The sequence below is a fragment of the Scomber japonicus genome, chromosome 11, assembly GCF_027409825.1.
Source record: "Scomber japonicus isolate fScoJap1 chromosome 11, fScoJap1.pri, whole genome shotgun sequence".
In the NCBI taxonomy this organism is placed as follows: domain Eukaryota; kingdom Metazoa; phylum Chordata; class Actinopteri; order Scombriformes; family Scombridae; genus Scomber; species Scomber japonicus.
The window spans coordinates 27,524,281-27,625,335 of NC_070588.1; the positions used below are offsets into that span (position 1 = coordinate 27,524,281).

The window sequence follows — 101,055 nt, forward strand, 5'->3', positions numbered from 1 at the left end:
TGTATTATTAATATTATAATTGTCATTTCCATTACAGTGAATAGTGTTCAACGTGTAAAGCTCCGCATATTTATGATACAGAAATATATAAATAAATATATAAATATATGATCTTGTTACTTCGGTATGTCATGTCGTGTGAGAAAATCAAAAGTGTATTTTTGTACATGCCAATTCTGCTGCTGCTGTCTCTATAGAAAGTATATTTGCTACGAAACGCACCATTTGTATATGATGTACATCTGATGTCCAATGCTCACGAGAACAAACTTTCATTGATTTTAATAAATGTTGCTCTTGTGAAACTACTCTGCAGATCAAATGTGATTTTTTTATTTTTTTTATTTTTTATTAAGCGGAACAACTCGGAGCTTGAGAGGTTTGACAGGTTTATCGACTGGGCTGGATGTAAGAAGATATAAACGTAGACATTTTATAGTTATGTTCAATATTTCACGGAGGGCCTGGCATGAAGCAGACTTCATAAAAGATGTAGACACATAAAAGACTGAACGTTTAAGTAACGATCAAATACATCAACGTTTTACTCACGTTTCTGGACAGCCACTTGGGTTTCGCTTCATGCTGCACTTTCATATTTTTTGTAGAAGCAGGGTTTGGAGGTTTCTGGCACAACTTCACCAGTTTCCAATGTGCACAGAGAAGGGGAAAAAAGCCTAAAAGCTCCAGTAACACTTGTAGTATACAAAACAGCTTTATAGCTAGACCAACGCGTTTCATCAGGGGTCATCATAAAATACATTACAAACCACATTTAAATAGAGTAGTTAAAAAGACAATAAAAAATGTGAAAAGGTTGGAAATATACAAAAAATAACCAATTACATGTATCAGCCAATGGGATCTCTTAGGTTGGGTATATGGTCATGTGACTTCAGGCCATTCCAAGACAGGATGACAAGTTTAAGATGAAATGTTATTAATCTCACATAAAATATTGCTACAGTAATAATAAAATGGGTCATGGAAGGTCTTTCTTACTTCCTGGTAAACCTGAGGAACTGGATCACATTTATAATACACATAATAAACATGTTCTTCTGCTTGTTCCAATGTTTTGTAGAAGTAGAGTAGAGGTTTCTGGCACAACGTCACCTACTTTCAAGGTGCACAGAGAAGGAAAAAAAGTAGTTTAAAGTAGAAAAAATAAAAAATATACAAAAAATAACCAATTATGTCCATCCAGACATGAATCCAATGAGGTATCTACCAAGATAGGTTGTGGATAGGGTCATGTGACCTCAGGCCAATCATTATCCCAGGTAGAAGATGAAATGTTACTAATCTCAACATGAAAATACTAAAACAATATTGCTACGATAATAATAAAATGGGCCATGGTAGGTGCTGGATACTTCCTGGTGACCCTGAGGAACATGTTCCTCTGCTTGTTCTAATGTTTTGCTCTTACAGTGAGTGATCTGTAATCTTTGCAAGCTTTGGGACTCAAATAAGATTCTTAATTTGAACATGTGTATGTGAGGCTAAAGAAATTATAGCATTGCAGTCATTATCAAGGTTCTTGAAGTTATATATAGAGACATCCTTGAAAGAATCCTGTGTGGTTCTCCTCTGACTGCGCCCCACAAAGATTTGTTTAAGCCGTTTGACTTATGATCGTAAACCTGATACGGATATTTACTTCAAGGAAACCGAGAGCAAAATTTTGCTCACACAAGAATCAACTGTGGCTTTGCAAATGTTTCTCTAAAACCTTAATTTATAATGTTATCTTAAAGCCATTAACACACAGCTCAACATGAAACAGAACAGCAGCGGTCTGGAGCTTGACTCAGATATTTACAGAACGCATTCTGAGTCATCAAAACCAGCAGAAATATTGACGGAATCATCCAAAGCCTTCAGATTTGAACACTGGTTTTTCTCATATTTTCCACCACTACGTCACATTAGAATTTATGAACTGTGTACTGATGTAGCTCCACAGGCCTGATGTTCCCCAGAGAGGCAGGTTGCACAGGAGATTAGATGGTGTAATCCAAACACGACTGTTGCATCCCAAATCTCAAAGTTTTTTCTTCTTTTTTTGTGTTTAGGAGTGGTTTTTATATTTCTTGGAGAGCGGCAGGAGTTTGTATGTTGGAGCAGCTGCAGGTAGGAGTTTATAAAGAGCTGTTTAAAAGCTTCACACCTCGTGTTCTCTTGACTTACACAGATTTGTGACTGATGCAATCAATATTACACCACAGAAAGGAATGAAGGAGTAAATGAAAGCAGAAAAATAGCAATGATGTAATGCATCACCTTCCTGCTTACATAAAATAATTAAACCGCTGTGCCATTTCCTGTTTTTCACTTGAGAACGAGCTACTTCAGCTGCTGAAATGTTAAGAGATGTCAGATTCTTTCTCTTTCCCACCCACCTCTATCACAGAAAGTGGAAATGAACAACAAAAGAAGGAGGTCAAATCTCAGACTCTTGAAATACCAGTAGCTGCTCAATAAATCAGTGGTACCATTATGTACTGTATGTTGGTCACTTTGTGGCACTAAATCAGTGGCGTAAATATCAACAGTACAACCGGTGCAGCTGCACCGGGGCCCAGACGCCGTCAGGGACCCATGAAGGAAGAAAGAAAAGCAGCTGTCCAGCAGCTGTATTGTTTTTGTGAATGAAATAGCTCGGGGCGGGTCAGTAAGGTAGGCTAGCTGAGTGGCTGGTATGGGAGGAGGAAATGATCATTTGTCCAATCACCTTGATAGCTGTCAGTCATGATGAGTCGTGATGACGTCACGTAGTTGTTTCTCCTTTCAGTAGGAAAAAAAGCAAGGGATGAAAGTTGACTAGAAAATGTAATATCATGTTTAGCTAGCCCAAACAAAAAAGCAATGTGCAAATGAGGAAGGAAAGAAAGAAGCAGGATGAACCCAGGCAACCCAGGAAAAAGCTAGTGTCCCGCTGGAAGCTAGCGGTAGGTTGCCAGCGGCATGAAGCGGCATTGACCGCTGCGTACCGCTTCTCCGGACTCAGTGGACTGGCTATACTCTCTATTGAGAACAGCAGAGGATCAGGATGTGGTAGTTTGAGCCCAGGTCAGGGCAGGCTGTTAGATAAGTGTTGATATGGAGCTTCGGCTGCTGTCCAGGATGAGTGTGTGGCCAGTCACCTGTAATGTTAGCCTACATGGTGACAATAGCAGTTCTCTTGAGTTCCCTCGTGTGTGTGTGCGCTTGTGTTTAGGGCGAGGGTGGGGGCACAAAAAAACATTTTGCACCGGGGCGTACCACCATGATGTTACGCTGCTGAACTAAATGTTACAGTTTGCACAGCTCAGTGTCCTCATACACACATTAATACACCGTTATATAAGTGGCTTAAAAGTACATTTACATGCTGCTTTGTCTCTGCTTTTCTCCATGTATTTTACCATGTATCATGTACAGATGTTGAGGCCAATGCCCCCCCCCCCTCACAAACACATGCACATATACACACAGCCACAGACAACAAGTGACACACCACATTACACCCTATGGATTTGTAGTCTTATTTTAGTTAAAAGTATTAAATATTTTTGAATCGCCTCTAATTTGACAAAATAAATCTCCATTGATAAGTGGATGAGAGGATTTAAAGATCCTGAATGCAGCTCAGCACACAGCAGTTGTGCTTTTTTGGTTTTAGCCCTGTAAAGCCTGAACCATGAAATAATTGCCAGAAGATTCTAATTCTTTGAAACTGGAGTGTTTATTGCAAAAAAGAAATGAATTAAATAAAACTTTGCATATGAATAACAACATATTAAATACAACATTTCTGAGCTCTTAAAGGTCCTGCGTAAAGCTCATATCAGCCACAACGTCAAAGATAAATGAGCTTCTATACCTGCTGTATCTAATCTGATACACACATTTTCAACAGGAATTTACCATCAAATAAACTACAAAATATTTAGTCATTCAAGATTGGATCAATCCACTAACTATTCCTATTGAAGTATCACTAACTATTTGAATGTGTTTCTTACCTTCACCTTAAAAATATCCAGGCCTCAAAATTGTGACTCACTGATTGACAACGTCCATCTTGGATGCTTCAAATAAAAGGTCCCCTGGTGGTTTATTTGTGCATTACATGTCTCTGATCGTATACACATTAGGTTTTTACACTGATGATGTAGAGCTCTCTAATACTCATGTATCAAATATGTTTCACTTGGTGTTACAGGGTCAAAAAGAGGGCTTCAGTGGAATTACCATACAAACCTAACAAGAACATAAACCTTCCACGTTAGCCTCATTAACCCATGTCAGCTGAGGTCTACTATTTGCTTTTAGAATGCTTGGATCTCGTTTCATGCTCTACCTGCCTCAGGTGTACCTTTTTACGACCTGCGTGTGGCTGGAGTCAAAGCATGGCCAGCAGCAGAGATGTTAGAAATACTGACATGTAACAACCGGCTGTAAAACACACTTGATATACAGCCGCCATCATATAACAGGAATCCTCTAAAAGGAACAAACTGTGCTGCTGTCAAGATGTCTCTTACTAGTATGTTAAAGTTGAATCTTTCTGTACTCTACGACCTGGGAGGGGATGTAAGGAAGGAGAGGAACAACCTTTATTTTTTGTTCATTCATAGTAGTCAACATACCAGGTTGGAGTTGAACTTGCTTTACATACAGCTACATGACTCAGTGTTTAAAAGGTAAAAGTTCAAAAACATTGTTCTGAGTGTCTGGTGTTGATTTGCTCTCTTGATTACATATTCACTGCGGATGAGATCATGATGTGATGAGTAAAAAAAGGAACATCTTTTTATCATTAGAACATAACAGACATGCCTGAAGTAAGAACCTCGATGGTTTCAATCAGCTGAGCTATGAAAAGTTATAAATGATGGGAAACATTTTCAGTCTTTAAAATGTCAATATCCTTCCAAATGTAAATGGTATATTTCAGGTAATATGCAGAAAATGTTAGGTTTAAATGTTTTATACCTCAGCCACCCTCAGTCAGAAGTGTTTAGTGTTATAGGTGTAAGAAACAGTGAAGATTATTGCACTATGACGCTATAAAATGTGAGTTCTCATTCATTAACTTCATTTACAGAGCCCAAAATGATCAAACTCAAATAAAGCTTCAAGATACAAAAGAAAAATATGTACTAAAATTCTTTCATAAGTGATGACGTTTAGAGTATATCTACCAAATGGCACACTCAGCTGATCAACTTCTTAATGTTTCCCATCCACAGAGAAAGTTCACATCTGCAGCAGCTGTGGGATCGCAAACACCTGCTTCAGCCTGTTCCTGCTCCAGTTCCCATAGTGTGCCGGTCCAGCTTAAAGCAGAACAAAACAAACCATATTGAGGGCTTTAGTTTCCAATGAGGCCACTCGAACCAAAGATAACTGGGCTGCACACGTGTCTCACTATATATCATGTTCCTTTCTACTTGTGCACCAAAATGTTAGAACTCTGAGTATCACATGCTGCTTCTAATGCTGATTCTGAGAAATGTGCAGTTTGTTCCTTTGCAGAGTCACAAACTGACCCAAAAGTCCAAACCACCTCATACAGTACAGTCTACTCAGTTCTGCAGCTGTCTGTTTCCAGCATGGTTATCTAATGTAAAAGCTAAAGCGGTGTATTAATCCATATTTAGGCAAAAATACGAGCGTTCAGAACATACTGTGCATATGGACAGAGTGCAGAAAAGCAGATTATGCTAAATGAGCGCTTTGAGAATTTTTTGTTCTCACTGTTAAACTGGATCACTGTCAGATTTCATTGTAATCACTGTTACCTCATAGCAAGGAGGTCATCAGTTCGGCTGTTTGGAGCGTGCCCTCTACATGTTTGCGTGTTTTTATCTCCAGGTGTGCAGTCCAAAGGCATGCAGGTTAGGTTATTGGAGTTATTTATTGTTATGAATTGTAATTTTGTGTCTGCGTGGTTGATTATAGTTGTCTATCTGTATCCCTTCTCTCTCTTTCTTGCACAGGAGAAGTTGGTGTAGATTCTGGATGAATGAGTACAGTAGCTAAAAATAGCTACCGTCCTCTATAATGAAGCAAGACTCACTTTTCAAGCCTACAAAAAGGGAGTGATACCAAGGTAGAAGTTTGTGTTCTTGTTAGTTCCTCATACTATGTTGCTCACGATACAGGTGCAGTTTTCAGACCCTCAGCTGCCCCTCTGGCAAATGCAATAGAAAACATTGCTTTTGTTTTCATAAAGAGGATAGGGGAATTTTAGGGGCAGCTTGGCTCCTCAGTGAGAATCCTTAGCCAGCTTGTAGCTCTGTACTGTATAAAGAGGTCACACCTGATACAATCTACCCCACTCGTCAATTTCAGTCAAAACAGCACTTAGGTGTGTTTTCCTCCTCTGCGCTTTACTGTTGACCCACACTCTAAAAAGCATGTTAAACTCCCTGAACAGGAACCCCTGCTGATATTCCCACATATTGTTTTTCTGACACACATTGTGTAGCTTTTTTTTCTTTTCTTCTTCTGTTATTTTTGCAGTGAAAAGCAAAAGCAGGCACGAGTAAACCCAAACCCCCACCCCCTTCTGAGCCTTGTGGGACCCTTGCATCTGATGTTGATTAAGTTTCCTACGTGCAAAATAGCGCAAAAATAATGGCATCTCGGTGTCGACTTGCCGCCCCCCGACGTTACAGTCCGCTCTGGTCCCATGTGATGGAAGTAGCTGCTGTAACACAACCAAGTGTGTATTGTAGTATTGTTTCTTCCAAGTTGAAAGCCACAAATTATGATTGTGGTGGTTTATGGGACTGTGCAGAGGTACAGAGCCATCTGAGGAAAAACATGTCAGTTTTTTGTTTGACTTTTGCTACATCTAAATACAGCTAATTGCAGACGCAGCTCAGAAGAATTTCGGACCTCCAACAATGTTCACTTACATAACGAGAGAGAAGATTTATGTGTGTGGAGACAGAGGGGCAGAAAGAAAGTTGAAGCAGAGAGACGTACACATCTGAACATCTGCGTGTCTGTGACTCATCTGTGTGAGCATACCAGTGTGTATGCATATTAGTGTGCATGCGTAGAAACATAGGCATGCATTATATACTCGGTGTATTGTTAATTCACTGTTCTTGTACTTAAAAATGTATTCCTGTGCATGCATGTCCATGTATGTGCATTTCTGAGTGTATGGAGATACACAGCATACATAATGTGTGACCTTAATAGTGCGTTCACATGACAAAAAAATAATGAAGGCTTGTCTAAGATGTCTAAAATAAGAAAGATGATGGAGTCACATTTTGTTTTGCTCTCTCTCTCTCATTCTCTCTCTCTCTTTCTCTCTCTCACGATGTGGGCGGCAGCATCATGTGGAAAAAGTGACGCCAATGCGCAACCGCCATTGCTAACTTGTTATGAAGGTGATGGTGATTATCAAAGTCAACTTCCAAATAGTTGATAGTTTGCACAATTTCATTGAGCTGCCAGGACTAATGAAGCTTCATTAAGTGTGGCTGAGGTAAAGTAGAGTCAAAAGGTAAGGCACATTCAAATAAAGGCCCTGATTTAAACTCAAATTAAAAACCCTCTTCCTGCCCTCTTTATTCACTGAAATGAGTTAAAGTGAGTTACATCAGATTCAACTTGGAAAACTGTGATTGAGGCATATCCTAAATGCAAGGTTATTTCCCCTCATAGGCTTTCTGTGCTCAAACTGCACGTACCCATGAGGCATCTTGGACAACCCCGTTCCAACATTAGATGGATTGTGAGGCTAAAAAAGGCCCTGAAGGCTTTTCCTCTCATCTACAAAGACTAGATTCTCTGTTGGATTCCTGCCTGTGGCTCTCTTTGGAGCAGCTACTCCCCTTCCTCTTTGTATTGGTTAAACTCAAAAACACAAAGCATACACATTAAGTGGGTCACTTCTTCAAATAACTTATCAAATCATTATATAAGCTGTCAAATATTTAGGTATGAATGCACAGGGAGACACCCACATTGCCACTTAGTCTCTGGGGAAACCTCAGGTTGGTTTCCCACATGCTGCTGTGTGCACTTTTATATTTGGAGCCCTTTCATGTGTAAACCAGTGAAGGTGCGAGGCAGGGCACATGAGCCTGACCTTCACTGGCATCAGAAGTGAAGGATTAGGCCAAACTTTGATCTACCTGTGTCATCACCACCAACGCCCTCACCTGTGTTACCCATGGAAAAAACTCCTTTAAAGACCGTGCAAAGTGAATTCAGACATTTTCTTCTAAACACATTAAATAGGTCATAAATGTATTTTTAAAAAAGGTGGAAAAGGCTAGGCTTCACAAACTGTGTTTCAAGATTTCTGTGTTGAGGATTTAGTGGGCAGGTCTGAAAATCACCACCACGTGGCATAAACCCGCCCCTGCTGCTGTAGAGGTATAAATACATTCAGCGCACACTACTACTGTACTATTATAGTCTACCGCCAGTTAGCCGAGTTAGCCGCTGAGTTAGCCGCCGGGCTAGCAGCCGAGTTAGCAGCAGAAAGCTCTCAGAAGTAGCATCCATGTTTCTAGTAGAGGTGGTGACTTTGATTGACAGGTGACACTTGGTAGGGGGCGGGGTTTCAGCGGGCACACCCACAGTGTTTGGGAGCAGAGAAAAAGGCTGATTTTTACACAACTTTGAAGCCTAATTTCATATATTTGGCGATTTTTTTAATCATTCAAATTTGGCAGGGTGGTTAACAACACACTTTTCTGTGGTATGTCAAACTCAGAACACATATTTATTCTTACTTTACATGGACTTTGAAGACCCTTTATTTTTACACTGTTACAAGGGAAGATTTTTAGGGGATCTTAACAATACACATGACTATTATTAAAGCCATCTCTTACAGATCAAGATGTGGAGTACAATGCACATCTTCTTTGTGTTTTTTATGGCTGGAAAGTGGATGAAGTCAGTGAAGTCAGGGACTTTTTATCCAGGAAAATAATAAAAAATGAGAGAATCATCACCTTATTGTGGTGGAGGGGTGTGGTGAAGAAGGAATTGAGCTTTACCAGACAGTCTATGTTACAACCCTACTTATGGTCATGAGCTTTTGGTAGTAGAGTAAGAATGAGATTGTGGATATAAGCGCCCAAAAGTTTCCTACATAGGGTGGATGTCTTCTCTGGCATGGGAATGACTCAGGATCATCCAGGAGGAGCTGTAGGATGGGGGAGAAGGATGTCTGGGACCAAAAACAGCCCTGAGGAGGGGGCTGCACTGTTGGGAGCATGTTTTTCCATGTGCTGATTAGATGATGAAATACAATCCAGGAAGTCTAAATTGAGCAATAGATTGATCAAAACATTACACATTGTTCATAATACCATGAACCAGGATTACACAACTGATAATTATTTGTATCTTACATCACAAAGATTGTGCGGTAATAACAAAGCATGTGTTCGTAGCACATATTTTAATGGCCAGTGACATCGCATTACATTGCTGCCCCTCAAAAATTAAGCCAGGTTAAACTTTTTCCTTGGACATCCCTGGATTGTTTTGCTTTGGGAAGCCATCTGTGTTCATACCCTCAAATACAAGACTAATATCAATTTATAAGTGTCATTACTGGTGTGAGCATACTAACATTTGAAGGCAATTCCCCTCTCTCTTTCTCCCTGTTTCCTGTCAGTCTCTATACCATCTACTGTCAAATAAAGGCACCCCCCCCCCAAAAAAACAAAAAAGAGAAGATTTTACTGTAACTTTGATTTTGAAATGTTAAGAAGATCCCATCCTCCGTCCCCAATGGGAAATTGCACCTTTGACCCGGTTGTGTTCGGCACAGCAGCAGTGCACCTGGAGAGAGTTTGGGATTAGGAGGGACTACTCTATAATCAATGACTTACAGTGATATGTGAGAGCCTAACATCAACCGTGGCCAATTGTATCAGCTCCTCTTATTCATTCTAAAGCTGTACTCTATCCACCATAATGGACTCACTGAGACAGTTTGGGGTTATGGATATGAGTGTCTTTACCAAAGAGTAAACAAATATTCTTTTCCAGCAGATCTTGAGACACAACGTGTAAATAAGCAGCAGCCCAAATATTTCACCACAAATATGCTGTAAAGGGCAGACGATGTCTCTTTTTATAAAGTCACTCTTTTTTTAAAATTCACTCTTGACACAGAAAGCCTTGTTTTCAGTGCGGTTTTATTCTGAATGCCCCAAATTGGCCTGAAGTGTCTTTTAACAAGATATCAGATCTCTATCAGCTTCTGGGGTGCTGACCTCTCGCTGACTTTGTTAGGAGAGAAGGTGACAGATATTTAGGGTGCAGTTCACGAAAGATGGGTGAAATGTGGAAGGAAGCATGAGAGTGGGAGGAAATGGCAGGCGAGGTGGGGGGGGGGCTGCCATGACCTATGAGTAAAACTGAAGACATCAAGAACCACTGATACCCCCTCCCCCTCCTCGCCCAACATCAAGGCTTCAAAAGCTCATAGTACCCCTCCTCTAAACACCTACACCCCATGTCCCTCTCTGATGACTGACACGTATGTGAGTCGTGTTGGTGGCAGGTTATTCATGTTGGAGGAATGAAATAATCTCCTTTGTTCTTATTTATAGATCATTGCATGGGCTGGCCACTTTAGCTTTTTCATCTTGTGGCCAGTTTGGTCATTACGTAACACACTGCAACCCTTTTTTTTCTTTTAAAAGGTGCCAGATGGCATTTTACCCTCCATAGATCCCGCTGTTAACAAACCATCTATACATTGCATTTTACAGTGTAAACCTCGGGGGCGGTTTTAGAGGGAAATTTCCTGTTTATATACACGTCGGGTTTGACTGTTTGTGTGTGTGAATATTTCAAGTGTCTGCATGCATGTTAACTGCTGGTGTATGTTTGCCTGTCAGCAACATATTCTGAGATTACATAGGACAAAACAAAGTTTACAACAGTGCCCCAGGTACATTTGTAATGGCTGACGTAAAGACAGATTAGAGACATATGATACACAAAGAGAAACATTTGGTTAGTGCCCCGTTCAGTCAGTGTGTAATTTACTCACTTACTACCAGCTAAGCTATGTGACACTGACATATGTCTGCACAAGCACCCCCGCCCCACACACACACACACACACATTCAGCGTTACATAATGCAGCACCATAACCCCAACAACCCAAAGCCACCTCTATTACAGTGAACACACAATTCCAACACTTGAAAGTGAGAAAGAGTGTGTATTCCAGGGTTTTTTTAATGATGGAGCACCCACATGGTTCAATACTGAGTGTGCATCTTCAAAACTCTTCACACAGTCAACACAACAGCAACAATATGGACTAAACTGGGATGAGTTTAGCATTGTTTTCACACAAAAAGCGTTCAATGATTACAGCCTTCAAATTTTCTTTTATAACTCAAACACAACCAACAAAACTCTTTGGATCTGTGGCTCAGCTTGAAACTTCTTACATACTCACTTCAAAACTCTAAACATGTATTCTTTTGGGCAGCAATTTGCCAAATCATAACCACATTACAATACATCTATATTCAACCAAAAACAAGAGCATTTGTCAAAAAATAAAGCCCACTGAACCCTTTGTTGCTGCATTCCTATGACTGAGTCCTGTAGAATATACTGTAGTATGATCTATAGAGAGGTCCATCCATCCCAACCATCTATCCATTTATGTTCTGCTGCTTATCCAGGACCGGGTCGGAGTGGTAAACCCAGACATCCTTCTGCCCGACTTCCAGATGCCCTCCATTTCCTCCTGGGGGATCTAAAAGTATTCCCAAGCCAGGAAAAATATGTAATCCCTCCATCATGCTCTAAGTCTCTTACCAGTTGGATGTGCCCCAAACACCTCCATAACCTGTGTCCAGGAGGCATCCTAACTAGGTGCCCAAACCAGCTGGCTAGAGAGGCACAAATCATATTATATTTTGCAATGAAGTTTGTTTACACAATATTTTCTTAATATTAAACAGTAAAAAAAGACACATACATAATTAAAAAACAACTATATGTCACAAAGTGAAGCATTATTGCCATAAATACATCATGCTGCCTGATGTTGATCTGATTGACAGGAATTCTTGTCTTTGAAGACCGTCATTAGTTTCAGAAAGGAAAAACAAGGTTATGGTTTTGTGTGTGTATGTGTGTGTGTGTGTGTGTGTGTGTGTGTGTGTGTATGTGTGCGAGTGTGTGTTTTTCTCTGTATTACCTCGTTACAGGTGGCCATTACATTTCTCACCTCTGACTCCCTTACATAAGCTTCCTTGTTTACTACACTCAGACCTTTTCACAGTTTCTCAGTGTGTGTCCTGAATTTCTGATATGGCCAAAATATGAATGTGTTTTGGACTGCTTGCCAAGATGTGACTCAGAGCTGGCTTTTAGGTGATATAACACAAACCCCTAAAGCCAATTTGGATGTCTTCAGCTCTTGTGCAACAGTGGCTGCGTATGGCTAATTGAGCAGTTTGAACTTTTTTTTTCAATGGATCAGGTTAGTCCTCATTGTTCCAGTTGAGGGGCTTTTACAGTACAGTGAGCTGAAATATAGAATTACATTTTATACAATAGTTTCCATCATTGCGGCAGCAGTTTGAGGAAGGTATTTCCTGTTTCAACTGCCTTCACAGAAGAGTGGAAGCAGTTATAACAACAGAGTTTTGTCCATGTCATAGAATAAGATGTTCAACAATCACATATGAGTGTAATGGTTGGGTGTCTATGTGATACTGGCAGTGTAGAGTATCTTTTAATCAATAGGAATGATGGCAAAAATAATTAATTGATTAATTGATTTTTTTAACAGATCACACAAGAATGTCAGTTCCCTGTTTCTGCTTCTAATTTTCTAATAATTGCCGATGATGGAATGTGACCTTTGACCTTCTGTACACAGAGATGGGAAAGATGTGGCTGCTCAAAGGGACAAGGTCACTAAACACATACTTCTTCTAGTTTTTTTTTTTTCTAGTTTAAGACATGTCAATACATTTTGAAAGGGGTAAATGCAGTGTAAAATGAATCACAGTCAACAAAGAGAAAAATGCTGGACTGTATTGATGACAAGTGGCTGAGTTGTGTTTTGGTGTAGTCTGAGATGTAAGTGATGTGTCTGTTCAGACATGGTGGACGACCCTGTTAGACCTATAGTATCCTTCTTTTGATTAGGCGGTGAGCCATTTTGTATCCTCATCCACAGATTTAGAAACCAACCCAATCCCACACCTTCCCTACATATGTTCTCCCATTCTCTAAGCATGCAGAACCCTAACCCTTACCCTAACCCTACTTAATTTAAATGCTGCATTAGATACATTAATTATGATTTCACTTAATACGTTGCATAACTGGGTTGCATTTCTAGTACAGCGTTCCAGGTTTCATTCATATTTGACTAATAGATATTTTAATATTTGCATTAACAAACCAAACATGTCCTCCTCAGCTCCCTTGCTGTGTGGAGTCCCTCAACGGTCTGTCCTTGGACCAGTCCTCTTCGCGTACATGCTTCCTGTGAGTCACCTGTTCAGCCACTTTCAAGACGATTCATATCACCATTATGCCGATGATACACTGTTCTATTTCTCTGTCAAACCCAATAACCTAAATTAAAATGCTTAGGCACTACCAAAGATTGGATGTCCCTTCATTACCTCTGCCTAAATCCTGACAAAACAGAAGCTGTTTTAATCAGTTCTTGATCAGTATCTTGGTCTATTTCACTTAAATATCAATTCTATAGCAAAAACTCTTGACCAGTATATGACTTTCGATGTGTATTGTCTTTCTACAGATCTCAAGCTATTAATTCACACTTTCATTTTCTCCCATCTAGATTGTTGTAATTCCCCCTACACGTGCCCCAGTCAATCTGCTCTAAATCGTTTACAGTTGGCTCAAAATGCAGCTGCCCGGCTATTAACTAGAACTAGCCATCTGTCCCACATTACCCCTGTTCTTGTATCCCCCATTGGCTCAAACTACAAGATCCCGTTGATAACATATAAGGCCTTGCATGACCTTGTCCTCAGTCACATTTGAGATCTCCCCGTTCCTCATTCCACTTCTCGACCCCTTCGATCCTCAAATCTGCTTTTATCCATTAATTTATTGTCCAGGCCTTTTTATCCCCATCCCCCACTCCAACTGCTAAAACAAAAGTTGACTGTCCCTTTGTATATTTAGCCCCAACCCTCTGGAGTCATTCCCCCCAATCTATCAAATTTTCTGAATCTTTGGACTGTTTTAAGCAGCTTCTAAAAAACCCCTCTTTAAGCAAGCCTTTTCATAGCTCTCCATCCCTGTCTTGTGTTTTGGTTCGCTCTAGTTTGGTCTGTTTTTAATTGTGTGTGCTTGTGTTTTATATTGTAATTTATTTTACTTTATTTATTTATTCATTGATGATTTTCATGTGTGTGAAGCACTTTGTAACTGTGTTTTAAAAAGTGTTTTATAGCTTTACTTACTTTCCACCGTTTGTCTTTTCCAACATTTGCACCGCATGTCAGAATATTCTAGCTGAACATACCTCCATGTAGAGAATCACAGTAAATTACTTTCAAATTTCTTGCCTGTTCTTGATTGCCTGAATTTGTCATTCTGATCTCCTGCCAGGACTGTATTAACAATGGGGCTGACCGGGCATGCAGTCATTGCTTAAAGGAGCTTTTGGACCTACTATGACCGCCAAATGCTGTATGTGACATAACGTGTGATGTAACCCGCTGGATGGCTCCAATTCAGTAGAACATTATTTTCACAAATGAAGAGGAAAGCACAGTGCACACCTCTGACCTAAAGGCTCCCCAGCTGGCTATTAGAGTCTACACTGTGGATGATATCATGGTTACATAACATGAATCAGAGTTTGGTGTGATGGTAGCACAGGGGGAAATGATCATTAGACCACCAACATTTCAAGGTTTGTTGCGAGTGTTGATGTGCCCAGTACATTTTGTGTCAAGCAATAATGAAAAAAAGTACAAATGTGATGTTGATCAACCAGTGCAAACACTGAAAATGTTTCTGGACAGAACAACGGCCCCACACACACAAGTGACGCAAAATAATCTTGACAAAACGCTTGGTGGCTAATAAGATGTGTGATGCTCAGGAAAGTTTTGAACAGTTTCGTAAGTAATGGATGCATGTGGGAAAATTCTTTGGAAAAATCTTTGCCTCATGTCATTCACGCATATTAGACCAATGGGTGTTTATTTGCCCCAAACAGCCAAAGTACCAACTGTACGTTAGCTGTAAGCTAGCAACAAACAGACTGACGGTGTCTGTGTGAGCATTTCTGTGTGTTTGTGTTCGTTTCAGCTTGTCAATGAATTAAGAAGTCTCCACAAATTTAACTTTTTTGTGTTATTTCCCTCCAGTTTGACCTTCATTTTATGCTCAAGATGTTCGACATGCGCAGTTGTGTATTGTGTGCCTACTCAAATACACATTGACTTTGTGAGCAATTGTGGTGCATCTAAAAGTCCCTTTGTGCTGACAGAAGATGTAACGCTTTCCCCTTTCACTTTTACCTTCTTTTCTGTCTGTTGGTGCAGTTAGATTTGATACACAATTAATAAAACATATTTGAATGTCTTTCGTATACAGTAAACTGTGTGAGCTCTTAAGAATGACTATACTGAGGAAGGTATGCAACCCTATCAGACTGATACTGACTATTGTACAATGTAATAACTGGCTAAATGTTACTTGTTTTAATGTGTCTCTAAACATAGATGTTAAAAGAAAAGTGTAAAAGAGATATTTTATTTGTTTCGGTTTCACTTTTGACCCATTTATAGACAGACTTTTCAATTTCAGTATTTCAGTAACAGCTACCACAATATTAGATGACATCTATAGCAGATACCACAGCATTATAAACAATTTCCAGTTTTCATCAGCTCAGTAAATCCCTCAGAGGGATTTGATTTACAAATACCCTCAAATCTGATTAATGTAATCATTGTAAGTGGCCTCAAGAGGCTTTGACCTAATTGTTTTTTATCTGACTAGCTGAATAATAATGGAGTGAAAATCAATATGAAGACATGTCTCTATCACTGATGTGAATGAGCTTACCACACTGATCCACTTTCTGCTTTACTATTGGCTCATAGCCTATTCACCAGCTGTCATTCACCAGCTTATTTGCTGGGATGCAATTCAGATTATCTGTATGCTTATCCTTTTGTGTGTATGTGTATGTGTGTGCATTAACGAAAGTAAATGTTTATGTAGATAATATCATCATGATGATTTACCACAGATTTCCACAAAAGTTAAAAGCAACAAATACAACAGGAGCTTGACAGAAATCTAAATGACATATTTTTATCATTTGCATTGTTTACTTACATCATGCATTTTTCTTATTGTCAATAAATTTCATGTGCAGCACTAAACCAGCAATGAATTGATCCTACTTACAAGTATCGTGTGTGTATCCAAAACCTGATATGTTTCTCTGTGCTGCAGACTTCTGTTGTTGTCCAAAATGATTAAAAACATGCCAGTCACATGTTACTTTGCCCTGAACCGTTTTGGGCATGATAGTTTGCTTAGAAACCGCTCCAAAGACTAATATTAACAATCATGCTTTCAGTCTCCAGAGAGTTGGTGCTTTTTCAACCCAACATGAACTGAATAATGATTAATGTCACCTTGATATAATGCAGATACTGTATAAAGATACTGTAATGCAATATAAAAAGACTTATTTATAACCTTTTCTGTCTATTTATAATCAGTCAGTTTGATGAATTGTCCTGTGTCAGCTCATTGAAGAAATTGTAAATCACCAAATATATGTTTTAGATGGCTTAGAACTGTTGTCACTGTTACATAGTTTGTCCACCATAGAGGACACATTTATTTTTCAACTGTGAATTATTCTTTTCACTACAAATATTAACAATATGAGCACAGAACTACTAAAACTGAGGAATGTTTTCAGTTTGTGTCTTTAGGCATGGAGCAGCACAATGTTTTTTTGACCCAGTTAAAGAAGCACCTGATTCCACCCTCCTCCTTCATTATGGCCTCATTGCTACTCATCCTGCTCTGCAGTGCTGATGGGACGGTCATGAGGTGGTGTCAGAGGAGTTGGTTCAGATGAAGCAGATGCTGGGTCTGATTCTTGGTGATGTGATAGCTGCTGTACTGGTTGACCCTGGCTCGGTGATGGCTGTTCATCAGCAGATAACACAGGATGTTGTGGAGGAGAAACCTCAACAGCTGGTTCTCTGTTGGGCTTGACTTACATAATGTCACCCTCCAGGCTAGACTGAGGCTGGAACAACACACAAATCTCTCAGGGCGACGTTGGTGATGTGTTCGGCACATCTGCTGTAAAGCGGGTCAACCTCACCACCAGGACATCTTCAGTGTAACCCTGTCTAACATTTCCCTGCAAGACTGGACCACATTGTCTGTGCAGTGGGAGAAGGTGACCTGATGAAGCATGGTTAACAGGGTGATAGAGCCCCTTCCTCAACAGCCTGTGTGACTCCAGAAGTCATTTTGCAGAGCTGCTGGGACGGCATGTTGAAGCAGGTATTTAGTGGAGGCAACCAGAAGCTCTGCAGGACTTTAGGAAGCACCTCCATCAGGTAGGCCAAGCAGTTTGAAGTACAAGAACAACAACGAGCGTTTACCTGGAATAGTATATCAATGTGGACATGACACCATAGTAGGTCTTACCTTAGACTTACAAGAGCCCCTGTACCAGATGACTTGAGGAGCCTGCTCATATATGGGTGTGTCAAACAACACTTGTGAAGGAAACATCTATTAAATATTTCTCACTAGCTTTGTGTTCAGAGTTTTAAGTACTTCAGTAAAAAAAAACCCAACTCTCACATACCCTGTTGAGCCTGTGGATGACTCCACTTCCCGTATGTCTCAAAACAGAACAAGCTTAACTTCCCAAGCAACAACGAAAGGCTCACAACAATTTCAAGTTCAACAACACAATCAAGAGTACAAAAACACAGTTGACCCACAGACTGAAGAGGGTGAATCTAAAATTCATTTTCCATACAGCCCTACTTGACTGAAGAGGTTTCAGGAAGTGTGGAATGAAACTCTAGAACACAACTAAAAGTCAATTTTTGTCCATTCTTGTTTGCTTTGTCACCGCAATTGAAGGATTGCGAGGATAAGTCAAACAAGTCCAATAATGGACGTAAAACAGCAACACACAGTCATCATGTTGTTCTTTGAATTTGCTGTTGAATTACTGTTTGAGTTGGATGTTAATAATAAAAAAGGAGACATGCAGAGTTGCAAAAAAGGAGACAGAAAACTCCTGTTGCCTCCCTCCAATGCAGACTCAGAATCTGCTGAGTGTTTGATTGTTATTTAGTTCTGCTTAACATCTACATAACTACAATGAAACTACAGAATCAGCAAATAAACTTTTATTTCCTCTCTTTCTCTGCTTTCACTTTACTTGCACGCACTCCGTCTTCGTATCTTGCTTTTCACATACAAAGACCCACTTAGAAATGAGTTTAAAGATTCATTGCAACAATAGTAGAAGGGATGAGGGGATGGAGGGATGAGGGTTGAGAGTCGAAGGGTTGGGGATGAAGGGATGAAGGAATGAGGTCACAATCAGGATGCCAGATGTAGGCATGGAATGCTGTACCGATTTCGTGTTGGGTATAGTGAGAGAACTAGTGTGGAGACAGACTCTGGCTGGAGGAACTGTCTCTTCTTCCTGTTCTGGATGGTTCCAGAAGTCAAACAAAGAGAGAGAATGTTAGAAAGGGTTTGGGAGGGAGGGATGTGAGAACTGAGACACAGGGGAGAGGAGCAGATAAAGTATGACTTTAGTGCTTCTTGTGGAGGTATGAGGCATGGTCTTTGTTCCCCAACTTCGTTATAAACTTCGTTATAAACTTGTTTTTTTTATATAATTGGTAAGGCAATAAGTCTAACTTTTGTTGTTAATGTTTTAATGTAAATGGTAAATGGACTGTACTTATATAGCGCCTTTCTAGTCTGTGCGACCACTCAAAGCGCTTTACATGACATGTCATATTACCCTTTCACACACATTCATACACTGATGGCAGGGGCTACCACGCAGGGTGCCAACCTGCTCATCAGAGGGATCTAACATTCATTCACATTCACACACCATTGGCACAGCAACGGGAGCAATTTGGGGTTAAGTGTCTTGCCCAAGGACACATTGACATGTGGACCGGAGGAGCCGGGAATCGAACCACCAATCTTCCAATTGCAGGACGACCGCTCTACCTCCTGCCCACAGCCGCCCTAAACGTAAATCCCTCAACTTAATAGTAATAGTACTGGAATCACCCAGTCAAAAAGTACTTTATGTTGTAAGTTAAGTGCTATGTAAGCTTGTAGTTGCCACAGTGTCTTGTTCAACCCCAATTTTTTCACACTTCTCAACTATCATACAGGAACTAGATTTAATCCCTGGTTCTACCAGGTGAAACATTAAGTTGCTGAGTTCTTTAAAAAGTTCTTGTTCACCAAAAAAGGTTCCTGTGATGGATATATCTATCACCTTGTTTTTAAGTTTATTTAAGGTGCCTTAATGTAACCAGAGAGATAAATAATGTGAGACATCATCTGAAATGAGCAAAGTGAATGATCTGCAGTATGCTTCCACCCCGATAACAACAATTTTAGGAGTCAAGTGCTGCAAAGCAATAGTATGTGTCACAGTCTTGGGAAACACTTGGTTTCTAGACTTTGCACCACTAGGAAAGCAAGAATCAAGTCGGAGAGATATGCATGTAGAAAGGTCATCCAGAAACCAAGCCACCCACTTCCCTGACCAGATCGCTCCCTGTTTGGTCTGACAAACCCAACATTCCTCCCACAACTTCCTCCAATCTTCTGACAAAGCGAGACAAATCCACTCCGAATGTGGTGACGGTCAAAGCAAAGCATCCGTTTTGGAAGCAGAAAGAGACGGAGTAGGAGTAGCATTCAAATTCCAACAGCTGTTTCTCTCAATTCTACTTCATGTGACCAAATCTGCATTGGTAAAAGTTTTGGTCATTACTGATTTGATTGGACAATATCAAATAATTTCCAATATGCATCATAATATATGTTTAAAACTTGACCATTGTCTGTCAGTGTCAAGTTCATTCAGCCAACCTACAGTACAGAAGTCATTTGATTCAGTGTTAATAAAGATTGTAAATGGTAAGGCTGAAGGTTTTACACTGTCCACTCAGACACCAAACAGCAGCAGGATGAGTCCCTCCAGCAGACAGCCAGGTAAACATTGTAATCAGTAGCCACGAGGAGAGCAGGAATGTAAATGTGTTCACATTTCCAGATCCCGAGGCTTCGGAAAGCTTAGAGAGTCTGTGTAGTGTGACTGATTGCGGATATTTCCTCTGAAAAACCTCAGAGGATAGAGCCAAGAGCACTTACCCGAGAAATCCTCTGCCAGGTTGTGCCTGGACACGCATGCAGCCATTCAGTATCAGAGGTCAGTTGCGAACACAAGTTGATGTTCCAGCAATGCAAATCACCTTGGCTTGTGGTAGGAATCTATCTTTCTCTCCACAGCTTGTATGGTTTTTTTGCCCAGCTCGCGTGCTGCTGAGAGAGGCCAGATGGGGCTCTTCTGATGGCATCGCTCCTTCTTCAACATCTGCCATCTTGGATCTCATACAAACACATGCTATATGTATCACCTGCTACTCTCTTGTGACATTAAATTGGATGCTGCATCATAAAACAGAGAAATGAGATGAGACGGCTGACAGAAAAATGACAAATTCAGAATTCCATGAAATAACGAAATAAGTGGAGGGGATATCAATTTTTCAGAATGAATTGTGGCACCTGTTTTCTTTGGGGTTAAAGCAGAGGGGATAAGGTATGTTTTGGATACAAATTGAGGATAATTTGAAACAAGCAGAAGAAAAAAACACACAAGGGGAAAGAGGAGGGGAGTCCTAAAAGAAAAAGAACGCCATGGAAAACCAGATGGAAATAAAGACATCGAGTGAAGGAGCTGTCAAGTTCGAAAAGGATGCTTGGTTTTGTTAAAAAGCATCAAAGCGTTGGGTTGTAGCAAGGGTTCAGAGAGTTTGAACGCTGAACTCTGATGGATCACTCTCGTTTGAGGTAAAGTCGAAGCAATTCAAGGAAATCAGTGAATTTGGGAGAACAAATGTAGTTCTTGGCTGAAAGAAAGAGTTTCCAAACTTCCTACTTTGATTGTTTTAATTTAATTTTCATTTAAATATGTACAAGCATGCATGAGAGCCAGAGAGCATGGATGCATATATGTGTGTGTGGGTAGACCTGGAGATACACACACACACACACTTGGCAGCAAGCCTTGATTTATAGGTTTGTCTACCTGGACAAAAAAATGCAAACACAGTATAGACCAGTGCAGACCTTTGTGTTTGCAGGGGTCTATACAGTGGGCCAAGTCAAATATAGAGCTGACATTTAAATACCAAACCCTCTTGTCACAAGCCTGAGCTGTGAAGCAATAGTGGGGGTCACCTGGAGAGCAATGAAAGGTCACCGACAGAAAAACTGCGTGAGGTCTGTTTATTTTATACGATTTAGGAAAAGCTCAGATTTGACCTTTTTTTTTTTTTTACCCATTTTTGCCAGAGCAGCCTGAGGACTTAACTCCACCCAGGAAACCAAGACACCAGTGACATTTTTTGGTGGTATTTTATTTTAAATAAATGTAATTTATGGAGAACAAAATAGACAAATCGACACAAGAAAACAGAACAAAATAAAATGCCAGCTCACAGTAAAGATGCTCATGCATGTCAATCTGTGCAATGATTGAAATATCCATAAGTGGATTGAGCGTGAGGAATCGAGTCAGTGTCACTAAGACAGAGAGTTCAAGGAAGGCCAGAAAAGAAAATGAAGCTGGTGGATCAAGGCACACTGTATTGTGCAATACAACACAATGTGATCCAATTAAATTTGGTCCTAGTGAGACATCTCTCCTTACTAATATGATCAATAACTTCTTCATTTTGTTAGTAGAGCCCGACCGATATATCAGTCAGCCGATATTATTGGACGGTATTGACCTATAACAGATATATATGGATATCAGCGTGTACAGTATGTTCTCTGATATGTGCTGATATTATTTTTAAAGTTATATAGGCAGTATTTTATGTATATTTGATACTTTTTCTTAATTCAAGTTTAATATAGATATACATGTCTTTTGTTGTATGTATTTTGTGTTATTTAGTTAGTTATAGTTATTTATAATTATTGAATTCCCAGAGAAGTTTACTGTTTCAGTGCTGATTTCATTTTATCCAACAAAGTTTATCATTGTTAAACTGTAAAACATGATGTCACAAGAGTTTTTAAGGGATTGTTGCAAAAAAAAAAAAAAGTATGTTATTCCTTACATATAAAATGATCGGGTGACATATTGATATCAGATTTATTTATTTTTTGCGACCAATTTTTGTGGAGACTACACCTGCAACACAAGGCAACCAGACAGTACACTTACAACAAGCATAAATCATTTAGTCAATAAAATAAAAATGCTCAGTCATGCCCTGTTTCTTAATGTGTTTTTTTTTTAACAAAATGTATATGTTATCTAGCAGCTGAGGATGTTTGCCCCCCCCCCCCCTCTCTCTCTCTCTCTCTCTCTCTCTCTCTCTCTCTCTCTCTATCTCTCGCTCTCTCTCTCGTGTGTATTTGCTGCAGTGTAATGACTCCTCTTGGACACCACCTGCTCACATGAAATATTTATAATGAGAGGAAATGAACTTCGTGACTTTTTTTACTTTAGACAAAGTGTGCCGCAGCTTCAGCCTTTTTTGAAGTAGAAGTGTCACAACTTTTTCACCCTTGCGTCATGTTGTGTTATTGTGACCCGGACAGATTTATGGCTAAAATCTAACTTTGGAATAAAATCAAATTCTCTTAGGAGGAGTGTTGTAAGTGAAGGAACTGTGAGAAACTGTAAACCGGGCATGATACAAAATGTGACCTAACTTTGTCAATCTCATCTTTCTTTACAAATATTTATAAACATGATACCATTTTTAAACATCTCTAAACAAATTTTTTTTTTGAATGCATGCTGGCACGTTTCCTTGAGAGTTTACTGGCCGTCTGAACTCATGTCCTCAGTATCTTCTATGTTTACTGGGACATGATCATCTAAGCTGTGTACATCCACTCTGTTTACAGCTTCATGCTATGAATGTGAATGTCAACAACAGTTTGAAATGGGATGATATACAACTTCTTACTCACAATTGACATTTAAATGCAGTAAAAAAACACTTTTTGCAGTTTGAGTGTGAGTTTGAGCTAATATTTAGTCATAGATTGCACATTAGGTATGTATGGTGTTCTGTTTCTTTCTCTTTCTGACGTACATGAACACACACACACACACCTACACACACACTCACACACTCACACTCGCAAGGTAAGCAAGTTCAAAGTGCTGACTTTGACTTTGGAAACAAGGTCCTCTCTCTTTCTCTGCCTCTGCTTGAAGATTCCCAGGAAAGTAGATGTTATCACCCTCATACCAAAATAGGTCAGAGCGGCAGGACAGTGAGAGTAGAGTAGAGGGTAAAGACATGACAAGCAGACGACCTTGCTAACATCAACAGCCGACATGGTTTTTGAAGGCCCGCCATGATATTTTAAACCTTAATATTCGTCTTTTAAAACTGACATTTCACGCCTGCAAATTGAAATGTTTGTGAAAGAGCCCTTTGACACTTAAATAATGATAAATTCATACCTACCACAGACTCACTGCTAGAAAAAACACTCCCAGTGAGCAAAAACATAACCAGACAGTTTTCTTTGGAAGAGAAAACAGACTGATAGCTGTTAAATGATGACTAAAACTGTCTCTTATCATCATCCATCACAGTTTACAGACTGACTTTGATCTTTTGACCAGTTGTCTGTGCACAGCTTTACATATTCACAATCTGACTATCTGCATGTGTTTTTTTTGCTCTTTGCTCTTTTAGTCTTCTTTTTAGTGATGTTTCAGCATTCCCAGATCATGTTACCTTTGTTTATCATATCTAATGAAGATGATGTCTAAATCTACAAACATATAGTTTATAATACACTAGAATTATCTTAAGATCATATAGTCTGTAGATAAAGTCTGCTATGTGTCTGTGATACATAAAAATTGTAAAGAGTCTTTTTTTCCCTCACTGACTCTCTCTGACTCTCTCACTCTCCTCCTTGATGTTTTTCTCCTCCTCGCCTGCTTCTCGTCATTTTGAATTTCCATTTCATTCTCATTTCACATCTTCACTCCCTCAGCCCGCCCCCCTCCTCCCTCCTCCTCCCTCCTCCTCCCTCCTCCTTCTTTCACCTCTCTGTTCCAGGCCTCCTAGATGTTGTGATTCCACCATATAAAGCCATGGAAACACTGAGAGGGTCCTTGGGCTGCTGGCGACACGTGCCACGTGTTGCTGTGACTGATTGGGCCGCATGTAAAAGTGAATCCTGAATGAGGAAAAACTGTGATAGTAATCCTACAATACCTAATATGGGAAAACACACAAAACAATCTAAGTTTCTCTGTTTATTTACCTTCATTTTACTATTGCTGAGCATGTAATGTTCATGTGTGTTCTGCCAAATAATTATACTGATATGATGTTTCTAAATCTGAATTATGATGAATAATGATGACAGGAAATTACAGTCAATTCACATAAAGGTAAGCAGATGACATTGCATGAGCTTTTCTCAGGAATAAACCACTCAGTGAATCAATTGAAATGACTCAATCTCACCTCTATTCATATGTAAAGCAAGCCCAAGCAAGTCCATGTATGACATGAATGAAACTAAATAAATGTTAATGGAGGTCATGTGATTTTTATATTGTACATACGTAATGGTAAAGGTTAAAATTTTTTATTTTAAGTAGAAACTTGGGAGACAAAGAATGGTTTTAAATCCAGGACAGTCAAATGCAAATTGATTTCACGGGAACTACTTTCCACCGAGGAAACTCCCTATTAAAACTGTCGACAGTGAGGTCTGTGGATTGTAACAGGGAAATCGTTCCTGGAACCACACACTGCATTTCTGAGTGTTTTAAGCAGAATCAACTGAAATACATTTAGAGCATTGTTTTGAGCTGAGAGCATGTACACTATCTCATCACTTAAACGAAAAACCAAACGTTTGAGGTTTGTAGTATTTTTTAAATTGAATCCACCATCCCACATAATATTATGACCAATAAGCTGCATTTTTTTCCAGTCCACTTCCATTTCTGATCCCGTCTAGACGAATAATAATGAGAATTACAATTACATTATCGTCAGAATTAGAACTATAATTTGATTTATCCAGCACTTTTCCAGCCAGCAGCGCATTATCCCACCTGAATAATATTTTATTTGGCACTCAGACGCACCGCTGGCCTGTTTCCCTGTTTCTTCTTATGCTGCTGAAAACATCACGTCACCTCCAAGGCAAAGCCAAATTCTCTCTTGACTGTCCAAGTGTGTGTTGCCAGATCCAGACACCCAAACAGAGTCCACGTGACTGACGTTTACAAGATGAACGGTGTCCAGGTGATATGTGGAGGAGTATATATCTGATGAGAGATAAACTTGTACCTCAAAAAATATTTAGTTGAAGGATGTTAAGCAGGATTAAAGTTTACAAAAGCCAGCAGCTGAAATATCATAAATGCCAGATTAGAGTTATGAGGTTGTGAGATGACGTGTACAATAACTTTGACGAGTTATAAGCAAAGCAGTTTTGTACTTTCACTTATACAAAATGTATTGCAAGTACATTTCATAAACATTAGGGGATTTTTATGCTGAGGTCTTTGTTTTGGGTTGAATGTTTTACTTAAAGACCGTGTAAAGTGAATTCAGACATTTTCTTCTTAACACATTAAATAGTTCATAAATGTATTTCTAAAAAAGGTGTAAAAAGCATTTCAACCATTTAGATTTGAATTGTGGAGCTAGGCTTCACAAACTGTGTTTCAAGATTTCTGTGTTCAGGATTTAGTGGGCAGGTCTGAAAAATCACCGCTACGTTAGCATAAACCCACCCCTGCTGCTGTAGAGGTATAAATACATACAGCACACACTACTATTACTACAGTCTACAGTTAGCTGAGTTAGCAGCCGAGCTAGCCGACGAGTTAGCCACCGATTTATCCACCGAGCTAGCAGCTGGGTTAGCAGCAGAAAGCTCTCAGATGTAGCATTCATGTTTCTGGTAGAGGTGGTGACTTTGATTGACAGGTGACACTTAGTAGGGGGCGGAGTTTCAGCGAACTCGGCGGGCACTCCCACAGCGTTTGGGAGCAGAGAAAAAGGCAGATTTTTACACAACTTTGAAGTCTAATTTCATATTTTAATCATTCAAATTTGGCAGGGTGGTTAACAACACACTTTTCTGTGGTATGTCAAACTCAGAACACATATTTATTCTTACATTACAGCCTTTGTGTTATTCTATTTATTGTCTTTTGTAGAGAAATCCCATGAAAAAGTCATCCTTAACCCGTCTGTGGCACTCAGCCCAAGGGTCATTGGTTCCTTCTGAGGACTTACTGTTACTCTTTAAAAATGGGTCAAAAATATGTAGTTTCATTTTTATTTGTTTTCTTTAGAAATGACAGTCGTTTCCTTTAAACTGCTGGGAACTGTCATTTTTAGCTACTCAGTCACAAGGAGACCACACATTTACTTATTTATTTTACTATTCTCAATTTTTCCAACATTTTTTGTTTCATCCTGCCACATGTTGACTTGTTCTGCCTTTGCATTTTATTTGGAATAAACAGAAAACATGATCAAGCTAAAGACAAGAATGACACCTACAGGCGCTTAAAGCTAGAAAAACCACAGCAACACAGTGAGAGTATTGTACAGTGCATTGTTTGGCTGCCAGGTGATCTCGGGAATGTTCAACAAAGATGGCGACTATACAAATAAAAGGAAACGTGTTGATCTTGTTGGATTTTGTTAAATAACCACTTCACAATGTGACGTATATGGAATGAAGTAATCCGATTCTGCTGCGACAGAACATCTGTTGAATTCCAAACTATAAGACATGAAAACCATCAAAAAGTCACACTTATTTGGCCTACATTGTGTTATAAGTTGTGTTGTATAGTTGCGGCAAAGCAGCATGAAAACAGCTGATCAATGAATCAAGTTCTTGGTTGACAAAGCAATCAACTGATCAACATGTACATTTGGTAAAATTAAATTGACCAAAGAGAGTGAAATGTACATATCTATATATGTGTGCTGTCAACAAAGGTCAGCATGTACATATACAGATATGTTTAAGCACATAGTGTGACCTCATTCCAAATGATGGTGACAGGAGCTTCTAAAGGTGTTCTGACGTGACAAAAAGTCAATAAAGCTGCTCTATAAATCATTCACAGTATCTTTAACTCCGCTGTAACTACACTTGTATAAATGCCAGAGAGTTCAATCAATATCAGAGAGCATTCAGACTCACTACACCGTCAAACCACCTCCATGTGCAAACACATCATCTATTGTCAGCTGTACTGTACTTTAAGTAACTCATAATGAGGACATAAAGAGGCCTGCATGCTGTGTTGACTCTCCTATCAAACAAGATAAACCTTGGTTTAAAACTCAGAGAGATCAATAGATAAAGAATGCATGCAAACATTAGGATGAAACTATTTAGCACTGTTTGCTTAACGTGGTAGGTGACAAAGGGATCCAGAGTTAAATAACAGTGGGTGGGGTTTTGCTGCCCTCATGTGGCCAGTCAGATTTTTAACCAGCGTTTCCCTCTGAAATGTCTTTTTGAAAAAGCAATGCAATGTGTATTACTTTTGATCCCACAGTAATGTTCATCTTTTCTATTTTGTGCATAAGAACACTGTAAGATCATCAATGACCTACAGGCTTACACAACATCATGATTGAGATACACAATATGATCCACTGCATTTTGCCTGATTGTCTCGGTTCTTGGAAAGAAGACATTCATGAAGACTCGACAAACTGTGTTCAAACAGTGTTCAGTATGTGATTAGTTGGGACAAAAGGGATTAAATGGTCTAAAGTAAAATCTCAATTATGTCCAAAAGTAAAATTCACTTATACGAATAAAAAAAATACAAAACTTGAACTCCAGTACATTATTTATGAAAAACAGCCTTTGTTTAAGCCAAGTGATATCAAAACCAACATGGCAATGTCAGCAGGTTTAATCCCACTGAACAATGAATGAGCAGGTTATAAAGTACACTCATCGATATGTAAAATATGAGGAACTAACCAAGAGTTTGCAGATAGCATGACCTCAGATAAAATAGTTCACATACTGTACACGCATTTTCTGCAAAGTTTGTTTTACAAATGTTTGTTATGTGCATGTGTGTTATCTATTAGAGCTGTGACTTATAACTTTCCTTTTTTTAACAACTAATTGTTGGATATAAAATAGTGAAAATAGCTTGTTTTTATCTGGAGATATTACATTTCATGATGATATAAAACTTAAAATTTGAGAACCATTGACTCAGGAACTCTTGTGTTTTTCCTGAATAAATGACTTGGATAATCAATCGATTAACAAAATGACTGTCAATTAATTTTCTGCCAGTTAACTAATCAATGAACTGACTCAACATTACTACACTATTATCACTACAGTACATTAAATAAGTATAAATTGCAGTTTTGTTCTGAATTACATGAGACCAAATATGTGCTTATCAGTAGAAGGTCAATGAGTGCTGATATGAACAGTTGTACTGTCTTATTGTCATATTGGAGGTGAGGCTACTTTATCATATTCTTAGCCCTACTTCAGCTTTTGTTGGTTGTTAGGGACCTGCATGCTTTTTGTCATGCTACTCTGTTAGTCGGCCACGTGTGCTTTGAAAAATCCTTTTCTGATCTCAGTGGGATTTCAATAAAGGTTGAGCGTAATATGAACAGGCTCTTTTGTAACAATGTTTCTGAACACAGAGATGAGGTCTTGCCCTGATATTTCCTCCACGAAGATAAAAACCTGCAGACTGACAACAGTAATCATCACATGAGACAACTGGCCTGAACCACAGTTTGAAGGTCAGTGTGAATTGTCTCTGTGTGATCTGTGTGTCTCTGTGTGATTACTAATAACACAGGGAAGCTCAAAGATGATTTATGCTCATGCACACACCTGTAATACATTCAGTTTTAAGCATGGAGTTCTGTTTTGGCAACTCCAGATGTGAGGGTCCTCCAGGTTCTTCAAAGGCGAATGTGTCAGATTGTACAACATTGTAAATAACTCAGCTGATTCAAGGCTTTCTCCAAAAAGACCAAAGTTCATTTATAAAACAGTAAAGGAAAGCCCAGTATGTAGGGCAACATACACTTCACCATTTTATCATCTTCACTTCAAAACATCTACAGTAGTCTATGAAATATCCCTTTAAATCACACAAAAGTACACACAAATGAACGATACCTTTGAACCCTGAGCATGAAAAGGGTATAACTTTTCATTTTTACCATAGAATCTACTGACATCCCTGCAAGTATGCAATCCTGTGTAGAAGAAATACAGAATCTAGCTCTGGAAACAAATGTTTATACTTCTTAATAGTCCTAGGCTCAGCTGAGTGTCTTTGTCCTCTTGTACACATACAGTAAATCATGAAAATGCCTTACCATTGTTCCCATTACTGACCCCAACACAACTCACAGAGCAACCTTATTCTGGTTAACACCAAGGCTTTTGCTGCAGTGCATCTGTATCTCATGTTGCCCTGGAGACGAAGAAACTGCGCTCATGTCAGCAACTGGCCACAAGGTGTCAGTGTTGTGCTATAGCTCATTGTTTCTATGCAACGATCAGCATGCATGTACTGTACTTTTCAGATCACTATAACTATTTCTGTAATCCAACTGAAGATACCGCATTACTTCCCCAAACTGCTGACTGAAAACACACTGATGATTCAAAAACGAAAGGACATGACTTCAAAGAGGAACGTGAATAATATGAAGATGTGAAAGGCGCTAAGCTGAAGTTAACCCCAAAGAGAACTCTGTCATTAATGACAAGAATAGATCTTCACTGTTTCCACACATGACTCTCGATGGTATTAACCTCAGCTTTTGTAAGGTTGAACCTGAGATGTCCTCTGCAACCACCAGTCTGCCCTGTTGACTAAGATGGATTTAGAAGGATCTAACCATTACAAAACATGACTCTCTGCTTTACCTTTATCCTTGTCTGTATCCTCCCTGTCAGAACACAATAACTTTCCCATTTTTTAATCAGCTGCATGAAATAGCACCTAATAACAAAGAAGAAAGAAACAGAGAAAGACATTTAATCATGTAGTCCATCTGTCTCACATTTTCACTGTGCAGCATTTACATTTTTTCTCACAATGTGTCACAAGTATGTCAGAGATATTAAAATAGGCCGGGGATGCAAAACTGATGAATCAACCCCCCTGGAGACCTGTCATTAATCTGGCCTCCATTTTCAACGGACTGCCTTCCCTTTCACTTTCTGAAGAAGAGGCTGGTATCCGACGTACTGTATTAGTGCAGTACCACGCAATAGACTGGTATTAACTGCTGAAGGCTATGTTTGGCATTAATGTTCAATAATCTTGTGGACATAGTGAAATGCAGCATAAATACTGGGAGGATAGTGTTGAATGCAGTGTGGGCAAAATGAGAGGTGGATTAATGATGTGTCATCTTCTGGGGCTCCATACTATAAGACTGTATGTTGTGTACTGTAAATGTAACTATAGCTTTTTATACTGTCAAGTAAATATAATCAGCTCTGAGTAAGAAAAATGTTGAATGTACTTTTGTGACACTGATATGAACATGAAAGGAGAGAAAGAAGATCCAGGGATTCTTTTTTAAGTTATTTGTATTTATTAGAGAATCGGTGCTCAGTATTAATGGACAGACAACATATCTGCAGTTGTAAAGTTATTAAAAACCTTCAGATTTTGGATATCTGTGCCAAGAAAGTGGGACATTATTAAAAATGAATTCAAACAAATATTGTGTAATCAGTATGTAACGTGGACAAAAAGACTCCCTGCTGATAGACATTGGGTTCAACTAGTCAGGTTTTAATTAAGTGCTGATTACACATCAATGATTTGCTGGTGTGTTTTTTTCTCATTGGGACTTCAGGTTGGGACACGCAGCATGCCAGTGACTCACAGCTCAAAGATGACACATCTCTCCTCTTCTCAACCACATGGGTTCTGTTTCACAACACAGCTATTTTCATTTCATTTACAGGCACTGATGAAAGGAGAAAAGGGCATGGGAAATGTGGGTGGATATAGTAATAATAATAACAATAATAATAATGTCTTGCTTTTCAGTGAATACAATTATTACGACAGGAAATAAAATCTCATAGGAATCGTGATATCTATGTAACTATGATGCAAATTCTGTGTTTCAAATGCAAATCTCAAAGACAAAACATTCATGGATGTTGTGTCTTTGACTTATCTCATCCATTTTATTTGATAGTTTTCCTCTCAGGGCATGGGAAGGCATCTATTATGAAGAGTTATGTGCTCTGTGCTCCAACAGGAAGCCTCTGACATCAAAGTGTGAAATAAGTTACTTCAAACAAAGAAAATTGGGAACATGAGAGTAATTATCAGGACTGAATCTGTGCAATATTTACATCATCCTCTGAGATCTAAAGGGAGAAAAGTAGCAGACCAGGCTTCCTCAGAAGTTATCACACGTTTTTAGAGATTCATTCAAGTATTATGAGGGTTAGTGTGAACCTTTGATGCAGTCGTTCATGGGTAATATAATGGTTTGCAGAACATCATGGGCTTTACATACTAAAATCACTGTTCCAAAACCATACAAGTAAATGCAAATAAATGAGTCATGGTCATATTTTGATGCTAAACAGCTGCATATCAGCACCTGAAGCTCAACTGTGTGTTTGGTGTCATATAAACATATTTTGGGCTGTCATACAGAAAGTTGGATCTCTTGATGCAGCTCCATGTTTTTCTTTGTGGTTTCAGTTTTTACAGTTTTATTAAATATTCAGTTATTGATATCAGTTTTATTGTTGATTGATCCTGACTCATCAATGAATGAATGTGTAGATTTGCGAGAGGCAGACAGAGACTTTCACTTCTGTGAAAATGAGAGGAAAACTGGCAGGTGGCATATAGGCACAACTCCATGCCTATCATCATTTTCCTGTTTAACTACTCATCAGCAATACCAGGTATGATTTAATGCCAATTTGACATCAGGTTTTACTGTCAAAATAACACTTTATTTGGATAGAGTACTGATAGTAGTTAAAATAATCCATGTTTTGAAAAGTATTGTTTGCTTTGTGTCATTTGCTAAAAACTCATCCAATCAAAATATCAGCCTAACCTGCACTCAAAATATCTATTTCACACTTACTGCACAGTTAAACCTCTATAAACCTTTTTGACACATTAAACTCTCTATGTAGTAATTATAGCATCAGCAGCAGTGATCCATCCAAAATAAAGTGTGATCTAACAGCTTCACCACTATGGCCTGTGAGGTAAACATCTCATTAGGTATGAAAAAAAGTTTGGGGACCCCTGCTTTACACCATGTCACCCTGTCATAACCTCAACCCACCCTATGAATAATGTTCTAGATCCGCCACTGACTCTGCAGGACTCGGCTCACCACGCCTCAGTATGGTAAGTTCGTCAGCCATATTGACTGTCTGTAGTCTACCTCTTCTACGGTTGTGGGAGGCAGACGGAGGAGTCTCCACCTCGGTAGCCTGTATCAGTATACACACTCCCGGTACGCACTGTGTCCGGTAAACAGCGCAGAGGACGGGAAGGTGAAACGCTCTATTTTTACTCTGCTGTGGATATATAAAGCACTGCTGCCAGCTGGACGGGGTTGACAGTTGGAGACATCCTCAGCGCAGTCAGGCGTTAGAGGTGAGTTAGATCGCCTTCATCTCTGCCTGCTTGCCTTTAAGCCGTTCAGATGAGGGGAGATTTATTTTTTTCTTGTCTGGGGCTGGAGTGCGGTAACGGTGTTATTTAACGAGGCGCGGGGCATGTAACTTACTACACGGCGCGGACCTGTTTGACAAGCAGGTTAAAAACGGCGTGGTTCGGTTTAAAATTTGGCTTGACCTCCGTTTTCTAACCGGCTTCTTTTCACGTTTCAGGACGGGAGGACCGGGTGAGTGAACCGGTGTCACCGTGCGCTGAGGTGCTGTGTGTCACTTGAAATGTTATGCAACAAGACAAGGCTTAGACATTAGAAGTCAGTGTAATTAGATGCTCGTCCTTATTTCCAGAATGACCCAAAGGTAGTATATACACACCGATATAATTAACACGGTTTGTAGCCATTTTGGAGCGTGTACCGTTTGACTAATTGATTCACGGCTGTCACCCATAAGAGTCTGAACGTACCGAGCTCTGTTGTTGTAACGCAGTGGGTTTTACTGTCGCCCTGTTGCTGTTTGTCACATCGGGGGGGTCCTGCTCTAGTTTTGCAAAGCTCACAGCGGAAACTATGTTTTTTGCGCCGTTTGCAACTTTTTGCTGCGCGTGCCTCTGACGACGCGCCTCTTTCTGTAATTATGTAGCAAACAGCAGCTGCTAAAACTCAACTACAAGCTTTATTAGGCTACATTGAAGCTGGTTTTATTAAGGGGCTCGCTTCTTCTGGACCGGGGACGCTGAAATAATTAATTGTGGTCGACTCAAATTCCGCTTTTTTCTTTAATGAGCCAAACAACTAATTCGCTCTTTTAAATGAGCCTAAACACATTTGTCCTTCGTCACAATAACAACATATGTTTACACGTGGTTACAGAACATGTATGCTAATTCTCTCCCCCGTGTAAATGAGCCTCCTTGAGCGACTTCATGTTAGTTTACCGTTCGCCCTGGAAACCACGCTGAATGACGCTGGTTAGTTTAGTTATTGTACGTTAACCACTGTCTTGAATACACTCACGTTAGCGCGCCTACACATGATGCTAGCGGTCCATCTGGCACAAACAGATGCTCCACCGGCGTCAGTGAAGTTATGAGTTGCTGATTGGCGTCCTTACAGCGGGGGAAGTGACTTCATTGGCTGTTCTGCTTGTCGCTCAAATCCTCCTGTTGCTCACGGCTACGCCCCCTCCGGGGACCAAATTACAACTCATTTGAGAAAGAGACTCTCCATCATGACATGAGATACCTTTGACGGCTGGTTTTAGATTTCTCTCTCCTGCACTATTTTTTTGTAACCTGTTGAATAATCCCATGGCACAAGAGAAAAGGACAGTGTTGTCTTATTCTGGCCAGACATCCACAGTCATGTCATAGATTGAAAAATAAATGTCTTTTGTTGTTGTTGGGTTGCTATGTGAACTTACTGCAGGTTTAAATTTGATTAGTCACTCCTGTCACCTGCTAGAAAGCCCAGATAGAGACTAGAAACAGCGACATTAAAATGATTCATTTACATTTTGAATGAAAAGATGAAACATGTTTGGTTACCATTTGACAGGCTAAACTTTTAAGTGATGGACCAATTTATACATTTAAACCACACATCATGGTGTTTGATTTCTCAATTGTGGTAATCTATGAAGAGTGTAACTGTGATTGTGAGAGAAACAGGAAGAAACCCACCTTGAGAAGAGGTCATATGCAGCCTGATCATGGATCTTCAATAAAGCGATATACAACCATGTTTACTCTTGTGCCAGAAAAGACTGGGGCATGGTATACTTAATGCAGAAACAAATTTAGATAAGTTTGCATAAACAAATGTTAAATGGAGAAAGCAAATGGTGAGTCTGCTAGTGGAGTTATCTGAATGAGGATGAATTTTTCACACACCAGCTGCCATTGTGAGGCTGTCTGAAACTTGTCTTCTATGTCATGGTGTTGGTTGTGATGCCTAATCAGCTCTTCATGGTGAGATTTGGCTCACTGAGCTTGTTAGAGGAAATGTGTGTCTATTTTTGAGTTTTTACAGTCAGTATTCCTAGTTTCCTTAGTTTTCATTTGCACCCTTTTTAAAAATAATCTTTAGGGAAAACTGGTTCTCACTGTTGAATTTTAATTATAGCAACTACGGTTACATTCCCGTCCATGTGAAACCCAGAACCGAAGGAAGGATGAAACAAAAATGAATGTGCTAGAATATCCGTAATAATCATCCACTGGATTGTCAAAGTGCATGCATGCATAACAAATACAAGTACAGTAGGTCAAAGTTGAGCCAGGACGAAGCTCTGCACTAGAGCTTAATGACATGGCCAAAAATGTTATGTTATCACGATAGGTTTTTTATATTGATCAGTGTTGATAATTGTTGATAATGCTCAATTTACATTTTTAACAGTATTCTCCTTAATACAGAACCCTAAAGAAACCAGAGGGTTAATTATGGTTTATAATATACAATTATCAGTTCATTTGGAAATAGTCAGAATGAATGGGTGACAAGCATTGCTTTATGGTAAACACTGACTAAATACAATTAAATAATAAATATGTAAACAACTGTTGTGATTCCCATCATACCAAATACCTTGTTTCAAACATCTCTAGTAATATATTTAACATTGATTCAAGAAAATAACTTAAATATTGAAGATATTTATGCTTCTGTAAATTCTTTGAATATTTGCACATTCTTGGCAACTTCATTACACATTTCTTGCAAAAAAAACCAACTAATCGGTCAACCACACACACAGGAAGGTTTGTTGAGGTAAATTTTGCATAGGTCAGGACAGAATCGCATGCTTGCCACAGGCTTCCTAGCTCATCCTAACCCATCCTAACCCTGCATCCTCAGCCATGCCTCCAGAAGAGATGATATGTGCCTCCTAAAGAGCAGTCTGACTGGTGCAGACAAGGTTATAAAGGTCCCCCATTACCTCTTCAATACACTTTTTTCATCTTTGAAGACAGTTTCTTCACACTTGCACTCATTTTCTTCTTAGCAGGCTACTTCTCACAGGTGGTCATTCTGAGCTATCTTGAGTGAAAACACATCAACCACATGTGTTAGTTTCTCAGCTGTAAAATTGGCTGTTGGTCTAACCTTTTTGTAGCAAGACGAAACGGACACAAAAATAACTATCGCAAATAAATGTATCATCGTTATCGTGGAGTATTTTATTGTGAAAATTATAACAGTTACACTCAATTTAGTTATCATTTCAAAATCATAAATTCATATATTTTGGGTTAAATAGGCTTCAAACCCCAGTGACTGTAAAGTTTGCAAAGTTTTCTTTGAGAAAAATTTTAGTTTAACTAGAAAGTATCGCAAAACTATGAATAAATGACAGGCTGTAAAAAACAATCCAAGTCAATACACTGACAACACCAAGCCACAGTAAACTAATATGTGACTCTGTTTCACTTTATTCTCTCAGTCAATCTATTATATAAAAGGTAGGGGTTTTATTTGATTAGTATCAGTTGGTGACTGGAAGCAAACTCTTTAGTTTCACAACCTACATCACAGCCAGGTTCACTGACAGATGCTATCAAGTTTCTCTTTCCGTCTCTCACTTTTAGCATCTGACTATCATGTCTTTTCCTGTTTGATTCTTTCACTTTGCTTTCCTGTATCTGCGTCTCTTGCCCTCCTGCACTCTTATTCTGTCACATACAATTTCCTTACGAGTCACTGACCCTTATGTTTACATCCTCTCTGTTCCGCCACATATGCAGATCAGACAGCTGGTTTCAGGTTCAACCCACGCAGAAGGTAAAGTTCAGTTCCCTGTCAGTCCTGTGTCCTGGAGCAAAAACACTGAACATCAACCTACTGTATTAAATCATTGAGAGTCAATCTGGATGAGTGCCAACCCCATGCAGGAGCAGACAGGACCCATGATGCCATTCATCTTAGATTTCCATTCATTTTAACAGCTGTTCAAACCTTTTGTCAACATCTGTTTAGCCCAATGAGTATTTCTGATAGTAAATATTGATCAGATGAATATTAATAATGCCTAAAACACCTTTTGAAAGATCAAACCTGGCAGAAAGCTGCGATGTTCATGGTTTATTGAATTCTAGTCTTGTTTCATCTGTAATGCAGAACCGCTATGATTCATGCCATCCTACATTCAGGCTTTTCTCCCACTAGATTTACATGAATCAACAACCAGCTGGAGAGAATCATTGGTCACAGGTTTGTTCATACCGTAAATCACATATGCTCATATTTACTCTTGACACGACTTAGTCAATTAATGTAGGTGAAATTGGATCCAAGTGTTTGTTACTTTCACCTGAACCAATTGGCTCTCAAGATGTAGACTGATGCTTCATATGTTCCTGCATACTATCTGCACCCACTGTCTGTTTTTCCGTTCTTTTTCCTCTATGACTATTTCAGTCTGCAGATGAACCATTCACTAAATTCTAGTCATTTCAAAGCAGGCGTCAAAGCGGCCAAAGTGACAGCATTATTCTGTCAGTGTGTTAATGTTTGTGGCTTTAAAGGTTACACCCTACACAGGCCATTTGTACTATTTGGCACACTGCCTCCCTCCTTACACTTACTAAGAAGTCAGTTGGCTATACTGTTGTACAACTAAAGCCTCGTTGTCAGTAAAGCAGTTGGTAGAGCGTCCTGCTGTTGTAACAGTTGCTGGAAGGTTGTGTGTGTGTGTGTGTGTGTGTGTGTGTGTGTGTGTTCTGTTTGTGTATCTGGCACGTAAAGTATTTACACTCACACAGCCTCTGCAAACACATGTAAGGACACACATAACACAAAGAGTGAAGTAGTCCTCTTGTGAAGTATTCCGCTTTGACAGTGTAAAGCTTAGGAAAAATGAAGGGGGTTTGTGCTTTTAACATAATCTGGTCAAATCAAATAATGTGCCGTAAATCTCAAGCAGAGCCAGAATTGATGAGAAAAGTCAGAATCAGTCAGATGTGATGTATTGCTATAACCAACCTGACTGTGAATGTTTTTGAAGTGGAGAGGAAGGAGGAGGAGCAGGAATCTGGAAAGCAAGGACGCAGGACTCCCCCATTAAAATAAAAGTGTGTGTGACAGGGAATGCTTTGGCACAGCCTGTAAAATGCAACTGTTGTGTGTGTGTGTGTATATGTGTGTGTGCGTGTGAATGTGTGTGTGGACATTGATTTGAACAAAACGAGAAAAAGATGAAAGAGTGTAATGTGCTCAAAGCAGAGTTACTTTCTGCATGAATGGTGACCTGGAAGTCTTTATCCGCTTGGGAGCGACCCTCTAGTTTCACTGAATGAAGAGACACACTCTCTCTTTCTCTCTCTCTCCCTCTCTCTCACTCTCACATACACACACACACACACACATACACACACTGCAGGCTTATACAAGTAGGTTTACAAGGTAGCGGCTGGGCTGCTGAACAGAGCAGACCTGTGTTCTGTTAGAAAGCTCTGGATGCTTTCAACTGCAGTACATAGGTCACCCTTAGGTGTTTGTGTGTGTGTGCGTGTGTGTCTGTGTGTGTAAGGGGTTGAGCACTTCCGTAAAGCCTGGAGCATTTAAATCTATTAAATTTTGTAGATGGTAATCACTTTCACCTTGCTGAACAGAGAATAAAGCTGATGCTGTCGTTCTGCTGGCTGTTATATCCACAAAACCAACTCAGGAAAAAAAAGCAAAAGCTTAGGTCTGGAAATGATCAAAATTAAAGTATGGATGAATAAATCCACCGCATACTAATCTTTCTACTTTCCTAATAATAACGCAGTGAGACAGTATTGGGTGTCTTCCACCTATCTCCTGGCTGCAGGTATATGGGTCAAGGCAAGCTTTGAATACTTATGTGTCCCTCGCTGCTTCCTGTCCCATCAGCAGCACTATTATACTCGTTACTCTCCCGCTGTGTCTCGGCATCGATGACGTGAAATAGAAAGACTGCAGCACAACAAAAAGGACATAGATAGAGGGAGAAACTGCACAGAGAGCTGATAAATATGATGACACGTTAACTTGTTGGTTTACTGATGTGGTGCAAGGAGAAATTAGGACGTTTGTTTTGTCGCACTGGATCTCCCAGCTAACACAAACACGACAATGGTTGAGGATAGCATAGAGGCCTGAATCAAGATTCTTTCTATGAACCATGCAGTTTTAACTGCTGCCACTGTCTGTAATAGGAAGATTACAAAGTCACACTACAGCTAGTACTGATGAGAGGATCACACTAATATTAGTAGTAGGGCCCAACTGATACTGGATTTTTAGGGCTGATGCGATACCGAAATTAGGGAGTAAATAAATTCTGATATCAATATATCAGCAGATAATCTTATTTAGAGAATATTAGAGAAATTGCACATTTTTTGCAATGAGGTTATCAAACACTTGTGAAAAAGATATAGGGGTAGGATATTTTACAGTTTAACTATAAACCTTATTGTATAAAATGACATCAGATATCACTGGGAATTTAATGAATATAAATTCCTTTTAATAAGTATAAATAACTATTTAAAAAAATACGTCCATATATATTAAGCTTGAATTAAGTCAATTAATTACAGTATTATATAACTAACATTATTACTAATATCGGTGCATATTGGACCATATATATGCTGATAATGATATATCTGTGACAGGTCAATATCAGCTGACTGATATATTGGTCTGGCCCTAATTAGTAGATGTTTTAAATGTGGAAATTGTGTAATGAGCCTGATTTGAGTTCAATATAGAATCGTTTAGATGTTCAGACTGCTGTTTAAACACTGTTAATATAACATAGTGAAGCAGTAGAAACATTCACTTTTTCACTCCTATTAGAATAACTACGAAAATATAATGCTGCTGTCTTTCACCTTGAATTTGAACTCAGTCTAGTATAATTGGTGGTGAACAGTAAATGTTAATATAGAGTTAATGGAGCTGCTTTTGTACCTGGAGAGCGAGGCTGGCCTGACTGCTGGTGCTAGCTGTGAACAAAGACATCTCCTGGGCCTCGTACGTCTTCAGGATTTGGCTCCAAAAAAGGGACCTGATGGGATGATGGCAGCTCTGGCTGAGCTGTGCAGTGATGTGCAGGACAAGCCCGTCAGATATGTGGCACATCAAAGCCAAATTCCCAGGACTGATTTGGAAAGGGAATTAGTGCTGAGTTAGATCCTTTTTGCCCATATTGCGCTCAGATGTGATTATAAAATTTGCGGTTTGCCTCAAGAATATCTAATTCATTTCAAATATGTAAATCCCTTTTCCCAGCTCGGAACGGGAATCAGTTAAAGATAGATTAGGACACTTAAAGAGGCATTAAGAAATCTGTGACCTACATCATTTTTTTGTGATGACGTTTGGACTAATATCTACATATACCTTTGCTCTTCGTCATGTTGACCATTTGCCTGATGAAGACCTGGTGAGGTTGAAACATTACATTGTTCAGTCAGTAATGAAAAGAGCTTGAGAGTTACAAAATAAGAAGCCAAACCCCAACATGGAGATTAAATGTCTGTAGCACTATCCTCCACTCAGTGGTTTTATATTTAAAGTGGACTGACAAAGAAATGTCTGTCTGCTGAGTCTCTTCCGAGGTTTGCTCACTCCCCCCTCCCCCCCCCCCAGCCCCAAGCTGTCAACCTAGTGAAACACTGTATATACTCTATTACAGTTAAGCTGGCTGTAAAGTATAGCAAATCCTGTCTTGCATTAATTATAAACTCCAAGTCATGATTTTTACATTTATTCATTCATATATATTTCTAGAGCTCATTAACCCTTCCAGACTCTTCACAGCATAGAGCACATCATATTCCTTTATCATTCATCTTTGTACCATATTTGAACCACAAATGTATTTTGCATCCATAGATATCTCATAGTCATCAGGAAATGGGTGATTGATCCTTCAATAGTATTTTGGAGAGCAGTGTTTTCATAAGGGTTAACGCTATATGTTTATAAAAAACACAAAAACCCATTCACAGTCACAATATATTTATGATCTCATGCTATCTAAAATGTCATGCTATCTAAAAATGCAACAATACTTGAATGGTAGGTTTCATTATCATCATCACTATGTGCAAAAAAGTATACCAACTGCACACAAATGATTTTGAAATATTAACATTTTTGTTTATTCTGAACCACTTAAAGGAAAGATCAAGCTTGGTGCGCAGGTGGTCCAGTGGTTAGAGGGCATGCCATATACGCAGCTGACCCCAGTTCCAATCCCGATCGGAGGTCCTTTGCTGCATGTCACACCCGTCTTTCTCTCCCATGTTTCCTGTCGGTTTACTGATAAATAAAGACGTCTATGCCAACAAAATCTTAAAAAAAAAAAAAAGAATCATTATGTTTTTGTTACCTTAGAATGAGACCTATATATCTACATAGGGATCGGGTCCTCTTCCATGGAAGCCGCCATGTTTCTACGGTAGCCCAGAACCGACAAACCAAACACTGGCTCTAGAGAGGGCCTGCCACATTTTTCGCAAGTTTCACAGCCATCTTAGATTCTTCTATACACATAGAAGCAGGGGTGGGGAGGGGCGCTGGCTTGCAATCTGCATCGTCACTGTTGGATGCCACTAAGTCCCACACACTGCACCTTTTTAAAGAATTGAATTTAGGGTGTTTTTATTGCTTTCAAATGTCAAAATGGGTAAGATCTCACCCGAACTTGATGTAAGGGTTTAAAATGAATTGGTTTTCTTGTACAAGACAACACTTATTAGAGAGCATGTTAGTCATGCCCATCAAATATAGCGACTATGCAGTGCTGAGACACCACTTGAAAAAATAGTGAAGTGTTTTTAGCTCTTTTCATGACCTCAAACCCGCCACTAACCACACTAAAGATTTTTGCATGTCAGTGTTTAAACAGTCTTTGCCACACCACATAATGATTGCTTGAATATTATGTAAATAAAACTACACTGAAGAGACTTTTCATGCACATGGTGTGGTCATCGGCTGGTTTTCAACAGCCCCTGTATTGTGGTTATGGAGGGCAAACCTTCCTATTAACTGATTTAGTGCGCGAGTTCAAATCTTCCAGTACTTGGCTTGATTCTCTGTGCTGACACTGGAGAAAGGGCTATTTCTGGCCTGTCACATCACAAAGATCTGGCACCTATGGGACACCCACCAACTGCTCTCTCTGTTTTACATTCTAGTCATTCAGCTGACAAGCAGCGTTACTGTGAATCAACCCCCTGTGACAAACCACCGCTGCAGGACAAGGGTCAAATCTTAGAGAGAGATCACATACGTAGACTGTCAAAAAAAACAGGGGAAGAAGAGAGAAGTGGAAGATAATTTTTTCTTACGTTCCTTATCTGTCTCTTTTTCTCTCTCTGTGCAATTGCTGCTTCGCTATTTCTGGACTCTTTTTTTTTTCTCTCAGTGTGACAGCCTGCTCTTCCTCCTCTCTCGTGTTTCCTACCCTCGATCTGTTTCTCATTTGTCTTTACTCGAGCTGCCACTAAGAATATCATCTTTTGTCTTGGTGTAAGTCCACGACTTCCTCCTGTACTGAGGAAGGCTATTTTTTTCCTGCTGTAGCCAAAGCAGTGCATCTCTGTGGCAACTGATACATGAGCTGCTGCTGACTCTTGATAACAGTTTCACTTGTGGGAAGTGAGCGAGTTTCCCCTGGATTCAGCTGAGTTCAACATCAGGCTGACTGAAAGCTGAAGCTGTGTGGAACATACATGTAGCTTGACATGATACTGCTTAAACAGTGACCTTACTCTGCTCTTACAGCACCATAGAATTGATCTGTTATCAACTTGTTATGTCGATTTGAAGAAACATGTCAACTTGGGAGTTTTTGTCATCTTTCACCTGTGTAGTACAATTGCGTTGATCTCATCTACATCTGTCGCCATTTTTCTCTTCACATTTGTTTTTCTGGTTCTGGCACAGGAAGATGACATCTACATTCTTTATCCCGCCTACAAAGGTGTGATTGGCTCAGCTGTCAATAAGCACACCAGATCTATGGCTGAGAAAATAATTTTATATGTCATTAATATATGATCATTTTTGATAAGTCCATATATAGACATGATGATGTTGATAATTACTTTATTGTATGATAAGTTGATAATTATTGTAACAGGCCTAAATGTAAGCCAATACAGTGTTTGCTGTTTGTTAAAGGAGTGGGAAAATTGCCAAGAATTAGCCTCATTCAGGCTGTATCTCCCCTTTTTAATCAATTATACCAATTAAGAGTCTGCTGGGGGATGCTTTTTTGTGTGTTATTTGTTTGCTGACATCTGTTTTGTCATTTGTTTTTTGCCACTTCTGTGTCAGGTGCTGGTGCCCCGGAGAGAGGCACGAAGACGGAGGACGACTTCTTTCTGTTTTCTCAGCAGCAGGGGACGGGCGGAGAGAGGAGAAAGATGCCCAAACCAGTGAGTACCTGGCATATAACAGATTAAAGGTTGATTTATACCACCACCACCCCTGTGTGCCCCTCATGTAAAGATTTGCTGCCTATACTGAAATACTTTAATCCCACAAGGCTTTTCCCTACTTATCTGTTGCATTCCTCAGTATCAGATTGCAGAATTTTAGCACTGTTCCCATAAATGCACAGTTATTGTATGATTCTGAATTTGCAGATCTATTACAGAGTTCATGTTGATGGTGAACTTACTTTTCTCATATCTAGTCTCTGCAGCATCTGTGGGCATTTTAGAGTTGTTTGTTTTGCTTTTGCATTTTGCATGCTATTACATCTTTAAATGAATACATCCCATTTAATGGCATCAACATACTTTTTGGCATATTTATCACAGTTTGCACATCGGCTTCTTCGTATCTTCATTACATATGTGCTTCATTTCATTTCTCTTGAGTAGCAGCTTGCTGACAGTGCCAGTAAAGTCTTTTCAAATTAGAGCTGCAGCACAGGAACTCTTTAGTTTTCTTTTTTCTAATTTCATGGGTAATATTTATCTTCTTCAACCAGTGAATATTTCAGATTTTGCAATGGTTGAATCAAATGAATGGCGTATATCTGCACCAGGTGTGTAAGCAAAGAGGAAGCGAGACTGAATTAGCTCGCAGACATTGTGAATACTAGTAGCCTTTACACAGAGGAAACAAAGGTTAAAACACAATTCAAGAGGTTGCAGCGCTTTTATTGGACATGTCATATTTAGATAAATTACCCCTGAATTTGCTAACCACACACACACACACACACACACAAAAATGTTGCTTGTGAAACTGATCAGGAGCAGCCAAAGTCTAAAAGCTCCATTTATGGATTCATGGAACAACCTAAAACTGCTTCAATCATCACGTTGTTCTCAGGGCTGTTCACACACAACCACCAATTTTGTGTCACACTTCCTTATGCTGGTTCTTGTCGAGCACCATTCAAACAATGCACTCTGTTTTCAATTGTACTCAGGAGGTTAAGGTTTCTGGCTTAGAAGAGAGAGGTGCAGGGTGAGTTTCAGGCACCGATAAGAAATAAGTGAGAAATGTTTAGGAGTGAGTTATTGTGCAGCATGAAAGCATTTGTTCTGATGCTTCACAACATACCTGCTCAGTGAACCCAGAGTCTGTCATCAGGCCCCCTCAGTCAAAAGTAACGTGTCACAGGAGCACACAGAGTTTTTGGGAAAACAGACGGTCACTTTGTGGAAATGTCCTGTCTATTGAAAAGAGCAAATACAAAGAAGGCTTTCTCTGCTCTATTTTTGGACTGAAGGACACTGGGAGCTTTCATGTTGCTCTGACACAAACACATACAGACTGAACAGCATTATAGTCTGATAGTCGTGGAGCATTTTTACCTTTTATTGTATTGTATAGAGCAAGAGAGTTATAAGACTTAGTATGGAACCAGAGGTATTTTTTTCTCTTATTAATCGGCCTATATTGATGTTTTGAAATGTCCAATTCTTCTTTATTATATTTGTACAGAGGCTAACAGCTAAACATGCTCTGAAATATAATATAATAATTAAAAAACACTATTAAACTATAAGACAGTTTGGAGGAGAGCTATTTACAGTCAGAGATGCAGTTATTTTGATTAATATTTGCTTCAGTTGGTAGAAAAAGTCAATAAAAGCAACATACTGTATGTACAGTAGGCAACTCAACTCTGTGAAGCTGTATCAAATTCTCCCATCAACTAAAAAATGGATTGAAAGAGATCAGTAGAAACTACAGAAAAGACAGGAAGCTTGTATTTGCAGGCAGTTTACAGTCCACACAGGCTGGCTGCCAGCACAGGGAATGTACAGCCAGCCAGTGATTGTATCAAGCCCCCTGGTCCATCAATCTCAGTAATTGGGAATTAGGCCAGGCCCAATTCCTGGAAAGAGGCGAGGGACATGTGATGGAAAAAGTAAAGAGTGAATGGAAGGTGAAGTGAAAGCTAGAGGATAATAGAAATGGATAAAGGAGGATGGAACAAGGAAAAGTCTTTACAGGTTGAGTCCAGTTTTGAGCTGAAATGCTGAGCACATATCTAGGTCACAATTCTTTAGTTATTTTCGGGATCCTCATCAAAAATGTTTGTATATGTTATAAATATTGGTAACAGATGGGCTCAACTATAAGGGAGCAATGTACTAAAACAGAAGTGCGAAAATCACCCAAACTGGTGTTGCAGTCTTGTCACCTGATAGCTGTTAATTTTGGCATCTTTTTTTTATTCAGTTTTAGTCTAGTGCATTCAGACAGTGTGAAGCAAATTTTAATAATTACATACAAAGTCAACACAAGGACACAAGTATGCGCAAATTCCCCTGCATTGACGCAAATTGAAAATAATCCAACTTTAAGGAAAATGTATTAGTCAAATTTCAGGTGTTCTCATTTATGGCAAAGTTAGTGGAAAAAGCAGTGTTAAATTGCTCACACACAGTGACACACTGATTCTGATTTTAGTTGTCATTCCCAAACTATCAGACAACTTGGCGACATTTAATTAGCAAACATCTAGAGGAAGATTTAGATGAATGACCGGCTAAATGTAGTCATTAATCCTAGAATTTACTCAATACTTCTGATAGCTAACTGACTGAAAGTAACGTTAGCGTTACATTTGGTCACAGCATTATCTTTTCAGAAATATTGGCGTGCTAGTCTGCATTTTGGTCGTAGTTTGTCCAGACTGTTTTGTTGTCTAACTCACAATTGATATTAGATGAATTTAGTCTATAAATGATATTGTCAGGTAACAGAACGTTACGGAATGCAATTTTTCTTATTAGCAACATTGCTAAGCGAGTGGCTAACACTAATCGTATTCTGAGCAAGAGATATTTTTGGGCAAAGGAGGTACAATTTTACATATCAGGAGTGTATATATATATATATATATATATATATATATATATATAGTGTGTGTGATGTATGCAGGTCGATGAATAAACAGTATTTAATTCTGTCTAGTCTATTGTTATCGTTTTGTTATTGTCATGGTTCTCATTTTCAAAGGCTACTTTCGTTTAGTTTTCAAACTTTTTTTCATCATAGTTTTTGATGGCAAAATTAACATGGCATTACACAAATGCTTGTCTGATTTACTGTAGCTAAAGGAAAATATCACATTTAGCAATTTCCTTTCATAAAGTGATTCAGCTGTATCGATAAAAATCATTTCAAAGAAGTCATTGACCTGAATGACTACAGTAACCATTGGAGTGAACCATGAGGATGGACAGATAGAGGCCAAACCTTTAAGAGCAAAGGAGAAAGTTGTAAAAGAAGGAGAGAGCACAGATTATTGAGACACAATGTAGGAAAGAGAAAAAAAGGCATACAAAGGGATAGGAGAGGATTTGGGAGAGGAATGAGTGACAGGCACTTTGTTCATATCCAGTCCAGAAAAACGACACCAGAGCCGCCCTGGAGGGGAACTCCCACTCCGGTTACATTAAGCTATATACTTTGACCTTAAGCTTAGCGCTTGGACTGTAAACACATCAGCCCTTTCACTGCTTCATCTGTTCATTCTTTGGCTGAAGTTGGCACGAAATACATTTAAATGAAGAACTAAAGCTGAGTGGCTCCGCTTGATAAATATGGAACACGTAAACTAGCTTGGCTGCGTTAGCTTGTAGCGTGTTTGTTGCAAAAGAGCAAAACAACAGATAAAGAATGCACAAACAATTTAACAGGTGAGGCAAGTGAAGCTCCCAGAAGAGCAATAAAGATTTTCTGCTCTGTTGAGCCACTCAGAAACAGTCTGTCTCCCTAAAGAGCGAGACAGGCTACAAGCTAGTTAGCCTCAGGCAGGCCATTAAAAAGTGAATTTGGCCTGGATCGTAACCCTCCCCAAGGCTGTTTTTTAATGGTGTGTCTGTGTGCATGTATACCCCTAACACAACATGGGTGTCCCTCAGTGTTCACCTCTTTCATGTAGTTCAAAGCGGGGGTGAACAGGGGCTCTGTATAGAGAGGCTAACAAGAGGGGGAATGCTACCGGAAAAAAAAAACAGGAGTTGATTCAATTAAAGAAGAAAAAAAAAGTCAAACATGATTTCACACATGCTCAGTTTAAAAGACACAATGTCTCTTTAACCTGTAAGTAGGTTACTTTATCTTGTAAAGCAGTGAAATTAGATAGTGGGGCTTTCAAGCTGTATATCAAGCATGTGGGGAATTTTCTGTCAAAGCTCTGTTAACTGTTTGAATCCTCTTTTTTTAGGTTTCCCTTTGTTTTCAGGGTTTTCAGGATTATCCCATTGTCACTACATATCCAACATAAATATCTGTATATGAATGGGTAGAGGAACGTGTCAGTGTTACTCCAATACAATAAACATGTTGATAGGAACTAAATCAAATGATATGTATTAATACTGTAAAAAGCTACATTCATGGAGTTTGTCAGTACTCATTGGCTCTGTCCTTATTCACTATTTCACTTCTCCCTACAGTATATAATAAACACTCTACTTCATTCAGTAGTGAGCAGAAAATTCAGAATTTCGGAAACTAATGGTCATAATGTTGTCATCACCATCACCAGTAGAGTTTTCACATTTTTTAAAATATGTAGCATTTGACAGGAGACATTTCGATACTACTTGGTGTCGATTTATTTTGGTCGATACCTTTTGAGATATCGACTGAGTATTGATACCTAGCCCTAGTATTCATAACATAATGTATAATAAGCCCTCAAGACAGTGAACAGTTAAATCTAAATGTGTGGTTTGGTTTACTCAACAGCTGTAGGAAATCTTGTTCTCCACAGGAAGGTCAGATGTCAGGATGAGGCACTAAACAACACCCTTGATGCTAGTAACGATCAATTATCTTGCTGATTGGCAATCCATGCCTACAGACATAAACAGAGGCTTTGAACACAACCAGAAGTATTGTCCTTTTCACATATTCTCCTGATCCTTTGGTGTTCAATCAAGGTAGTATTACAGTATTTTACATTCAGTCATTTTGAAAGGGAGAAGAACAAAGAAAGGAGACATGGGAAGATGAAAGGACAAGCAAACACATAGAACATACAGAAAAAAATCGTTCTACTCATCATGTTAAGTGTTGCTTGAGAATCATTATAAAGACATATTGATTTAGGTCAGTGTTTCCCCAGTGGTGAATGAGTGTATGTGTGTGTGTGAGTATAGATGTGTGTCTGCACGTTTCACATAATAGACCACTGTTTGAAATTCTGAGCGTGTGTGTTTCTGTAAGAGGAATGTTAAATGTGTGTTTGTACTTTTTTCTTAAATGGAAATCATGTTATTGAGCGACAGTTTTGCGTGTGTATTTAAGCGTGCATCAGGCCTGTTAATCCCCAGTGTGAGATGTGGTGGGATATCGTACATTATTGATTTATCTCTGCGTTTTGCACATGTTGCCCCTCCTGGTGATGGTGTCCCTGGGGGCCTTGGGCTGGTAAAAGGGGGCAGGGAGGGGGGCTGCAGGCCTGTGCTGGAGGCTTTAAATATTTCAGAGGGTCATTTTCATTTATATAATGGGAATTATCCAAGTCACTAAATCTAATTAGAGGGAGGGTGTGAAGTTCACCACTCCCACCCACGCCTCTGTTACTATCCTCCACTAAATTCAAGCCACTGCTTTATTGGAATGTATTTAAAAAATGCTCTATTGCCTTTATTAAATTCGGATAAAACATTAACATTATTGCCTCAGGCTGCACTCAGTATCTTTTATAGTTAAACGATTTATAGAGGTACTCTATATTACCAAAAGTGTGTGGAGGTACTGTGCTTTTTGTCTGGTTTTCTTCAGCTCTGGAAGAACTTTTCAAGCACACCATGCTGTTTTTGATTAAAGAAACTTGACTATGTTCCTGTGCATAAATTGAGGTCTATAATAAAAGAGTTTGGTGTGAAAAGACTTGAATGGCCTGAACTTGAGCCCTGAACTTAACCCCATGCGACACCAGACTAGAAGGCCAACTGTGATTCAGGGCTTATCACCCAGCGTGCGTGATGCTCTTGTGGCTGAACTGAAGCAAATTCCTGTAGTCAGTTAACAAAATCTTGATAAAAACCTTCCCACAAGAGAGGAAGCTGTTACAGCAGAAGTTAAATGCATGTGGTTTTTGAAACTATCACATCTAGTATGGAAGCAATGTTGAAGCTTCTACATACTTCAGGCCATGTAGGGTACACACTTAAATAACATATATTATGATGTGAATAATTACACGTTCAGTCAATTGACAGAAAGTTAATGGTCACGTGTTTTCATTGATTTCATTGATTTAAGCAAAATATGTGGTTCCATCCTCTCACATGTTAGCATGTAATAGGCATTTTTCACTTTTTCACAGACTTAGCAATTTATTGATTAATTAAACAGCGAGAGTTTAATCAGTAATGGAAACAATTATTCATTTACAGTAGGGCACAACTGCGTATGATGATTGCATTTAAAGGCAAATACTTTGATAAAAAGAGGCTGTAACAACATGGGTTCATATGTCATATCATAGATAAGGCTGCCATATGTTTAAAATAATGACTTTGGTACCGCTGACTCCTCTTACTCCAGTCCATATCAGCCCATAACTCAGATAGCCATGTAATGCTTATAATTTATGCTTTGAAAAGCATCAGTTGGAGGACCAACTAGGAGGCCTGACGCAGCACTGATGGATGGATTATCTCTCATATATCCTCAAACAGAAAAAGATGTATGATCCAGCGTTGAATAAACATAAAATATGACTGATGAATATATGAAAGAACCTAAAGATAAGTGGGTTTGGAAAAGGAAAGAATTGAAGCAGAGAGGAAGAATCTGAGTGGAAAAAAGTTGCGGCGGAGAGAGTGAAAGAGCAACGGAGGAGGTGGAAAAGTGTCAGAGAGGAAACGTTAAGTGGATGAGTGGAAAGCGTGCATGGCGACGTAAAACGGAAAAGGAGAGGTGAAGAAGGCAGTGTGGCCCTGATTGCCTTTAAAGCCTCTGTTAACCAGCTTAGCAACATACAGCTTTTAATTATGGCTGTCTGAATCTTTCTCTCCCTCTCTCCCTCTTTCCCTCTCTCTCTCTCTCTCCTTCTTACACACACAAACACAAGTCAACAGGTGTGCTGCATTGCGTGGGCAGCCTCTGCCTGCACACACTAGCCTACTATTTAGCTGTCACTACTTGTTATGAATAACGTGGAGATACCGGAGGAGGCTGGCAAACGAAGCCAACTAAACCGACACTGACACGCATACTCTGTTTTCCCCCTAGAGTCTCACAAGCGAAGATTTGGCAAGCATCGCTTCGCAAAATCCCAAGTTACACAGACATTCCAACATAACATTGTAATCATAACCCAGTTCTTGTCTTGTATATTAATTACAATAACATTCTGCTACATGATTTCTAATCTCTATTGAATATATGGAAGCTGCGGGGTAGATTCAAGCTGTTTCTGATTATTCTTTCTATGTTTAGGATATATTGTCTATAATCTTAGAAATAACTCGTCATGGCAACCTAGAGCAAGGTGTAAAGTAGAAAAAAGGCAGTGTGATTTGCAACAAGCTGTGTGCTGTAAACATGAGTATTGTTTTAATGAGCTGTATGGCAACATACATTGTGGCCACTAGAGGCAGTGGAGAATCCTGCTGCTGCTCTAATGTGTGAGCAAGGAAGACACATTGAATTCTATTTATTTAATCATAGTTTCTATTAACTTTAAAGATCCCCCTCCACTCAGAATTGTGTTTTTCTTCTCGTTCCTACGGTTGAATGTTAGACCTTCATTGTGCAGAATGATGTATGAGCAGATTTTTGGAAGTTTGTTTTCACATTCATCTAATGAAGGAGGAAAGTTTCTATGTGCTCATTGACAATCAGATTTTTAGTGGTGGGTCTATGAGTATGATTTGTGACTCATTTGAAAGCCAATCCTGGTCCAATGTTCATTTTACACAAGTGTGATGTAGAAACTTGAAGCTTCCAACCCTAACCCTAACCCTAACACTGAAAATGGACTTTACAGTGAATTATAAGAGACATCTTTTGCCCAGTTGTGAATTTGTAATATTAATCATTTATAGATTAGTCAATTATAGATTTTAGAACTTTAATGGTGGCATGGTGGTGCAGTGGTTAGCACAGCAGGAAGGTTTCTGTGTATGATACGGCTGGGGGCCCTTCTGTGTGGAGTTTGCATGTTCTCACTGTTTCTGGGTGGGTCCTCTGGGTTCCTCCCACAGACCAAAAACATGCAGATTAGGTTACTGGGACAGTCTAAATTGCTCATAAGTGTGAATGGTTGTTTGTCTACTATATGCTAACCCTGAGATGGACTGGCGACCTGTCCAGGGTGTACTCCGCCACGTGCACAATGTCCACTGGGATTGGCTCCATCTCCCACATGCGACTCTCTCGATGGTAAGCTGTATGGAAAATGAATGAAAAGCATGACTAGAATTTTAATGAGAGAGAAAGGGTAAATGTCATTTTAAGGATTTTAAAGTGGTAATTATACTTTTTTGTGGAAAAACCATATCGGATACATATCATTGTTCCCAGCTGAGTATTTTTATCTGGAGGTGATCTTTTCCTCCTTTTTTGTTGTTGTTGGTATTGCCTTACACATGCCAAACAACATTGAATTCAGAATTCAGTTAAATGATTTCACAGCATGTGGAGGCTCTTCACAGGAAGCAGCCTGAAGTTAGCTTCAACAGGAAGGAGTTATTGGGTCATGTGGGGAAAAAATATCTGCTAATGGCCCATTTTGTATTTTTTAACCATGCAATATTAGCAGTAGTTATATTAAAGTATTTCTTATGACTAGCACAAATAATAATAATTGCATTTTTCTCTTGTGTATCTGAGGAGAAAGGAGATCTAGAGAGGTTCTCTGTGCAACATGAAAAGATATTTAATAAGTGGGACACATTTTATGTTTAACAAGCAACAGCAGCAGTTAATGCAGAGTAACAGAAAGACAAAGTATTGTGGTCAGTGGACAGGTTGAGACCGCCCGCTTTATCTGTTAACGTTCAGCAGCTATCAGTTGGAAGACATGTTGCTGGCATTCTGTATCTTTGTGCAGCACACACACACACACACACACACACACACACACACACACACACACACACATAGAATAGCTGTGCCTGTGCCGGCTATGTCCATTTCTCAACTATTGTTTTTTGCTTTTTTGCTCTGGCCACCCTTAATTAAAAGTAACTATGATTTGGTATGACTTGATAATGCTACAAAATGCCATATCTATAACACAGCAATAAATAATCTATGGAGATTGTATATTCTGTCTTCTTTTTCCCCCCAACACTTTCTTGCTGTTCCGTAGAGAGTTAATATCCAATATGTAATTATGCCCATCATTTTATAGACATTTATTTGTAACTCAGCCTTAATTGAATCATGGTTCGAATCTAAAGTGAAGGTCTGTGCGTTGGCAGGGGTTGGCAACACATTTAGTCATGGGACAGTTATTTATTTGGGACCAGTGCACATTTCCAGTGTATTTTCCCCTTATTTTTTCATCACTTAATCAGAAAAATAGATCAACTGATCAATTAGCTGTTAGACAGACGTTTATTCTGCAACCATTTCTGTAATTGATTAATCTTGTAAGTTAACTTTCTGAGCAAAAATTCCACATTTTCAGTGGTTTCACCTTCTCAAATGTGAATATTTGGTGGTTTTCTTGGTCATCGATGACAGTAAATTGAATATCTTTAGATTTAAGTCTGTTGATTGAACAAGCAATTTAAAGATGACACCTTGGACTGACATAACCTGCAGCCCTTACTAATTGAACTGTAGTTGTGTTCTTATTGTCTCCTGTTTGGCTGTTTTCTCTCTGTTGAACTGTCTGGCTTGTATCTCACCTTGAGAGGGTTAGGGTTAGGTCAATCCTCTGTGGGTCACCCTGTCAAGTGTTTAAATCCCTCATTAGGATGTCCAAAAGGCTTTTAAGGAAATTGCATTAAAATCTGCCCCAAGGGCGGTTGCTGTGGAAACCTTAACAGTCAGAACAGAGAGAGAGATAGAGAGACACATGGGATACAATGATGCACATACAGAAAGATGCCATATTGTGTGTGCATATTGTAGGTACTGTACATATAAGGCTAACATACGGCTGCGATCCCATACGCAGATGTCACACACACACAGACACACACATACACACACATACAGGACACACACCACCATGTGGTTGTGTTCCCATACATCTGCTGTACAAATACTGTGGTGGTGTACAAATGCAGAACATACATTTCTACACCCATACGCAGATGTCACACACACACACACACATACACACACACACACACACACACACACACACACACACACACACACACACACACACACACACAGAAGATAGTTTGTGTATACCTCACTGATTAAATGAAATTGTGATTTAAACAAATACCAGAACACACACACACGCATGCACGCACACACGTTATTACATGTTGATGAATTAATCAGAATTCATCGACTGACAACAAAAAAAAGATTCTACATTTAATATGCAGTTTTGGTAATAAACTAATCATTTAGTCATTTATCTAGAAAAACTCCAACCATTTACTAGTTCCAGGCGTGTCACAATTATTACGTTATTGACTTATCGTACAACGATAACGTTATTATCAACATCATCATGACTATATATGCATTACTATGATATTATATTATCATTATATTAGTGGTAGAAAATGATCTTCAAATGACAATAATATCTTTTGTTGCGATTATTTCTGAGACAATATATCGTCCAATAAAAGTAGTTATCATGACAGATCTATTGAAATGGTCTCTGTGATCTCATGAAATGAATTTAAAAAATGTGGGTTTTAGACAAAACAAGACATTTTATGACATCACACTGAGCTCAGAGAGACAATGATGTTTTTGCTACCTTTAAGACTAAATTAAACAATTAATTTAAAAAACCTTTATATTTAAAGGAATTTTGCAGCCCTATACGGACATTTCAATAACTCAAGCATAATAATCAGGTGACCCTTACATGTGAACATAGTGAACAAAGGACAGTCTCCTCAGTGTGTTAGTTTTCTATGTCTGTCTCTATCAGATGACAGCATTGTGCTCTACAAGACAAAAATGAGTCTGTGTGAAGAATGCTCAGAACAGAATTAGTGTGTAGATATATGTACGGTGAGTTTGTATGTAGTGAATAGTGAAATGCCAGAAATCTTTAATCTTAGTCACAACTATTTATTAATCGACTTTAAAGGATTTGCCTGCAAGATCTTGTCTGTGTCTGTATGATATGCGTGTGTGTGTGTGTGTCTGTGTCTGTATGGTGTGTGTGTGTGTGTGTGTCTGTACAGAGGGCAGGCTGGGGGGTAGATTGCTTTCCCTTTTGTCTGCATTTGTGTGTGTGTGTGTGTGTGTGTGTGTGTGTGTGTAGTCATTGCATATATCTTTCAGGTCAGTAGAGCTGTCTGAGGGTCTTCTGTAGTCTGACTGCTGCTATCTTATGATTGATGCACTGTTTTCACTTCAGGCGTTATCTGTCTGTCTTTGTCTGTCTCTCTCTCTCTCACACACACACACACGCACACACCCGACTGACGCTGCAGTTTTATCTCTACGGCAGGTTACCGGTTGTTACAGTACCATTGTTACCTCCTGCCATCCTCTGTATGGGTCTCTCGCTCTCTGTCGGGGGTTACTTGAGGACAGAATTGGTTGGTTTCACTGCAGCTGGGTCTGCTTACTGCAGCACAGAACACCTCAGTGCAGTGTAATGTGTTGGAGTTCTATTGGGAAGTGATAGGGACACACACACACACACACACACACACACACACACACACACACACACACACACACACACACACACACACACACACACACACACATTTCATTACCCTTGTACTGATAACTTCCATGAATATTTAACTTGCACTTCAAAAATGGCACAGATGTTGTTGTGGCAGCTCTCCTGAATAAAGTTTACAGATGCTAATATTTGCTTCTGTAAGTTATGGTAGGCTGCATAAACTCCCAGAATCCCTTTCTACAGCAGCTACCTTCTGGTGACTGTTTTTCTTAACTTTACTGCTGAGCAGCACTCCACTGCACCTCTCTGCTGCCCTCCCAGTGGCAAGAAAATGTTCATTTTATTATCATTATGAATAATTTATAGTTCAGCTCCTATTTGAGTTCAGTTTATTTGCACAAGTTATCTTTTTTTTTTTTTTAAAGCATAAAAAAATATCCTGTAAAATGTACAGGAAGAAAAGGCTGAGATGGGTTTATTCATTACCTCTATCTTACTGATATAAATTAGCATTCACATTATGTACTATTGCATAAATACTCATGTTTTCATGATGTATAGTTGAAAATTCATTCATATTTCATTCCATAATTGAATAAATGTATACATAAATAAATACTTTGATTTAAAAGTGTGAGGTTTAAAAGTTAAAGTTAGATTTCCCATGTGAGTACGCTGATTTGATATTATACAGTACAGGAATATACTATGTGCAATAGAAAGAAAATGTACATATATGACTGAAAGGGTAGTGTGGCTAACAAAGACAAAAAAAGAAAAACAATGGATTTAAACACTTTCACTTAACCAAGAAACCTCATTAGATCTGTCATGATAACTACTTTTATTGGACAATATATTGTCTTAGAAAAAAAATCATGATAAATGATATTGTCATTTGAAGATCAGTTTATACCACTGATATAATGATGAAATAGTAGCATAATAATGCAAAGAGGGCAGGGGTGGGATTGGAGAGTGTGTGCAGGCTATCATTATGGGTTATTTACCTTTAATTAAGCTGCACCGCTCGCTTCTGCAGTCTCCACTCAGGACGTACACAGTGAGAAATGGAGGACACTACTCGCTTAGACAATGTGACATGAATAACCTCTTAGCTGCTAATGTGAAGTGTGGCAATACTGAGGTGAACAAAATGATTAAGGTCATGTCGATGTATCATACGATAAGTCCAGACATGATGATGTGACAGACCTAGAGTTCATGAACCACAAAATAATTGTTGTGGTTGCTTTCAATCTGTCAGTGCAAAGATGAAGTGCAAATGGCTAGAAGACCCTGAAGAGGCAGTGGTAGTAATGTAGTAACACTCTTCATAGTTCCTCTAAATAGGTATTCACATCTTTTGTCTCATGTGTCACATACAGTTTATTGTGATATTACAGTAAAGATACATGCGTCAGAAGTTCTGGAATTTAATTATGGTTAATAAGTGGTTAAGGTTAGGCAGCTGGAAAGGCTAAGTAGAGTTCCCCTAATGATGTTCTCTCATTAGAGTGAAGTGAAAACAAACTCCTCTCTGTAGCTTCCTGGCAGAGGGATGAGCAGCATAAACAGCCTGCGCCTTACATGGACACAGGCTGTAATACAGAGGGTGTGTGTTTGTGTGGGTGTGTGTGTGTCCATCCGCTATGTGCGAAGAGTATTTATAGAAGGCCGATAAGAGGACACACAGACACACACTTGGCACAGGTCGGCCCACCAATAGAGGGTCACAGTAGGTCTTATGGCTCTACTCCTTTCCAAGTTTGCTTTTTTTCCCCGCTAACCGTCAAAATTTCTTCACAGCAGTCTCAGCACCACTTTTTAAAGGGTTTTTATATTATTCTCTAGCTTCACATTAGCGTTCTATATATTAAAATCCTAGACAGAGCACTCACTGTTGCTGCTGCTCTGCTAAACATGCTAATAGATACACAGACTGAGCACTCACTGTTGCTGCTGCTCTGCTAAACATGCTAACACTGTTACTGTTGCCCTGTTAAACGTGCTAATAGATGCACAGACACACACAGACGGAGCACTCACTGTTGACATTGTTCATCGTATATCACAACAATTTTTCGTTCTCTAACTTAGAGCGAAGACACTGTTAGGGGGGCCATGTCATTACATCATTGTATACATCAGTTACATCGTTGCTTTCCCATAAACACTGGCGCCAACTTCGAAGCAATAACAATACAAAGAAGAAGAAGCAGCAACAATGGCAGACTATACGTTTGTACAGTTGTTGCTCCTGCTCCTGGCTGTACAAGGCTTCATTGGCATCCAAACACGCTTCACGTGGTCTTGTTTGTTGTGGTTGCCCCCTGACGTAAGCGGTTGGTTCTTCTAGTCCAGCATAGAACTGGTGCCACTTTGGAACCGTTTTTTCTGGCGGAGAGCCATTTCTTTGTGTGTCAAAACAGGAAAACCGGTTCCAAATTAAGCACTGGCCCCAAACCAGCACTGGAACTGCTTTGGTGGAAAAGGGGTATGTGTGGGTGTGAGGTCACTGCTGAAAACAGAAAGGAATAGAGGTGAAGTGTGCCTTTGACCGCCTTCCTGTCCTTGCCACTTGACCAATCCTGTCTGTACCTTTGGCCCAAATCTCGGCCTTTTAGCTACTTACAAATAAAAATATCCTGACAATGCTTATGGAGCTCAGGATTCATTCCTAAGTTCTGCTTTACTACAGACAGTCCCACCGTATAAACCTGAATCTGAGTGTTACAGTTGACCTGTGTAGATGTGTACACAGAACACAGAACATTAATTACCGTCAGATCCTCAACGGTCCGGTGTTAATGAAGTTACTGCTTTGCTATGTGTGTACATGTGCACAGCTTCTTTCCTACTATCATTTCAGTTGCTGTGTGAACTGCAGCCAGCTGTGGACAACAAACAGAACATCAGCTCTGATGTTTCTGTGAAATCCTGGATTCATTCAGTGACAACTGAAAAACACTATTGTTTCAGACCTGCCTGGGTCACATTAATATCTGTAGCCTTTTCTGATGGACATTACATAGTATGTTATAGATGCAACATACTAGAGAAGTAATTGTGAGAATGCTGCCTGTGCAGATTTGGCCCTTAGTCTTGTATTTGCACTCTTTTTCTCTGATGTGACCTCTCCCATTTTAATACCTCCTGTACAAATTCCATCCAGTTCACTCCATGTTCCTTTTGATATATATATGAATAAGTTCACCGGGTTCATAACGGATCATCATATACATATATGTGACTTCTCTGCTGTATCATGTTTGCATGCTGCATACCAAACCTCACTGATCTGCTTTTACATTTTTGACATTCAGCAGACGCCCCCGCAGCGAGTGCAGCAGTGTAATGACTTTCATATCCTTGATTACAAATAGTGAAATATCACTGTAGAGAGCAGAGTACAGGGGATGGTGTGTGTCAAGTCTAACAATATAATTTTAGTCTAGGTTTAGGATCACGTGGACTACATTGGTGTGACATTTATTCTTCATTTTATTTGTAAAAGCTTACTTTTGACATACTGGCCTTGACTTTTTGTTTTAAGAGACACTGCAAACAACACAAACCTCTCTGAGAGTAAATAAAGGATGATAAAAACCTGTTTTAGATGATCTTCTGCACAGTCAGCATTCTTACAACTTTCCACCCTGTCTTGCATCTGCTGTGATGTCACGTGGAATTTTCTTTTCCAGTCAGGTGAAGTCAAAAAATGTCAAAATCTCCAGGAAACTTGAATATAATATAGGATATGTCACAAATGATTGAAGTCATAGGAGTGTAGCAGAATCAATATTACAGTATCTTTTTTAAACCTGATGATTTCTTTGTGTTTTCCAGATCAACGTGCGCGTCACCACCATGGACGCTGAGCTGGAGTTTGCCATCCAGCCCAACACGACAGGCAAACAGCTCTTTGACCAGGTAACACACACACACACACACACACACACACACACACACACACACACACACACACACACACACACACACACACACACACACACACAGTATGTTGTTCATGAGCTTGGGGAACAAAACTTGTCCACCAGCTGGAAGGGTGTGAAAAATCCATCGCTAGACGGGAGCAGAGCCAAAATTCAAATTTTGTCAACTCTGTGACCTGTCCAAAGAATCTCGTTGTTTGTTGTTGATTACAAATGAAATGCAGTTCTGGATGTGTGTGTGTGTGTGTGTGTGTGTGTGTGTGTGTGTGTGTGTGTGTGTGTGTGCGTGTGCGTGTGTGTGCCAGTAAGAGCGTGGCTGGATTTGGGTTGTACAGAAATGACAGACAAGAGCTGTCTTTGTCTAAACTGGGAGACAGTGGATGTATGTATGATTGTTTTTGTGTGCGTGCGTGTGTGTGTGTGTGTGTGTGTGCACATACCGTCCGGGGAGTGAAAGGGCAGCTTTCAGCGTTGTTTCATGTCAGGCTGTAAATGTGTTTTGTGGTTGTGATGATGCTGGAGGAGGAACACAAAAGAAAAGAGATTCTCTTTGCTGTTTTTTGTTGTTGCTCTCTTGCCTGCTTTGTGCTTTTTAGGAGATGAAATCATGGAAAAAGCTCTTAAGGCTACAGAAGAAAGTGCATGTAACAATACCTCTGTCGTATCACATTAAATCACGAAATGAGGCTACACAAGAACAGAGAGTCTTCTCAGTGCTCTATAAAATGGGAAATGTGTCAAACTGAGAATTGATCATCCAGAATGAGAAATAGCAGTTATTACAGTTTGTAGTTTGCAGTATTTATGTCTCCATGATGCCAAGTGTAGTGATATAAACTATGTGAGTGTTGCTTTTTTTTTAATAGTGATTGATAAATCATTGGCTACGTTTGACAGAGATTGAGATTGAACTGTTTTAAAGTGTGTGTGTGTGTGTGTGTGTGTGTGTGTGTGTGTGTGTGTGTGGCACTGGAAAGAGGCCAAGGTTGGAGCTAATGCTGAGTCAACTACTGTTTTCCCATAAACACACACACACACACACACATGCACACACACATAAATGTATACCTTTCCCCTCTCAGACATTGATACATTAATACACACATACACTCACACACTCAACTGATGCTTACTTCCTGTTGTTAAAGACATTATTTTTTTTCTCTCTCTCTCTCTCTCTCTCTCTCTCTCTCTCTCTCTCTCTCTCTCTCTCTCTCTCTCTCTCTCTCTCTCTCTCTCTCTCTCTCTCTCTCTCTCTCTCTCTCTCTCTCTCTCTCTCTCTCTCTCTCTCCAAGACACTTAACCCTAACCTTAACCATCACCACTACTTGCCTAATCTTAACCACTGACCCAAAAATCTGCTTTTTACCAATTGAGGACACACTTTTGTTCTTAATTAGACAAGCTGTCCCCAATTAACCGGTCCTAAGTCTGAAATTTGTCCCCAGAAGTAGCCTATGACAGACAGACACACACACACATATGCCATGTAATGACTCTTAATAACACTTTAGCATCCATCATCTCAAACTTTGCCTCAGTGTCTCCAGAGAGTGAGAAAGTGTGTCTATTTGTAGTTTGGGTGAACTGGTCCTTTTTAATGTTTTGTGCTTACTCAGCAGTTTTGTTGCTAATTAACTTCCATACAGTAGAACCTGATTCTACAGTTGACTGAATACAATTATTCTGTCTGATATAACATCATATTAGAATGCTGTATCTTGGCTGTATTAATAGTTCTTGCACAAACCACGCAGACACACACCACGCAGACACATGCATACATTACACACACACTAATCCTTTCCCTTTTACTTTCTCTTTCTCTCTTCTCCCTTCTGTCACACACTTTCTTCTTCCCTCTCTCCCTCTCATGCACACAACATGAATCTCTGTCCTTTCTCTTTTTACGTCCATGAAAAAGACTGACTCACCAGACCTGAATGTTTTAGCTTGCTGTGCCCATGCATCGTCATAGCAACCAGCTATCAAATGTCGATGGACGAATGTGCGATGCTGCCCGACTGCATGTGTGTGTGCAAATGATCACACATCAGTCTACAGTGTATACACTGTAGACACCTTTTTAATAAAACATTTAAAAAAATGATTTAATCTACTTTGCACTGTATTGTGCAGAATATTATATTCTGTAATAATAATTTATGTTTATGTCTCAAAACTGACATAATTGTTTGGTTTTCAAATTTTATGATGAGTTGCAACTAATGGCTATATTCATTTGAATTGCAATGATTAGTCAATTGATTAGTTGATCAAGTTTTTTCATCAAAAAACTGTCAAGTATTCTCTGATTCCAGCTTCTTCCATTCAAAATGACTGCTTTTATGTGATATCATTTAAACTGTATATGTTTGTGTTTCAGACTGCTGAAGATGTCATTTTTTTCACAATGTTTTTCAGTTTTGTTCATAGACTGAAGCGATCAATCGCCAATAAAATTACCATTAGTTTCAGCTCTAATGTGCATCATTAGTACTGTTCTGTTATGTCCTATCAGCCATTAATGTAGTTGTAGGTTTTCCTATTGATGCATGAGAGAAGTGAACAGAACATTAGGTTTGGCTGTGATGCAGGTTGAAGGGCTTCAGGTTGTTGAAAACATTCAGTCGATTCATTTATCATACACTTATCAGGCTAACATTCATTCACAGGTTCCAGCTCATGAAATGTGAGAACTACTTTGCTCTGTTTTCAAATTGAATCATTTTAATCAGTTAATTGAGAAAAAAATAAGTGTGAGCAGGAGAATGAGGCCCACTGACTCATGTGGAGAATAGAGAAGAGACAGAAGGTGGGATGTGAGTGAGCTGACAGGTGCAGAAGGATAGACTTTAGTGGTGGGTGTTGCTGTAAAGTTTCCATCATTAGCTAAAAATAGATGTAGATATCACATTGTAGATATCCCCTTATTGAAAACAGCACTGTTTCAGTGTGACTGCCTGCATGAAAAGGTTCAAGGTAATGAAGATACCTTGAACCATGAACCTTGAAAATATAGCTCTTGTACATCCATATTTTTCAACATTTGTAGGTTATGAACAGTAAAGTAAGATTAAGAAACTGTTGGAGAGTCATTAGTATGCACTGGATGTGTCCTTCAGTAGGCCTACTACTTTTATTGGACATTATATATTGTCTCAGAAATAATTGCGATAAACGATATTATTGTCATTTGAAGATCATTTTATACCACTGATATAATGATGATATAATAGCATAATAATGTAAGAGGGCGGGGGGTGGGATTGGAGAATGGGTTCTACACTTGTGTAAAAACACAGCCTGTCATTATGGTTGGGGACAGAGTTATTTACCTTTAATTCTTCTACAGTCTCCACTCAGGACGTACACAGTGAGGAATGGAGGACACTACTTGTTTAGCTAATGTGACATGAATAGCCTCTTAGCTGCTAATGTGAAGTGTAGCAATATTGATATATGTTAATATGTCCATGTATCATATGATAAGTCCATATATAGACATGACGATGTTGATAATTACGTTATTGTACGATAAGTCGATAATTATTGTGACGCTGATTCTTATGTGTTTAGATGAGGAAGGTTGCAGTGAAACAGGATAATATTGTCAGCCTGGTATGACATATTTAGTGAAATGGAACATAAACATGATGCTCAGTACTGATATCAGAAACTGATCTGCTTCATAAGTCACATACAGGAAGTCACATGTCCAGCAGTGAACATTGAGCTCTGTGACCATGCATCATGCAAGAAACAAACCAATCCTGAAAAGCTGTTCCATATTTTTTTTCAGCAGATTCAGATGAATGAAGAGAGGGGTCCATAGACAAAGAGGCCGCCGAGCTAAATATAAAACCCCCATAGGCTCACTCGAACACACACAATGATAAAAGGGGTTAGGGGCTTAGGAAAGCTTTTTAATCAAATTGAGCCAAACACCAACATGTAAGCCTGTCTCTGAGCGTGCACGAAGCACACATACTTTTTCCAGCTGTCTGTACAAACAAAAAGGGTTTAAGGACTCCTGTTCAGCTGCTTTTTTCTTCTTCTGTCTTATTCCCTTCACTTATTATTCCTTCTCTTTCATCCCGAATCTCCAAAACGATGTATCCACACTCTGAGCCTTCACTTCTAAAACTGCATGCTGAGCTCTCTGCATACCGCATTCCCATCCCTACTGGAGGCCCTGTGTGTGTATGTGTGTGTGTGTGTGTGTGTGTGTGTGTGTTTGCTTGTGTTTTTGATGGGCGTTACCTGCATTTGTTTTACGAGTGTCATTACGCGGATTAGACACGAGTAGTTGATGTTTTTTTATGTGTGTTGAATGTGAGAGAGTGAGAGTTAATTATATGGTAGCGAGAACGGTCCTATTGACTGTAAATCACATTAGAGTCTGAGTACGCGTCCACAACCCCCTTCAGGCACTCTCTCTCTGTCTCTCTCTCTCTCTGTCTATAAATGTGTTGGCAGTTTGTGAATGACAAAACATGTGAGCGTGTTTTAGAGACAGTAGTGAAGGATTCAGAAGAGAAGGGTAAAGACTGAAGCAGGCAGAGAGGGAACAGAGCGAGGGAGCAAAATTCAGAGTGAAACAGTAACTGCGGGGATCAGCTACAACACACAGTGATATTTCAGACAATGGTGTGTGCCTCCAAATTTTTTGGCAGCGGTTCGGGGAAGGCCCTTTCCTGTTTGAACATGACAATGCCTTTGTACACAAAGCCGGCGGCTGACCTCAGTGATGCTCTCGTGGCTGAATGGGAGTAAATCCTCGCAGCCAGGTTTCCAGATCTGGTGGGAAGACTTCCAAGAAGAGTGGAGGCTGCTGTAGAAACAGATTAATGCTCATGGATTTGTAATGAGATGTTCAGTTGTAATGCTCAGGTGACCACTCACTCGGTTCTGGTTTCCACATCCTTTTCAGAAAGAGTACTTGGTTGTTGTTTTTTGCTTGTATATGGTGCAGTATTCAGCCTTTCTCTGGCTGTAAAAACAATGTATGATAACAATCTGTCCCTAAAGTTGTGACAGAGTATTTCACTGCACAATTAGCTGTGACACCATGGTTGAGATGATGCACAGCCTCTATCTCATGCCGCATTGAGCGTTACAGTTTTTGGTCATGAACTATGGAACTATTTCTCTCACTAAACTTCTACTGCATTTGAGATGGGTTCACAATCTGTCTTAAAACAACAGTCAGAAGTCGTAATCATTCCTCCTGTTTATATTGGCCATACAGTACAAGGGAAGTGATAGCGCCCAAAATCCACAGTCCTGTCCTGTGCAAGAATCTATCTAAAAGCCAAAGTCCCTTTTTTTGTTACTATACTTCCACCACAGCTCAACAGGGAAACACTAATTTGACGCTAAAAAGACTGTAAATGTGTCGGATATGACTAACTTCACATCTACTTTTAAATGTATTATATGCCCCCATCACTTACATTAAAAGAGCATTTTAATAGCCATTAACAGGAGGAGTAATTAGAGCGAGAAAAACCTCTTTCACTGTTCATACAGACACCTGATTGATGTTTTAAGACCCTTGAAAAAACTGTGAACTTGTTCTTTAATAGGATTTTATGCATTAAATACAGTTCATGTTCCACAGCTGCCTAAAATAATTACACTTTTGTTTTATGGCATCATTTACACCTCCTCAAGTCTCAACTGCGAGTCGTTCAAATATAATAAAACATTGTTGAAATAATGACAAAATGGTTTGTGTGAAATGGTGGAAACAATCAGCATTTGTGTGGTTTCAGGTGGTGAAGACGGTGGGTCTGAGGGAGGTCTGGTTCTTCGGCTTGCAGTACACAGACAGTAAAGGATACATCACGTGGCTGAAGCTCAATAAGAAGGTGAGAGACCCTGAAAATTACCACTCAAACACATCGACTTTAATTAAATATTAATCATCCATATCAAAAGATCATGAATCCAATGCAGTAAACAGTAAACATGGTTATCCTCCTGTGGTTTAGACTTGACTCATGCCAGAAAGCATTAGAAGTGAAGTTGTGCCTATAAACTTATTTAATATTCTGTTTGGTAGAGACTTAAATCCAAAGTGCCTCAGATCAACTTCAGTTTATCTTGTTTACATAAATGACTCTTTAACTCCTGTGTGAAATAATTGGCAGTCTTCTTTCCTCAAGAATAATTGATATGTTTACATAATGTAATGAAGTTTGAGGGTGAAAAGTCATGTGTTGGTGTTCTCTCCAGGTGACCCAGCAGGATGTGAAGAAGGAGAATCCTCTGCAGTTCAAGTTCAGAGCAAAGTTCTTCCCAGAGGACGTTTCTGAGGAGCTTATACAGGAGATCACCCAGAAGCTCTTCTTCCTGCAGGTACTGTGCCTGCCAAAACACATTTAGGTGGTAAAGGTATCCAAAAAGATACAGAGAAACTGAGCTGTGATTTAAAGCTAATGTATATCTAGTATTAATCAGATAGTTGCTGATTTAAAACATCTTTGGTATTGGTACTGAAACTCAAGTATTGTATCGGCAATGTAATACCGATTCAGATGATACCCAACTGTGTGTGTGTGTGTGTGTGTGTGTGTGTGTGTGTCCCTGCAGGTGAAGGAAGCCATTCTGAATGATGAGAACTACTGTCCTCCAGAGACGGCTGTGCTCTTGGCTTCCTACGCCGTCCAGGCGAAATACGGAGACTACAACAAAGACATGCACAAGCCTGGCTACCTGGCCTCTGACCGGCTGCTGCCACAGAGGTACACACACACACACACACACACACACACACATACACACACACACACACACACACACACACACACACACACACACACACACACACACACACTATGATATACCAGTGATGGATGATGGATAATATTCGTGTGCGTGTGTGTCCTGTAGAGTTTTGGAGCAACACAAGTTGACAAAGGAGCAGTGGGAGGACAGAATACAGACTTGGCACGAGGAACACAGAAGCATGCTCAGGTGAGTGAGTGAGTGAGTGAGTGAGTGAGTGAGTGAGTGAGTGAGTGAGTGAGTGAGTGAGTGAGTGAGTGAGTGAGTGAGTGGAAGACAGAGAGTGAGGAGATTGAGGAAAGTAGTTATGAGGAGTTTGAGGAGTTATGATTTTGAAGACACGGACACCTAAATGCATGTCTGTCTGTTTACCATTGTGTGTGTGTGTGTGTGTGTGTGTGTGTGTGTGCATGTGCATGCACAGGGAGGATGCAATGATGGAGTATCTAAAGATTGCTCAGGACCTGGAGATGTACGGCGTCAACTACTTTGAAATTAAAAACAAGAAAGGCACAGAACTGTGGCTGGGGGTCGACGCCCTCGGGCTCAACATCTACGAACACGAAGACAAGTAACCAACACACACACACACACTCACACACACGCATATATACAGGGCTACATACTTGATTGATAATTTAATTGACTAAATAATTAATATAATGAATTTATTATAGTTTCATTCAGTAATAGTAGTAGTGGTTTAAAGGTGCAGTCTGTAGTATTTGGTGGCTCCCATGTTGCACTGCCATGTTTCTACAGTAGCCCACAATGGCGGAGGGAGAGAGGGGCACTCAGTTAGTTTCATTCTGCAATCTCACCACTAGATGTCACTAAACCTTACACAGTGCACCTTTAATCTAAACCAGGCATGTCCAAACTATTCCATAAAGGGCTGTGTATCTACAGGTTTTTGTTCCAACTAATCAAGAGCACACATGATTCGACCAATCAGCTGTCTGAAGACTGAGATCAGTTGATTAACTGAGTCAACCCTGGGGTGCTCCTGATTGGTTGGAATAAAAACCTCCAGCCACATGAACCCTTTATGGAATAGTTTGGACATCCATGATCTAAGACATGATATGTTATAAAGTTGATCATATATTTTGTATGTAAAAGTATAAAGTACATCTTACTTGTGCTTAAGTATACTATTTGAGTAAATGACTCTCTGCTTATATTCAGCTACTGCTTTAGTCTTTTCTTTTTCTTCTAAGTCAGGCCTTTAATTAATCGTTATTAAAATGTAATTACTCTTTGGGAGAACTGCTCAAATATGCAACATGTGACATGTAATGGGTCAGAGGAGACATTGGATCACTTTAAGAAATGGAAGCAGTGGTCTGGTTTATTCAAAACTGAAAACAGAAAACAAAGAGGAAGAAAATGAAACCACAAGAGAAGCGGCTCATAATGATGGCAAAGCCCACTCACATAGTTTAATTCTTTTAGTCACATTTGATCCATCATTGCAAATAAGTCAACAACTTGATTGCAACAGACAACCATGTGTGGAAGAACAAATCTAATGTAACAGTTTATGAAATGGCAGTATGCCTCAGTGTGTCCACATTATGCAATACAAAAAATCTTAATAAATAAGATCAATGTTGTGTTTGAAAATATGGAGCTATAAAATGCATTTGTAACATTAAATGGGAAGTGTGACTTACACAATATATCACAGAGGAAGATAGCAATAAGTATATACTGTATGAGGTAGATATGTGTGTGACTTAACTATATTATATGTCACACCCATTAGAATGCTTGTTTTGTCACAGCAGCATTTGTTCAGGGACATTTTCACATTCTCGCTGATGTGTTCAGATGATAAGGAATCACTTTCATAATTGTTTTATTGTGATGGAGTTGTGTGAGATTAATTTTTGGGGGCTTTTTTGCCTTTATTGGTCAGAAGCCAATAGGAAACCAGGGGAGAAATGGGTACGACATGCAACAAAGGTCAACTGTGCTATGAGTCCACTACAACTTATGTGTTTTTAAAGTGTAACACCCAATAAACATACTAAATAAAATATTATCTTGTATGGAAGCTACCACTGCAGCAGCTGTGTTATAGCTTGGTTAAAGAATATACTGTATGTCACTGCTACCTGGATGGCCTTGGATTGCATTAATATGACAACAGTGCCATCTTGTGGTGTTAGACAGCATAGCTGATAATTAACATTTTCCATTTTCCAGAGTCAAACTACAAATTGATGAATGAAAAGTGGAAAAATTAAAAAACTCACTAAACCAATTATTTGAAAATCATTGTTATGTTTGAAACAACCAAGCAGTGCACATGTGAAAGTTTTCAGACAGAATTCAAAGAAATCATTCATCATTTTTTAAATCTGGTCCCTGTCTCCTCAGGTTGTCACCAAAAATCGGCTTCCCATGGAGCGAGATCAGAAACATTTCCTTCAACGACAAGAAGTTTGTCATCAAACCCATCGACAAGAAAGCTCCAGTAAGTGTTGGAATTAAATGTAACTGCAGATTTTACAAATATGTTTTTGGCCACTAATGCCGTCATGTCCCTCTTCTGTCCTCCCACCCAGGACTTTGTGTTCTACGCCCCGCGGTTGCGGATCAATAAGCGCATCCTGGCGTTATGTATGGGGAACCACGAGCTGTACATGAGAAGGAGGAAGCCCGACACCATCGAGGTGCAGCAGATGAAGGCTCAGGCCAGAGAGGAGAAGCACCACAAACAGATGGAGAGGTACAGTACCTGTTTTCTCTTCTTCAGGGCCTGAAGCGATATCATCTGTTTATTCCTGCTGAAAATGACGGTTTTCCTGTTTGTCCTAGTGGTGCATAGTCTATTCCTTATGGATTTCACAACACTCTACACACTGTACACACTTGCACACGTGTAAATACACAAATATGAAAACACACATTTTATCATAATATGTAAGTTGCAACTCTAACACTGCCATACTGCTTTTTTGGCATTTTTATCATCAATTAAATCACTTCATGCACCTGCTTAGTTTTAATGAATGACTACAGGTTTATTAAAGGTCAGTTCCCATCATGTTTATTCATTCTAATAAACTCCTCAGCAAATATAAACTGACTCAGCAAATAGAAACTGATTCATAAAGTGCAAATTTATCAATAAAGTTTAGTGAACAGTAGGGGGCAGTGTTGCATGAAAACACAACTCATGTTCCACATACAGTCTGCAGACCTGCAGCTGTTACATTAGGAAGCACATTGCAATGATTAACATCAAATACATTTTAAATCATTCCTAAATAGAGCTGCAAAGATTAATTCATTAGTTGCTTTATTTTTTTTTACATGAGTTATTATTTTCTGGTTTCTTTTGTATTCTATGATAATAAATGAATGTTTGGGTTCTGGACTGTTGTGGAACAAAACATGCCTTTTTGAAGATTTTTCACAATTTTATGACATTTTATGGACCAAACAATTAATCAATTAATCATGAAAATAACCAACAGATTCATAGCGATCAGTCCACCAATAGCAAACAGCAGAACGCAGTCAACAGCAAAGTTTCCATCTGTGATTCAGCGTGTGAGACGAGCATGTAATGTTGGTTTTTTTTTTAAGTGTGTGTGAGCTGCTGACACAATGCTGCTGACTGCTGTATTCGTTTCTGCTTTTTAACAGTATGTTTTGGCATGTACACTGTTAATAAGGGAAAGACATATATGAAAAGAAAACAGCTGACACAGCATAAGGAAAAATACTGATTAAATACAAACACCATGCAATGTGACTATTTTTTTTACAGTGTATAACCTTAAATAAAGTGAGGTTTGTGTGTGTGACGGACATTTTCTGTGTCATTTTTTTTGATAGAGCGCAGCTGGAGAACGAGAAGAAGAAACGCGAGCATGCAGAGAAGGAAAAGGAGAGGATAGAGCGAGAGAAGGATGAGCTGATCGAGAGGTTGAGGCAGATTGAAGAGCAGACACACAGAGCTCAGAAAGGTACGCCTCCACCAACAACACACGCAATGGACAGGCAATAGGGGTGGGGGGGTAAAAGTACTATCGTTAAAGTTATTGGGATATAACCTATATCGTGAATGGAGATTTTGGTCATATCACGAAGGCCTACTCTTCACTTCCTCTCTCTAATTATAAACTAATAATAATACCTGAATATTAATGAGTGTGAACAGACATGGATTAACTGTAACTTGACTAGTTGGTGGAGTTATACAAAAGTGAGGAGGAATTTCTAGTTTCTCTCCGTCATCAATAAAAATAAAACGGAATCAAAGCCACATAAATACAAAAGATTTATTGTTAAGGTTGGAAATGGCGGTACTTTTTGGCGGTGGCCAAAATGTGTCCCTAGAATCACATCTTAAAAACAATCAAATATGGAAAGTTAAGATTCAAGGGCTTGTATACTGATTCTATGATCAGTTAGTTATTAGTTTACACACTCCAACTGGAACAAACACATCAAATCCAAGTAACATCTATTACCTCCTCCAAATGTCTCAACAGTTACCCTGTCTAAACACTCTAAACAAACTGCTTTTGTGTGTGTTTAACAAACATTTTATCTGCTGTTGTGAATTTGCATAAAACGAAGCTTCCAACACAGATGGGGAGGAATAGCCGCAGGCAGCAGCAGGCTTCTCACTGTGATCACATAATGAAAAAAAAAAGACAAATAGGAGATTTTTCAAGCCTCAACTCCACCTGCTGGGTGTTTAAAGTAAGAAAGGGGGAATAAGCTATAAAAGCATGTGTGGAGCAAGTTCTCAATCTGCAAAAATGAAATTTCACCAATTTTTCACTTGAAGTTTAGTTTACTCATATTCTGTGGAAACAGCTGCACAGTGTCAGTTTGAAAAAATACCCCTGATTATATCACTGGAAAACATGAGAGGATTACACCTCAGTTTCACTGGAGCTACATGGTTATGAGATGAGTAATTATTAGTCTTCTAGGGGTTTGTTCGTCCATAGTGGTTAAAAGTCCACCTTCGCTCTGAAATACAAGAAAAACATTTACATGATGTCTTAAGGGTCTCACAGCTTAATGAGGTTATATATCTGATCTCAAATCCCTATATTTATGTGTGTGTGTGTGTGTGTGTGTGTGTGTGTGTGTGTGTGTGTGTGTGTGTGTGTGTGTGTGTGTGTGTGTGTGTGTGTGTGTGTGTGTGTGTGTGTGTGTGTGTGTGTGTGTGTGTGTGTGCAGAGCTGGAGGAGCAAACCCGCAAGGCATTGGAGTTGGAGCAGGAGAGGAGGCGGGCGAAGGAGGAGGCGGAGCGGCTGGAGAAGGAGAGGCAGGCGGCGGAGGAGGCCAAGGCAGCGCTGGCTCAACAGGCTGCTGACCAAATGAAGACCCAGGAACAGCTGGTATACCTGTGCTCACACATCAAGCAGCTGCTACCACATATCCATTATGTTCCTCCACTCATTTATTCACATTTCTTTCTTTATGTGCACTCACATTGAATAGTGCAATAGTAATACAACTGATTCTTTTATTAAAATATGAAATCATTTATCACGCAAATATACTCATTTCTCAAATATTAGAAGCTGCTAATTCTGTCTGTCACATTATTTTAAATTGAATAACTTTGAGTTTTAGTACATTTGGTTAGACATCACGTTGAGTTCTAATTTGCTACATTTTGACAGGCTGCTGAGTTAGCGGAGTTCACTGCCAAAATCGCTCTGCTTGAAGAGGCCAAGAGGAAAAAAGAAGAGGACGCAACAGAGTGGCAACACAAGGTAATGTCATCCCTGTATTCCTCCATACACTCTGTCACAGGCTACTTTTGGGGACACATTCCAGACTTAGGAACAGTTAATTGGGGACAGCTTGTGCAGTTGGGGACACATGCTGTGTCTCTAATTGGGAACAGGCTGATTTTTGGGTCGGTGGTTATTGTTAGGGTTAGGCAAGCCTCCAGAAAATGAATGTAAGTCTATGTAATGTCCCCAAAATTGACAATGGTCTGATGTTTGGTGTGTGTGTGTGTGTGTATTTGTTGCTGTATGTTGGGCTCATTGATGATTTTATTTTTCGATAAAAAGAATAATAACATTTTGACATGGCAGAGAAAACAATGAATGTGGTAAGCTGTTTCCGTGTGTGTTCACATGTTGCTGATGTGGAAATGATTCATCAGACAACCCGTTGGGGCATTTGGCTCTGCATCAAAGCGGTTCATGAAGTGCACTCACATGACATCACGTCAGTAGCTGCAGCCTGGAAACCACAACACATGAACCAGTGCACAGCTGCTACTATGACACTGTCTGTACATTTAAAGTGATGTGACGAACTAGCTTCTTTCAATACATGCATGTATAAAGCTTAACATTAGATAAAACAGACATGTATTCATACATACAGTCCCAGTATTAGATGGAAGTTGGATAAAGAGTCTAATCTACTGTCCATAAAATAAACTACATTAACTCCCACTCTCACACTTCTGTATGTAGTCATTTATGGATTTAAGTTAGGTAAAGGGAATTTTTGCTTATATAGAATGACATCACACATTTCTTTGCAATCTATTTGCAGACACTCAATTCAAAGAAGGACAGGCAGACAGGAAATTGGTGATGTATGCACAGAGCAGACAGAAGTAGTGGTGGAACTGCAATGCAGAGAATTAAAATATCACTACTTAATAAAATAAATACAATATTAAGTAAATATTAAATGTAATTGGTTGAAGTGCTTCAGGCAAAACAAGTTAAGCTTGAAGACATTTTGCTTTGAGACTCTGTAATTTTATTTATACACGCTGTATCTTGTAGGGCTTTTCAGTGAGTTTAATTATATATAAATTGTATATGATTATGGTTTAGTGTACTATCAGAGTGTTGAAGGGAATAAATACACAGTCCATAGTCAACCTGATGTGTGTATCTGTACAGAGGAGGCAGGTTTACAAGAGAAATGATATACATACATTTCTAGTATAAAGCTATATAAATGTAGGCATACACATCTGTCCATATACATCTGTAACCACGTTGCTCTGTGTCTTATTCTCGTGTTCTTTCCAGGCTCTGGCTGCACAGGACGACCTGGAGAAGACCAGGGAGGAGCTGAAGATGGCCATGACGTCTCCTCCGGCTCCAGAGCACGACGAGCAGGACGAGACCAACGCCGAGGCGAGCGCCGAGCTGCTCAGCGACGGCGTCACCAGCCATCGCAGCGAAGAGGAGCGCATCACAGAGGCACAGAAGAACGAACGTGTCAAGAAACAGCTACAGGTACGATAACGGTGCAAGAGTGGAGGGACAGTAAATAAAACTTAATGCGCTAACTCCGAAATCCTTAAAGTAATGCTCCATATATCCTCCTAGTTTTCTGATGGATTGCTGAATGTAGTATAATTAGGTGGAGACCATGAATCATACAGTAGATTCACAAATAGTTTTTTCAGAATTTAGTAAATAAGGAAACAATGTATCACTTTATATCACACACTGGCTTATTTGACTAGGTATTAACTCAATTAAGTACATGCTCAACATAGGAGAAAAACATGTGACTCCTGATGTTGTGATATGTCTTCATGTTTATTCTGAGAGTTGGAGGATGTCTCAGTTCCTGCTAGATCATTTGATATTTAATGACACATTCATATATGCACACATGCTGAAGATATTTTGCTGTAAAGTACCTGGAAACTTGAATTTAAGCTGAATCTAAATCAGATGTTATTATATTGATCCTATAAGACAAATGAGCTCCTTAGAAACAAAGTGGAACTGCAAAATTACCTCGTAGCATCAACATGAACAGCAGCTGAGAAATGCTGCTACATGTTTCAGTAATCATATAGTGAAGTGCTCTGTTTATTCTAGGAAATGCTTTTTAAAATATCCTTTGTGGCGTGTAATGATAAGAGATCAAACCACTAAAGCAACACAAGCTGTCAAACTGGGACAAATGTATATCTGTTTTAATTTTTCTTGGTAATGCCTCAAAGTCTCAGTCATGTTCAGAGTATTTCAGAGTTGTGTGTGTGTGTGTGTGTGTGTGTGTGTGTGTGTATCTCTACTCTCAAATGCGTGAATGTACATGTCTCGGGCCTCTGCTCCTATTTCTATATCATTATCAATTCTCTTTTCTTTGCTCTTATATTTTACTCTTACATGCTTTTTGGGTCAAATTTGAGCTGTTTTGACATGTGACAGCTGTAAAAACTCCACACATGTCTTTTACATTGATGACTTTACCTAAAGTGGCCCAAAATGCACTAAAATGAAAATATTTTAAAATGTTATACTTTAGTATAGATGCTACAAATGTTTGTCCGTTGAGGCTACTCTGTGTTAAATCTACTGACGTGTTTCAGTGAAATGAATAATTAATAGTTTTAATAAGATAGTAGTTTTTATGATGTAGCAGTGAAGACTGATGGCTCTATTGGTTATACAATAAACCCCACACTTCCATAAAGTTCTGCTCATTTTACCTTTACATAAAATACATTTCCATCATTATTGCTATGTTATGTTTTCATGTCTTAGGTCAAATAGGACATGATATTGTGTGATATCATGGTTCAACATTCTATTGAAACATTCTAAGAAAATTGACCCAGAACATACTGCAATGGTGTAGAATATGAACAGTATGTAAGGGTTAAATATTATATTGGCTGGTCTAATTGGCTGGGCTATAAGAGGCCTTAAAAGTCATGCAAGTCTTCCCAAATACAGTAATTGGTCTAATGTAGCAGAATGTTTTTTCTTTTAAATGTGATGTTTCAGCCCTCATCTTGGCCTGATGAGGTCAAATAAGGTCAGAACTGGCCGTCTCTGGTGCCTAAATCATACTGTTGGTGCATTTTTTTTCTCATTTTCTTCCTCCCTGTTTCTGTCTCCTGTCCAGGCTCTGAGTTCGGAGTTGGCCGAGGCGAGAGACGACAGCAAGAAAACACAGAACGACATGCTGCACGCTGAGAACGTCAGGGCAGGTAGAGACAAGTACAAAACCCTGCGCCAGATCCGCCAGGGCAACACCAAGCAGCGCATCGATGAGTTCGAGTCCATGTGAGAGGGAAGGGGGGACGAAGGGCGGACCACGACGACGAAAAAGGGGCGGGGAGAGTGGTGGGACAGTCGGTCTCGTTGCCATGTCAACGCCTCACTATTCCTCGTAACAAAAAAAAAAAAAGCCCAAAACCTGCTGCCACCCCCAGGAACTCCTGCTTTTTTTTTTTTTTTCTACCAAGGAGAATGACTGGCCAATGGGCTTTGTAGCTTCAGCCTCGCCAAAGCTCTGCCTAGCAGCGGTTGGCCAATCACACTGCTACCTGCTTTTTAGAGCTCCGCCCCCTCCTCCAACCCCAACAAAGCACACGTTTTTATCCGTCAGAAAAATAGTACGCAACATGTCCTGTCAAACACGGACCTCTCCCTTGTACAATACGGACGATATTAAGGCTTGCATGAATGATTGATAATTAAACCAGAACACGAGCGATGAGAGACTGGACAAAATTGGTTAATATTGTGCTTTTACGAAGAAAATGGCCATTTGTAGCTTGTTGATGTTGCCGGCACGCTTGTCCGTAAAGCTTTAATATCCTTACTTTCACTTCTCTTGTCATCAGTTGAACAGTTTCAAATCATTTGTTTTTTAAAAAAAACGCCTTATTCATCTCATATTTCCTTCATGTCTAGTATTATTACCTCTTTGTCATTTAGCGTTGGGAAAATTAGTTCTGTTCAGTTCTGCGATTACTGTCATTGATCTGTTTAATGTCAGCTAGCTTCCTAAACGGCTGTGTTTGCGAACACTCACTGTCACACTTGTGAGCCGACGGACATGCAAACAAAATGTTACTGATTTTGCATTCTTACTGTGCTGGCATTCTCCATCCATTGAGACGTTTGTTCAAATATATATATTTTGCCTCACAATAAAGAATGAATTTATATTTCCAACTATGCAGCTACAGTATGATGTTAAGGTCCTGACTGAGGTCGCTGTCGATAGCGCTGGATTTATTGGTAGAAGATGTTGTGTTAGACGTACCTGTTCAAACCTGATACACAGAGTCGGTTTAAAAAAAACTAAACATGTATAAAACTCAATGAAACCCTGAATTTGCTGGCTATGAATCCGGTTTGTCTTTTTCCACTTTTCACTGTTGTTGACTTGTCTGCACATTGGTCAAGTTTTTGATTGGTCATATGACTATGTACCATCATCGATGCGCTTCTCTGCTACCAGATACAGCAGGGTAACAACCTTTAAAATAACAGCTCATTCACATAATATTACTGACAGTCATCATTACTCTTCATTGGCACATGTATTTGTGTTACTCAACATATTAAAATTATGTGTTCTGTCAAATAAAATGTTTTTTTGAAAGGTATTTACCCAAAGAACCATCATCTGATTATGCAGATTTCTGTAAAGAAAATTGGGGTTTTAGTATTAAGAACTTATCTAACCCTGTCACGATAACCCAAAGTGCCACATATATTCATGTTTATCTGACAGATTGCTGACTGTAGTATAATCAGGTGGAGACCATGAATCATACAATAGATTCATGAATCATTTTCAGTGTTTGGTAAAAATGAAAACAACATATCACTTTCAGTATTGGAAGACTGTCTGGCTGCACTGAAGCAACTTGTATCATTATCTTCTTATTGAGTGGGGGGGTGATATGCTTGTGTAAAAACACAGACTGCCATTATGGTTGGGGACAGAGTTATTTACCTTTAATTCTTCTGCAGTCTGTCCATATATGGACATGATGATGTTGATAATTACGTTATTGTACGGTAAGTCGATAATTATTGTGACAGGTCTAAGTATATCATTTATTTAATACAGACAATACCAAAATCAAATGCACAGTAACATTCAAGAGCCTATAAGGAAACAACAACAACATGAAAAGAAAAGCTTTTATTGCTCACTTTTACATCAAACATCATCAACAGTCAACATGTCTCATTTGGCCACGGTTTCCCAAATTCTGTTGGTATGAAAGGTTTGTTTTTCGTGCTTTCTTTTTCTTTTTTTTGGGTTTCATTGCCTAAAGCTCAGTTGAGTTCCATGGCTTAATAATAGCACAACGGTCTGAAGAGAACCATTCCAAAATGACATGTAACCCACTAAAAAAAAAAAACACAGCCAAGATACTATTCATGACAGGTGTAACTCTAATAGGGAAAAATAGATATCATAAAATTGAATTGGATCATTGCCTTTTAGATAGACACTATGGTTGGATTTCAAATTTATAGATTTGGGCACTTATGTAGAACTCTTTCAAGTTCAGTATCAGCTTAAAGCAATATGTTCTGCTGGTATTGCACATTGCACTGAAAAGTAAAGTAGGTATTTTGAAACACAATTTGACTGAGCTTAATCAATATACCTTATCATTTAGCACAGCTGGATACTGACGGCTTTGGGTTTTTGGCACATGGCCCTGGTTGGTCTTTTTTAGTGAAACTCATCTGCCACAGGTCATTGTGAAACAGCAACGGTCAAACACTTAACACAGTATCTTTTCCTTATTTTGGTTTAATTGAACTACCGTTGACCTGAGCAGAGGAAACATCGGAAAGCAATAAAAAAAATCCTTTTACTTGGCTTTAGTCCCTGAAGAGGATTTTTTTTTACAATGCCAATGCTTTCTGTAGCAGAAATGAAGCTGTATTAAAGCACATGAGAATTAAGTGTGGGAATAAACTGTGACGCTGTTGATATTTTACTTTTTTTTCACTGCATCAAAACATTTTCATCAAATGAGAAACACATTAGGAGATAAGCATTTCATCTCTCAACACATATAAATTCTTAGAAAGTGTGATCAGACTGAACTTGAAGCAAATCTGAGGTTGCACGAATAAATGAAAGATGATGTAAACATGCAGTGGAATACCCACTGATCACAAAACCGAGAATACCCCCCTCCCTGCCCCCCCCCCCCCCCCACCCTTCAGTCTCAAGTTTCGATCATCATGGGACCGAACTTTACCAAAAGATACAGTACACTTAATGTTAATGTGGGTGAAATTCCCTTAAAAGCTCCACAGTGATTTGGCAAAAAAGACTGAGAAAGAAGAAGTGATGTAGAGATGGGCGAGAAAGTTTAGTTTTTTTGTCAGCTGTGACAAAATGTCTGTTGTGATTTCAGGATTCCTTTTTTTTATATCCTCGCTTCCAAGATTACAGGTACAGGTGTAAAGAAAACTGAAGTGCTTCTTGGCTGAGGTCCTGTAAATAGCTGATAATAGGTTGCCTATGGATATTTTTAAGTAAATATTTCAACATGTCACTGTAGGAAAAGTACTAGTGTAAAAAATAATGCAGTTAAAATGGAAGTGATGGAGGACTAGATCCACAGTCCTCCTTCTGTGTGAAATGTGTTTATCTTTTATCTAAAGCTAATATGAAGCTTCTGATTACAGCAAGCAAAACCTCTTTCACTGTGAGAAAATGATGAACCTATCATTTAAGTTGGGGGAAAATACATGACGCAAGTTTGACATGTTTTCACCATTGATGGAAAACTTGTAATTTTCATCAACTGACGCAACTGAAACATACTGACTCAGCAAAACAGGAGATAAACTGAGGACCTGAGGACATATAATAAAGCAAAGTTTAAATTGCCTTCACATTTAGTCTGAAAGCACTTTGTCAAGTAACATTTGTGGTGAAATCCAAACACAACATACATTTGCACAGTTAAATGTGTCCACCCCCCCCCATGCAGCAACACTGACACTGACTACAATCTCTTCTTGTGGATTAAACATCACATACATTTAGAAAAAATAGCTCTTTAACAAGTTCATGACATTAGAAAAATAGTTTTTGCCATTCATATTTTTTTTAGCGCCCACAGGAATGTTCACAAAACAGCTTTGGAGGTGTGTTCATATTAAAACTGTGGAGTGACTCAATCCTGTAGCAGACAGTAGCACACAGTGCCAGACCAGCAGTGTGAGAGTAACTCATTATGACTGACTCTCTAAGCAGTCACATTATTATTAATAATAGAGAAGAAGAGCAGACTGATGGGACGAGTAATGAGAGATGACTTGATGCCATTCACATTACAATACAGCTCTGGAGAAGAAAGGAATCCAAGAGCTTCAGGACAATAAAAAGATAATGGTTTCATATTTCTAATAAAGGCCTTGACAAATATTTAGAGCCTGATGCGTACATTTGAGAAGCACTTTTGCTTTGAGACAGGTGAATAATGCCTGTTCTCATTACTGTACTCAAAGTCCATTTTGGCTCTGGAGGTGTTCAGAAATACTGCTCTGAGGTGGAGTGTGAAGCTAACAAGTCTCAATATGTCTCAAGAGGAATGAGAGCATAACATTTGAACCACACCTTTACTTTTAATACCTTTAACAAGGGAAGTTTTCTGTGTCATCTGTGCTTTTTACCCGAACTAACTCAAACTTTACCGTACTGAAACCAGTGTAAAAAGATTCATACGTTTTGAGCTACACAGATGCTTTCACTGACAATATAAACAATAACAATTGTTGGCAAAAAAAAAAAAATATTGGAGACTTTCACTTCCCTGCACATGGAGAAAAGGGGAATTAAAAGGCCTCTCATATAAATTTATGCTAAAAGGTGACGAAGTTTGTCACAAATACTCAAAATATTCAACTCCAAATATTTTTTTTGTGTTTCAATATTCTCATATAAAACAATGATATTGTTTAAAAAGGATACAATTTGTATCAACAAAGAGAGGTGTCATCTGGCTACTAGAAATGATGCGTACCAGGCAAGAGTTTCAGCCTCACAGACAGTTCTCAGACAGAAAAATAAGAATACTAATACATATTTAATTCAGGGAATGCAGCTGAAAGTGCTTTATATGACTTTTAAAAATACTTTCAAAGAGAAAGCAGATTTGACTGAATTTTAATTTCTTCTATAACTCAGTGGATGGAGCCAATGAGCCACCGTGTTTCTGGCTCAGTAGCTGAATTCTGATTCAGGTGAGAAAGGAGGAAAGATACAAACAAAAGAACCATGTTCTACATACTATTACGTTCCATAAACAAATGCTTTACCATCTGATTAAGTAAATGTTTTGGGTTTGTACAGTTTTGCCATTGATTTTTTTATGTGTATCAAATTAGAACTAGTAATGTATTAATGCTGATCATTTCTGTCTGTCTGTATAGATCAAAATGAGGGAATACATTGCAAGCATTTTGATAATCTGCCCTGTATGAATTAAAATCAACAACAAAAAATCACTATAAATTAATTTAAAATAAATAAATAAATACATAAAATAACAATTTGTCAAAAAGTCAAGTGTTCTCTGCTTTGAAAATGTGAGAATTTTTTTAAATATATATTTTATGTATGTTAACTGAATATCTTTTGGTTTTGGACCCCAGCTCGGACAGAAAAAGCAAAATTGTCACTTTAGGTTGTGTGATTTTGTTTTTTTACTATGTTTTGCTATTTTATAGATTGAATAGATTGAATACTGCATTCATGAACCAGCTGTAAGTATACAGAACATGGTTACTCCTTTTAAACCTGAAAAAACTTGAATCTTGATTTGCCAAAATTAAACTAGTCATACAATCCTTTTGCTGTTCAAAGAAGGCAAATGAATCCATGTCCATGATAATCATTAAAACAAGTTATTTACCACTTACTGTATATTTTTCATCAGAATTCTCTCTGCACCACCACTGAGCTTTAAATTAGCCAATGAGATTATGAGTGCCTATGAGAACAGTTTGTAGTTCTGAAAACTCCTATCTGTTGGTGTTCCCATTGTTGTTATGGTAACATACTCAGTTGGAAAATATTCATCAAGTCTGTTTTCCAACTTGTACTGCAAAGCTGTGACTCTCTGTGTATTAAAAAAGTAGGGTATAAAAGTGAAACCCTATTGGCTAAGACCCTCTCTAGTGGTGACACCACTGACAAAAGACGACCCTGTGTCTCACGCACCAAACACATTCACACACATCAAAAGGTAATAAATTAACACATAGTTTTAAATTAAATTAAAAAATAACATCAACAATCTTGCACATTTCTGATGACTATGATCTCAACAGCAACCTGGATATGATATGATTTAAAGAAAGAAAGGAAAAGAGAACAAAATCAATACTGAGAGCTGATAACCCATAAAGTCAGCTGACAGGGCTATCCTAACAGAGGAAATGAACTGTTACTGTTATTCAAAAGTGAAGGCATCGGGGTTTTCAAGTGGACTTTTTGCTATCTTCCTTCATGGTTGATATGTGAGGTTTCACTTCCCTACAGGGGGAAATCCATCAACTCTCAACTGGTCTACCACCTGTTAGCATAGACAGAAACCAAATGGCATTTGCTAATTTCACCACCAAATACACCATATTACAATATATTTGTAATATGGCAGTGAGATTTTATGGTTACGTATTTGGTTAAATACCCCACATTGCCATCTTCGTGACTAGAAAAGAGAACTATATTTCACTCAGATGGAAAGTATGAATGTGAGCAGTCCTGATACCCTGATATGATTGCCAATAAATGGGGGGAAAAAAAGTTGGAGAGAAAACACAACAATAATAACAAAAAGTGCCAGAACAGAATAAATTTAAAACTATGCAAATAACTTAAAATGTAACAAATACATTAATTTAAAATGCACAACACTGTCACCCATGAAACACATTAAAAGCCTCCCTAAGCACCAAGGTGTCTTCACTCACAGCCCAAAATAACTCAAACATGCACATTTAAACCCCCACATTTCCTGATCTTAAGTGCTAAAATAGCATATTTATAGAAAAATATGGCAATTTTGGGATTCCTTTACAAATAATACCTTTAAAATAAATGAGACAACATCCCTGCAGTTAAAATACGCAGTTCATAACAGTGTAAGGAGCTTTATACCTTGTGTTTATGTCTGTGAATGTCCAACCTGGCATTAGATGATTGTAAGGGATAACCCTGCACATGTGAGACCAGTTGAGATGAAGCCGGAACTTCAATCTTCTGGCTGTATTCAAGAACCATGTTGTGATTTCTCCATCAAAATGGCAGCTGCAAGCTTCTGAGCATCCATCACATGAGGGTTCCTGGTCATCACCACCCTCACCAAGTCTGGAGGGAAGATGCCGCACAAGCTAACAAATACCCTTTCCCTCAGGTCCTGGTATCGACCCAAGGTAGGCGGCTCCTGGTGCTGAGGCGCTGAGGGTGGGTGCCTTTTGTGGGTGGCTACAGACGAATGGGATAACTGCGGAGGTGGTGGAAGATTTGATGCAGCATGGTTTCGGGGTGATGAATGAACCTGCCTGCCCCAAGGAGAGTGCCAAGTCTTCTCATGGACATCAGGGAGGCTCTGGAAGGCAAACGGATCATAGCAAGGTTTGGAGGGCTGCTGGTAGTGCAGGTCCCAATTTACCTGATGCTGTGGTTGTTGGTTTGGCCCAGGGTAGCTCCTTCTGGAACGAAGTGGGGACCCTTCGTACACTCGGGAGTCCTGCAGCCCACCTTCCTGCCAAAGGGAGCTCATCAAACTGTGGCCCAGGGACGAGCTCTGAGAGTGGGAGTGACCAGGGGATGTTTGGGTTGGATGTACTGGAAGAGCCTGAAATTCCCCTGGGAAACTGTTCAGTGATGGATGCTGAATATGTGGTGGGAGGTATGCTGATGAGGCCTTGAAAGGACGTGGAGATGCATGTGAAGTAAGAGAAGACGGAGGGTCCTCCAAGCCAAAACCATGTTTTCTCAGATGTGCTTCAGGATGGGGATATCCATAAGGCGCGTGCTGCTGGCCCAGTCCAGGAGGAACACGGCTCACAGGTTGGTTATACTGACCAGAGCAGTGATGGTGGGAGTGAGGATGGTGGTGGTGGTGGTGGTGATGGTGGCAATTTGGGCCGTCATCTAACACGGGATCAGGAGAGAATGAATCAGAGCTGACACTGCCTTCACTGCTGCAGTCTGACAGCAGAGATCTATCTCGCAGATCTGCTGGGAAGAAGCACTCTGGACTCTGTGGCACCACCAGACTGAAACTGGAGTAGCCCTTTACTAATGAGCTGTAGCCCAGCTCTGGAGACTCACATCTATGGTAAGTCTCAGCCTGGCTTGGTCCTGAGGCTCCTGAAACCCTGGAGCTGCCTCTACGACTTCCTCCAGGTTGATCCCATTGTTCCAGGCCTCCAGATGAAGGAGGACCTCCTGGAGCTGGATGCCCTAAGAAGCTGCTGCTACAGCTACTGCTGCTGCTGCTGTTGCTTCCCCTACGTGCTTCCACTTTGGACTGGACCCGAAGCCTGTCCTCTAGGAGGTCAGAGAAGAAGCTCCGATGGCTGGGGTTTGGCTGTTTCTTTGGAGTTCCCCGACTGGGCTCGGCCTCAGCCGTACCTTCTGGTCGGCCAGAACTTTGGCTCTTCACCATCAGGGCATCTTCCAGCAGGCCTTTGGAAGCTACTGATGAAATTTTGGCACTGGCGCGGAGCTCATCAGCCACAGAACGTTGGGGCTGGCTGCCCCTTTCAGGGTGGTAAAACTTGCACTTGTGGCCATATGTGCACTTTTTCCCTAATAAAAGAAAAAAGAAAAGCATTTCCTATTAATTTGCTGTAATGAATCTTGGATTGTGTCCCTTTTAAAACATTGTTATAATTCCACTACACTAGAACAAAGTCATCCACTCTAGTATAAAAATAGGATTGTTACATAACATAAGTATGGGATTTATTTGAAAATGAAAAAAATGTGTCAAAAATCAGATAAGAAATACAATTTGCACCACAAATATATATATAATATAAATATATGGGATACAACAGAAATAGAAATTAGAAAGTAAAACCAGATTAAAGAAACAACAACAGCAGCACATCTAACTAAATGCATAGCCTACTGTGTCATTCTCAGTATATGTGACGTGCTGAAACATGCTGGTATTTTACATAATGTAAATCTACCCATACAAATATATCTCAAATATATATATTTTTAATAATATTACAGTTCAGACTTGAAGCATTCCATTGACAAGAACAGAAGCCATATAAGTGTATATTTCTCACCATAAGGACATGGCTGCTTCCTGTGTTCAGGAATAATAGGCTTCTTCCTCAAGAAGTTCTCCAGACTGGGTCCGTGGCGTCCAAGTGGGTCATCTGGTGGCATGAACCTAAATAAGCAGGAAATTGTTTAAAATGTTTATTAACCCCATGAGCTCTTTTTAATCCTGCTTCATTGAGGATTCAATAAATGACAGCATTTCAGCAAATGTCTGAAACTCTACAGTGAGACTGCAGCATGGATGTTCTACTTTTGTCTCCCAACTTATCCTTGTGCCCTCCTGTAAACTGTAAAAACAATCATTCTGCTTAACATCTAGAGTTTGTGTAAGGTGTAAGACCTCATCACCAGTATAAGTGACCAATCAACAGGACTTCTACAGAGGGCAACGGTTGGGCAGGTATTTGCTTCCCAATAACATTCCTGTGACCATAGATGCATGTAAGAGTAAGGTGCAAACAAAGACAGAATGTGTGTTTTGATCAGGGCCAATCTCATTAGTGCAGCAAAACTGAAGAGATGTACTAAAGATCAAAAGGGCAGCAATGAGGAAATGAAAGTATCTGATAAGTACACAGGAAGTCCTCAGTTGATTTCCCTGCAAAAAGGCATTGCACAAATATCAATATTTCTAACAACTGCTTTTTCAAGGTTGGAATACATGTTGCTTAATGTTGCAGAAAATATTTTAAAAGTAATTTCTTGGACAGGAGCTAAATCTGTTTTTATTTTACAGCCTTTCAATGCATGAAAGCCCCAGATGTTGGACTAGTGTAATAGATCTTCCTATTCATTACGAATGCACTTGAACTCATCACATTTTCTGTATCAGTGTCTTTTGTATTTTCTTCTAATTCCTCTTTTCTTCACTCTAGTGGCATTAGTTGTTAGGTGTGAGTTGCTTACTTGTCATTTACAAAGGAGTACATCAGCAGACGCTCATCTATGAATTTCTTCCACTCTGGCTTCTCATTGGCTAGATCACGGTAGTTGTCATTGGAGACAATGATGCCATCTGACTCGTAGGCCAGTTTGACAATGAAGCGGTCGTCATAGCAAACCACACGGCGTCCCTGCACACGGCGAGATGGAGTAAAGACCAGGATCTTCTCCTTTTCTAGCCGTCGCAAGATCTCCTGGTCTGGAAAACCAGAGAAAGTTGATAAATGTTACATTTGTTTTTTTTAGGAAGATAGGAAATCCCTCTCAAAGCAAAGGGTATTATTTAAGCATGAACAAGCATGTTTTGCTTGTTCATGGTGTAATTTCACTGTAAAAGCTACAGGTGTCGTTACCTGTGATGAGAGCATCAGGTCGCGACTGCTCCTTTCTCCAGGCAGGGACAAAAACTGTGATGTCACGGTGACCTCGTTCCAAGAACCAATCAACAGCCAGCTGGATGCCTTGGCAGGAGAACACCTCTTTATTGCCATGACTGCAAGAGCAAAGAGAAAGGTTGAAGATACAATTCTTATGGGACAAATTAGACATAATTAAATGGCATGTAATAATTCACCCATTTATGGTCTTATAATAATTTGATATATAGTGTTTGTATTATTTTGTAGTATTTGTAATTCATTCTTTTCCAGTTGTGTTCATACTGTATTTTAAGTCGGCTGCATCTGCAATAAAGTTTTTCCCACACTGTTTAAAGCATTCATTTGTTCCTTTCTTACTGTTACTCTCTTGATCTGCTGATGTTGCATGAGACCGAGGTGACTGGAAAACCCAGAGGTAAGTAGTGAGAATCATTCCCGAAAACTGTTACTTTTAATGACATTCAACTTCCCATATTCTTTATATAAAACCCTCAGACAATTACATAAAAAAATATTATGGTACTCAACATCTCTCTCCAAACTTTCAGCAAGGTTGCAGATCATTGTCAAATTTCAGACTTACTTCCTTTTTCTAAACCACAATCAGTCTAAATCAGCAAAAGTTGATTGAACACAAGTTTTTGGCCGATATGAACTTCCCAAAATGTGCATGAAAAACACACATGGTTGCATTGCGTTATACTAGTTTTAAAACGTTTAAGTATTACACATACAGAGTATCACGTGATGCCAGTGTGTGTCATCTTATATTCTATTGATTGTGTGAATGGGTTCCTACCACTGGAGAGGCTTTAAATACAGACTACAGTCTTCAAAGACAAACTGAAACACAAAACCAAGAGAGATAAGCATGTTTGCATGTTTAGCCAGCATGTGGCCAGCAAATTTATATGGTTGCTAACTATGCTATGTGTTGCTAAGCTGCTCACTATTTCTAGATACTGCTCATTGTTTCATCGGACCAAAAAAAGTGTGCTTGACATGGGAGATTTTTTAATCATTCCATATCAGAGTTTCCCTTTAAATCAAAAGCCATTGTGCATATTAACAAAATGGGTCTGAATCAACTGTGTATGGAAGCCTATAGGGGACTATATTAAAATCACACTATAAACTTGAAACTACTTGTATGACCATGTTTAAATAAAAATGGAAAAGCTGGAGGTGACATCCAATCTGAAGACCACATGATCATGAGAGCACTGACAGATTGCATTTTGTGGTGACATATTAATGTAAAAGCAATAAACTTCAAATATTGTCTCTTTGAAAATGAAATGTCTAAATGCTGTTTTCCTTTTAATTATCAAATTGTTAGAAAATCGCATTGTAATTTTAATTGCGACTTTCACAAATGTAAAATTGGGCTACATTGTTTATGTTGAATATTAATGATTTAACATTTGAATATTGTCCACTGTACAGAAAGTTATGTCTACAAATTGGATGATTGCGTTTTCATTTTGTACTCAAATAATACATACATATATGGAAAATTATAATGCATTTTCATTTTCAAGTTTACATTGTCATTGTAATATTTTCCCCTGTAGGTTTCCATAAGTAGGAGGCTCAACTCAACCTGTCATGGCTGAACAGTGTCACTGTTCCTCCACTCTCATTGGGTGAAGGATCATGCAGTAATCATGTAAGATATGGTTAAAACTTCTCTTCCTGACCTCATTGCTACATTGCTCCCATCCACCACAACAGGCCGAAGGTTTTCTTTGTCCTCTAGCAGTTGGGATGGGCACAGCAGTCGGCAGGAGTCCAGGGAGGATGTGGAGGAGGAGAAGGAGGAGGAGCAGGCCAAAGAGGAAGACGAAGTGGAAGAGGGAAATTGGGAGATGGTCGAGCCTCCGCCACCTCCTCCTCTTTGCTGCTCCATTTCTGTCTTGGTTCCCAATTTGACCAGTTCTCCGAGGATGTCGTTGATGAGTGCTTCAGGGCCCAGTTTCTTCAGCACCAGCAGCACCAGCTCCTCAGAGTAGCCTAGTTTAAGAGCAAAGTCTACCTTGGTGCGGCAGTCTGTGACCCGGTCAGAGGGAGGTGATGCTTCTGGCTGTAGGGGGTCTCTAGGGGATCGGTTTGGTGCCAGGTCCTGCTTGAATGGCTGACAGAATGAAGACTGATCTTGGTGAGAGTTTTGAGAACTGGAGCTATTCTGGAGGCGTTCATCTTCGCTGTCGGAGACTGGACACTCCTCAGAGAGGTTACTGCAACTACTACTGATGCTATAGCTTGAATGAGTACTAAAACTAGTGCTGCTGCTACCAATACTGTTGGTGCTGTTGCTCAAGGAAGCAGCAGCTCCGACCTGTAAGGCTACTACATTCCCAGCAACGACCGCAGTGCTCAGACCTGCCTGCCGCTCAGCACCTTCTACATGAAGGTAATCCAGATCCAGCCCCAGGCTGAGGATGTGGCCTGTTCCATCCTCCAGATGGTCCCTCAGGCCCATGAAGCCGTCTCATACATCCAGCTCTTCGCCCTCCGTGACCTCCCAGACACGTGACCGACCCCACCGTTACTGCTGATAGTTAACAGTTTACTGACTGGTCCTGAGAGGGAAGCTTGAAGGAGACACAAGAAGCAACTAGTTAAATTCCCGAGGACAGTATGAAACAGACAGAATACAGATGGTTTGGAGTCTTTAACACGCAGGAATGAATCAGGTCTATTGATTAATAAGCAGACACATTCAACCAATGGTTTGCTTTTTACTGTATTATATGTAGCGCGCATGACTAACTGCTTACATCTGGTTTTAAGAGGCAGTATGTATGTAAATATCTCACCTGAATGAAAAATGCATGCCTGTTCAAAGTGTAAATTTACCCAGAATGTATTAAATGTATTGTTATTGGAACTAAGTCAGGTAGAAATACATTCTGTACAGTTTTTGCCACATTCTTAACAAAATAATGTGGATCCCCCCAATCAGTAATCCCCCCATAGCTGAAGGGTTAAACTGCTGACCATGAATCACAATGTCAGTCCAGGGACTTTTGGTGTGTATTCTTTCCCTTGTTTCTTGTCAAGACCTAAGGAGGACATGACTTTCTGTTTCCAAACATGAAATGCTGCCTGCAAGTAAAAAGCCCGAGGCTTCAACATGATCTGAAAGCTCTGTCTGCAAAGTTACTTCTTAGGGTTGGATGATTAAATAATATTGCAATATTTTAAGCTATAGCACGATACATAATATATATCTCAAAATTTCAAAATCTACCTTAAACTACTAAAATACTAAACTACTAAATAAACTACTGTTACAATAGTTAAATACAGTACTCCTGGAATACAGTACTGTTAACATTAAGTTAAATAAATGAACGTTAATTAAGTTAATAAAGTAATGTTATGATAGAGTTGATTAAAGTACTGTCATAATAAGGTAAAATAAAGTACTTAAAGTACTAGATTGTTCACACATCCCCACAAACTGCTGTCAATTCCACAGCATTTGTTGTTAATGCTGTTTTATGGGTTGTTCACGTTGTTGGAATTCCATCTAAAACATGTACTAAATTTCCATTTAGAGAAAAATACAAGAAAAAGAAGAGAAATTCTACTACTATTATTTGTTTGTCCTCAGAATATAAATAAAGACCTGGAATGTGCATGACATGTACCATTTAAAATACCCCCAAACTATGTGAAGGTCAAAAGAATACCTGCAGGACACTGTGTCCTCTGCAAAGCCAAAAATAATTAACGTCCATACAACAGCATCATCTTACTAAACCTGGGACACTCCATCTGCCAGCTTCATCTCATTTACATATTATGATCTCACCACAGAGCTGTCAGAACAAGAATACACTTTACACTTCCCTGTTCAGTGTTTGCTTATTTTTCATTTTGATCCCTATCACCATTTTGAATTATGTGAAAATGATGTGCACCCAGAGGCGGACTTACCATTAGGCTAACACAGGCAATTGCCTGGGGCCCCCAAACGTCTCATAAAAACTGATTAATAAAGGTTTCTTTGATTTAAAGGAATTATTATTGTTTTAGTCTTAATTCGTGTGCTTAAAAATAAATACAAATGCTTAATCTATCATGATGTCATAGTCATATGACACCGTAACACGCGGAATAAACCGTCAAAGAAAAATCCAAACAAACTTCCCATTGTAGATTTACAACTACAAATTATTTCATACCTTCGCTGTTTTTATGGTTAAAAGCATAATATTCCTAGTAATAGCTACTTCAACCAACATCGGGTGAATTGCAGATAACCTGCCTCGTCGTCCTCAATGCGAACACACAGTTTTTGACTTTCTAGAGGGCGTGAACTATCTGCTGAAGCTCAATTCTTTCTTCATTGATCAATATTTAAGAATAAAAATTTGAATTTGAATTTCCCTAATTTCTGATCTGTGGAAAGTAATAAAGGTAAAAGAAATGGAAGAATGTTGACTCTTAGATGCCATTTTTCTTTAAATAGTATCAGTTGCAGGACAAAACGTACCATAACTTTTTCTCTGAAGACAGGAATAAGATTGTTCTCTAAAGCAAGTGTTAACTAAAATCAGTGTCCCAGATAAACACGTCCAGCTAGACGATTTTGAAGTAAGCTAAAAATAATCCATTACTATAATAATCCATTATAATAATACATTACTTGAGTAATCCAAGGGAATATATTACAGATTACATTTTAGGACATGTAATCAGTAATCTGTAGGGGAATACATTTTAAAAGTAATCCTCCCAACACTGGACAAGCCAGACGCTCTTGCCAGTAGCACTGCTGTCAGTGTCAGCCGAGGACGAGATGAAGTGGAGAGTGACATAAGTGGCCCTTTTCATCACGAAGATGTGAGTATTAAAGTGGTTGAAATGGTAAACTATATTAAATGCTGATTAATGTTCTTATCAATTACAGTAAAAGTGTTGAGATGATTCACTTGTTAGATAATAATCCTCAAGAAAGATTTTAAGGACTTTATCTAGCTCAGGAAATAAGAGAATTTTCTCAAATTCACACTTTTTAGTTGATTCAAATTCTCTGTTTGGTGATAAATATTATTCACTGGACATATTTTAAGTCTGTCATGCACAGACATGACCTGAAAAAACACTAATAAAAACAAATATGACCTGATGGTACAAGAGGAGAGGAAAGAAAAAGTGGAAGAACACAAAGGAGAAAAAATGAGAAAAGGGACAGGAAGACAGAGAAAGGGAGATGAAGAAAACATCACGAAGAAAAAAGGGAGAGAAAGAAAAAGAGAAAAGGGAGAAGGAAAGAAAGAAAAAAGGTCAATTTGATAAAATGATACTGTTAAAATGTTTGTTCCCATAATTGACCTTGTTATCTTTTGTGGTGTCTTCTTTTTTTAATAACACAAGATACAACCATATCCAGGCTGAACCTACTTGCTGCTGCCCACATTGTAGACCTTGTGTGTGTGTGTGCAGTACGATAATGTGGAGGGCCCACAAATGACTAAATACGCCCCTGTCAGCACCAAAAATGATTTACCAATGGAGGGATTTACAAAAATGCGTCAGACATTGCATATATACTAAGTAGTGCATTTTTAGTATTGGTTCTAGTGGGTTATTGGTCATTTCTTATTTTCACACACTATGTAGCTTGATATAGTTCTCAAAACTGAACCAGAGGCATGAGTGAAAGTCAAACATGGTTCCAGTAGTAATGAAAAAACATTTGAACCTTGTATCAAAAATGGAATGACAGCTGGATAATCAGTAGCAGCAGAGGAGAGTAACAAGAACTATACATTAACAAGAATACATGCTTTGTGATGTTTAACAACGCACGCAGGCTTTTAAGAGCAAAAGATAAGAGGGCAAGTTGAAAAATGGGACCTCTCTTACTTGCTGCCCCACTTTTACTGATTTGCATTTTAGCAGCATTTAACCTCAACTTAACATCAAACAAACATCAATTAGACTAGAGACAAAATACCAGAAACCCGAGCAAAGAACCAAGTGATGCCAAGCCTTCTCTGTACATAATAACTGTTGCCAATAATCACACTATCCAACATGCACTGCCAGAAGTAATACTTTGATAGAGGGCTGGGTGGTGAACAAGTTATTACAATTGTAATGAGTGACAAAGAGCTTAGGAGTAACTGCTAAATTCAATTTCATACTACAGTGTGGATGTTTTAAACATGTAGACAAACCAACTCTTACTATAATGTTATGCAGCCATTAGATATTGCAGCTTATCCTTTAGAGTCAAAAGTCTGGATGCTTCTTTCTTGTTCTACATTTTAATTCTCTACTAGAGTAGCTGTGCATGTCTCATAGTCTAAAAAACAGAACAAAAAAAAATCCTTATCTATCTTATACTGGCCACTACCGCAGCCCCCTCAGTTCAGCCTCTGTCTCTAACAGGCAGTCTTAGATCCTGTCCCCCCCCCATGAGCCCACTCTGTTCTGACTGGCCAGCTTTCTAGAAACCTGCCTATGGTCATCTGTTTCAGAGTCGCGTTAAGTTTGCTGATGCAAACCCAACATTTCCTGTTTTACTGCTTCATATGTACAGTTTCCAAAGGACTAAATAATGGGAGATTTTATTATGAAGATTATACAGAAAAATGAGACGTGTTCCAACACTAAAAACCAGTTGATACAGCAAGATATGATAATGTTTAGAGTTCTTTGTTCAGTAGATCAGTCGCAAATAATCCAGGGAGGAACAATACAAGCAGAAACAGCCACAGTGATGATGATGTTTAATGAAGAGGTACAGATGACCAGCACACCTCCAATAGGTAAACAACGTATTATACTTTGCCCTGCTGTATAATGGAAAAACACTCATAGTGTGCCAGCTCAACTGTAGTCATGGCTCTGCATGACAACACCCCAAACAATGGAAAAATACCGTAATGTTAGTAGAGTAGAGCAGTTAACTTGCACGATGTGTGTGGAGCAGATGACCATTTAAAGAAATCTATCACAAGTTGACATCAGCTCAGGCTGAAAGTAGAAGAAAATGTTGGAAACGGAGCGTTCAGAGCAGTTTTAAGCTGGTGCTTTTTGCTCACCGGGATTTCTTATATTTAGTTATTCCAACATTGGAACATTATGACTGAAAATAAGGAAAAGTGTAATAGGTCCGCTTTAATAAAAAAGCCCATGAAGTGACCTGACTCTGCCAACACCACACATTTACATAGCGTCAACCCTGCTGAGTACTTTTTAGGTACAACCTGCGCCACCTATAGGTAACAAAAGGATTAGCAGAAAGTGTACCTGTGGATATAGACACACATGCACCTTCTACAGTCAAAAAATGCTATATATGACCAACATAAGATCACATTCTTTTCTGGAAATTGTCAGAAAAAGGAAAATTTAAAAAAGGAAAATAAACTCCTAGTGATTAGAAATGAATGAGAAGCATCTCCATATTAAGACAAGAAATAGACTAAAGGCTGATTTATACTTCTGCGTCGGAGCAACGCCGTTGCTATGCCGTCGGAGTGACGCCGTCGTTGTCCTTTCGAAGTTCTGCGTCAAGGGAACATGTTGCTGGGGGGGTGTGACTGTGTGTGTGTGTGTGTGTGTGTGTGTGTCTGTGTGTGTGGTTTCAGAGGAGTCTCTATCTGTATCCTTGCTATGTGCTCTAATAACAGAAAACACATACCTTTTGTTCATTATTGATAAATAAAGCAACTGCTGGAGGAACTGACGCTTTGACGCGTAGTTAGGATTTTTTGGAGGTGCACGTCAGGTTACGGCGTAGGGGTCTGCATCGACGCAGAAGTATAAATCAGCCTTAAGTGTGCGAGTGTATGAACTGCAGCAATTTTAAAGTTGTACCACCTGTAGACACTGAGCTTTACAAATGTAGGGAAATGTCTGGGTCTGAATATTATAAGATATACTGTCGCAGTCATATAAAACATACAGGACTATAATCTAATTAATCAGTTCATTTTTAATTTAGTTTCAAAATACACAATTTAACATTACTTATTCAATTTCTCAAAATAAAAAGCACCTTACAAATCTCAAAGGATTCTCAGTTCCCCCATTATTACAATTAAAAAGAACCACTAATGGTCTTTAAAGTATTAGTTTAATGGGAGTCCAGAGATCTGTTGTGATACGAAATGATATTTACATATACATTTAAATGACTATACAGCAGCTTCCTTTAATTTAAACATTTTTTATCCTCAGATCTAGGTCAGTCCTGTTTGTTTGATGTATCATTTTCCGTCAGTGCAACATAAGGGCTTTTGTTCATTGTGCTGCAGATTAACAAATATGTGAACAATGGGGAAGGTCATTCTTCCAGTTGCCTCTACTTGTCTTTTTCACTCCACACACAGAAGCACATTGTTCAAACAGAGCTGTGCACAAAGAAAATACATCTCAAAGATCAGTTATAAGATAATTCAAAACAGCACCTGTTATTACTGGTATGATGTGGACAGAGCTGCTGTTGACCTGCATAGGCTTCAGTTCACACCACAAAGCATAGCCAGTTTGTTTGCTGTTTATCTGTGGAAATACCCATGAAGGGTGTTTCCACAGTATTGCACTGCTCCAAGCTTTGGTGAAAAAACTATAGATTTCAGTGCTTTAGTTATTGACAGCTTTTTTTGTGAACTTTGTACCTGCAGGCCACTGTACCTTTAATCAATGTATTATAAGCACACAGGCAAACAAACACACTTCTGATTGTCTATTCGGCTGCTATGGGCAACATGGAAACATCAGTTTTACTGCTGATTGGACTGTAAACCATCATGATATTAGTTTGAATGTAATGTTAATCTGTGGAGGCAGACACAGATGGAGAAAAAAAAGTGTGGAAAAAAAGAAAAAAGCAAGGTTGTATAACTTTTGCTTAACAGGAACCTCTGTGGTCATAACACAAGCCACATACTGCACCATATTTTTTGCTCAATTTCTCACGATTTTCCAACATTCTCTTGATGCAATTCATTTAAAGACATCATCATTAGGTGAAGGGACTGAATAAAAGTAGGAAGCAGTAGCAGACATTGTCTCCTGGTGTAAAGACTCTTAAAATAAGTGAAGTAAAATCTAGTGAGAGACACTGAGAGACCACACCCAATAGGGCTAGAGCGGCAAAACTCATACGCGTACTGAAATGAGCAATGGAAACTGTTACTCTACTTTTCTTTTTGAAATAAAGACTGTTGGAACATAGTAGCTCGCTGAGGATGAAACGGCTTTAAAAAGCAGTAAAGTTCAACATGTATTTCAATTAGATTAGTCTGAAATGATTCTCTGCACACTTTTAAAAAAAATCTACAAGCCTTTGGTGATTAAAAAAAAAGTTAATTTCAGACACTGTATGCATGCATATGTATGGTTATATTTTAGCAGTTCAGACAGTTGTAATGAGGAGTCTTTTGGATGTTGGGCAAAAGCACCGGAAAGCAGGGGCCTCTTAATGTCCCGACCCCCGACGTCTAAGCTGCCGCGCCACTGTTTGTCACCCTGAATGCCACAAGAGAGCTGGAATAATTTAGTCCAACCAACAACAAAAGAGGCCACGAATAGAAAGAGTGAGAGTGTGTTTTTGTGTCGAGGGTGGGTGGGGTGGGGTGGGGATTTGGTGGGTGGGGGGAGAAGTGTGTCTGGCTTGCCGTCCTTCAACAATGCAGCTGCCACCCAATCTGTCCTCCTGCGATGGTAGCATTGTTCTCTCGGCCTGAGCAGCATGCACAGACGGAGGCTGGGGCTTTTCAAAAATCGGTTCACCCCCACTGTCACACACACACAAGCACATACACACACGCACACGCACACACACACACACACAGCGCTTGGTAATGCAGCAGCCTCAATTACAGGTTGCCAGACGGAATCTTTGAAGAGTCAGCAGAAATATGACAGTGACACAGCAAGTGTAAATCACCAAAGTCAGAGGCAGTCATGTAATGTATGTGTGTTGCCTCTGTGTGTTACAGTCTGTTAGGCTTTATCATCCTGGTGTGAAAAAAAAAACAATATAAAAAAGATTAAAAAAAGATATTCATATGTGCAAAAGCGTCCTTACTTCCTTCATTGGCAAATGGCATTGAGTATGAAGAGAAGGAAGCTCTGAACACAGGTATTAATGATAGTGTCAAGCTTTCACATAGTAAAAGTAAATCTTCATGAACTATTACTACTATATTTTACAGTAAAATAAAAAGACGCATTATGACATTATGTTTTTGATCAGATGAGATACTAATTTCAAATTGAGAATTACACTCATTAAACACTCATATATTCATCATACAAAGCCAAACGTTTTATTAGAAATAACTTTTGCATCTAATTTGTAACCATCAGCACAGTTTGACTAATAAAATAAGATTTTTTTTTCATAGGTATTTTGTGAATGAGTAATTCAATGACTATATACTTATATACTAATACACAGTGTAACATGAATAATAACTATAATAAATGGCAAAAACTACAATAATCTACAAGCAGCTATTGTGACAAAGTGTTGCTGCTTTGATCAAATTTCCATTATAGAACTATACATACATATACATACATATTCTGTTAAAGATTATAGATGACTTTTAGTGTTTTTAGTGTATGTACAATATTATAATATTGTATAATGTACTATATTGGCTTTAATCTTGAGATGAATCATTATGAGATGGTCTCCCTAAAACAAACTAAATAAAGTAAATATAAATATATAAATATGTATAAAAATACAGAAAATAAATCAGTTTCTCCACTTTAGACCTGGACTTGTAAAATGTTGTATATGTAGCAATATACAATAGCACAGGAAGAGTTGAAGTACTTTTTAATATAATTAGTGATGTTATTTATTATCATAGATATATCAAGCCTGCAATTCGTGGTTTATGGTGTTATCCACAACCACACAGACTGCTGCTGGTAGTTTCCAACCATTGAGCGGCAATGCCAAGTAATGAAAAAAAAAAGAAAGAAAGCGAAACTATTTTAAGGATATGAGATGCAAATGGAGGAACTTAAGTTGTGTTTAGCTATAGTGAGTCATATTGAGGCAATATGTTACATACATGTTATATGTACAAAAATCATATACCTGCACAGATATAAATATAATATATCTCATTCCTTGCAGTTGTGGAGAAATGCTTCTCAGCTGTGAACCTTTTTAGTCAAAATGACAAATTCTATAAAAACATAATCATACATTAGAATAATTCATCTTCCAATCTATTTCTTTTTTCTAGGTGTGTGACTTTGGGGGGAGGAGGGGGCAGGAGGGGGGGGGGGTGAGTGCCTCCATAGTGAGCAGATGCTGCAGCCTCCACCTCAGTGACCCAGCCTGCCTGCCTGCACTTCATTGGCACTATGTGTATCTCTGTTGTGTCATGATCCAGGGTTACCCCCCTCGGGGGTGCGTGTGGAGGGAGGAGCTCCCCTGAGGCCAGACCCTGACCAGTCCCTCAGGGCTGCTGGATGGCTGCCATTTGCTGGCTGAGCCCAGCAGAGAGCCGGTGCGCCACACCGACGACCGGCTGGGAGGGGGGACAAAGGGTGTGTGGAAAAGGGGGGTGGGGGTGGGGGTGGGGAGCATATACGGGCAGCGGGGGCAACAGATGCCTGCTGAAGCCACAGGGGACCTCCCTGAAAGCATCCTCCTCCTCCTCCAACCCCCCCACCTCCTGCTCTCCTGCAACTGGTGGTGTCCATATTCACCCTCAGTGATACACATATCACCACTGTCTGTCATGTGACCTTTTTTTTTTTCTTCTTCCGTAGAGCGTTGAAGGCAACACTCACTTTCACCTCTTCCTTGTGCAGTTGGTCACGTCTGGACGTGCCACCCTGGTGCTGACTAAGCTCAGGATCAGACATGTCACAGACTTCTAATGTAGGGGGGTTAAAGAAGTGAGAGTGGAATCACTGACTCTTTGGTTTCACTCTCAGTCTTCAATACTTTGGATGCTTTTGACTGAATGAAATTGGAGTGAAATATCACTATTCTTTGTGTTGTTGGGGAATCCCGAGGAATCCCCCCAGAAGCCCTTAATGAAACATCAAAACCATTCTCCACCATTCGTTCACTCTTCATCACCACCATATATACCATATATCATTAATAAAACCTTCCAAAGTCAACAATACATTTTTGAAAATCGCACTTGAAGGAGATAATAAATATTGTCTGCCTATAAATGAAACAGTCTCAGTATTTTGTTATGAGTCATTTGCAGCTTTTAACAATGTGAAACAGTTTTGAGCTGAAGACAAAAAAGATAATAATAATTTGTCTGTCTGTCTATTTCCTCTTATTTCCTCTATTTGAGCCTTTTAGTAACATCTGCCCATGTAGCATGTTGTATTTCATGATAATAATTTTTTTTTTAAACAGATCAAAATGAAGATCAAAACATGGGAACAGTGATTTGAATTTTATTTTTTGAACGTTAAATTTAGGTAAAGGAGCAATAAAAGAAGATTAAAAAAACACTTACCACACGACTCCAAAGGAAAGGACGGGGGCAGCAACACAGAGAAAAGAGAGCAACTTCTCTTAGCAGCAAATTTCTCTCCTGAAATGCTACCTATGATTATTCCATAAGTCAGAAAAACTTCAAGGAGAATTTCCAATGTTGGTGCTGATAAAGTAAGCCCCGAGGTAGGAGGAAATTCCTTTTTAAAGCAAGAAAAAAAAGAAATACGTGTCAAAATCTCAGTATCCACCAGAGAACTGGAGAAAGTAAAGCTGCCAATCCAAGGGAGGGCTGAGCAGAATGAGTTTCCTGGTTGAGTTTAGCAGCAGTCAGAAGTGATGAGCCTTCCAAGTTTCCCTTTTTGGTTGAGAAGCAGAGTGCAGTGTCCTGAAGGTGGAGGTTCAGCTGTGTGACTGACAACAGATGGAGTGTAAGGCATCTACCATCCCCTCCTCACACTGAGTCTGCCTGCTGACCAATAGGAATGCAGTAATCTCTCTCTCTCTCACACACAAACACACACACACGTCTCACTTTCCTGTCTTGAGCAAAGCCTCTTCTGTACACACACCAAACACCCATCTCTCCACCCATTAAAAAGGGACACTAAGATAAGCAAGGATAACTCCACCCTCTCTACCCCCCCCCCACACACACACCCCACCCTACTGAAAACCTCACACACACACACACACACACACACACACACACACACACACACACACACAATAGTGAGGAGGGGGATACAAAGGAGGGTCCTCGGCAGGCAGCTGCACACAGACACACCATGCTCAGGGCCATTACACACACACACACACACACACACACACACACACACATAAATACAGATACATAAGGGGAAAGACCGCATGAAAAAAACCCACACACACACAAACACACGCGCGCGCACACACACACACACACACACACACAGGACCCAGAATTGAGCCCTGTGGAACACCTGGCCCAGTGGGGACGGCTGCTGCCTCTTTGTTATGGGTTGGGGGGATTGGCTTGAGTCAGACAATGAGATGAATTATGTTAAAAGTAGTGTGTGCTCCAAAAATGGGTGTTAGGAGTGTGTGTGTGTGTATGTTTGTGTGTGTGTGTGTGTGTGTGTGTGTGTGTGTGTGTGCCTATAGGTTTGAGGCTTCTTTTAGATTTGGTAGGGAATTTTCTTTTTGGTTGAACGGCCAACATATTTGTATATTTGCTCACTATCTCTATCTTGCTCTCTTTTCTCACAAATTCACAGAGAAAGAGCCCCCCCCCCTGTCCCAACACACACACACACACACACATTAAAGCCAATCTCAAACAGACTTTACTCTAGGTGCACTAACTGGAGCTAAAGAGAAACAATATCTCATTTCTTTGCGAGTATGCAAATACTAGAAATGACAATAAATCAATCTCATCACCAATCAATCTCATCACCTTAAAAATAACAGATCATAGACTGTCACAATAAATGATGTAGTAAAATAAAACTTATAACTCACCGCCGTACGGTTTTCAAAACTCACCTGAGGTCCTGAAACAGTCACTCAATTGCCACCCATCTAAATCTGTCTTTAACCTCCATTTGTATTATTGGTCATTGAACTCCTGAACTTTCACTATGACATCAGAGACTCATTATTATTTTTCCCTTTTGGTTTGTCACTATTTGTAATGAAGATGAAGCACAAGGAACAAAGACATATGATTACTGACTTTATTTCTACACGTGAATCTGAGTTTAATGACCGAAATAAACTCAATCAATCAATCAATCAATCTTTATTCGTATAGCGCCAAAGGTTTTAACTTTAAAGAGACCCAACATTCCCACATGAGCAACAGTGGAGAGAAAAAACTCCCTTTTAACAGGAAGAACCCTCAGAACCAGACTCAGAGTGGGAGAACATCTGCCTCGACTAAACTTCAGATCAAATCAAATGATGCCCGACAATCACAAACAGATCAGTTGGACAGGTTGTGGCTAATTTAGCATATAAATAATATTCATGTGTTAATGAAACATATGAATTATGTGCATCTCTGCTTTTGATCCACTCATGGAAAAGGGGAGATGACGTTATTGTAAATAATAATTGTTTTTCCCAGTAATTTCAAGTTACAGCTGTGCAACCCACTGATGCAGCCCCTCTGACTCAATCTGAAATGAGAAGGAGAACATTGACCATGTGATCTCACAATTCTATGGAAGTCCAAATGGCTTGTTTAAAGTTAGTTTCTGAATACGGACACTGAATACAATAGCACCTAGACCTGCTTTGCATTTACAATATGTCCTTTGTAATGTTTGGATTGATTACAGATTATTACTTTTAAAGACACTAAACTGTTACTGACACTTTGGTTCTTCTTTACAAAGCACCAGAAACAGTAAACAGTAGATATTGGTGTATCAACGATTTATTGGTATTGTTTATGTTTATGCTATCTGTAAAGATATACAGTATAGGCCACATTTTATGTATATTTCATCCATTTCCTAATTCAAGTTTAAATTCTCTGTTAAGTTTACTGTTTCAGTGCACTGATGTAGTTTATGTGAACTTCATTCTAACTGTTAAAATATCACAGCCTCTATTACATATCTTTCTCAGTATTTGGTAACCATATATCAGATTTTTTTTACTCCCCAATATTGGTATCACCATTATTCCCAAATCAGGTTGACTATCCCCCATATCCCGTTCTTTCACTCTTTACCACGATAGCACACCTTTTTTGGAGAAAACATGTAAACCTGGAAATTCAGCAGAGATCTCACCATTAACATTCCATGGAGATAAAGATGGTTTGAGATCGGTAAAATATTTGTAGGGACAATCCAGAAACATCTTGATATTAGTAGTAACATGACACTATAGTACTGTCCATATCCTAATCTATGTGTCAGACAGAAGGTTAGCAGGTGGGGAAGGAAGCTGTGAACAAGAAAAGCCTTCAAACTAACAAGAGTTGAGCTTCATTGTTTGGAAAATGGCAGCATCTTTACAAAGGCTTCAGATTGTGAGGAGGGGTTTTTACTTTTAAGCTTAAAGAAGGTCAGAAAGAAAGATTAAACTTAAACAATGTGTGTTACCAGGCAATTTCACCCCAAGAGAGTAGGAGGTTTATTATATTCCTCAGAA

The 101,055-nt window shown here is 39.2% G+C and overlaps 2 protein-coding genes across 3 annotated transcripts; one reads left to right on the plus strand and one right to left on the minus strand.

The window, feature by feature from the left end:
• The first annotated feature begins 32,769 nt into the window (after window positions 1–32,769).
• LOC128367725 (radixin) lies at window positions 32,770–76,159 on the plus strand. Of its 2 annotated transcripts, XM_053328340.1 has the most exons (15): window positions 32,770–32,999; window positions 43,342–43,442; window positions 59,144–59,227; window positions 65,028–65,123; window positions 65,491–65,613; window positions 65,848–65,999; window positions 66,148–66,231; window positions 66,467–66,613; window positions 68,428–68,524; window positions 68,616–68,779; window positions 69,895–70,025; window positions 71,257–71,417; window positions 71,706–71,798; window positions 73,092–73,301; window positions 74,932–76,159. In XM_053328340.1, exons 2-15 carry the CDS (start codon window positions 43,431–43,433, stop codon window positions 75,094–75,096), a joined length of 1,719 nt encoding a protein of 572 aa, XP_053184315.1. In that variant the 5' UTR covers window positions 32,770–32,999; window positions 43,342–43,430; the 3' UTR covers window positions 75,097–76,159. The 2 variants fall into 2 exon arrangements, with proteins under 2 accessions (XP_053184315.1, XP_053184314.1); XM_053328339.1 differs by lacking the exons at window positions 32,770–32,999; window positions 43,342–43,442 and adding an exon at window positions 51,775–51,885.
• Window positions 76,160–82,080: 5,921 nt separating this feature from the next.
• LOC128368011 (probable ribonuclease ZC3H12C) lies at window positions 82,081–87,924 on the minus strand. The gene is made up of 5 exons (XM_053328725.1): window positions 87,143–87,924; window positions 85,416–85,555; window positions 85,027–85,261; window positions 84,123–84,229; window positions 82,081–83,628 (listed from the first exon to the last, which is right to left on the minus strand). The coding sequence occupies exons 1-5, from the start codon at window positions 87,922–87,924 to the stop codon at window positions 82,082–82,084; spliced, it is 2,811 nt and encodes a 936-aa protein (XP_053184700.1). The 3' UTR covers window position 82,081.
• Window positions 87,925–101,055: the final 13,131 nt, after the last annotated feature.

Excerpts from the sequence above, each read along its gene's own strand:
- LOC128368011 (XM_053328725.1), bottom strand. The coding sequence starts at position 87,924 with ATGGGCCTGAGGGACCATCTGGAGGATGGAACAGGCCACATCCTCAGC. Across the intron at positions 85,556-87,142 it reads GGGAGCAATGTAGCAATGAG|TCATGGCAATAAAGAGGTGT; the intron begins GTCAGGAAGAGA and ends TTGCTCTTGCAG. Across the intron at positions 83,629-84,122 it reads GAAGCAGCCATGTCCTTATG|GGAAAAAGTGCACATATGGC; the intron begins GTGAGAAATATA and ends TTCTTTTATTAG.
- LOC128367725 (XM_053328339.1), top strand. The coding sequence starts at position 51,796 with ATGGACTGGCGACCTGTCCAGGGTGTACTCCGCCACGTGCACAATGTC. Across the intron at positions 68,780-69,894 it reads CACCACAAACAGATGGAGAG|AGCGCAGCTGGAGAACGAGA; the intron begins GTACAGTACCTG and ends TTTTTTTGATAG. Across the intron at positions 70,026-71,256 it reads GACACACAGAGCTCAGAAAG|AGCTGGAGGAGCAAACCCGC; the intron begins GTACGCCTCCAC and ends GTGTGTGTGCAG.